Source organism: Maniola hyperantus, chromosome 18 (assembly GCF_902806685.2).
Source record: "Maniola hyperantus chromosome 18, iAphHyp1.2, whole genome shotgun sequence".
In the NCBI taxonomy this organism is placed as follows: Eukaryota; Metazoa; Arthropoda; class Insecta; order Lepidoptera; family Nymphalidae; genus Maniola; species Maniola hyperantus.
This window is the reverse complement of record NC_048553.1, coordinates 2073381-2217559: the sequence shown is the minus strand read 5'-3', so window position 1 is coordinate 2217559 and position 144179 is coordinate 2073381. Positions and strand designations below refer to the sequence as shown.

The window sequence follows — 144179 nt, the reverse complement described above, 5'->3', positions numbered from 1 at the left end:
TTCGGTTGTGAAGAATCAAATAAATTGAGTTTTGGATCTTGGCCGATGCCGTCCAGCTACATTGCAGTCTTCGCACCTACAAGTAAGCAAATGTTTGTATCCTGGAACAGTTTAGTGAACCTTCTTAGTGTATGTGTACAGTAAGAACCCTGTCTTTACTACTGAGCTTTTATTTTGAAACAATTTTATGAATTTTACTGTGTCATTGTCTATTCCATGCCAATGGCATCTTAAATTTAAAACATAGATTTTATGTACTATCTACCTAAGGCATTCTAATGTATCTAAATTAAGTCTTGGCATTAAGCTAGAATAACTAAGCATTATTAGCCATCATTATGTATTAAGCGACCCCGGTAAAAGTTACATTAAAAACAATTTTGCCTAACATCTAGCAAATTTCATTTATAACACCTCATATACATTACAAGGGAGTCGACGGCTAGCTTCTATTCTTTACTAGGTAGATAGATCAAGTAAAGTAAATTATTTTTTTTCCTCTAATCTTTGTAAGGTGGTAGATTATTCCGTATCCGGGTATATTTCCATTCCGCCCAATTTACCACCCTTACACTATGAAGAGATAACCGGGCCAAACTTTGATACCTAATATTGGTGGGATGCCAACTCTATCGCCAACGTGTGATCGTAATCCTCCCGTGGCTGGAACCGTGCTCGCAATCCTCGGCTATTTGTTACGTGATAACTAACGTGGTTATTGATAGCGGTAAGGTCCTGGACAGACGGAAAGTGTTGTGAACACAACAACATTAGCATAAAATAGATCATAGACAATATACTGGGTTTGTGGTCTACAAGGTACAAACAGAAAGTGCGATGATAACATTGGCGTCAGGTAAAACGAGCTCTCGACGACATCATATATCGAACATTAATATAAGACCTAGCACTAATATCCTAATAATTAATTATTAACCTAATCCAGGGGTGCCAAAGCGGTGAAGAGCTCTTGTAGGACAGAAGAAGAATCTCCTTGATTGCCTAGGCTAAATCTAGGCGCTCAACAAGGTAGCAGTAAAAATACCTAGACAGACAGTATCGAGAAAAGTTCTTACTTATTCACTGACTCATCAACGCCCACCCCTAGATTCTTCGCCAAACCCTTGGACCTAGAAAACTGAAATTTTGCATAGAGGTTGTAATTCTTCTCAGACTTGGGTGCGTTTGGAACCCTCGTAGCTACAGTTTTAAGTACGTAATCAATTATCACCACTTATTACATCATGTTACAATTTAACAATTTTGACCATCAGTAAGCGTAACATGTTACCTATTCTGAATAAATAATAATTTGACTTTTGACATTGACTTTAATGTAGAATGGGATAAGGACGCATTTTTCAAAATATAAGAGTGAAGTCGCGGGTGGTCGATAGTAAATAATAATATGAGCTTACTAGCAGATGCCTGCGACTTCATCCGTGGGGATTAGATTTATAATAATCCCATGGGAACTCTTTGCTTTTCCGTGATAAAAAGTAGCCTATGTATGTCACTCTCCAGGTCTTCAACTAATATTTCCAAGTAAAAATCAGTGGGTCGATACGTTGCTACGCTGCGGCGTGATTTAAGGCCAAACCAATAAACCAACAAACAAACACACTTTAGGTATGGATAGTGATTCATACTCGTATTCACGGAAATTGAAAATTCGTTACAATGCAATGGCATCACATTTACAGTTGAAAGCATTTGATGCATCGATATTGGTTTTGTTTATCAGTTCGTATCTCTGTCGAGTAATGAATGTTATGCACTAACCAGCTTTTACCGATTGAAATTTGATGTTTTTATTTGTCGATATTTCAACCCAATTGCACGGGTCAGGGTCACGACAGTCCCATCGTGATCATAACCCGTGCAATTGTGTTGAAATATCCACAAATAAAAACATCAAATTAATCGCCCTAAAATCGCCCAAAATATGTCCTTAAATCACAAAATAAGCTTAAAATCACTCTCCGCGTGATTCAATATTATAACGACAAAGCAAAATGTACTGAAACACTGAAATTATATAGAATACACGGAAAAAAAGAGTGTAATATTTTCAGGGTCCATGTTTGTATTGTATGTGTGTTTCTTTATTTCACCATAGCTTCTAAATGCCTCAACAGTACAGTTAGTACAAGATTGAACAATGCATTTATCGTTTATCGTTTCGTTTACTCCTCACGGTCAATGTTTACGTATTGTCCGGCAGTATGAGTTGGCCATAACAGTCAGTATTGGACTCATCGAGTAAAAGAAATAGTAAACGTGATGGTCCAACTCTCGCCACAATTTGTCTCTCTTACACGTTCGCAAAAAAAGGGGGACAGATATACGCTGCCATTTTGTTGAGTTTGGCATTTATTATTTCGTTTATTGACGTTTTTGACAGATTGACAATGACAGATTGACAGCGTGACAATGACAAACAAGTGACAGTCCACCACTTAGTCTATGGTGTGTGTGTCTATGGTAATTTGTCTAAGATCACTAAAAACCTCAAGAAACTTGTGTCCAGAGCCAAATTTTCATCAGATTAAAAAAAAGTTACCGCTTTCTAGTCTGTTACTCTGTCATTGTCAGTAAAAAAATAAATCAAAACAAACCAACGAAACCAACATAACCTTTTATCATAACTGAAACTGAGAGTTGAGACTGAAACAAACGGAACAATCGCTTTAGTTTTAACTAGAAAACTGAAGTTTTACTGATTATTAGGTATATATTATTGTACGTAATACAACTTTGTAGAAACAACTTCGACAAGGAAGCTGACAGAAAAATAAGCTGGGCTGGGCAGCATTTGGAAAATTGCGTCAAGTCTTCAATTCGTCGATACCCCAAAGCCTAAAGACGAAAGTCTTTAATGAATGTGTCCTACCTGTGATGACGTATGGTGCTGAAACGTGGACACTGACAGTTGGCCTTGTCCACAAGTTCAAAGTCGCTTAGCGGGCTATGTTGGGTAACTCTGAGGGACAAAATCCGTAACAACGAAATCCGTTGGATGACCAGAGTGACTGACATAGCCCAACGAATTAGAAATCTGTACTGGCAGTGGGCAGGCCACGTCTGCCGCAGAACCGATGGGGCAGACGTGTTCTGAAGTGGAGACCGCGTATCAGCAAGCGCAGTGTGGGACGACCTCCAACCCGCTGGACTGACGACCTTAAGTAAGTTTACTCTCTCTCTTCGGATCACGCTCACATAATGTACTAATTACTAGGTAATACAAATCTCTTGATCTGAATTCTGACACATAGACAAGTGGCCAGGTTTGAAGAGTATAGTTAAATCATAACATAACTTCATATGTACCTACCTACTTAAATAATTACTGTCTACTAGGTACCTAGCATTAAATGAGTTCAGAAAGGGCTGAGCCATCATTAATAATTATATTTGTTAGAACAGTTTTGACTACTGACCGCTTGATAAATGACAACACATTTTAGACATAATCTTGTGGTACACTGAAGTTAAAGTTGCAATAAAACATCTAGGTAATCTATTACAGAAAGGCAACTCTTTAATAATCAATTCAGTTTTCTTTGTTTAAGACATGTAATTAAGTTCGGGACCTTGAGTTTGAGCTGTATTTTAGTGTATGTATAAAGGTTATCTGTCTATCTATCTGCTGGCTTTTTACAGCTCATCCGTTCAACCAATTTTGACAAAAGGTACAAAGATCTTTCATCCTGGGGATGGATATAGCCTATTTTTAAATAAACTAGGCTCTGAAAATCGAACAATTCCCACAAGATAAATGAAGTTGCGAGCATAAATTATTTAGTGTGGAGCTTTGTTACATGCTGGAGAAGGAGATAGGCTACTTTTACCCTTTAAATCAGCGCGGATAAAGTCACGGGCATCATCTACTTATTAATTAATATTATAAATAAAACTTAGACCTCATTAAGATAGATAGTAAAATAAGAAGAATAGTTCTTGTCTAATTAGCAATTTAAAAAATTAAAGATCAATAATTTCTATTTTTTCAGTGATAACTGTGGACCAGTTAGTTACGTTATGTTAACAGCCTGTGAATGACCACACCACCTGCCTAATCCACTTTGTTAGAAGAATGCAAGTTGATTTTGCTGCATCAAGACTACACTCTACAGAATCCTCATAAGTCATCTAAGTGCAGTAACACTGCGCAACAAACTACAGTTTTATAACAATATAAAAATTTAATAGTAAATAAAATGTTTTTTGTCTCTGCTTTTCTATTATGAACATAGTGTTTTTATAGCTAGTCATGCCATAAGATTCTTTTATAGGCATTTTAATTCATACCTACATACAACGGGCTAGCTTTTGAGACTTGCCGCCTTGATGGAGAAAAGAAGAGGAGATAGGGACGTTCCGGAGTCTCTGGATTCATCCATACAAAACGTGAGTGAGTCTCTGGCTGAAGGAGTGAAGGGGTTGACTTACCCCGCCGCCCCCTACCGAGGCTGTTTTAAGTCAATGACAATTTTATCAAAATTAAAAATCATTTAAAAAAGTATACATCCCCGGCGGAAAATCACTCCTTCCAAGGGAATGATTTCCCTCCCCTCCCTTTTACCTCAGCTACCCCCATCAAGGCTGCACGTTTCAAAATGTTCATACAAATAAACAAAATTGAAAATTGCCTGTTACGTTCTCAATAAGCTCATAATTAAAAAAATTGTGAGCTAATCTTTGAAGTGTTGAACCGATTTTGATGAGACTTGGTGCACAAACAGTTGGGGACAGTGTGGCTAATTCTGTTAGACGAGGTCTAAATGTATTGCTATCCTTTTCTGCAGTGCAGGGAGCTTATGAAAGGAACAGCAATACACATAAACCTGTCATTTTAATTTAGTTTTGATCATAGATTCCCGGAAATATCCAGGCAGGCAAATTCCAGGATACTTTTTAACTATTATTAGTATCATCTGAAAACTTACTTTTTTTAGGATGAAATAAAACAAATTAAATTCTTTTGTTTAAATTTAAATTAGATACTATAAGTAGGTAGGTATGCGTATAAGTATTTTACATCAGCTGTAAAATTCATAAGGTGTATTTAAGTAGGTACATCATAAACAGTTCAAATTATATAGGTATTCTACAAGTCTGATGACCCCCAGGTTAGTTGCAGTCTTGACTCTTGAATTAAGTTAGGTTCTAGTGGCCCTAGCTTAGGTAGCTGGAAGATAGGCAACATAATCTGGTAAGTATAGGTTAGGTACCATAGATGATCTGCAACCTGAAAATAATAATTTATTTTAGAAAAATACTTAATATAATAAGCTAGCTAAATTTGGTAGGTAGGTCCATTTCATACAAAATTTTACTAACTTATACCCTTCTATACTAGATTGTGCCCGCGATTTTGTCCGCGAGGACTACACAAATTTCAATTAGATAGATCAGTCAGTCAGCTTTTCCTTTTTTATATATAGATAAATTAAGTACCTACTTTCTTGTTTGTGAATGGATGCAAGTAATGGTAGGTAGTAGGTAGGTATTTTCTGTTATTGTATGTATGTTTCTTAATATACCTGGTAGGTAGGTACCTACCTAGGTTTCTATTCTGGTGAAAAAATGGGTTGATTTTATCAGATGTAGGTACCAACTTATATGTATAATTGAATCATAAATTAATGTAAGTAGGCACCTATTTAGTAGGAAATTTGAGCCACACGTTTGATGTACCTACCCATAAGGCTTAGAATAATATTATGTAGGTATTAGGTACCTAGGTATAGGTAGGTAATAAATTGTGCATATCTTACCTTTGCCTCAATGATCAAGGTGTGACATACTCTTTGTGATCGATCTTACAACGCTACAAGTAAATGCATTCTGCGAGCTATATGTATGGATGGCTATCGCTGCACAAAATGATTCATCCGAGATGCACTATTATCATTATCTATCATTTTAGCCTGTGGATGTCTGTCTTCTACATCCAATCATCGCTGCACAAAATGATTCATCCGAGATGCACTATTATCATTATCTATCATTTTAGCCTGTGGATGTCTGTCTTCTACATCCAGTCATCGCTGCACAAAATGATTCATCCGAGATGCACTATTATCATTATCTATCATTTTAGCCTGTGGATGTCTGTCTTCTACATCCAGTCTTGAGGCATCCTCATTCAGCCACTTCACGTTAGGTACCTACTCTATAATATGAACGGTCCATCGGTCGGTACCCCACTAGGTACTTGTAGGTATGCTGTGGTACCAAATCTCAACTCAGTAGGAACGCAGGCATGGATTGTTCACTGCCACTTCAACTTGCTGGGTGGTTTCGACTATGTGAGAACCTGTTTTTTTGACGGATGCTCAACCAAGTACGACAGGCATGGATTGTTCACTGCCACTTCAACTTGCTGGGTGGTTTCGACTATGTGAGAACCTGTTTCTTTGACGGATGCTCAACCAAGTACGACAGGCATGGATTGTTCACTGCCACTTCAACTTGCTGGGGGGTTTCGACTATGTGAGAACCTGTTTCTTTGACGGATGCTCAACCCAGTACGACAGGCATGGATTGTTCACTGCCACTTCAACTTGTTGGGGGGTTTCGACTATTTGAGAACCTGTTTCTTTGACGGATGCTCAACCCAGTACGACAGGCATGGATTGTTCACTGCCACTTCAACTTGTTGGGGGGTTTCGACTATGTGAGAACCTGTTTCTTTGACGGATGCTCAACCCAGTACGACAGGCATGGATTGTTCACTGCCACTTCAACTTGCTGGGGGGTTTCGACTATGTGAGAACCTGTTTCTTTGACGGATGCTCAACCCAGTACGACAGGCAAGGATTGTTCACTGCCACTTCAACTTACGGGGGGGTTTGGGCTATGTGAGAACCTGTTTCTTTGACGGATGCTCAACCCAGTACGACATGCATGGATTGTTCACTGTCACTTCAACTTGCTGGAGGGTTTGGGCTATGTGAGAACCTGTTTCTTTGACCGATACACTGCGCACATCACAAATTACGCCGCTGAACCAAATTTAAGTTACACAATCACGACGGTTAGCTTTGACTACCTTCCCAAACATTCTCCTTGCCTCCGTGGGCAAATTAAGGCACTTCACTTATTAAATTTCATCATTTTGTTTAATTATCAATAAGCTTTCACGCTTCTCTCACCGAGTATTTTTTGGTGAGTTACAATTCGACTATCGACTCGTATCCATAAGCGAAAATGACGTCATTTACTAGTTTTAGGACGTCAAACTTAGGACTCGTACTGCCAAATTACTCGATATTGGTATTGGTGTAGGTAAACGCAAACCATTCTCGATGGTGACGTAGTTATGTGGTAATTGGTATCGTAAAGTTGAAAGCTATACTCGCAAACACTCGATCATCTTTAGTTCGCAATATTTCCGCTGTGTCGCTGCCTGTAGATGTATGGAAACAGTCGATTTCGACTTTGGTATTTTTAAAACTATGAAATCTTCAGATTTGGATGTATTCGAGGATGTATTGGATATCGTTAATTGTACAATGATCCCGAGTAAAACTGATGGCTATACTTTTTTTTTGTAAATACGGCCGAATGGCGCCATTTTATAAGCATTTACTCAGTAAGCTTCTACGCGTATGATTAATGTCTGCGCGCAAGTTTAACAAGAGAGGACATTCAAATAAACAATCCAAAAATAGTTTATAATGCCCTGCCTTTCTGAAGTCTGACTTTTAAACTCACTTCTGGTACACTTTTACTAGTTCGTTTTTAATTTTTAAATTATATAACATGTAGTAGAGTTTGTTATGGAAACTTATACGACACCACCGGCAAAGCCGTATCGCTAAGTAATTTAGCGTACGAAATAAATATAAGGCTTCCTCATTAGATTATCCAGGTGAAACGGCTATTTAAGTGACTAACCTTTAAGGCTATTTATGTGCCTAATATTAATTGGTAGTGCCTTTCAACAATCTAGGTTAACACTGTATCTAATTATCGTCATCATCGCCATTATCATTAACAGATAGACGTCCACAGTTGGACGTTTATCTCAAATGTATAAAATGAAAAGGTGACTGACTGACTGACTGATCTATCTACGCACAGTTCAAACTACTTACTGGACGGATCGGGCTGAAGTTTGGCATATAGATAGCTATTATGACGTAGACATCCGCTAAGAAAGGGTTTTTTGAAATTCAACCCCTAGGGGGGTAAAATAGGGGTTCGAAATTTGTGTAGTCCACGCGGACGAAGTCGCGGGCATAAGCTAGTCTGCTGAACCAATCAGCTTTCCTTTTAAAATGTAGCTGTAAGATAGAAGGTAACTAATGAAACTCAATAACCATTGCGTGAAATCCACCCGGTTCCAACAAAAATCGAAATCTAATTTGCCAACTTTGAATTCAAAGCAAAATCGAATGAATGCAATACGTGTTTCTCGAATTCTAGCTCACCAAAAGCTCCCAGCCTTTCGAGACAAGTTTAATTGGCAAAAATCGTGCATAATTTCCACGCTTTTAATCTATGCAATTACACAGTTTAACAAGTACACAGTTAGACTAATAAAGTGGTCATTAGAGCACCTTATCCATACTAATATTATAAATGCGAAAGTGTGTATGTCTGTCTGTCTGTCTGTTTGTCTGTCGGTCTGCTAGCCTTTCAGGGCCCATCCGTTCAACCGATTTTGACGAAATTTGGTACAGAGATAGCTTTCATCCCGGGGAAGGACATAGGCTACTTTTTATCCCGGAAAATCAAAGAGTTCCCATGGTATTTTCAAAAACCTAAATCCACGCGGACGAAGTCGCGGGCATCAGCTAGTCTCTTATATACATTTCTTCTAGCTCTCTAAGATTGTGAGGTGTAACAACAATGTATGTAATAGCCATATGCCCCACTCATGACCTATTTTTAGGGTTCCGTACCTCAAAAGGAAAAACGGAACCCTAATAGGATCACTTTGTTGTATGTGTCTCTGTCTGTCGGTCTGTCAAGAAACCTAAAGGGTACTTCCCGTTGACCTAGAAATTTGGTAGGAAGGTAGGACTTATAGCTGACATTCGGAAAAATCTGAAAACCGTGAATTTGTGGTTACATTACACAAAAAAAAATTGTGGTCATGAACTAATAATAATTAGTATTTTCAATTTTCGAAGTAAGATAACTATATTAAGTGGAAAATCGTATGAAAGGTCTTCACCTGTGCATTCTAAAATCGATTTTTATTAATTTTTATGCATCATAGTTTTTGAGTTATCGTGCAAAATGTCGAAAAAATACGACTGTAGTACCGAACCCTCGTTGCGCGAGCCTGACTTGCACTTGGCCGGTTTTTTTTTTGAGGCTGAAGTGGTCAAGCCACTAGACTACTAAGCCACAAGCTTAACAGCTCGGGTGAAGCTTTATCGGCTTTTCCTATCATCGGTGCTTCTATCTCTCTCATCAATCAGAGGCTTAACGTTAATCTTCAGCCCATCTGATAATTAACGAAACGACGAACATCGTTAACGTTAACTTAATGGTAAACACTTAGGCGTCCATCAGACGATAGGTTCTTCATCAATCACCTATATCATGTAAATATATAAAAGGAAAAGGTGACTGACGGACTCACTGACTGATCTATCAACGCACAGCTCAAACTACTAAACAGATCAGGCTGAAATTGGACATGCAGATAGCTATTATGACGTAGGCATCCGCTAAGAAAGGATTTTTGAAAGTTCAACCCCTGAGGGGGTGAAATAGGGGTTTGAAATATGTGTAGTCCACGCGGACGAAGTCGCTAACATAGAACTGCAATAACTCTTGTATACATAACATACCTATTCGGTAATAAATTAAATTATTTTTTACTTTTTAGTGTTTGTGGTTATTTAAGTCGGTACCTAAGTATATTGTGGTCAAAGTTTAACAGTAACCATATCCTAACCATGCATGTGGACTTCAGAGAATTGTTTCTACACTACAGCATATTCCAACTGTGATTCTGTATCGATCTCGAAGATGAGATTTGCAGTTGGCCGAGCGTAGTGCACGGAAATGGCCAATATCTTCGTCCGTTTCTGCAGCATATCTATGGGTTGTATCGTATATCGATGTTTACGAGGCAGACATATCTACGAATGGACAGTATCTATATTGAACTTGTAAATAGTAACTGTATTTTGAATTCGAAAAGAAAATTCCGTGAAAAAGGAGTTCCTCGTGAATTGTATCTATACATGAAAGAAAGAAAATTTATTTTTAGTATAATCTTTAGCTTATAAGTACAATACGAACCTTCTGTATTTTTCTTGTCCTGGGTCAAAAGAAATGTTATACCTTCCTACTGCTAAGTAGTGTTTATAATAAATAATAAATAAATAATTTTTATTTCAGGCAATGAAAATACAACCCATAACAATATACACAGTATGAAGCGGATTAAATTAATATTAGAATTGATTAGAATATAATATAAATGTAAAAAAATGGCGCTAACAATTTAAAAAAAAAAAAAAAATCTAAGTAAAGGTGTTATTGTCGCACCGATGCAGGTTGGACCAATGCTTTGTAAAAGGATTACTAAGGTCCTCTACAACAGCACACAAGATAGCGTTTGTACTGTGTGTCAGTCTTTTCCAGAAGGATGCCGTCCTTGCTCGGAGTATGGCGAAGAAGTCAGGGACTCTTGCAGCAGCAAACATAGCTTTAGCACTGCAGAAACGCGGGTGCTTCATTAGGATGCGGAAGGCGTTGTTATATTGTACCCTAAGTGCATTATAGCTGCGCTTGATAAACTTTGTCCACAGCTGACATGTGTAGAAACATTGACAAAAAGCTTTAAATAACGTCACCTTCACATCATCGGAGCAACGAGCGAATCTGCGCGCTATCATGTTAGCCCGTACCGAAAGAGCCCTGCGCTCCCTCTCCATATCTCTGTCATCTTTTATGTCTTCTGATAAAATATGGCCCAAATATTTAAAGCTCTTGACAACCCGAACCGACGACCCATTCAGATATACCGGCGGAACGGTCTCCGGACCCTTGCCCGCTTTGAAGACGAGCATTTCAGTTTTTGCTACATTATATTTGAGAGCATGTTCTGTAGCAAACTGCTCACAAATATTGAGCAGTTTCCTAAGTCCATTTATTGAGGGGCTGAGGAGCACCATGTCATCAGCGTAGCTCAAATTGTTAACACAGATGTTACCAATATGGCAACCGACTTTGGTACTTCTCAGCCTCCCGATAAGGTCATTCATATAAAGGTTAAATAGGTCCGGAGACGTTAGCCCTCCTTGACGAACGCCACACTCTAGTCTGTATTCACTAGAGAGTGCATCGCCCCATTTTACGTAGTTAGTTTGGTTCTCGTACCAAAATCTCCACAGATTCATTAATTCTTTTGGTACGTGTCTATCAAGTTTACGCCATAGTATTTTGTAATTAACGAGGTCAAATGCCCGGCTTAGATCTAGAAAACATGCATATACTGAAGTATCTCTATTAACATAATAGTTTACAGTATATTTGAGACTTAAAATAGCCGAATCTGTGGAGAGTCCGGCACGAAAACCAAACTGAGCATCGTCAATATTAAAATTCCTGGTCAGTTCGGGTTGTAAGAGCCTTTCCAAGATTTTTCCGACCACAGTACCTAACGATATGGGTCTATAGTTGGTAAGGTTAGACAGTTCGCCGGTTCTATTTTTTACGATGGGGGCTACTACCGTTTTCATAAGGCCCTGTGGTAAATAACTGTGCTTTAAGCATAACTTGAATATAATGGACAAGACCCGATAAACTTCATCACTGGCATAGAGTATGTGCTCAATGCTGAGGCCATCGTGTCCCGGAGACTTGCCACGCTTTATACATCTTACAGTTTGCGCAATGTTATCTGGAGTGAAAATATTATTCAGATCAACAGACGAGTTCTGCTGTCTGTTTAGTAAAATTAAGTAAATTTACATGATTTTTTGTTATTATTCGATGATAAGTATTAGCCCTTGCCTGCGATCTCATCAGGTAAGAAAGAAAGAAAGAAAATGCATAATAATTATTTGTTGTTGGTGTCACAAATAAAAACTAAGTACAAATGTAACATTTTCATCTGTGACACCACCCCAAAAATTGTATTAATTACAGCCAATTTAAATAAGGTTCAAAATTCGGCACATTTTACTGGAAGACGTTGAGACTCGAAGCAGTACGGAAACAATTTATTCCTTCCAAGTCGATATTTGACTCAATGCCAAGAAGTTGCCAAGCGATTTACAAGCTCTCATTTCACCTTTAACTCGAGTGGAATTGGAATACAGAGAATTGTTGAATTTTATACTAACTAGCTTATGCTCGCCAATTCGTCCGCGTGGACTACACAAATTTCAAACCCCTATTTATTTTCAAAAATCCTTTCTTAGCGGATGTCTACGTCCTAATAGCTATCTGCATGCCAAATTTCAGCCCGATCCGTCCAGTAGTTTGAGCTGTGCGTTGATAGATCAGTCAGTCAGTCAGTCAGTCGGTCACCTTTTCCTTTTATATATTTAAGATTCCCAACGACATTCATGTACTAACAACTTTGCTGTGTAGATTTGTGCACATTGGCGACATGTGGGTCAACAAATGCCATGGCTAGCTGTCCGAAAGGATTTACTTTGTTGCAGAGCTTTTTCTATTGCTTCTACCTATTGTTCAACTAATTTGTCTATTCTTCTATATCCTCCACCATTGTTTAGAATCTTTGCGTTATATACCTACTGTATTATTTCTTTAAGTAAGTAATTAGTTAATAGGTACCTTCGTTGCAGCTAGGCACCGAGGACAAACCTCTGTGGTTTTTTCGGTATTTTTAGTTTAAGCTTTTATTTGTATGTATTTTGATTTGATAATAAATTTAAAAAAAAAAATAGTTTGTTCAGAGTTTTCTCTTTCTTATATTAACTTAATTCATCATCGGATTAAAATATGCACTAAGTATAATAGTTAATGGTCTAATCATCAGTTAATTTCTGATATTATTTATTTGTACCTACGCTTCAATTTTAATGCTTATTATTTTGAAAACTTTTGGAAAAAGAAAACGTGCAAGTCTTTCTAAATTTCTTAGCAATTATTTTAGCAGTGGCGGATTTGCCCTAAGGCCCAGTAGGCCCAGGCCCAGGCAGGCAGGCGGCCAGGTATTAGGGGCGGCCAATTGTGAAAAAATTCACTGATGTTATGATAAAAGTTGGTAGTAAAAAAAATCGTTAAGTATGTAATCTATTATCATGAATGCTAAGAAAGGGGCGGCTGTTACCTACTTACTACATGGCCTGGGGCCTAGGGCGGCCAAGACTGCAAATCCACCACTGTTGGTACGTATATGCGTCATGCGACAGCAAAATATTTTGCAACAAAAAGTTGCTGAATACGGCCTATAAAAATACGATAAAAACCGCAAGCGAATCGAATCCATAGCTTTTCCGTGCTAATTTTCTTCCCGGAATATGAAATCGGTTTGCGGGTGGCAGCGATATGAATGGCGAGTGGTTGAAATTACGAATAAGTGGAAAAATCAAACCACCTCTACATCCGGGGTTATACCCTGCTAAAAACGTGGACAAATCTGGCGAAAAAAAGCGAAGTTTTGTCCACATAGATATAGCACGTCCACACTCCACCCCTCCATTTCCATACTTTGTTGGTGGTTACAGTAATAATTAGACAAAGCAACGAGCTGGCCGGTGCGGTTATCTCAACATAAATCACGCGGAATTACCCCGGTGCCGATACGATCAGTTGCTAAAGTTCAATACTCTACATAGGTAGGTACAACCAGGGTACAACTACTTTGGAAACATGCCAGATTAGTAACTGAGAATATTATATACATATCACGTGCACTTTTCTAAAATTTTCGAAAGCGTGCAGGATATCTCGTCTGAAGAGTACCTCATCAACTTCCCTGGTACAATTCCCATGAAAATTCTTTGATTGTCCGGGATAAATAATAGCGTATGTCCATTCCCGGGATGCAAGCTATATCTGTACCAAAAAATAATTGCGAACGACACCCTAGTGGTGTCGTCCAGTGGTGGCGTTGATAAGACAATAAATTGTATTCTTGTGTGTCAATACAAATATAAAGAAATCTCGAGCTTTTGTCAAAATCGGTTAAATGGAAGCCGTAAAATGCTAGCAGACAGACATACAGACACTTTTTTGCATCCAAACTAATTAATATTTACTAATATTTTAATGCGAGATAGCTTGCGTATAGAAATTACCCAGGGACGGACATAGGCTGGGTAATTTTTGTCCCAGAAAATCAAGGAGCCCTCACGGGATTCTTAAAAAGTTTAGTCATGCGGACGAAGTCGTGAGCATCATCATATTAGTATGGATTAGTATGGATACCCACCGTTATAATTATTTATTTAGGTACAAAAGGTGAACAGTCAAAATAACAAATTCCCACAAACAATTTAGTAAAGTTTATTGAACTGGCTTTATACGTACGAATGTAAAACACGTCGTCGTCAAGATATTGAAACGCGCAGCCTCTAGCCAAAAATCTGTACCCCCACATGATTAAATGCCCAACTTTCCAGTAGTACGATACGAGCGGTCGCTGGCAACACTCCAACAGTGCAGTGTACATTGTTGCCAGGCTACTGACGTTTAGATATATTTTATTGTACAGAACGAGAACACAGCATGCAATATCAGCAATGCAATTTTCTGTCATAGATCGAAGGAAAATAATGGAAAAGCCAATCAAACTAACGATGGTATCTCCGTCAATCGCTCTATACAAACATAAATAACACATAGTCTACCTAAATTTTAAGTTTCCACGCACCATTTTAACTTTATGTGGTAGGTATTAGACCCTGGGTAAAGACTAGTATTGGTCTAATATGCCTTAGACCTTAGACCGTACATCTCTCAAGGAATTCAGAAGTATATTCTCTTCAATTGGAATTGATAATTTAAATAACATAAAAAGGAGCCAAAAAAGGTTTTATTGCTTAGTAATAAAGATACCCATACTCGATATCGTATTCTAAATAATCCCGTGGACTCCTGGCAGTCCCACCGCCGCTGCCCGTCCGCCGCGACTTGAACAAATCTGGATACGCTTTCATCAAAATTTTCAAATTCTGTTTATTTATCGTTCCATTTAAAATGATATCCCTAAACGTTTGATTACTTATGAACTCTCGGTTAACGCCTAGTATATCATTTAATCTTTTCTGTAACGCTGCGTCAATTTTTATCAACTCCATTTCATGGATGTCTCTGACGGTCTTTCTTTCCTTCCTGTAACGCTTCTTCAACTCTTCGATGAATTTCTTTAGGTGTTTTGTTTTCTTCTTCCTTGCAGTAGTTCCATTTCGGTATGACCTGTTCAGTATCTTTCTTATTTCTCTCATTATCTTTCTAATAGTCCTCCTTATTTTACGTTTACGCTTCAACCTTTCTCTTAGTCTACGTTTTCTATCTCTTGACCTTTTACGTTTTTTACGTTCTTTAGAACTTTTGTTTCTTGTTTTATGTTCTTCTGTATCAGTTGCTAGGCTCGAATCGGCAAATGAAACATCAAATCCTGCGTACAGATCGTAGTTTGTCACCTCCAGAGCGCAGCATATGAAGTTGGTACGGCCACAGAAGTAATCTCCTCGATATATTCTGTATTCGGCTTCACACTCCATTGCTAACATGCAAGATCCCCATGGTGCATCATGTTGGTTTGGATCTCCACAAGGCACACCCCATGGCCCTAAAAGTTTAATATTGAATCTTAGCAAGGCACCTAATCTAAATTGTAATTTATAAAATTTGTCGACGTCCTCGTTTCTACAAATAGATGTCCACAGCTTTATTTGTTATCCTTTATTTGTTTAATGTAATATCCACAATATTACACTAATATAATAGGAACGAGGCTGGATGAGGAAGGATGAGGGCCGGGTGTGATGGGAAATTTCACAATTCCTTACCCCTTACCCTATAGGGTACTTCCCGTTGAATCATGAAATTTGGCAGGTAGGTAGGTTTTATAGCACAAGTAAAAGGAATAAATCCGAAAACCGTGAATTTGTGGTTGCATCATAAAAAAAATGTGAAAAAAAACAATTTTTTATTTATTTTTATGCATAATAGCTTTTGGTTTATCGTGCAAAATGTCGGAAAAAAATAACCGAGTACGGAACCCTCGGTACGCGAGTCTGACTCGCACTAGGCCGGTTTTTTGCACATGGATATAGTTAAAAACCAAAGAGTTACCACGGGGTTTCAAGCCCCTAAACCTACGCGAACGAAGTCGCGGGCAACAGCTAGTAATAGATAATGGAAAAGCTTTAGACTTTCGAAACGCGAAATCGCAGATTATCCCTGCCCGGAATCGAACTCGAAACCTTCCTGTTTGAATAAGTGCCACACCAGGAAGGTCATTTAAAGTACGTTTTTTTTTCATCGAACTTAAAGTTTAAACAAACCTAAGATAATAATATAGACAATAGAATCAAACTACAAAAGCATTTGAGTATTTCTTACTTGCGGCGACCATGTTAACTATATCGCCTTTAGGCATAGAAGAGTTGATTGCTTCTAACTTCTTCTGCAGCCAATGCTGTTTCCATTCTTCTTTCCAATCCGGAAGTTCTAGACTTGAACTATAAGTGTCACTTTCAATATCAGAAGACTCCCGTTGCTTGCTTGCTCTTCTAAAATTTCTCCCCTTCATGTAGTTCAACACAGGGTCTTTGTGGTACACTTGTTTTTCCAAGTCCGGATCTTTTATTATTTTTTTAATATCGCCCGCCGTATTAAGTCGTTTTTCATAAACCTTTAATCTTTTCAATACTTCTGATTTTCTTTTCGCCGCTCTTGCATCTTTAAGATCTTCTATTCTTTTTCTGGGCTCAATATGTGGTCCATTTTTTTCATTATTAGTAATTTTATTGGGGGTTTTCTGACCATATCTGTATATTGAAGACTTTTCATCATCTCTAACGTTAATATACGATTTCGTATGTATAATAGTTGTATAAATTACGATGAAGTATAAAGCAACCTTCATTTCGGGTCTACATTTCTCTAAAAAGCGGTAAAAATGAGTTAGGAATCGAATGAGAATGTCATAAAAGTGTTTTATAGTAGCGCCTATAAAATTTCGAAACGTGTGGTTATTTTATTTCCTGTGCGACGCGTAGGTATATACCTCGTTAGCAATATATTTTATTGCCCTGGTTCTTTTTAATACTTACTTAAATATTTTTAACATATAATACAGGTATGCTTTCAAAAAATACGCTTACCTACTCGTATAATAAGTTTATGTGAATAGACAACAGGAGCGACGCGACGACTTTTATCCAATAAAATAGAATACTATGTGAAGCATTTATTGTGAAAACTTGTTATATTATAAGCCTAAAGTTATTTAATTCGGGCGGCTTCAGACTAGCGTATTTTTTTGCGCGTATACGGTCGTTTCAGCATACGCGCTTACACGCGCGCTACATTACGCGCTTCAAAAAACCGGACTCGCGTATACGGGCATATTTCGGCGTGTTCGCTCGAACCGGTGGCCCGGTGGGTGGTGGTCTCTCGCGGCTCGCGCTTATACGAGCTAAGAAGCGCGTCAACGCTCGTACGAGTTGAGCGTGTGCCAAAAGGCGCGCCTATACGCACCTACATGCGCTTCCAAAAATGAGCTCATACGCGCGTCTAAAACGCTAGTCTGAAACCGCCCTAAGCTAATGTAGTACAAAAAGCTGTTGGTTTTTCCAATAAAATATAACCATCTTAGACTGCATCATCACTTACCACCAGGTGAGATTGCATCCAATTGCTAACTTGTATCTGAATAAAAATAAATTGTAATGCCACATGATATTTCAAAAAAACTTTATTTAGAAGTAGGTACCTAGGATATAGCACGGACACGATTACCGACAAGAGACTGAAACTTGAAAGTAGTAGAGAACTATTTAAGTAGGGATCAAAGTTTTTGAATGTCCCAAAGAACTTGATCACCTAATAAAAGCTCGGAATCGCGTCCAAGAACTTTACTATTGGCTTTACTATCCCATTTTATTGGCAGGTTTAACTACCTATAGTACGCAGCAGAAAGGAATGTACAACGGCCTTTAGCATGACATTTTGGCTTTGTAGAGCATTGTCTCTATCACTCCTATGTGACGTTTTCTCGGTCTCAACGACAGAGACAACGCTCTACAAATCTGCTATCTCCTTCTAAAGGTACGAGTACATTATATTCTGTCGCGTACTGTACCATAGATTTACATAAATGCTATTGTTATTGAGCTACAGCTAGGCGGTAATAGCGGTTACCGATCAGAGTACCTACTACCTACCAACTTAGAACAACCTCCGAACGCCATGTCGGGGGAGAAGGGGAGGAAGGGAGTTATATAAAAAAAGTGTAGTGGTTAAGACGTCATCGGCCTCTTATTCGTGGGGAGTCGGGGGATCGATCCCGGGCACGCACCTCTAACTTTTCAGAAGTGTGTGCATTTTATCGTGAGAAAACCCGTATTCATGAAAATTCTCCATAATTTTCTCAAAGGTGTGTGAAATCTGGTTCTGGTTCTGTCTGTCAAAGGTCCATATAATATTCCGTAACGCTAGGCGATTTAAGAAAGCGTTTTTGAATCGATATCCCGGTTTTTTAGCACACGGAGGGTACCGTACCGGCATCGTACAAGATTAGGTAATGTAGCTACTTCTTATTAATTATTTTTAATTTAGGTACATGGCGGCCATTTTGAAAAATTAGTTGTTGTTATACCTAGCGGCAATAGAAATGAATACACACTCTGTAAAAATTTCAACTCTCCACCTATTATATACGGATCACGAGATACGAGTGCGGCTTTGGCGACGAGGACACCATTGTGCTGTGGGAGTGTCCCCATTTATGAGGACTTGCGGGTAACGATGCTGGATGGGGTCGACCAGGAAGTGGCACCAGTCAGACACGGACCGGACCTCGTCTCATCGGCGGGAAACTACAACCGGCTACGGGAATTCGAGCATTATTGGCACAAGAGGTGAAGCAGCTCAGAGCGTACAGGTACCAGGTAAGAACCACAGAGGAGCAGCAGCGGGGATCTCAGCTGTGCTAGTCTACGTAGTAGACGTCTAGCCCCCAAGGTGGGAGAGTGACCATAATTGACAAGGAGAGATAAAATAATTTGTGAAAACGCCAATAGCAAGTACCGAACGGCGCCCTCACGCGATTCGGCTCATAGAACCGAGAGTTTGGTGGGGAACAACCATGAAGGACGAAGGTATGGTTGTCCTTGGTTCACGAGATACAGCCCGCTGACAAACAAACGGACGGACGACTGTGCTGCACGAGACTGACTGACTGACTGATCTATCAACGCACAGCTCAAACTACTACGCTACGGATCGGGCTGAAATTTGGCATGCAGATAGCTATTATGACGTAGATATCCGCTAAGGAAGGATTTTTGAAAGGTGCGGTCGGACGGACGGACGGATAGCGGAGACTTATAATAGGCTCCCGTTGGCACCCTTCGGGTACGGTACCCCAAAAAGATCATATAAAAATCGTTAAAACGCGATTAGCAAAAACATTTTTGCTATCCACAACCACTCAATATGTAGTGTACGCAATGTCAGCCACAGGGATCCGCCGCAGATAAAACTGTTTTGCATTATGCATGAGCCAGCCACTATAAATCAAATTCAAAATCCTGCACTTTAGATAAAATAGAATTCGCATTGGATATCCATCTTTATTATATGAAAATTTGGTAGTATTCTTCTTTTAAATATACAAAAGGAAAAGGTGACTGACTGACTGATCTATCAACGCACAGCTCAAACTACTGGAGGGAGTTTTCCTTTTATATATTTAGACTAGATGATGCCCGCGACTTTGTCCGCGTGGATTTCGGTTTTTGAAAATCCCTGGGAACTCTTTGATTTTCCGGGATAAAGAGTAGCCTATGTCCTTCCTTGGGATGCAAGCTGTCTCTGTACCAAATTTCATCAAAATCGGTTAAACGGATGGGCCGTGACAAGCTAGCAGACAGACAGACACACTTTCGCATTTATAATATTAGTATGGATAAGGAGAACTAAACTAAACCATACAATAGGACAGCACCGTATGTTGTTCTTTTCTTTCTTTCTTCACTCTGGGCTGGTTTCCGCACTTAAACGTTTCCGTCTGTTGTTATGTATGTTGTGTCATGTGTGTATAATAGTGTTTATAGCTTTATACCAAAACGATTTTGAAGTGTTAGCTTCAGAATTTGATTTACAACACTCGCTCATGCATTATGCATAACACCTGCTATCCTGTCGGGCTATTATGGCCGCCGGATCGCTGTGAGTGACGTAGCGTATCGCAAATAGGGTGTGTATTGAGTTACGCTGCAAAAACACACTAAGCAATTTGCATATTTATCGTAGTGTGATAAAAAGAAAAATATATTATACTAGCTTATGCCCGCGACTTTGTCCGTTGTGAACTACACAAATTTCGAACCCCTATTGTACCCTTTTAACGGTTGAATCTTCAAAATTCCTTTCTTAGGGGATGTCTACGTCATAATAGCTATATTCATGCCCAGCCATATCCGTCCAGAAGTTTGAGCTATGCGTTGATAGATCAGTCAGTCAGTCACCTTTTCCTTTTATATATTTAGTTATGGAGAACTAAAGTAAACCATACAATAGGTAAGCACCGTATGTTGTGTGTACAATAGTGTTTATAGCTTTACACCAAAACGATTTTGAAGTGTTAGCTTCAGAATTTGATTTAATAAGGTTCAGGAGATGCAACCCGCTGACAGACAGACGGGCGAACGAAGGGATAGCGGAGGTTTAGTAATAGGGTCCCGTTGGCATCCTTCGGGTAGGTACGTAACCCTAAAAAAGACATGTGTAGAAAATCACTGAGAAAATTGTAAGAACTTTCTTATGAAATTCATTATTTTTCCTTCTAAAAGGAGCAGTGCCGGTATAGGCCTTGGGCGTATTTTAAATGAAATCCGCTTAGAAGGTCCCAAGCAAATAATACAATTCTAGCGCAATATGCGTGCGCTTGCCTTGTCCGACTATAAAACCCAGCCCCTATTTTAATATTAACCCACGCTAAGCAAAACCGTCGTAGTTTTAACCCGGATATTATACAGTATAAAGGAAGTAAAAACCCTTTTCTTAGCAAAATGTTGAACGTTCAGAATACAAAATTGTGTGAGGTTTATTTAAATAAATAAATAAAAGTTTATTTAGCACACCAAATTATTTTTTTCTTTATAGCTATATTTTCTTTCTTATCTATATGCGATTTGATAATTTATATTTTTTAATTTGATAAATTTGATCCCGCGCGTGCCTTTCGTTATTTTTATTTTATTTTTTAAATGGTGAGCAAACAAGCAGGCGGGTCACCTGATCTTAAGTAATTACCGCCGCCGCCCGCCCATGAACATTTGCAGTGCCAGAGTGCGTTGCCGGCCTTAAAAATATTATACCTTCGTTATTTTATAAGAGCGGAAAGTTTACTTGCGTATTGTCCCGAACACAGGGAGGAACGATCAGCGTCGATGAAGTTTGATAATGGTCGCTTTGGAAGGTAATAAAGGTGTAAAATATCTTACGTCAAAGTATAGTCTAAATTTTTTTCCGGAATATTTTAAGAAATCAAGTCATGCATTGCCAGACACTTAATATAGTGGCAACCGCCTGCCATACAGCCTTACAGTTTAAGAAATTATTTAAGTTCTTCATAGTCACTGATCGTTCCTCCCTGTGTTGGGGGCAATACACAGATTAAAATATTTCAGCTTTTATAAAATAACAAAACCTTGGCCCTGACTGGCTCTCTCTCTACAAATAGGTGAACAATATGTACATATCAATTCAATACTGCATTTAAAAATATACATATTTTAATTTCTATAAATTATAAAAATATCCAGGACTTGTTCAGTATCAGTATGTCATCATTTGCAACATTTTACTGTCTCCATGATTTCAATTCACAAATTGCTAGTTCCTTTGAGGTTTTTATATAGCCACAGAGAATAGCAAAAAAAAAATTTCTTAATTTATAACTTCTTCAACAGCTTCTGGCCTTTCAAGCCAAACTCTATGGTCTTTGCCCTTCTCAGCAGGGAAGTCCCTCTTTGTATGACAAGTGTTGCACATCCATTCAATGTGTTTAGATTTATGTCTGTTCTTTATCTTCATATTTGCAGATGTCTTATCCACAAGCATTGAGCGGCACTTCTTGCATATCTGCCTCTTTATATCCGGGTGACTGAAATCAAAAAATGTATGCCTAAATGTCTAAATCTAAATATACTATAAAAGGTGACTGGCTGACTGACTGATCTTTCAATGCACAGCTCAAACTACTGGACGGATTGGGCTGAAATTTGGCATGCATATAGTTATTATGACGTAGGCATCTGCTAAGGAAGGATTTTTGAATATTCAACCCCTAAGGGGTGAAATAGGGGTTTGAAATTCGTGTAGTCCACGCAGACGAAGTCGCGAGCATAAGCTAGTATTATATAAAAGGAACAGCTGACTGACTGATCTATCAATGTACAGCTCAAACTACTGGATAATATGTTGACGGGTGACAGAAGTGAGTGGAAGAAGAAGACATGTGCCGACCCCACGTAGCGTGGGATAAGGTAAGGAAGAAGAAGAAGATGTATCTGTTGGTCTTGCGTTGCTATTCACCAAGTAACACCTACATTTAGCTAATTGTGGTTTGTTCTTACATTTTTAAAACATTCTTCTTCGCCACGTTAATTATGAGATTTCCGTAATAGGCTGAAAGCACTGGGTTAATGCCAGCCATGTGTTTACTTATCTGAAAAAAAAGGTTAAAACAAAATTAAGTAGGTACCTACTCACCTGAATAGAGAGCAAAGTATGATTTAAGTTATGAAAGCAAGAAGGTACTTGATAAAGATAGTTAATCCTTTGGAAAGAATCGTTTCCGTGTACTTTTTTCATGATTTACAATCAAATCTGTTTTTCTAACCAAAATAAAAACCAAATTACAAAATGGTTGACTTTGGGTTTTTTCTCCTACACTTGTACTTGTGAGCATCCATTTATTGAGTGTAACTAAAACGTGGAGTTTCACAAGCAAGATTAACAACTTTTTAGTTAATTTTTTAAATAAATATAAATAGGTTTGTAATTTTGCAAACTTCAAATTGTTTTGGTGTTTTGGTTAATTTTGACATTGACAAGCAGCTGATTTTGAAGGTGAAAAATTCGTTTTGAAACGCAATTTGTGAAATCATGCAACGCAATGTCTAAAATGTTGAAAAAGTTTTTTAATCTTGAATCATCTCCGCAATAATTTTGCTGCCATGCATAATGTGAAATGTAAATTGTAAACCGTTTAACCGTACGAGAGGTCGAGATGGCAATCGGGGTATGAGGGTATGAGCACACATGAGGTAGGAGATTATAATATCTCTATGCTTTTGAGACTTGAGAGCTGTGCTTGAGACTTAAGTCGTGGTTACCCCACTATACTACTTTACTCTATGGGTTACCCGTTGGCCGTTACATACCTACTCTTTGACTTGAAAGTTGAATTACTGCCGCGCGATTGCGGGAGAATGACAGCTACAATGTCATGATCGCAATCATCTCTGATTGGTTAACGCTCGCTCACTATTGGCTACAATGCATTGTTGCAACAATAATCGCACAAATTCAGCCAATCAGAACAATTGAGATTGTAATAATGATTGATGCAGGTTTTAGACAATCGCCCTACTGTTGTATGGATTTGAGAAATTTTGACAAAGGTTTGACATTATGTGAAAACTTGAAAATTTCATCGAAAAAACACAAATTATTCAACAAACACGCTAAATAATTCATTGCCGGCTAAAATTATCTTTGGATTACCATTTTAAATCAACATTTCATTCTGATAATTGACTTTTCCTCTAATATTACATCAAGACATAACCTCATTGGTGAAAAATTGTCATGTTACCCAAAAACAAAGGTATTTTATCCAAACTGAGGCCTCGAAGTAGATATCATTGCAGATTTCTATCATCTCAAGCCAATGTTGGTGAAATTGAAGTACCATTTTCAAATGGGTAAGTTTTTATAAAGTTAAGGTTAGGTTTTGTTTCTTATTCCCTGGGTCATGAACTCGACTCCAGAGCGGTTTCTATCACGTTCGTTGAGCTTATTATTGTAAAACTATATCTTATATGTTTTGTATAAACATAATTAATAAATGGTATTTCTCATTAATTACTATCAGCTAATGCCCGACATGCGTTAAAATACGATGCACTTGCCAGCTAACGTACATTGATGGCACTAAGTCACAACCATCCCGCAAGTGCTTACAACTACTGTACAAAGTATCAACTCAATCAGGTAAACAGTTTGTGAACACATAAGCAACAAACAAACACACAAACATTAAGTTTTATATAATTTGAATGGACTATAAATTTTACAAATATTAATTAATTAAACTATTCTATTGCAGCTTTATATTCTCATATATTTAATAGTTAAATCGGTACTCTTATGCTTTAGTCTAAGTCTTAACATGACCAAAATATTACCCAGGCAATCCCCAGGAACGCCGTCGTAAAGTTTTCAAACATTGAAGTGAGTGACTTCTCATGGGATTTGTAGTCACAAGTTCTAAACTCAGTTTAATATGATTGGCTGTATAAGACTGTTTCATATTTGTGAGAATTATCTAGGAAATCTAGGTGCAGTCTTAGTTATTGGCTGTGATACAAAGTTTTTTCATTTACAGTATCCCTCTCAAGCTGTCAACGGGTAGATATGCAAGGTTTGCAGATGGGGCTTGTGTGGCTACGCTGGGCAACACCAGTGTGCTATCCACAGTGGTGTCAAAGGCCAAACAGAGTTCCAGCAACTTCCTGCCACTGCTAGTGGATTATAGACAGAAGGCAGCTGCTGCTGGGCGGATACCTACTAACTTTCTAAGGAAAGAATTGGGTAAGGAGTTTAATATTTTGCTAAAATACCACCCTATACAGTATCTCTTTAATGGGAATTGATTTGGCATCAATGTTTGAACATCATCATCTCAATCCATACCAATATAGCTCAGCAGGTTGCAGAGCTGAAATGGCAATAGGCAGGGCACATAGTTCAAAAAACTGATTGATGTTGGGGTCCCAAGGTGCTAGAATGGTGACCTCGCAAGAAAGCACAGCATTTGAAGACCCACCAGGTAGACAGACAACATCAGACTAGTCGCAGGGAGCCGCTAGATTCAGGTAATGCAAGACTGTGGTGTGTGGAAGTCCCTACAAGAGACCTATGTCCAGTGGATGTCTATCGGTTAACAATTAATTATGTCTCCCCTCAATGAGAAACTTATAGGCCACCACACTGGCCAAGTACGGATAGACAGACCAAGTTTTTGACTAGTTTCGCTCAGGTATTATTTCTGAAAATACTTCCTTGGTAATGAAAATCCTCAAGTTTGTAGACTCAGCAGCTTAAGCTGAACATTGCTGTCTGTTAATCTACTTATCTGATAAATTATGTATAAAGAAAATGACAAGTAAATCAACATCAGAAGTGGGATGCTATTATAGTCATTATTAAAAATAAGTACTGAAATATAGCATTTACAGAATGAATAATTAATTTTCTATTAGCACTCATCACCCATTATTAACTTCACTACCCATATTATAAATGCGAAAGTGTGTTTGTTTGTTGGTTTTTCTTTTTATCCCATTGCAAGGAAGCAACGGATCGACGTGATTTTTTGCAAGACCTGGAAAGTGGCTACTTTAGTGGCAAATCAAAGACATCCTACAGGATTTTTAAAAACCTATATCCACGGACCACGCGTACATACAAATGGGCCTATTTATTATTATAGGGGTCGAAAACCAAGATTGGGATATTTTTACGTATTTCTTTTTTATACAGGTCCAACGGAACGTGAAATTCTGACATCGCGTCTTATAGACCGATCTCTCCGACCACTGTTCCCACAGAATTATAACTTCGACACTCAGATAGTGTGCAACATGCTTGCAGTGGACAGCACCAACCCTCCAGAAACCGTCGCAATTAATGCGGCTAGTGCGGCACTGGCTTTATCTGATGTGCCTTGGAATGGACCAGTTGGAGCTGTTAGGTTAGTAGTTAACAACCTGTAGGTCAATTTCGTAAAACCTGCATCAGTCATTATTACAACCTAAATTGTTGTGACTGGCTGAATTTGTGCAATGCATTGGAGCCAATAGAGAGCCAGCGTCGACCAGCCAGAGGTGATTGCGATTGTAACACTGTAGCTGTCATTCTACCGCAATCGAGCAGCTGTGTTATTTGTTTAATGAATGCATGCCATGTAGATTGACTCTAAAGGCTAGTAGGACTCTGAATCTAAGCAAGGATGAGTCCTTCTGCATATATTTTCTTGGGTTTAAACTCGGTAAAGATTATATAGATAACTATCTTATTCCCGCGACTTCGTCCGCGTGGACTACACAAATTTCAACTCCCCTATTTGATCCCCTTATGGGTTGTGTGTTAAAAAATCTTTTGTTACCGGATGTCTACGTCATAATAGCTATCTGCATGCCAAATTTCAGCCCGATCCGTCCAGTAGCTTAAGCTGTGTATTGATAGATCAGTCAGTCAGTCAGCTTTTCTTTTTATATATTTAGATTTTTGTCCAAATTTTTGTATGTTTAATAAAATTAATTTGTATATTTTATGTGTACCTACTGTATTCATTGTTAATATTGGGGAGGGAAAAAATCAGTTTCCCTAGCTAAAGGGGGGACAAGATTGAAAAAGTTAGGAACCACCTGAATTAAACAGATTTTGATATTTGTATCGTTTATATTTTTTCATTGCGTGTTTTGCTTATCATGTCGGCCATGTTGGATTTGCTGTCATAGCCTAAAATATACGTAAATCTAAGACAAGGAAACTGACATAATACTTATTTCATTTTAATCACAGACTAGGCCAAATAGACAATGAAATAATCATCAACCCAACACGCCGCGACTTAGAGAAGTCGGCCCTCAACTTAGTGGTTGCAGCTACCAGCAGCAACCTAGTGGTGATGCTGGAGGGACATGCCAACGTTATCCTGCAGCAGGACCTGCTCAAAGCCATCAAACTAGGTAGGAATGTAAGTCGATTTGTTCTTTACTTTCACACAAGACGTAACTCAGAGAACCCTCAACCTAGTGGTTGCGACAACCAGCAGCAACCTAATGGTGATGCTGGAAGGTCAGGCCAATGCCGTTCTTCGGTAGGACCTGCTCAAAGTCATCAAACTAGTTGCCAAAATATTCGGTATAAAACAAAAACACGCAAACACACGCTCTATATTACTTTTCAATGTACTGAGCGCCAAAAAGTTACTGCCAAAACTGCGCAGGCAGCATGCGTTGGTGTAAAAACTGCATATTAAGTGATATTTTTCTCTCTCATTCCATAAATTCGAAACGGTTTTGTAGTTACAGATACGTTTTAAACTGTGGAAACGTAGAAATGCAATACTGAATTTAGAGCATTTAAAAAAAAGATATCAATCAATATACACCTGACAGCCAAAAACCGGCCAAGTGCGAGTCAGGCTCGCGAAACGAGGGTTCGGTACTATAGTCGCATTTTTCGACATTTTGTACGATAATTCAAAAACTATGATGCATAAAAATAAATAAAAATCTGTTTTAGAATGCACAGATAAAGACCTTTCATATGATACCCCACTTGATATAGTTATCTTATTTCGAAAATTGAAAATACTAGTTCATGACCACAATTTAAATTTTTTTGTGTGGTGTAACCACAAATTCACGGTTTTCAGATTTTTACCCGAATGTCTGCTATAGGACCTACCTACCCTGTAGGTTTCTTGACAGATCGACAGACAGACAACAAAGTGACCCCTTATAGCAATAAGGGTTCCGTTTTTCCTTTTGAGGTACGGAACCCTAAAAATGGAAACCAGATATGAATTCAGCACATTTTAATCTTTATATCTATGATATTTATATTTAAAGGAGGATTTCGTTGCAGACCAGTGTTATTAATCAGCACAAAATGGGGAATAACTCGTATTTTTTTTTATTAGCATCTGTTTAATCATTATTTCTATTTCAGGTACCAAAGAAGCTCAGCACATCGTAAGAAGTATACAAGCTTTACAGAAAACTCACGGCAAAATTAAGAGAGAGTATGAAATCCAGGTTCCAATGGACCAGAGTGTATTAGATTCAGTTAAAACATTGTCTTCTATGAAGATTAGAGAAATATTGAGGTAAAATCCGATGGGATTTCCCATCATCCTCTATTTGACCACCTTAGGGTCGATTCATATTCGTAGCAAATTTTTCTCTCTCGAAACTCGAGGGCCAAGGTTTTTAGGGTTACGTACCTCAAAAGGAAAAACGGAACCCTTATAGGAGGTGCTGTGTGTCTGTCTGTCTCTCAAGAAACCTATAGGGTACTTCCCGTTGACCTAGAATCATGAAATTTGGCAGGAAGGTAGGTCTTATAGCACATGTAAAGGAATAAATCCGAAAACCGTGAATTTGTGGTTGCATCACAAAAAAATTTATTTACAGCGCTATCAAATCTGATGTGTGGGTGTTCTCCGTTTGGCCGGAACGGCCAGACGAGGGTACGGGCCTCGAGGCTTGGCCTCCTTAACTTGGCTGGTTTTTATTTCTATGGACACTTGGTCAAAGATTTAATATCAATATTATATTTTGTCATAGTGACGCGAGCCACGACAAAATATCTCGCGACAATGCAATATCGGAAGTACGACAAACCGTACTCAACCAACTTCGCGACACTGAAGTTGACGTTAATATACTACAAGACTGCTTCAACACCAACCTACGGAAGATATTCAGGGATTTGATCTTCGAGACTGAGCTCCGATGTGACGGAAGAGGGCTGAATGAATTGAGGAAGATATCTTGTGAGGTATGGCGTTTTATTCATTTTCATCTCACACATCAGAATAGGGTCTTAGAGTGTAGTAATAAAATGAAGTGATTTTTTGTATCCTCATCATCATGATCAATCCATCGCCGGCTCACTATAGAGCACGGGTCTCCTCTCAGAGTGAGAAGGGTTTGGCCATAGTCTACTACACTGGCCATTTGCGGATTAGTAGACTTCACACACCTATGAGAACATTATGGAGAACTCTCAGGCATGCAGGTTTCCTCACGATGTTTTCCTTCACCGTTAAAGCAAGTGATATTTAATTACTTAAATCGCACATAACTCCGAAAAGTTAGAGTTGCGTGCCCGTGATCGAACCCCCGACCTCCGATTAGAAGGCGGACGTCCTAACCACTATCTATCTATCACAGATTTTTTGTATAGCGGTAGTTTATGGGACTAGAATTCATAATTAAAGAGAATAATTTTAAAAAAATCATTATTTTTATTTATTACTAGCTGATGCCCGCGACTTAGTTCGCGTGGAATTAGGTTTTTAAAAATCCCGTGGGAACTCTTTGATTTTCCGCCAGGTCTTTATTTATACACATGCAAAAAATCACGTCAATCCGTTGCACCGTTGCGTCGTGATGGAAAGACAAACCAACAAACAAACACACTTTCGCATTTATGATAAGGGTAGGTACTGACAAGGTACGGGTTGCGAAGCTGAAGTGGCAATGGGCAGGGCACATAGTTCGTACAACCGATAGAGGTTGGGTCCCAAGGTGCTAGAATGACGACCTCGCACCGGAAGACGCAGTGTTGGAAGACCCCCCACTAGATGGACGGACAGCAGACGAGTCGCAGGGAGCCGCTAGATCCAGGCGGCGCAAGACCGTGGCGTGTGAAAGTCCCTACAAGAGACATATGTCCACCAGTGGACGTCTATTGGTTGATGATGATGATGACTGACAAAAACCTGAACTCCAAAAAAAATATTTATTAGTTATTACTTATTACTTATTGAGCGTTGGTTACCTGCCAAAGGGTTGGCGCGGACTAGCGTTAGATAGGAAAAAATGGAGAAGTCTAGAGGAGGCCTATGTCCAAAGAGGACAACCTGAACTGTAAATTGCTGGTGTTACTAATTTTTTAGAATAAATTATGTAGGATAGGATAATTTTTTAAGAATAGAATAAGAATAGAATAATTTATTTTAAATTTAGAATTTAGACACAAGAAACAAGTTTCCTACCCTCTGCACTAGGAAAACCCTGTATTGCAGAAGGCAGTTACAATTAAATAATCTATATATATAAAAGGAAAAGGTGACTGACTGACTGAATGACTGACTGACTGACTGACTGATCTATCAACGCACAGCTCAAACTACTGGACGGATCGGGCTGAAATTTGGCATGCAGATGGCTATTATGACGTAGGCATCCGCTAAGAAAGGATTTTTGAAAATTCAACTCCTAAGGGGGTGAAATAGGGTTTTGAAATTTAGTAGTCCACGCGGACGAAGTCGCGAGCATAAGCTAGTAGGAAATAAGAAATTAGTAATACGGTTAGTTAATAATATAATATGTAAAACTAGTGTATCAGTGAATAAAGGCTATTTTATTTTATTTATTTATTACTTATTAGTCGTTTAGATCCAGTTACCGAAACATTAACCTTTACCCAGGTGGGCCTGTACGAGCCACTGCACGGCAGCGCTCTGTTCCAACGCGGACAGACACAAGTGCTATGTACGGTTGCCTTTGACTCTCCCGAAAGCGCTCTCAAAATGGACACACTTACTATGATTACAAGGTAACCTTTTTAGCGTTTAAACTATCGTGAGTGATTTCCATTATACATATCTCACACCCGGCTTTACTCACGTGTTTAGTCGACGTTAACCCGACTAGTTACTAGTAACTGAGTCCCTTTGAAAAAGGACCCTGGATGGGTTCGAAACCAGTAGCGTCGACTAAACACGTGAGTAAAGCCGGGTGTGAGCTATATATATAGGTAACCTTTCACATTATTAATGGAAACTCAAATTATTTTCATTAATTTGTGTCAGATTTATACTATTTTAGGCACGAAAAATCTCGTTTTTATCCCAAAATCCGTAAAAGCAGTTAAGTCCAATAAATTAAAAATCTGTACTCTCTATCCATGGAAAGAAGTTAGAGGTATAGTGCTCTCTCTGTTACGTAATCCCATACAAATGATAGAGACAAAAATCTCAGTGGGCGCTAACCATTTTGAGACACTACATATGTTTTCTAATATAATTTCGAATGTTTTTGTAACATGTTTGTGATTGGTTGGTGCCTCAAAATGTTTAACGCCCACTGAGAATTTTGTCTCTATCAATTGTATGGGATTATGTAAGAGAGAGAGCACTATACTAACTTCTTTTCGCAGATAGAGTATGTAGAAAAAAATTCATTTTCAAAAAATCCACATATTCTCTCTCAAAATCATTTGTGTTGTCATCCTGCAGTGGAATAAAAGAAAAAAACTTCTTTCTTCACTACGAGTTTCCGTCCTACGCGACAGGGGAGGTGGGTCGAAGTGGTCCCCCGGGCAGGCGCGAAGCGGGGCATGGCGCCCTCGCGGAGCGGGGCCTGTTGCCCGTCGTGCCCCAGCAGCAGTGCACCACCAGGCTCACTGCTGAGGTGTTGGAGAGTAATGGTGAGATATATCCTACGCTAATAATAAGCTGTGGTAGCCTAGTGGTTAGGACGTCCGCCTTCTAATCGGAGGTCAGCGGTTCGATTTCGGGCACGCACCTCTAACTTTTCGGAATTATGTGAGTTCTACTTAATTAAATATCACTTGCTTTAACGGTATAGGAAAACATCGTGAGGAAACCAGCATGCCTAAGAGTTCTCCATAATGTTCTCAAAAGTGTGTGAAGTCTACCAATCCGCACATGGCCAGCGTAGTAGACTATGGCCAAATAACCTTTCTCACTCTGAGAGGAGACCCGTGCTCTTTAGTGAGCCGGCTATGGGTTGATCATGATGATGATCATGATATCCTACGCGGCAGGGAAGGTGGGTCTAAGTGGCGCCCCGGGTAGACGTAAGATGGGCTAAGGCGCCCTCGCGGTGCTATCCGTACTCTTATATAAATGCGAAAGTGTGTTTGTTTGTTGGTTTGTCCTTCAATCACGTCGCAACGGTGCAACGGATTGACGTCTACTACTACGACGGCTACTTTTCATCCCAGAAAATCAAAGAGTTCCCACGGGATTTTTAAAAAATCTAATTCCACGCGTACGAAATCGCGGGCATCAGCTAGTTATAACTATTTATTTTTCGTTTTAGGGTCAAGTTCCATGGCGTCAGTATGCGGGGGCTCGCTGGCACTGTGGGACGCAGGCGTGACTTTGACCGCGCCGGCGGCCGGTGTGGCCATCGGCCTTGTATCCCGTAGCGACGACGCGGGCAACATCGCCGACTACAGGATACTGACCGATTTGTTAGTGAGTCCAACATACTATAGTTATATCCAAAAATTGACAAAAATATTGGAATCTAAATATATAAAAGGAAAAGGTGACTGACTGACTGATCTATCAACGCACAGCTCAAACTACTGGACGGATCGGGCTGAAATTTGGCATGCAGATAGCTATTATGACGTAGGCATCCGCTAAGAAAGGATTTTTGAAAATTCAACCCCTAAGGGGGTGAAATAGGAGTTTGAAATTTCTGTAGTCCACGCGGACGAAGTCGCGAGCATAAGCTAGTAAATAAATAAAGCCTTTATTACTGAATTTACATTTAAAAGTTACATAATTTAAATCTCGCACTTTAGCGCGTCTTCTGACGCATAGGCCTCCCCCAGGTTTTTCCATAATAGTCTGTTTTGTGCTTCTCTTGTCCATAGTGATCCCGCTGCCTGCTTTATATCGTCTACCCAGCGTTTATATCCAACATACTATAGTTATATCCAAAAATTGCCAAAAATATTGGAATGCAAAATAATAAAAACATGAAATCTTACTAGCTTTAGCCATTCCATCTTCGCTGGAGGCTTCGCTTTTTAAGGCTGTGGTCCGACTCCCGACGATGAACGAGAAACGAGTAGAACTAGAAACTTAACCGAGTTGGCGATCAGCGGGAAGCGAATGTGTAATTTAGAGTATCTGCATTTTTCTTCTTTCTAATATCTTTCTAAATTTTACATTTAAAGACTAAATTTTATTCCACGCTACAAATTTAAACAACAGGCTCGCGACTGGCAGCTAAAGTCACGAGGTTTGACAGCTCTAAATTAAATTTGAAACTGTCAAACTGTCCCTGTCCTTTTCATATCACGTTAGTAAGAAGAGGATGCAAATACTCTAAAATTTAGTTGTGCTCAGAATCAGTACCAATCTTTACAAGTTTAAATGTTATTGTACAGGGTATAGAAGACTACATGGGCGATATGGACTTCAAAGTGGCGGGAACTAAGAAGGGCATCACCGCGCTGCAAGCCGATGTCAAGCTGCCAGGGCTGCCGCTGAAGATCGTGATGGAGTCCATACAGAAAGCCTGCGACGCCAAGAGCAAGATCATCGATATTATGAACCAGTGTATCGACAAACCCAGGTAACATAACATACCTGTTCTTCAATCCATACTTCTATTATAAATGCGAAAGTGTGTCTGTCTGTCTGGCTGTCTGCTAGCCTTTCACGGCACATCCGTTTAACCGATTTTGACGAAATTTGGTACAGCGATAGCTTGCATCCCGGGGAAGGACATAGGCTACTTTTAAAGTATCCGGGAATATTTAAGAGTTCCCACGGGATTTTCAAAAAACTAAATCCCCGCGGACGAAGTCACGGGCATCATCTAGTGCTTAATATTATAAATGCGAAAGTGTGTCTGTCTGTCTGCTAGCTTTTCACGGCCCAACAGTTTAACCAATTTGGATGAAATTTGGTATAGAGTTTACTTACCTACATCCCGGGGAAGGAAGGCTACTTTGTATCCCGGAAAATCGAGGAGTTCCCACGGGATTTTTAAAAACCTGAATCCACGCGGATGAAGTCGCGGGAATCCTCTAGTAGAATATAATTGAAGCGGATTTCAAAATGGGGGGCATCTTCTAAGAAAGTCAAGATAGTCTTAACTCAACATAGCTGTTTTGTATAGATGGGAGTCAGGTAAAAAAGTGGAAACAGCTGTTCTGTTTGGCGAAACAGTTATTATAAAAAATTGTTTTCTGCAGACAAGGTCGCAAAGAGAATATGCCGGTGTTGGAGGAAATGGAGGTGGAAGTGCACAAGCGAGCTAAGTTGCTCGGCATCGGAGGATCTAACCTCAAGAGGCTTTATGTGGAGACTGGAGTTCAGGTATTTATCTACAGTTTTTTTTTTAAATTTTTATTGTGACATAGGCTTACTCTTAAGCTTAGGCATACGATTACATAAATAAGTTAAGTAATTACACATTACAACATACAATTATTATTATTTTTACAACATACAACATACAATTGTAATTACACATTATTAAATATAATATCCTACAATTAAAACATCAATATTACTCATATTATTGTTGTATATTTATTATTCATCTATCATTATATTATATATAAATATATGTATATATATTATGTATTATATATGTACCTATGTATATCTTTATATATTATTATTTAGGCATTCCTGTGCCTATTAATATACATATTACTTATATTATAATTATTATCTTTATGTTCCCTAACAACTTACGTACACCTTAAACCCAGCTTCACTAGCCTTTAAATCCTCTTCAACCTAGTTGCCTGGTAAAGATCGCTTTACAGTGATAAGGCCGCTAATTGTATATTCTTCTTTTACATGTTTCTTTTTGTGTCTTTTCTTTTTGGTGTACAATAAAGAATATTAAACTAAACTAAGTAAGCGCTGATATGGTTTCAGATAAGCCCAATAGACGAGACTCGATATAGTGTTTTCGCACCTTCACAAGCTGCTATGGACGAGGCCCGCGCGAGGATTGCGGCCTGCCTGAGCGCTGAAAGAACACCTGAACTTGAATTCGGTGCCATTTATACTGCTAAGGTATGATGATAAGCTATGACCTTCGCAACTATTTTAAGAGAAAGTCTAAGGTGCACTTTGACTTTTCTCAGACTTAACACACTGTTAAAACGAGACTTAAAACAAAATAAATTATTTCCAGGTGGTGGAAGTGAAAGAGATAGGGGTGTTAGTGACTCTATACTCCGGCATGTCGCCGGCGTTAGTGCACAATTCGCAGCTCGATCATAGAAAGGCAAGTCAGACTGTTGCTACTAGTTTGCTGAAATCAGTAGGGTGATTGTGTAAAACCTGCATCAATCATTATTACCATCTCAATTGTCTCAGTTTTAGCTGTCATTCTCCCGCAATCGAATAGCAGCTGCGCGAATAGGAGAATGACAGCTAAAATGTCACGATCGCAATCGCCTCTGATTGGTTGACGCTCGCTCACTATTGGCTACAATGCATTGTTGGAACAAGAATCGCACTATTTCAGCCAATCAGAACAATTGAGATTATCATAATGATTGATGCAGATTTTACGAACTACAGTACAGTACCCATATTATAAATGCAAAAATGTGTTGGTTTGTCCTTCAATCACGCCGCAACAGAGCAACGGATTGCCGTGATTTTTTGCATGGATATAGTTGACCTGGTGACTTTATCCCGGAAATCAAAGAGTTCCCACGGGATTTTTAAAAAAACCTAATATTCTGTTATAAATAGCCATTACTCTACTACAACAAAAGAAATTCCTAAAATGTTTTCCTTTCCAGATAATGCACCCATCAGTTCTCGGTCTGGACGTGGGATCAGAACTCCAAGTGAAATATTTCGGTCGCGACCCGGTGTCAGGTCAATTGAGGTTATCGAGAAAAGTGCTCACATCCCCTCCACCCGGCATCGTTAGGAAACTTGACAATAAATAGATTATTTATCTCTTAAGTATGTGATAGAAAACTTAGGTTTTTGAAGTATAACTTGAGGCGTGATCTGAGAGTAACTGGGATCGTTTTTCGGACGAAAAATAGTGTTGAAAATGGCTGCTAACTAAAACAGCCGTTTTGAGGCCGCCATTTTTTATGTACTAAGTAGTAAGTGCCATAGATTAAAGCTCTATTTTTTACAGGTGATTTGATACAACCAGCCGCGAAAATTCAAATTTTAGTTAGGTTTTCGAAAATAGTAGACTAATCATACATCGAAGGCTCATGGTAATGAGTTTTGCGGGCATAACATTTATGCATCTACATGTTTTTTCATAAAAACTTTGGTCAAGAATACTCATTTACTTCATATTTGTTCCTGACAGATAATTTTCTGAATTTTCCCAGATTTGCACAAATATGAAGTAAATTAGTACTTTTGACCAAAGTTTTTATGAAAAAACATGTAGATGCATATATGTCATGCCCGCAAACTCATTACCATGTCTTCGATGTATAATTAGTCTACTATTTTCGTAAAACCTAACTAAAATTTGAATTTTCGCGGCTGGTTGTATCAAATCACCTTAACTACTACCACACTACTACCGGCAGGGAAGGCCGAGCCGAGTTTCACCCAATTTGAATATTTTTGGTATTGTAAAAGACTTGTTTAGCTTGTCTTAAAACGTGTTTTAAATTTAAGTTCTATGTATATTTATGTTAGGAAATAAATTACTGTAAATATCTTATCAATAAATGCCAAACCATACAGCATTGTTTTTTCTTATAAAAGAAAAATACCCTTTCATTATTCCATTCAAGAATTTGAACGACTGATTTTAAAATCACAATAATATTATATTCAAAGTTTTTTTTTTTTTTTTAATGAAAATATTACAATAAAACTTAAAGCTAGCCTTATCTAATTACTATACAAATCATGACCACGTGGAATGGTGCCAAGAATACTGGCTGCATTTCCGCGCTGGACAGCCAGGCTGATCCGTTGCGCTAAAATGAATTTCTAAGTACTACTTCGTAGTTTATATTACGTAGGTACGACCACAGAGTACATTGGTCGACTAGCTCGAATCCAGTGAGAACGCTCCCATAGTCTAACTTAAAAAATCGGGATCATTCGTGCGTTCTCGTAAGTCGTACGTGTTCGCACGACCTAATTTCGTACACGTATAGTACGATTCAAACTTAAATGCGTCTGCATGAAGTTAGCTTTGCGAAAGAGAGACGTGCGCATTTACGTTTGAATCGTACTGTACAATTGATACAAAATGAGGGCGGCATTATGACCTTAGAAATGAAACAAAAAATTATACAATTTTACCATTTTTATTGAAAGATTTTTTTATGTACAATCTAAGAAAAAAATATGTATCACAAAAGGACGTTTTGTCGAAGGCACTACATTACAATAAATCTCTGTCCATATACAACCTGCAATGCGTTGTCGGGGACGCGGACGCTAACAAAATATCGTATGGTACATATTTTTTACACATTTGTGATGTCACACCGCATCGTGCGAAACAAAAATGAATTAAAAAAAACATTTCTTTTTCAGAAACGCTATTCTCCACACATCATTTTATGGGAAGAGAATATACCTACATACAATGTCTGTGGCCCCGCCATTGCACGGTTGTGTGGATATACCCCTTAACCTCCCTATCTGTACAAACAATTCACTCGAAAATGTAGTATTGTATCAAAATTATACTTCATTTGTTGTAAATACACATAATATTACATTTTTAAGTAAACTATTGGAACCCACGAGAAACACTTATTTAGTAATCTACGAACAATGTAATTGTCAAAAAATATAGGAATTACAGAACACGACACGAAAGGTGACAGTGCGTACTTCCAACGTATTAGGGTGCGTTTCCACTGAAACGGAGCCGAGCGGAGATGTGTTTTGGACCTATCAGATTACTATCAGATAGAGATTGGAGATATCAGATCAGATATTAAAATATTGGCCATCCTGCAGGTGGTCCCGTGGTATGTGACTAATTGATCACCTTTACTAAGCAAGTTTGGCTAACGTGTAAGGGCGCGCTAACACTGAATGAAGTGGATACCTGTGTTCTCGACCAATCAGGTTATTGTTAAATGAAGTGATAATTTTATCAATATAATCTGATTGGTTGGCAGCGACGTGTGTCTGCTCCGCCCCGCTTTAGTGGACAGTCACCTTTAAAGTAATCGCAAAATGAGCACTTTTCCAACTTTCGTGTCAGGTTCTTTAATAACAATACTCTTAAGCTGTCTACACACGAAATTAATATTAACAAAATCATTAATAACAAATCACGGACGTAGTCGGCGTTTGATTAAATATTCAAATATAATTATTAATTACAAAAACATCTATTTAATTAATTAACATATAATTTATTTATGTCAAATTCCACTTGTTAATACTTGCAGTCTTTGATTTCGTTGTGACTACCAGCATTAATAATATAGTAATAATTATTTATTTATTAACATTTAAATATAAACGCTATTTACAATATATTCGATGATTAATTAATATTAATAATAATATAATCTAATTCGAATAGGAATACTCTGCGCAGAGCGAAGACTATGAAAACACCCTAACACCGTGCGAAGTAAAGGTGTACACCCACTGTATAACACCGTAACATAATGGTACTAGACAAAAATTCTGTTAATTTAACGGATATCAGCACCAATGGCATACATAAAACTAAAATAGGCAAAAAAAGAGGCTTAAAATTTAATTAAATTGAAATTCTCCCCAAAAAGGTTTTCTTTTTCATACTATTTTCTCATTAATTTCTATGAATCTAAGAATAATATTTTATCAAAGGCAATAAATACTTTTTTGCCCGTAAAATGGTGCATGCCACTGTCATTTCCACTCTGTTATTAACAACATAAACGACACGGCAACTCATATAGCCGAATAAGGAATTTAAATCTGATACCAATTACATATTTGACCTGTATGTGTAACAAGATGCATACGATCTCATACAGTGGGCGAACACCCTAAACAGTGCCCATACTTTCCACCTCACTTGAAAACAGACAACGGTATTATAATATTTATAGTACGTATCATGTCTAACATATGTTTTTTACAGGTCTAAAATTAATGGGCACTGTAAAATACAGTGGCAATATGACATGAAACCTAGCTCTAATGGCGTTTTGACAGCATTCGTTAGGATTTTTAATATTATGGCTCCACAACCCTAAACGAATCCGCACTAAAAACGAAACAGACAAAACAATATTCGAAAAACCCTTACAAAAAATAAATGAAAGTTTGACAGTGATGTGTCGGTTCTGACGTCGCGTCGCCATAACTTTGAAGGTAGACAAAAAATATTTTAAGGCTGTACGATCTTTGCCTCACCCAAAAGGGAATTAAAAAGTAAACAATAAAAAAAGTACACAAGAGTGTAACTAAAAAATACTGTCAACGATATGTGTGACATCAGATAGTTTTTAATCTTCTTTTATATGATATGTTTCTATCAAAATTGAGATCATAATGACTAAAGCTGTCATATATTGCCACCATATTCTATTTTTATTACGTGCACGCTTAGATATGCACTTTGTGACTGCCATTATAACGTCATATTAAGTCTATAATTAATGTATATTTACACGAAATTTTTGTTCATATATTTTAGTGTATGTGCATAACCTAAGCGCACACGCGTTATAAAAATATATTGTGTAATAAACAAGAGACAAAGTGCAACACGCTACAAAAACAACATAAAAAAGCTTACATTCGTAAATAAATATTGGCAAAAACACCAAAGACAATTAAAAATAAAAATAATATAATCATAGATTAAATAAACATCGTCGTTGCAATATGATGCATCCCTTCTTTCTTCTTTTTAATTTAAAAATAAATGGCATTAGACTCGAAGCGTTCAGGTACGCTCGAAACGTAAGCATTTCTTTTTTAAATTATTGATTGATTTTGCAAAATTTTTTTTTTTTTTTTTTGTCATAACCTAGTATAAACCTGGCCGGCATTTTTATTTAACTAGAGAGGCACGAATCTTATTTTTTTATAATTATTGATGGCAAGATTAGTGAATGCAATATTATTTTTAGGGTGAAAAAAGGTAGGTAAATAGCCTCTAATGTCAGTCTAACCGAACAAGGTAGGGTATGTGAGTCAATCAATTCGATAAGTCGAAATAACGACCTAAAATCGAATTAATTTTAAATAGTAATATTAGACGTTAGAAGTTTCATTGTTACAAATCGTTTTAAAACAAAATACCACAAAGTTTTACAGTTATGTCAAATATATTTACATGTCAAAAAGGACACGCTATTTAAAGCAAACTATAAAAATTTATAGCATTTCCTTATATTTTGCAATATGATTAAAAACTGAATTATTAAACATAAAATAGTATTGTTGTCTGCCCACTTTAATAGAAAATAAATAATCATAGTTTTCCTTCTTTTTTTCATTTTTTGAGTTTCTCACTTCAATATCTAAACCATTAAATAAATAAAGTCAAATATTCACACATACCCTGTCTTGTCTTATCAAATACATCTTCAAAAGTCATTTTTTTAGTATTTCAAATATTTTAACATGAGTATAATAATCGTTTTTTTTTTTCGCTTTATCAATATTTTTGACGTCCGAAGAATCACTAAATAAATCTCCAATAAATTGGGTAACATACAATTATTGCTTTAAATATATTTCTTATTCCTTTTATGATTATGTATAATCGTATAAACTTTTCTAAAGGCACATTAAAATTGCGTAAATAAAGCCATGAATTAACTTTTCGATTCTTATACATACATGAAGACCGTTTGGCTATGTTTGTGTGAGTGCACACGTACACATTGTCATAGTGTGCGTGGCGCTGTGTCGACCGTGACGCGTTTTACGTTACGCACACAAATTCGTAAACGGTTATCGGTACACTCACAACTACAACCAAGGCTGAGCGGTCAGTACGTTATATAACAAGTTCCTAATAGCCTTAAAGGGCTGATATCCAGGGTCATTAAATGAATTTAAAAAAGTTCCAAATGTTGCTATCATCTCCAGTGGGGTGATTCGCTAACTCAGTTTCTAACTCTGAATGATAGGCACCAAGCTCATTTTTTAATCCATTGAGGTTTTCTACGAAAAACATTTTAAAGCAGCAATGTAGAACCAACCAACCTCGGTGGCTATCATTTAGTGTTAGACACTGAGTTAGCGAATCACCTAGCTGGTCACATTACCTTATAGGGATGACTGAAGGGAATTTTAATATGTCACTGGTTTAGCTAATGAGGCCCTGTCCACAGTTCACCAGAGGCCAGAGCTTTTGAACAACTTTTATAGTTAATGCTAACTGTGCATAAATCTGTCATTTAGTATGGATATAAACTTATGACAAAACGATGATTTGCTAGATTTTCGCAACGTTAACGTTAACTAGAAATGTCTTAGGGCTCTGCAGTCTACTCAGTCCTAAGATTTTAAGCTCATTGAAGGTAGTGGTCCGCACCATAGCTATTACTGAGGCCATAGACCAAGTCCACAGTTACTGACTCAGTCCTAAGATCTTAAGCGCGATAAGGAGAGGGCCACATGTCCACACTACAGCTGCTATGGACTGAGGCCAGACCAGTCCACAGTTACTCTTTCCTAAGATCTTAAGCGTGTTGAGGACAGGACCACATCACAGCTGTTACTGACTGAGGCCCGCCCAGTCCACGGTTACTGACTGAGTCCGAAGAGTTTAAGCGCGTTGAAGGCAGTAGCGAGGGCCACGTCCTCAGGCCCCTGGCCCAGGAAGCCCGCGATCAGTTCCACGATGGCTGGTAAGGCGCAGGGCTCGTTGCGTTGGAACGTGCAGTAGCGGTTCACGAAGTTCATGGATCTGGGTAACGGAAGTTTATGTTTAAGACGACATAGGGGCCGATTCTCTTGTACACAATCTCTAAACTAAACTAAATGAACAGGTCTAAATCTAGTGCTATCCTTTTCCGCAAGCAACATTATGAAAGGGATAGCAATAGATTTAGACGTGTTGTTTTAGTTTAGTTTAGAGATTGTGTACCAGAGAATTGGCCCCATTGGCGAAGTAAATTGCGCCCGTCTGGTGCAGCCGCGCGCCATTAAAAAAAAAAAAAAAAAGTTTTTTTAAATAAAACTTTATTCAGATAACTTAAACTAAGAATGAAATCTATAAAGCGTACCCGTTTTCAATTTGCTCAGACTTAAAACTTTTAAAACGAGATATACTTTTTGCAGAAATCAGATGATATAAACAAGTACTCAATATAAACACCTCATACCTCAAGGCGTACAAAAAAGGTCCTGACACGCGAATAAACAACAAAGTGACCCTTTAAGGTTTAGTTTCTGTATCTTCAATTTTGTATTGAAGAAACAGAAGAATATGCGATAGGTCGAGCTGGTAATCGGGGTATGAGACGGGCTGTGCGGTTGTGCGGGGCGTTTCCACCCCGATCGCCATCTCGAACTGTCGCGGACTATAGATTTATGCCAGCGATATAACACGGTCTCTTTTTATCAGTGTTTATAACGATTAATCTTTTTGAAGATGCATCATGGAGGTTTATCGATATCAGTCATACGATCTTATCTATCATCTCACATTGCTTATCTGACATTATCGATATCTGTACAATATCGATTCTATCAGAAAAACAAACACAAGAAGTCCTCGGGTGATTATTATCGGAATTGAAACTAAGTCGCAAGGAGAACATAATCACTACCCATATTTTAAATGCGAAAGTGTCCTTGTCCTTCAATCACGTCGCAACGAAGCAACGGATCGACGTAATTTTTTGCATGGGTATAATTAAAGACTTGGAGAGTGACATAGGCTGCTTTTTATCTCGGAAAATAAAAGAGGAACACGGAATTTTTAAAACCTAAATCCACGCGGACGAAGTCGCGGGCATCAGCTAATCACGTCAATCCGATGCACCGTTGCGAGGTGATTGAAGGACAAACCAATAAACCAACAAACAAACAAACAAACACACTTTACCATTTATAATAAGGGTACTGATTTTTTTCGTGTTTTTTTAGTGGTATTATATCAGTAATCATCAGTACCCGTAGTACAAGATTTTACGTCTCACCAAACCAAACCAAATTCGATAGTCGAAATACTTCCGCGTTACAATAAAATGGACCTAAACAGCCTTGAATTGAAGTCAAATATTCAATGCCACTGATTTTAATTTCGCAATGTTTCCGCTTGGAGCGCTGGCTGTAGAAGTGTAGACAAACTTGAGCTTTAAAACAAGGCATTTAAGATCCAGTTTACTGTAACGCGGAAGTATTTCGACTCTCGAATTTGGTTTGGTTTGGTGAGACGTAAAATCTTGTACTACGGGTACTGCAGTACTATCACTTGTCTTCGTTTTTGCCAGCGTTCTTGTTACGATCTGTATTCAACATGAATAAAAAAAAATTATATGTTTAGGATTAAAAACATCTACAAACCTTTCTGTAAGCGAATCCTTAACGTGCAACGGCAATTTCGAAGCCCTCATGTTAGGGTACATGAACGGAGAGTCGGTCTCAACCAGCAACTTGTCCAAAGGCAGTATCCTCTCCGAAAGCAACCGCCGTATCCCACCATCGGACTTGTCCTTACAGACATACCCCGTTATACCCAAATAGAACCCTTTCTCTATGTACTTGATGCCTTGCTCTACAGAGCCTGTGAAGGAGTGGATCACTACTGGTGGAAGACGGTTGCCGAATTCGTCCAGGATCTTTATTAAGTCGTCCTGAGCTTCTTTCTCGTGGACGAAGACTGGTTTTCGGAGTTCGCAGGCCATTTCCACCTGTGGACAATATAAAAGTATTGTTAGTTTTTATTTTTATTTTATTTTTAGGGTTCCGTACCTCAAAAGGAAAAACGGAACCTTTATAGGATCACTTGGTTGTCTGTCTGTCTGTTGGTCTGTCAAGAAACCCACAGGGTACTTCCCGTTGACCTAGAATCATGAAATTTGGCAGGTCTTATAACAAACATTAGGGGGAAAATGTGAAAACCGTGAATTTGTGGTTCCATCACACAAAAAAAAATTAAATTGTGGACATAAACTAATAATCGGTATTTTCAATTTTCAAAGTAAGATAACTATATCAAGTAGGGTTTCATAGGAAAAGGCTTCACCTGTGCATTCTAAAACAGATTTTTATTTATTTTTATGGTTTTTTGAATTATCGTGATTTCGTGACAAAATTTGGAAAAAATACGACTCTAGTACGGAATTCTCGTTGCGCGAGCCTGACTCGCACTTAGCCGGTTTATATTTTTATTGAACCACCAACAGAATCATACAAAAATTTACATTATTCAAATCCTAGGTGCTAAGTTATTATGTAATTCAAATTATAGGCGGCTGCTGCATGCAAATTAAGACAGATAACTTTAGAGTTTGCGAAAAAAACAGATATATACAGTTACATCCTACAGAACTGGTAGAACTTGTTTCTGAAATATACTGAAAAAAAGCCTTCTTTTTAGTACCTATTAAAGTGTTACTATCTACTTACTAGGTAGGTATCTTTAACAAATACTTAAATTAAAATTATTAGAAATTGTTTCTTTGCCTATAATCTATAGTTATATAATCATACTCATATAATTTATACATATATTAATCATATATTAATATTGTAATACAAATGGGAAAGTGCATGTGTCTATATGTGTTAGCATTTCACGGCCCATCCGTTTAACCAAATTTGACGAAACGAAATGACATGGGCTACTTTTATCCCGGTAAATCGAAGGGATCTAAAAAACCTAAATCCACGCGGATACGTCACGGGCATTATCTAGTCCCAAAACTCCCAAATAATTCAATCTTGATCCAGACAAGCCTGTTTATCGTCAGTGACGTTCTAGCACGTCGGCTCGCCACTCGAGTCGACAGCTAAATATAGCGGCTGACACGCTATCAACGTGCCATTGAACGCCTGGAGTAGGTAGGCGTTAGGGGTGATGAGGCTTATTTGATACAATATATAAAATTTAAACCAATCTTGTATGTTACTTTAAGTATATACATAGTTTTACAATAAGTATTTATGTTTATGTAAGTTGTTTTAATATATATGTATGTATGTAATATGTATATTATATAATGTTACATAGTATCTATTATGTTCTTTTCATGAATAACTTTCTATCTTCTTTTTGTACCTATTCTACTCTCTCTACAATCTCTCGCACTGCCAAGGGTCACTGGTAGAGATCTCTCATAGAGATAAATGCTTCCCTGTCTACTTTTATTCTCTTTTTCTCTTTATTGCACTTGTTTACAAATTAAATTAAATTAAATATATATGTAGGTACTTTACGCAGACGAGAATACTATTTTACGGTTTCTAGTGAGTCCATTTAGTGTACTTCCAGTTTCTAGTCCCTTTCTTCTTTCTTTGTTTATTAATATTTTGCCTCACTTTCGTCGAAATACAACACCCCTGACAACCCTAAGACCAAAAAGTGCAACGTAGGTGTGTCTTAGTAAATCGCTTTGACCTCCAAAGTTCATATCAATAATACACAAAAGTTACTAGCAATTCGGATCACGATATATACATTTCCGTTCAAACCGTTTGTTTATCTGGAATTTTCCAAACCCGTGGTGAATTCCTTTCGTTAGACTATTTTAAGCGTATATTTAGAAAACAGAATGTAATGGTAACTATTATATTTTAGTATGTAGGGACATATTCTGAAATTTCTAGTAAAAGTCTAGTAATATAAGTTGAGTCATATCATAACATCAGTCGACTCGCAGGGAGCCGCTGGATTCAGGCGGCGAAAGACCGTGGCGTGTAGAAATCCCTACAAGTGGCCTAGGTCCAGCAGTGGACGTCTATCGGTTGATGATGATGATGATAAGTTGAGTTAGTTCCCTAAATTCATCATCATCGATCCATCGCCGGCTCACTACTGAGCACAGGTCTGCTCTCAGAATGAGAAGGGTCCAAGTGCGAATTGGCACATTTCTCACACCTTTGAGAACTTTATGGAGAACTCTCAGGCATGCAGGTTTCCTCACGATGTTATTATGTCAAGATCGGTTCAGCCGTTGAGCCGTGCAAATATAACAAATATTTAGACTAACAGAGTTACTTTCGCATTTGTAATAAAAGTAGGTACGGATAGAATGGATTCTAATTTTTGTTTCAATTTCTAATTGTTGGTTGCAACACAATTTTTTTTACACGAAGACAAGATTAATTACGTATATATTTACTACTTTGTGTTATCTCCCATACAAGGTAAACTAGAAGACCCCCACTAGGTGGACGGACGACATCGGACGAGTCGCAAGGAGCCGCTGGATTCAGGCGGTGCAAGACCGTGGCGTAAGGAAGTCCCTACAAGAGACTTATGTCCAGCAGTGGGCGTCTATCGGTTGATGATTATGATGATGATAATTTCTACTACTTTAACCCAAAAGGTTTGGTAATAAGTAGGCTTGTTTAAGCCGATTTGTATACATAACGACTACAATCGAATTCAATTACGGGATTATGACTAAGCCTTAAGGTCATGCATGACAGGCGCTTAAAGTTACGTATGGTTACGGTTAAACGACGCGGTTAAACTCTGACCACCAATAAAAAGTAAAGCGGGTTGACCGCGTGTCATGCAACTGGATCTAAGATAAGCTATGAATTATAACGCACCCATAGGTCAAAACTGTTTCAAGTCAAAAACATTGCATTTTAATATAAACTCATTTTCTGACTCGGTTATTATCTGTACAAAGGGCAATAACTCCTTCGAAAGGTTCTTAATTTTTTTTTATAATACTGTAATTGCCTATGTCAAAAATTAATGAATTCTCAGTGCTTATAAAATAGAGGGTCTTCCAAAATACGTAAAATCCACTTCCTTTGTTAGTTTTAAGTGTAATAACCATTTTAGATTACCGATTAAACTAAAAAAGCACGTCAAATCATTGTGACGTCACATGCCAGTATTTCATAGAAGCTCGCATACTAAGCGCGTGTTCTGACGTTTTCTAAAAAGATAAAGTATTTGACTAGTTGTCAAACACTTACTAATATTATGAATGCGAAAGTGTCCGTCTGTCAGCTACTTTTTCTGAGGTACCGAGTTATATCTTATATACACCCCGGGGATGGACATAGGCTACTTTTTGCCCTGGAAAATCAAAGAGTCCCACGGTATTTTTGAAAACCCTAAGGTCGTGTGAACTAAATTGCGTGCATCATCTAGTGCTACATAATATTGTTATTTATAACAGGCATAACATGTATGTTATCAAGAGATTATAGTCATTGGGGCTATCCAATATCATCCTTTGTTTACATCGCGCGAGACGTGAGTCACTCATTAGATGAGTGTGTTCATTATCTGCTTCATGAGCACGTTAATTAGCATTATATGCTCATTTCACACCAATTTCATCAGTTACCAAACTGTGAAACGGAATACCGGAATAAAAAGACTAATCTTAGAGCTAGGCCAATGCCTGTCTTACTATTACCTTTTACTCCGAAACAAAGTCGGCAGACAAAAAAAAAAAGACGGGCGGTGAGGCCGCCATATAGACGGCCTCACCGCCCGTCTTTTTTTTTTTTATAGATATAGCGAGCAAACGAGATTACCGCCGCCCATGAACATTTGCAGCACCAGAGGAGCCGCCGATGCGTTGCCGGCCTTTTAGGAATTTGTTGGTCCGCCCCTTGAATAACCCCATGTTATAATCTAGTGGGAACACCGCCGATGGGAGTTGGTTCCACAGTTTGCACGTGCGTGGAAAGAAGGATCTGGCGCAGCGGACGGTCGAAGTGCACCAGACACCCAGATGGTGAGGGTGAAATTCCTTACGGTGGCGCGCGGTGCGGTTGTAGAAAAAAGAGGGTGGAATGAGGTCAAAACGCTCCTCAGAGCACTCCCCATTATACAGGCGATAGAACACGCATAGGGAGCTAACGTCTTTGCGGTGCTCCAGGCTTTCCAACGAGCCGGTTAGTTTGGGCCGTCTGCCCGTTTTTCATCATCTGGCAATGACACGGACAAATTTTGCAGCAAATGCGCCAACCCTAAGAACACTTACCTGACTCAATGATCTAATTGCTCAGTACCAACAATTAGTTGTTTTCAATATTAGTTATAGTTTATACGATTTCGATAAACTATGTACTTATATTTGTAACTTCAGACTCAGAATGCCAAAGCATAGCTGTAAGCATACCAAGGATATTTCCTAGTAAATCAATAAATCTCTATTTTTAACCATGACGGACGAAGGTGGTTTATGCGTTTCACGTTAGAGGTTGTGTTTGTTTACGTCTGTTACATAAAAATTTCCTTAATACACTGGAACGATATTTATGTCCTTTCTAACTTGGGATTTCTAAAAAACAGCTGTTTAAGTACATTGATTTTTAATCAACTTTATTCAACCCAACCAATACTGATCACTGATTTGCTCTGCTCATTTCAAACATATACACTGCCCTTGCATTTCACGATTTTTTATATGACGTGATTGATTTTGCATCAACTTTTCTCAACTCACATCAAGTCTGAACTGAGAAGGCTCTGAGAAGTCTTTGGTATAGTTGAGACCGCACTCGCCGATCACTACACATTCGGGCGCCGCCACTAGGTCTGTCAACTGCATCCACGCCTCTTCATCTGTCATTGATTCTACATCAACTCTGCACTAACCTGTCTTTTGAACACATCCCTCTGCACCTGTGGCTCTGAGAAGTCCTTTGTATAGTTGAGACCACACTCTCCAATAGCTACACACTCGGGCGCTGCTGCCGTCGCTGTCAACTCCGCCCACGCCTCTTCATCTGTCATTGATTTTGCGTCGTGAGGGTGGACACCTAGGAATACAAGATTGATGACTTAAAATCTATAGACTATCTTCTAATCTAGTCCTTTCTATCATCCTATCATTTATTCATTCTATACTAATATTATAAGCGCGAAATTGTCTGTCTGGCTGGCTTTTTACGCTTCATCCGTTAAATCGATTTTGACAAAATTTGTTGGTTATTTTTAATTTCAGAAAATCAAAAAGTTAACAAAGGATTTTAAAGATTTTAATTCTGTCAGATTTACATCCATTTTACCCATAATTCTTTATTTATACAACATCAATAACCAATCCAATCAAACTGTGGCTAAATAAATAATGTGTATCCACATTCATCATTAACCATGAAGTGTTCCAGTGGTCAAACACTAGAATAAAAAATTAACAGTATTTACGCTTCTTTTCAATAATGTATTTATTATGCAATCGTTTCGCTACCTAGCAATCTGTTACGTAAAAATGTTCACAAGGTTTATGAAATGAAAATGTATGACAGCATTTCTGCTGGATCAACATTTCAAATCAGTAGTAAATGGGGAAATACTATAAGGCTTTTGTTTATAATGTCCAAAATTGGTTTAATTTTTTGTTGATTACTGTTTAGACTTTAGATTGTTGAGTGGAGACTACATGGAAAGGTGAGTTGGTTCCATAATTCGCTGCAGTGTGTTAGTAGAAAAGGGAGGGTGGAATAAGGTCAAACAACTCCTCAGAACACTCCCCGATAGATGCAAACAGCCAAAGAAAAGCATCTTGGAGCTACTTTAAAGTAGCTTAAGTCTACTGTACTGAAATACTGAACTACTACTGTACTGAAATAGCACAGGATGACTGTTTTCTGTTTTTTGGAAAGATGAGATTACTAGTTGATACCCGCAACTTCTTCCGCGTGGATTTAGATTTTTTAAAATCCCATGGGAGCTCTTTGATTTTCCGGGATAATAGTCAATGTCCTTCCCCGGGATGCAAGCTATCTCTGTACTGAATTTCGTCAGAATCGGTTGAACGGATGGGCCGTGAAAAGCTAGGAGACAGACACACTTTCACATTTATAATATTAGTTTGGATTATATTCTACACGCAAGAAAAAAAATTAGTGTTAAAAGTCATTGTTAAAATAACAGTCACTACAAACTGTCTTGCAAGTTTCTTCTCTACAGGAAGTGCTGCTAGTAGGCACAATAAAAAGTAGACAGCATTTTGAAAGAGTTACTACTTGGTAAGAATGATATTTATTTTTAACTTGAAAAGAATACTGACCTGCTGTGGAATATATTGTGCTGGGATATAGGCGGGTCAACCTCAGTGCCTCCTTGCTGCTGCGGACCGATGTACCAGTAACCATGATCTTTTGGACACCTGCAACAATCAGTTTGTTATCTATTTGTATATCTTAGTTTGGACTAAACTAGGGATTCACCATAAACTTGTGTCAAAACTTATGCTTTCTAAGTATATTCTTAAGTGTAATGTAAGGTAATTTTATTTCAACTGACTATTAAATATAATAATAATAAATATTAATATATTTCTTTATTTCAGACTGTGGCCCATGTGGTGTTAGTAAATAGTGGTAATATTTAAAAACTTAAGAACTATGTTAGTACGTACAGCTTACATGTAATTAAAATAAAAACCTTAATTTAAATAATATTGGCCTTAAGGCTAAGTCCCCGAACACAGTCTATAGATCTCTTAAGAGACTTACTTAAATATGTAAGTACATACTAAGTTAAGTACTTAAACTCAATCACTTGAAGATTGAGAAAAAATTAAGCTAGTAACTATACTTAAATCAATATTAATGCATATTTCAATTAAAATCTATACACAAAACATACTACACAATACATAATAAGATTCCAATTGGAAAATCAAAGTGTAACTCATTCACTAATTACTTCTTTATTAATAAATGCACCACCCAAGATTACAATCAAGTTTTAATTCAGTTTTTCTTGCTGCATTGAGGCAAATAGAAAGGTGCCTACTGCCTAGTATGACCAAATGTAACAACAAATAGAAGACAAATTAACACAAATATTTGGCACACGAGTAATTACTTCACGCTAGTGCTAATGTATTCCGCTGTTACGTTTAATATAACATTTTTGCACGCAAGTTTTTAATTTAAAAATGTATCCCTTTATTCCGAAATACCTGCATCTTTTGCCCTTTGCACCACCGAATCGAGATCACGGCCGTATTTCTTGTTCGTCAGGTTTGCACCGATGTCGATAACAATAAGGTTCTCGTAACAACCCTTCAATTCCTCGGAAATCTGGATATCTTCGGACGTCATTGTTTAATTTGGGAAGCTTATTGTTGCGGTGTTTACCTACAAATATTGAATAATTCATATCTCATATCAATTGTTTGTTATGGAATCTGTGAAAATAGTACTTACAAATTGTATCAAACACTCTTGCTTAATAAGCTTCTTAAAATTTCTTATGACTATTGGAAATGAACACCCTTTTCACTGAGATGCCACCATGTTTTTAAAAGAAAATGTTTTCTTTTGCATATTAAGTGCCAACTTGACACTTGTAATGGTGACGTTTGATGTCAATTTATACTGGCCTAGGATTGGCTGCAATAGTCATGTCGTGCTGGTTTGATTGGTTATTAAAAAACACTTTATGGATATAGCAAAGAAAACAAAGGTTTTAGCGTTTTGTTTCCAGTGATGTGGTTTAATGATTTGCGAAAAACTGTTATTTAAACATAATGTTTTTGATCAAATATAATTTTCTATGTAAACTAAATTATGTATTTCATTCTGCTTTTGTTTAAGTGTTTTTATATATATACTATCTATATTTCTCATTGTAACTGTTTGTCTCTATAAAATAAATTAAATTACCTAAATTAAATTAAATTGATAATTTCAAAAAAAATAACTATAATGATTAATGATTGGATCTTTAGAAACCATAGAAACTGTGTGGTGTAGAACCAAGTGTAGAACCTATGGTAGAACCAGTAACAAAACGCAGTCACCGATGACTTTGACACTGACAGTTAAAAAAAAAGTTCTTTGCAAAACACACAACATTATGCAACCAAATTAAAAACGCCTCTTTTCTTATGTAATAGTTACCTAATGATTACCTTTTCATTTTCATAGCATTATTTTTAAATTTCTAGACTTGAAGACTTGAAGTCCCAAAACAAGCAATAAATAAAAACCTATATTAACGAGCCAGGAAACAAACATTCCAAGATGAGTGTGCGTAATTTTATATCCAAGAACATCGTTGTGATTGTCATGGTACCTTTTCTGTTTGGGGCGCACTATGGTTGGATGAAACTGCAGAATGTTGAGAGCCTCGTACCTCCTGAAGAAAGAGAGAACCTACCACCGGTACTTATTTTTCTATAAATATCTGTTCTCTTCATTAATATTATTAATGCGCATTTTTTTTCTTTATCTATCCATTTGTTTACTTTTGCTTAGCTAAACGACTGAACTGATTTGATGTCATTTGGCACACATATAATACCTTAGATTAGGTACATTATATTCTGGAGATGATGAAGCCTACTGGTTACCTTGCGGGAGCATTTTAATCCTACAGGAATAAAGAAACGTGAAAAGTACCTACGTCCATTCTAAAAAATGAAAACCTGGCGAACAGAACTGCACCAGTCCACGAATTTTTAACAGAACAGTAAATAAAGAGACTTTTTGCACTTTTAAGTTCTTTAGTATTGGACCACAGTATTGAGCTAAATTTGATTTTTACTTGAAAACACCCTTTTTGAGGCTTTTTTACCCATTTTCATTGAAAATAATAACAGGGATTAACATAACTGATCAGGACATTACTTATCTAGCCTACCACCAGACCAGGGGCCTTACTATTACACTTTAAGAGATGGTGGTAGGGCTCCAGACCAGAGACCAATTTAGAAAAAAACAAATTTGTAGGTACCTATGTATTTGCATTTTGCTCATGCTGCAAAAGTAAACCTGAGATCTTCCACTTAAGACCACAATGCTCACACCACTGCGCCAGGGAGGTTCTCTACATAGAAAAAGGTTGTCAAAAAAGTATACTTAATTTTAAAACACAACAGCCCTGTCCCATTGAATTTTTTCTAAAATAATTATAGCCATCTAGCCTCATAGTCTTGGGATGATGTGAGATGCGTGATGATGGAACAATGCCCCATACATCCAAATCTGTTCAAGCATTTAGAAGTTATCATTCTGAGAGGAGACCCGTGCTCTGTAGTGAGCAGCCTCATATTCATGATCAACCTGTCATGGGATGATGATGACGATGATGATATTGAGGTTATTTTTTTCACACTTGAGTGATAATATGAAATTTGTTGCAGATATTCAAAATCAAAGTATGAAAAGAATAAGAAACAAAATAGAGGAGAATTGTACACAAACTGAATGTCTATTTAAAATTAATGAACAGGCTTAGGGTAACTATTTAAATGAAAACCTAATGATGGTATGTTTTTATTGATAAGTATATTTAGTAATAGCATATTATAATGAGTTGTTTCATTTTGACATGGAGGTCTGAATGTCATATTATCATGCGCAGCCCACAGCAGTTCACATTTGCGCTGCGCTGCCCGACGCGATGTGATACATCATCATCATCATCAACCGATAGATGTCCACTGCTGGACATAGGTCTCTTGTAGGGACTTCCACACGCCACGTTCTTGCGCCGCCTGAATCCAGCGACGCCCTGCGACTTGTCTGATGTCGTCCGCCCACCTAGTAGGGGGGTCTTCCAACGCTGCGTCTTCCGGTGCGAGGTCGCCATTCATTCTGTACACATTGGCCCAAAAATGCCTTGAACCAATGCTGTAAAAAATGTTTCTGAATTGCACCACTACTTAATGAGTTAAAAGTGATATTTACATGGGCTAGCGTATTGTCATACACTTGCTCGAGCAGTTGCATCCATTCTAATCCGCTTTTAGGGTATCGTACCTCAAAAGGAAAAACGGAAACGTCCCCCCCACTAGGTGGACGGATGACATCAGACGAGTCGCAGGGAGCCGCTGGATCCAGGCGGCGCAAGACCATGGCGTGTGGAAGTCCCTACAAGAGACCTATGTCCAGCAGTGGACGTCTATTGGTTGATGATGATGATGATGATGATGTGTACAGTACAGAAGCCTACACAGATAGGATGTGAGAAGGCACAGTCAATAAAAGAGGGTATAAATAAGGAGAAACGTTTAATATTAAATCCGCTGTCGCGCGGGCGGCGCTAGTCATATGGTGGGCAGGTGTCCGCGCGACTCCAGCTCGGACTTCTTCTTGGGCTGCGACCGCTCTGTCACTATCAGCTGTGGCAGCATTGGGGATGATTGCACCTGGAAAAAAATACTCTATTAATCCTTCCATTTTAGTATAGTTCGTACAAAATGACTCCTCACGCGTCATTTTAACTCTATGGGTCAAACATCTCTTCTTCTAACCTAGAAATTAAAGCTTTTATCAAATAGGTAATTCTACCATAGTAATCTACTTATAGTCTATTCAGCGATAGCTAAAATTAAACATAATTTCCACCACCTTACGGCTCAGGAAATGGATTCAGGAATGACTTGCGATTTCACGCCGCGATAATAGGCTGACCTTTGAACTAAGCTGATGCCTTACCACAGTTTAACAACCATACAGTGGGCAACGAATGCGGAGCGAGGAATGTTTGTGATACCAAACAATAGAATTATTGTTTCAATTTCATATCTTAGCTCATTTGCCCCTTTTCTTCTAGAGCTGAAAGGAGCCAAGGTACCTACATATGAAAATGAAACAATGTTATATCTACGTTTCACACACATCCCTCGCTCCGCACTGCGCTCTTGTGAAAAAAAAAAACACCTCTTCAAATCCCACATCTCACAGATTTCCTTACTTTGTGAGATCAAGAGCCATTGAGACTAGCATTTTTCTGAGCATAATATGCTCGTTTTGGCATACACGCTTACACGTGCATCAACATCGTACTTCGATAAATCGAACGCGCTGCACGCGCTCATTCCGAAGTGTTTGCTCGAACCAGTGGGACAGTCAAGAAGCAATATGGATTCCGATAAAAAAAACATCCCGTACGTATACGAGGTTATAAGCACGTCTTCGCTTATACGAAATGCGCGTGTGACATGACAAGAAGCGTGCGTATAAGCGCGTAAAAACAAGGAGCAAAAAACGCTATTCTGACACAGCTAACATGGAAAAGACAGATTCTGTAGGTCGATTTCGTAAAACCTGCATCAATCATTATTACAATCTCAATTTTTCTGATTGGCTGAATTTGTACGATTCTTGTTGCAACAATGCATTGCAGGCAATAGTGAGCGAGCGTCAACCAATCAGAGGTGATTGCGATCGTGACGTTGTAGCTGTCATTCTACCACAATCGAGCAGCTGACTTCTGAGCTTAAAATGTTTAATGTCTGTGGCGATCGCCCACATAGTATGATTGTTAAACTATGACGTTATAATCTACAGCTTAACCTTTTCAACCCCTTGACAGGCTAAAGATATGGATATTCATAGCATGTAGGGCATACTTTTACGCTATTGTATGGCTGCCTAGCAATGAACTATGATCTATGAAATTATGTTGAAAGGTCTTTCAAATGCTAATTTTAAAACTAAATCGGTTGCAACTTGAGAAGCCATTACAATAGTATTGCCTTCGTAAGTTTCATCGAGCGTGCATATAATAGCGAAATGAAAAGAATTACAGTACGCTGCCGAAAGTAATGTACATCGACCTTTAGAGGGAGATAGCAGATTTGTAAAGCACTCTCTCTGTCGTTGAGACTGTCAAAACGTCATATAGGTATGAGTGATAGAGACAACGCTCTACAAAGCCGAAATGTCATTCTAAAGGCCGATGTAGGTACATTACTTTCGGCCGCGTAGGTACCTACTGTACCATTCGGTGAGTTGCTGCACTCATGATGGTTTTCCTTAAAAACTCAAACTACGCCTACTGTAGCAAACTAGGGTAAATTATGTGATCTCCAAGCAGTGAACAACAAATCATGGAAATACCGTTTCTCACAATACATTCGAAAATAAGCGCCACCAACTCACACCTGTTAAACACGTAATACGGTATTTGCCTATGTCAAAAGTAAATTATTTCTCAGTGATTATTAAATAGAGGGTCTTTCAAAATACGTAAAATCCACGTCCTAAGCGCGTGTTTTGACGTTTGATAAGAAGATACTGATTTGACTAGTTGTCAAATACTAGATTTCAACCAATTAAATTAACGAAATCGCAACAGGCTAATGATTTGTTCGTACTGTGTTTCATGGCACACTGGCCGCTGTCGGGATTGGCAGTCTAAAAGTGACAGTTACGAAGTTACAAACGATTTGAAGACGCGTGCGGTAGAATATGCACCGCCCACCTCGGTAGAGATTTCACGCTATAACGGAGTATATAAGATATTTCTATGATTTGTTATTCACTGCCTTTAAGCCCATTTTTACCAATTGCAAGCGATAACGGCCATGCCGTCAGTTCTCAGGGATCAGAGTCATTTTTTTTTACGTTTCTTTGACGACATTTCAGTGGAGTTTGTAATGGTTGACGCTGTTTTGAAGGATGCTTCTCTCTGCTTTTGTTGGTCTTCAAATTTTTGCTGCGTGGTAGAGAAGGTGATTGATGAGGGATAAAGGAGTGTTTGGATATTGTCGTTTTGGGTTAAGGAGTAAAGCGATCATGGCTCTACAGGTTAGCATCAAGTTGGGCAAAAAGGTCTAAAAGGCCTTGTGGCACAACTTTAAATCTTAGCAGGCTAACTACAGCAGTTAAAGAAAGTGATATTTGATTACTTAAAACGCATATAACTCTGAAAAGTTAGAGGTGCGTGCCCGGGATCGATTAGGAGGCGGACGTCCTGGCTATCACAGGCTATATGAGTGAAGCTAATAAGTAATACTTATAAACGTATTAATTATACCTAATCGGTCAAATAAAGCATGCAGACTGATGGATGCAAAACCCAATATCAATTAACCTGTACCCTCCTGCCCTTCTCGAAGTCTTCGTGGTCCGTGTGAGGCACTGTGAAGAGGAAGTTCTCGAAGATGGGGTGCCTCAGCAGTTGCTCGCACGTCCACCGCATCATCGGGTCCTTATCTAGGCATTTCTACACAAATCATCTAGTTTCAACGATCAAATGTTGACATTCAAAAATAATTAGGTTGAAGAGTAAGGTTAGAGCCTCAATAGCTCATTGGTTAAGGAGGGGACTGAATTCCGAAAGGTTGCTGGTTCAAACTTCACCCGTTGCACTATTGTCATTGGGTTGGCAGACTTCACACACCTTTGAGAACATTATGGAGAACTCTCAAGTATGCAGGTTTCCGCGATGTTTTCGTTCACCGTTAAAGCAAGTGATATTTAATTTCTTAAAACGCATATAACTTGAAAAGTAGCATGGCCGGGATGAACCCATGAACTCCCGTATAGGAGGCGGACGTCTTCACCACTAGGCGATCACGGCTTCACTTTTTAATAATACTTGGTTTTAACTGAAACTTAAGTTTAAGCAAAGTTAAAGTACGCTCTATCTTAACATAAGGGCCTAGCCAGGGCGTACAGATGGAATCTAGTTTAGGCTTTTTGATAATCGAGGTACAGCTTAGGTACCCAATGTATTTTCATTTTTCACATACAAATTAACAAACTGTATCTATTAGTTTGATGTATCTACCAGTTTCTAAACTGTATGATTGCTAGCCATCTTAACAGCAAATTCTTGTCATTTTATCCAAAATCGATACTGTATCTATTGTAATTTGTAAGAACTAAGAACCATCACTAGGTAAGTACTGTTGTTTATTATCGGCACTTACCTTTAAAAAATCTACAACCAATTCGTTGTTGACATATCTTTGCGGAATCTTTTTTTCAAGGGGTTCTAATGTCGTTGGTTCTGGCAACGCCATACCCTGAAACAATAAGCTCATATTATTGACCCGTTGAGCTCTGTCTCCCTGGTCACTCTGGTTCTCCTACGGATCTTCTCATTTCTGATTTGATCACATTGAAACTCCAAGCATAGTTCTCTCCATCCGACATACTCGTAGCTCAACGGGTTGCGATGCTAAAGTGGCTTGGGACAGGGCACATAGTTCGAAAACGATAGACGTTGAGTTCCCAAGGTGCTGGAATGACGACCTCGCACCAGAAAGCGCCACGTCACAAGACCTCCCACTAGGTGGACAGATGACATCAAACGAGACACAGGGAGCCGCTGGATTTTGGCGACGCAAGCCCGTGGCGTAGAAGGGTTGTTCCGTATTCATCCTATGACGTCTCATTGCAAACTTTTTTTTTCTTAACCGATTTGTTTATATGTCCCTACAAGAGACCTATGTCCAGCTCTTGAGTCCATCGGTTGTTTTAGATGATGATGATGAATTTACCTGAAAAAATGTGTTCTGCGAGAATATTGTCATATGCCTCGGCAGCAGGTCGCCGAGGGTTTTCCTGATGAGGTACAGTTGATCCAGGTCGCTTTTGCCCGGCCATAATGCTTCGCTTGACAGTAGCTCCGCGAAAACACAGCCTGGATGAGATTATTGTAATTAAATAAGAAGATAATTGAGCATAAAGCTACAACTAATGCTATACACGTTCCAAGATCTAACTCAGTTTAGATCATGTTTAGCAAGCAGAAAAGCCTCACCCCACCCTTTGTTTGAAACTGAGCAGACTTCGTTCATTTTTACAATTTATGAAACATTCTCCGGTAGAGGAATGAAAAACTATCGTGAAAATTAATCTTCCCGGAGAAATAAGAAGAAGATATGCTGCTCACACTGCACTTAGAATTTAGAAGATTATTGGCAATTTGAATAAGTATATCTACTAAGTACTAAGTAAATTAAAATAAATAGAAGAGTTTTTACACTTTTACACTTTTTTTTTTTACACTTTTACAAACGACTTTCGAATCGTCACAATGCTCTATCTAATTTCTACCGAGAAAAATCAGCGAGAAACTCGGTGGTTTCTCTTACAAATCTACGACTTATGGCGCAAGACCGTGGGATGTGGGAAGGTGGGATAGGTCTCTTGCAGGGAAGTCCCTGCAAGAGACCTATCCCACCTTCCTATGACTAGACCATAGTCTATCCTAGACCTATGTCCAACAGTTGACGTCTATCGTACCATTGCGTCGCCACGTAATCCTCACCTTGACTTGAATATAATATATTGGGCATGTTGACTTACCAATAGCCCAAACGTCAACGGGAGTGCTATACATGGTATCACCGACCAGCAGTTCTGGCGCGCGGTACCACCGCGTCGCCACGTAGTCTGTGTAGCTCTCGCCTGGACCTGGACATGTATCGGAAAACAGCACGTTAGTTACGTACCCTCACGAAGCTTTAAAATACAAAGCTTCGTGCGTACCATATACTTATCTACCCTAAATTACGTACCAACACACCCAATCTGATTATTCATAAGAAAAATATTTTTACTATTCAGTGCTACTAGATAAGTAAAAGGGGCCAGCTTTACAGTTTTAAGGTATTTGTTCTAGATAATAATATGTCGAGTCCTTACACCTGAGTTCTGAAAATGATTCAAGTAGGTAAGTAAGTGGAGGGCAAGAAACTATGGTGGCGCGCTCTTGGGAAGGCATATGCCTATATGACGCGAACAGACTGATTGATTGAGGCATACGTAATCATAATGTCTGTCAATAGATAAATCCTAGAGCCGCAATGAGGAAGTTTCAGGGCGAACGTTCCGTAAAATTTTCATGGATGGCGCTGTTTACTGCACCCACTAAAAACGAAATTAATTTCCGAGCGAAGGTATACGCTATAATAATTTTTACGTAAAACATCCTGCAAAACAACAACGCCAATAAAACATACGGACAGCCAGGCAGCTCTTTCAGCTCTGTCCTCTGAGGTTGTTAACTAAAGACTGGTTGAAAACTGCAGAGACACCCTGGTCCATTACCGGGTGGTTCTACGCTAGGTACCAGAGCATGCTGGAATAGTTGGCAACGAGAATGCAGACATTCTGGCTAAATCATATAGATATAGGTATTATTTTTCGTTTTTAGTGGGTGCAGTACACAGCGCCATCTATGAAAATTTTATGGAACGTTCGCCCTGAAACTTCCTCATTGTTTTTATTGCTGGCAGTCCCTAGCAGACGAGAGCCCTTAGACTAGGTACAGTACAGGCAGAAAATAATGTACATCGACCTTTAGAAGGAGAACGCGGACTTGTAGAGCATTGTCTCTGTGTCGTTGAGACCGACAAAACGTCATATAGTTATGAATGACAGAGACAACGCTCTACAATGCCGATATTCTAAAGTCCGATGTACATTATTTTCTGTAGCGTAGGTACTGTATTATTGATTGTTGACCTAGTTACACCTTTGAGAAGCTTATTCAAAGAAAATTAATACGACTCCATGGTACCTACCTATCACCGTATACGCACATCGCGGCTTAGAATAGATCACCCTAAACCGCGAAAGCCTCAAGCGATTCTATATTTAGCAATTTTTCCAAGGACGGCTAAGTTTCAGTTCTAATCACGTGCGATCAAACAAATAACTTAAGTACCTACTTTAACTTGTTTTGGTTCTGTTAATCAATTCGTTTCGGTTTTGCCTACTGCATGAATACCTTTACCGTGCCGATCTTATTGGGAACTTTCTTTCATTTAAGAGGTATATATAGTACTATAATACAGGGCAAGATAAAAGGCAGACGTAGACCTGGCCGTAGACGAATATCCTGGCTCAAGAACCTTCGCCAGTGGTTTAACATGAGTACAAGATCACTGTTTAGGGCAGCAGTAAACAAGATCCAGTTAGCCTTAATGATTGCCAACCTTCGGTAGGAGATGGCACTTGAAGAAGAAGATATAGTACTAGCGACCCGCCCCGGCTACGCATGGGTGCAACGTAGATACTAATGTGGTGTCATTGAGGTGTCTTTGCCTCGGAAACTCTCAAATGAGAGGATTTTTTTCTGACCTAATTCACATTAGTACTTCAATTTCTCTAGGGATCTCTAATTTTTTGAGAATTAAACTATAGCTATAAATCTTCCTCTTGAATCACTCTATCTATTGGTGAAAACCGCATTAAAATCCGTTGCGCAGTTTAAAAGATCTACGCGTTCATACATACATACAGACGCGTGAAGCGACTTTATTTTATACTATGTAGAGACGCGACAGGTTGAGGTGCCAATCGGAGTATGAGGCGGGGGGACGCCCGCACACCCGCCCTCGCCCGCACTTGGCTAGCGCGGGGGCCATAGATAACAGACGGGGGCTGTGCGACTGCGGACGTGCGGGGCGTTACCTCCCCGATTATCATCTCGACCTGTCGCGTACTACAGGTAGGTATGGATGGATCAAGGATGAATGGGATAGGCAGAGAAAAGATAGCGCCTAAACTCTAAAGACAGCCATCTTTCAGATGCAATGCAAAAGTTTTACCTGAAAGATAGAGCGGAGGGGGGAGGAGGTTTTTAGTCCGTAGGCCATTGTGGAGTCGGGCATGCCGGAGGCATCCATGAGGAAATTCCTCCTCCCCGAACGAAAAAAAAAAGGTAAGTACGTATAAGCTCCTTATAAGTGCGTAAAAAAACTTTTTGGAACTGCTATAATATTTAAACCTCAGAAGGAACTTCATTTTAGGTTACCTACATCGTCACTTTCCAGCAGGCCTGATTGCGGACAAGCGCAAGACTATAAATTTAAAAACCGGCCAAGTGCGAGTCAGGCTCGAGCAACGAGGGTCCCGTACAATCGTCGTATTTTTTCGACATTTTGCACTATAATTCAAAAACTATGATGCATAAAAATAAATAAAAAGTTGTTTTAGAATGCACAGGTGAAGCCCTTTCGTATGATACCCCACTTGATATAGTTATCTTACTTCAAAAATTGAAAATACTAATTTTTAGTTCATGACCAAAATTTTTTTTATGTGATGTGACCACGATTTTCAGATTTTTCCCATAATGTCTGCTATAAGACCTGCCTACTTGCCAAATTTCATGATTCTAGGTCAATGGGAAGTACCCTGTAGGTTTCTTGACAGACAGACAGACAACAAAGTGATCCTATAAGGGTTCCGTTTTTCTTTGTGAGGTACGGAACCCTAAAAAAATGCCGGGGTCAGCTAGTCTTCAATATTATTATCCATAGCTTTTACATAGCGTTGTATTTCCTTGGCCGTCGTTGGTAATATCTGATGCTAGATGAGCGATTACGAGCGATCCAGGCTGCCTTATCCGCGATCGCCCTACTTTTCTACTAAAGTAGTTCTATACAACTTCATTTCTAGGTACTATACGATCTACCTACTTCATTGTTACACTTAACTTATTGCTTACCAATACTTAAGTAGGTACCTATAGGTCCTATAGAAGCAGGCGTTATTTTGCGGTCCATTGCGGCTAATTTGCACCGACTCCAAAAAATATTATTATAGAACTACAATAACTCTTGTGTTCATAATAATATATTCGGTAATAAATTTAATTATTTATTACTTTTTAGTGTTTGTGGTTATTGAAATTGGTTTTTATTTTTTTGAAATGTTTTTATTTCACAACTTTTAGTGGCCCCATTGTACTAAAATATGATATGCCTGGACTAGGACGGACATTGGTTAATTTTTGATAATCAAAGAGTTCCTATACCGAATCTGGGGATATGACACTCCTACCTGTGCTGTGCAATGGCGCGTTGTATTTGTCCAACGCCTTATTATAATAATGGTTTCCAGACAGCGTTCGAGAAAATTTTCATAGATGGCGCTAAATACTACCACCACTAAAGATGAAAAATAATACCTATATATATATGATCTATGCTTTAATATGTAGGTCGTGTCAATCAATGACATAGATGAAGAGTAAGAGCTAGCGTACACTGCAATTTTCCTTACGTTTCTTTCCCACTAAATCTGTGAACTATAATAGAAGTAATTAATTAATTAATTTCGCATCCGATTTAAGTTTAAAAATTTAAAGCATAGATCATGCAATGGGTTAATGGGTATTATTTTTCATCTTTAGTGGTGGTAGTATTCAGCGCCATCTATGAAAATTTTCTCGAACGTTGCCTGGAAACCTCCTCATTATCTAAGATAATAATAATTTGAGTTTGGGACCAAACACGAGTAACCGTGACATGCTTGCTCGTGTTCGAACCTAGAGTCTTCTCAAATGTCAGCTGTTGCAACCGCAATCTAAGTGGACTGAAATTGATCAATATTTACTAGAGCTGGACCATTTCACAGGTAGGTAGCATGTGAAAAGCCTCTTCATATGCAACACTTGCTAGGTACCTAACTTGAAATTTATCAATTTGAAAATTATCACATTAATTAATCGCACTTTGTTTTAATTTCGCGCTCGCATAGCAAACTGAGCTAAGACGCTATAGAGTGTGCGAGCTAGAACACTCGCATCGCTGCGGTTTAAAAAAAGAAAAACTTCTGGATAAATTAATGTGACGAATGATTGTAGGTAGGTAACTGCGATAACTCACTTTCCGTGAAAAACTACCTGTGAAATATCAACGCTATTGATGTTGATCATAATTCCTACTTAGTTAAATTTATTATTGTTGCAACTTGTAAGTGATAATTGTAACTTGTAAGTGATAATTGTAACGTGTAAGTGATAATTGTAACTTGTAAGTGCGAAAATTTAAAAAATCACTTTCCGTGAAAAATCACCTGTGAAATCACTGTGAAGGAAGAATAATTTCAACAAGTGCTTGTCTTTAAAAGTAGCAATAATACCCATTTCTAATACTAATTTAAATACATACCCACGCGACGGACGGTTTCAAAATCCAGGCCGGTTTGACAAGTTTTGTTTATGCTACAAATCTTGCACATGCAGTTTAGAATGTCAACAGGTTTCGATTTGATTTAGATCTACCTAGACCCAAAACACTTAAAAAATATACAAGGTCAGTTGAAATGGCCGTCATAACCGAAAAGGTCATTGTACTCATCATTATAAACAACATTTGTACGTGTCCACTACTAAGTATGGAACCAAATGTGTTTTTGAAAAAAGAATCTCCAGGCATAGTTCACGACTGATGGGGAACTTCTAACGTCGAGGCCTCACCTACAGGCAGGCGTCAAATGTTACCTACATTTGACGCTAGGTAGACTATGGAACTACTAGGTTTGTTTGATTTCACGTCACCCATATCACAGTTCACGACAGTAAGGAACTTCTAACAAAACGTCGAGGCCTCACCTACAGGCAGGCGTCAAATGTTACCTACATTTGACGCTAGGTAGGCTATGGAACTACTAGGTATCTTTGCTTTCACGTCACCCATATCGGCCATATTACAGTTCATGGCAGTAAGGAACTTCTAACAAAACGTCGAGGCTTCGACGTCACTGGCCGGCGTCAAATGTCCGCTGTCGCTGTCCGTCCGTCTGTCTATCTGCGGGCTGTATCTCGTGAACCGTAATAGATAGAGAGCTTAATGTGTAGGTGTTTCCCCGACCCGTGGTCGTGGAAGTGGTGACCCGATTTTGGTATTGTAGGTAGTATGTTCAATACGTACTAACGCGTGTACCTAAGTGACCTAACTACCTTTATTACCTACGTTCACTGAACTATAATCTACAATCTCGATTTGAGTTTAGTTGGTTTGGTCGAATTAACTACGAGTCTGAAATATTACATGATCGGGCACTAGGTATAGGTCCATAACATTATGATTTGGCACGCTAGGCCTTTCTTTACAATAATGCTTAATCATACCTAGCTAATGTTATAAAAGTCAATTCAATTGAAAAACGAAATAAAATTATCTGAATTTTGATGAAGAAAAGATTTTTAAGATGATTTTTTAAGCAACGTTCATCAAAATACTTGCCACCGAAAAATGTATTAAGAATTTTGATCTATTATTTGATATTTCAGCCATCTATGCCACCTGCCATCATTATAATAACTTCTATGGTCACTTATATTAGGTAGGAATACATATCTACTTTCAGATTATTTATATGATTTATATTTATTTAATCGTATGGCATTTGATTATAAGCGTTTCATTATTATAAATTTAATGATTCAATATGATATAGGTACCTAGATGATCCAAATTGAATTGATTGGCATTACATCTACTAAGGTTGAAGTAAATAATATGATACCTATATGTAAGAATCTACTCTAAAAATATACGACTGGTAAGTTTATAAGTACTCGTAGATAACTATTAATTTAATTGGATTTATGATAATTACTTACCTACATAAGCAAACTAAATTGTTAGCAAATGTCAATGGTCTATTAATAGGTAAACCGGATTTAATAGTTACTAGCTCTCCTTCGCACGTCTATTCCGAAGGGGATCATTGTATGTACGGAGTACTCGGAGGAACAGCTACCACCTGGTGAGAGGAAGAAGGAGTAAGGAATAGAATAAGGATGAAGTAAGCTCTCAAGTCCGAAAGTACGATAGACGTTAAGGTTCCCGCTTCCAAAGTGCTGGAATGGCGACAAGGTAAGAGTCGTTGGAACAGTAATAATACCATCCATTGCAAAGGAGGGGAAGTTAGCAGAATCCCTAAAAAGCATTTGAACTGTTCAGTCAACTCACCGTCAGGTTTAGAGCCTCAATAGCTCAACCGGTATAGGAGTGGACTGAAAACCGAAAGGTTGACGGTTCAAACCCCGCCCATTGCACTATTGTCGTACCTACTCCTAGCACAAGCCTGACGCTTGGAGAGGAAAGGGGAATATTAGTCATTTAACATGGCTAATATTCTTTAAAAAAAAAAAAAGGTAGGCCGGTTCAGAGTTCCAGCTGAAAATCAGTGCTGTCACGATATCAGAAAATCACGCTCTTGTGTATCACTATTCACTACCTATCAAGGCATACAGCATAATGCTGAGCTGGAACCTTTTCGGGTTCTGCCAAGTATGACCCAGTTTATTCCGGTGCTTTTTCAACTTGAGACATTTTGGCTTCAAAGCTCAAGTGGAGGAAGTGCCGGGATAACCACCTTTTAGGAATAACATGACGCGATGTGTAATAGTGCAACCACGCCCGTTGCACTATTGTCGTACCTACTCCTAGCACAAGCTTGAAGCTTAATTGGAGAGGAAAGGGGAATATTAGTCATTTAACATGTCTAATATTTTTTATTAAAAACAAAAATTATAAAGTAAATGTTTTTCTTTCTTTCAACTTGAAACCATCCCGAGGAGGACAGCTTGCTTGCTTGATAGCTTGCTTTTCCTGCATGTTTAGTAAGTAGCAAGAAGGTGGCTGGTAATATATATGTATGTCATATGACATACTGCATGTTGTACCTACCCTACAGATTTGTCTGTTTTGGGCTTGTTTTGGGGACTAATAAAAAAAATATATATATAATAATAAATAAATAAATAAAAAAGATAGTTAAAAACTTAAAATAAATAAATTAAAATTCATACGCACTGATCATCCTTGCGAAGCCGAAGTCGCAGAGCTTGACAACGCCATCGCTGGTGAGCAGGATGTTCTCAGGTTTGACGTCTCGATGGATGCAGTTGTGTCTGTGGCAGTACGCGACTCCTTGGAGTGTTTGCCAGATGATCTGCTTGGACAGGAGTTCTGGGCAACCCTGTTGAAGAAATTGCTGTTATTTTATAATAGCGGATGCCCGAGACTTCGCCCGCGTAGATTTACGTTTTTCAAAATCCCGCAGGAACTTTGTACAGAGTTAGCTGACATCCCGGGGAAAAAACGAAGGCTATTTCTTATCCCAGAAAATCAAAGAGTTCCCACGGGGTTTTCAAAAACCTAAATTGTCGCGGGCGTCATCTAGTATTACTATACTTTCTACTTCACTGCATATGTGCGTGCATAGGTATTCTTAAAATATAAGACCTTGACCGTGTAAGGTTGTGAGCCAATACCTGCTATCTAAACCAGTCAGTAAAAGAGCATAAGCTTGTTTCTTCCACAAATGAAGCGAACATGCAAATGGCAGGGCAGTTTTTAGAAGTAATCAACATTCGTAGAGACTAAAGGCACGCGATGCGACGTAACTGGCAACATCGATTTGCAGTTTTGCATTTTTTTGATCATATTTTTAGATGTTCTTAGTCACTTATTATACATGTCTTACACCCGGCTGTACTCACGTGTTTAGTCGACGTTAGCCCGACTAGTTTCGAACGAACGAAAGAAACGGATCCACGTGATTTTTTGCATGGGTATAATCAAAGACCTGTAGAGTGAGATAGACTACTTTTTATCCCGGAAAACCAAAGAATTCCCACGGGATTGTTAAGAACCTAAATACACGCGGACGAATTCGCGGGCGTCAGCTAGTATGGTATAAGTAAATTGCATATTATCTAGATAGAAGGCAACCATGCCGTATTGCGCAAACGTAGCGCATATCTACGCAAGGGCGAACTTTTTGTATCAACTAATCACTAGTGCAACGGTTTATTACGGTACCAAACACGGTAAACGGTAGATACCAACTTACTATAGTATTTACTTTTATTTATTGCAGGATAGTCTTGTGCCTGACGACTTTGAGAAGGTACCTACTTAATAAAGAGCGGTAATAACCGGTGGTTTAGATGCCAGCCTCTTATTCGGAAGGTCCGGGGTTCAACCCCAGGCACGCACCTATAACTTTTCGGAGTTATGTTTTAAACAATTAAGTACCTACCTATCACTAGCTTAATTACGATCATGAAGAAACCTGTATGCCTGAGAAATCTCCATAATTTTCTCAAAGGTGTGTGATGTCTGCCAATCCGCGCTTGGCCAATGGCAATGGCCAGTGACGACTTGTGGCCTAAATCTTCTCATTCTGAGAGAGTTGTGCTCAGAAGTGGACCGGCATTAGACCGGCGATGGGTCGTGATGACGATGAATCATACTTCCATCATTAAGATTCCAAAGATAAGATATTTTTGTTTTGTGCAAAGACCGACAACAAGCGCAGCCACGTGCAACCAAGGTCACACGTGTTGGCACAGCGGTTGGCAAACCCCTTGTTCACAAACCATAAACAGCCGACTAAAGTACATAATATTATTTTTACGACTCTATTACGACTCCGCTGTCCGTCAGTCCGTTTGTTTGTCAGCGGGCTGTATCTCGTGAACAGTAGTAGGTAGAGAGTTAGTAGAATGTTAATATTATAAAATGGTAAAGTTTGTAAGTTTGTTTGTAGGAACTAGGAAGTAATCTCTGGAACTACTGAACTGATTTTGAAAATTCTTTCACCAGTAGAAAGCTACATTATTCCTGAGTAACATAAGATAACATTTTATCTTCAAAAAAATTAGAGATCCCTACGTAAATTGTAATAAGCTACCCGTGCGAAGCCGGGGCAAGTCGCTAATACCTACCTAATAAAAAGTTCAAAATGACCACCATGAAAATAAAAAAAAAACTATATACTGTTATTTCTTGTACCTATACGATGGTACGAAACCCTGATTCCAACTCACACTTGACCTTTTCTTTATACATATTTACCCTGGCGTAAATTCGAAAGCGTCTGTTAGATTGATATATCTATTAGCACCGAATCACTGAGCCAATCTTGATAAGCCTCTAGATAACTTGTATTCAGAAAACATCATTTATCGCGTGACCTCGCTGGCTCAGTGGTAAGCGTTTCTTATAAGTGGGAGGTCCCGGGATCGATTCCTGGCAGGGTTTTGGAATTTTTTAATTTCTAAATTTCTGGGCTGGTGGTAGGCTTCGGCTAAGGCTAGAGTAACGTCCCTGCCGCCAAGCGATTTAGCGTTCCGATACGATGCCGTGTAGAAACCATAAGGGCGTGGGTTTGTAAAACTGCCAAACCCCTTCCAGGTTAGCTCGCTTCCATCTTAGACTGCATCGTCACTTACCACCAGGTGAGATTGCAGTCAAAGGCTGACTTGTATCTGAATTTAAAAAAAAAACTCGAAACGGATTTTGGCGGTCATGATACGAAAAGCTTCTTCATCTAAAGCTGCCTCTTTTAACTTAGGGTAACTAAGCCCTCATACTGACGGACGTCGACGGACAGCGGAGGCTTAGTAATAGGGTCCCACTGGCAACCGTCGAGTACGGAACCATAGAAAGAAAAGCATGAATTCCATGCGGGAAAAGTCGCAGGCAACACAAATAACGATAAATACCTGAGTGATTAGTATTCCGCGGACTGGTGAATTGACATTAAAAATATTGGTTCAACCTTGGAATTTGTCATACGCAAGTGGTAAGTACAGGGTGTTTAGTTTATCTGGTACAGATGATAGGAACTCGGCAGTTACAAATCTAATCCGCTTTTCATTCGCGCCCGCCGCGGTTCATCATAATCATCATCATGATCAACCCATCACCGGCTCACTACAGAGCGCGGGTCTCCTCTCAGAGTGAGAAGGGTTTTTGGCCATAGTCTACCACGCTGGCCATGTGCGGATTGGTAGACTTCACACACCTTTGAGAACATCATGGAGAACTCTCAGGCATGCAGGTTTCCTCACGATGTTTTCCTTCACCGTTAAAGCAAATGATATTTAATTAATTAAAACGCACATAACTCCGAAAAGTTAGAGTTGCGTGCCCGGGATCGAACCCCCGACCTTCGATTAGAAGGCGGACGTCCTAACCACTAGGCTATCACAGCTTGCGGGACCGCAATTACTCGTACGAACACGAAATAATGGAAATGTAGATAGCAATTTTCACGACGCGATTTATTCCCGTGGAGTGCGTGGTTGTTTGCGGGTCCCACTGCACTGCGGCGGGCAAGTTATAGAATCGTGCTTTGGGGTCCGTCCGCAATGTCTGCAATAGGTTGGTGGGCGAAGTGTAATTCTTTGCAGCCGCCGGTCCTGCGATCATCGCCCGCCAATTTTATGGGCGATAGTTGCTACCGCGGCGGCTGCGGTTACCGAAAAAAGAAGCGGTCGTTAGTCTTCTAAATATATAAAAGGAAAAGGTGACTGACTGACTGACTGACTGATCTATCAACGCACAGCGCAAACTACTGGACGGATCGGGCTGAAATTTGGCATGCAGATAGCTATTATGACGTAGGCATCCGCTAAGAAAGGATTTTTGAAAATTCAACCCCTAAGGGGGTGAAATAGGGGTTTGAAATTTGTGTAGTCCACGCGAACAAAGTCGCGAGCATAAGCTAGTATAGAAATAAAACGAGATGTTTTAGACCGCAACCGCAGCGGGCACGGGTGCAAACCGCTCCGCGAGAATTCCCACACTCATGCATCTTTTATTAGATACCTACCTACTGAAAATGCAGTCAAAATTAATTACTTATGCCATCAAAGATAATAGGTAATCTTAAATCTAAGTATTCGGTAAACGTATAATGCATTAGACTGCATCGCCACAAAATTATTATGAAATATGTAAGTATTTCTTTTTAATCATTATTTTATTGGCGGAAAATTAATTTGATACAAGTTATTAATATTTTTATTAATACTTTGACATTTAAAAACCTTTTAAATTAAAGACTGCACTTTTGTTGTTTTTTCTCTATTAGCTCTGTCAAATAAATTAAGCAAATATTTTAACTCAATATTAAATTAGACATCCAAAATGCCAGTTCTTAATAATTATTATTTATTTGCGTCGTATATTTGTACGCGAAAAGTAAATTGGTCTAAGTAAGTAATATGCTAAATACACGAGTGGTTTAAAACATCAATACCTACTTATATCATACATAATAGTCCAATATAACTCCTCACGCGCCATTCTAACTCTATGAATCAATTGTCATGTCAAAAGTACGGTTCACCTTTAAAATAAGGACTAAAATCGTACTTTTGATATGAAATTTGACATAAAAAGTTAAAATGGCGCGTAAGGAGTTAAATTTTAAGCGTTATACCTACCTATTTATTTATGTAATTCACGCATGTAGTACCTACTTACTAAGGAGCGGTGATAAAATTAGTGGTTGACTTCGACTTTTCGTGCGGTCCGGGGTTCAATCGAGGGCCCGCACCTCTAACTTTTTAAAGTTCTGCGCGTTTTACCAGTGAGCAGCCAGTGAGGGAGAACATGAAACCTCTGAGAGTTCGCCTCGATGTTCACAAAAGGTGTGTAAAGTCTGTCAATCCACACTTGGCCAGCGTGTTAGACTATGGCCTAAACGTTGTCTCTGTCGTTGAAACCGACAAAACGTCATATAGGTATGAGTGACAGAGACAAGGCTCTACAAAGCCGAAATGTCATTCTAAAGGCCGATGTACATTACTTTCTGCCGCGTACTGTTGTTAGTAGCAGTAAAGGCCTTCTAATTACCTAATGATACAATTAGGTACCTACATGACATGAATATTCGAGTACCTAAATCATTGTATTTAAAATTTGAAATGTTTCAAACACGTTTTGATATAATAACGAAAGTCAAAATCGTGCGCGCATTGCGTGTTTCGGCCGTGTAAGCAAATAGCTCCGACTTGCGCAAGTGTGGCCATCGACGCGTGAGCTTAGCCAACGTTGGGAGTTGGGACACGGCGGCGGATTGATAGTGATATTCAAAATCTATAATGGACTAGGAGCCTGCGAGGGCCAGACCTTCGTTAATTTAAAAAAGCTAACTTTCTCTGCGTAATGTTCTCATCAAAGGGAGGAACGATCAGCGCCTATGAAGTTGGATCATGGTGGATTCGGCAGATACTTAACAGGTAACAAAGGTGTAAAAAAATCTTACTTCAAAGTATAAAGTGTAATTTTTTTATATTTTCTTCGGAGTAGTACCTATTAGAAATCTCGTCATGTATTGCCAGGCACTTAGGGTGAGATCTATAGAGCGCACTCTGACTTTGCTCAGACTTAAGACACGGTTAAAACAAGACAGTGTTATGTAGCTGACATACATCTGTCTCGTTTTAACAGTGACTTAAGTCTAAGCAAAGTCAAAGCACGCTCTATAGATTTCAGCCTTAGTGTCATGGCAGGGTTGCCAGGCACATCAAAATTTCATAGTCGCTTTCCTCCCTGTGTTGCTCCCGAAGTAAGATAACTAAGTATTTCAAGTGGGGTATCATAATATGAAAGGGCTTCACCTGTACATTCTAAAACAGATTTTTATTTATTTTTATGGATCATAGTTTTTGAATTATCATGCAAAATGTCGAAAAAATACGACTGTAGTACGGAACCCTCGTTGCGCGAGCCTGATTCGCACTTGGCCGGATTTTTTTCATATGAGCCCTCAAACTATTGACCAGTAGGGCGATTGTCTAAAACCTGCATCAATCATTATTACAATCTCAATTGTTCTGATTGGCTGAATTTGTGCGATTCTTGTTGCAACGATGCATTGTGGCCAATAGTGAGTGAGCATTAACCAATCAGAGATGATTGCGATCGTGACATTGTAGCTGTCAAACAACCGCGGTAGGGCCACAGCATTCGCCATGCAATGGGCCAAGCATTTGGCGATTGTCGGCCACCGTGAACTTTAGAACTTTTACAAGAACTATCGTCCTTCACTTGAAATCTAAGTACAATAGACCGTGACCTCTGCTGATTAAAATCTTAGATAAAACTTTATGACCGCCATAACTTTGACTTTTAAATTCAAATGAGGTAAGTAGTTAACATGCTATTGCTAATGACAGACCCCTACTTTGTATTAATTAGTACCTAATTAGATGATGCCCGCGACATCGTCCGCGTGGATTTAGGTTTTTGAAAATCCCGTGGAAACTCTTTGTTTTTTCGAGATAAAAAGTAGCCTATTATGTCTGCCTCCGGGATGCAGTTCTCTGTACCAAACGTCTAAGTCGGATAAGCGGATGGGCCGTGAAAAGGTAACTTGGGTAACAAATAAACAAACAAATAAAATAACTTTTTTCTGTTGTATACTTACCTACTAGCTGCAATCAGTTGACAGACTACAAGCAGCAGGGCGATTGTCTAAAACCTGCATCAATCATTATTACAATCTCAAATGTTCTGATTGGCTGAATTTGTGCGATTCTTGTTGCAACAATGCATTGTGCCCAATAATGAGCGAGCATTAACCAATCAGAGATGATTGCGATCGTGACATTGTAGCTGTCAAACAACCGCGGTAGGGCCACTGGTTTATTGTGCAGGGCGATTGTTTAAAACCTGCATCAATCATTATTACAATCTCAAATGTTCTGATTGGCTGAATTTGTGCGATTCTTGTTGCAACAATGCATTGTGCCCAATAATGAGCGAGCATTAACCAATCAGAGATGATTGCGATCGTGACATTGTAGCTGTCAAACAACCGCGGTAGAGCCACTGTTTTCTGTGAATTTGCTAGACTGAAGGTCTACAAGGAATAGAATAGAATACAATGGAATGGACGGTGTTCTCTGCTCGTTTGTTACCAATTTTTAACCGACGTCCAAAAAGGAGGTGGTTCTCAACTCGGCCCTTTTTTTAATGTAAGAAAGAAAGAAAGAAGAAAGAAAATGCATTTATTTGTTGTTGTTGTCACAGATAAAAACAAAGTACAAATGTAACATTTTCATCTGTGACACCACCCCAAATGGGTGTACAGCTCATCATAATGTCTTGCATCCAGTGGCGTGCAGCTCATAGAGGCATAAACGCACTGCTTACCCTCATTGTAAGAAATCAATGCTTACTTTTTCATTATAACCTGCCGTAAAATAAGTTCATACCTAAAATGCATACCCTGGCTTGAACTCCTGTGCACGCCACTGCTTGCATCATATGCGTTAACACACATAAGATGCAGGACGCTGATTTTCAGCTGTGACCCGGGTGACGCCACATAAATGTATGTACTTACATCGATTTTTTCGAGGTTTCTGGACCGATTTGCGAATATTTTTTTCTAAATTTAGGTACTTACAGATGGATATTTTTCTAATTCATGCAGCACTGTGTGGTCGCAGTACTCGAACACGAGATGCAGCTTGCGCTTGCGCCGAAACACTTCGATTAGATTCACCAGGTTCGGGTGTTTCAGATTCTGTAACAAAATGGTCCAATTTACACACTTTTATATTTTACTAGCTGATGCCCCCGATTTCGTCCGCGTGGATTTGGGTTTTTTAAAATCCCATGGGAACTCTTTGATTTTCCAGGATAAAAAGTAGCCTATGTCACTCCCCAGGTCTTTGACTATGCTCATGCAAAAAATCACGGCGATCCGTTTCTCCGTTGCGACGTGATTGAAGGATAAACCAACAAACAAACACACTTTCGCATTTAAAATATGGGTGCTTTTCAGAAAAACGTTATATCCCTACCTATAAGTATCTATTCCTCGAGGATAATAATTATACTGCTAAAATCTAATAAGTCCCACCCAACCCAATTTTTCCCAACCCAACTGTGGGTTTTAACAGTAGGTATCGATACTAATATTATATATGCGAAAGTGTGTCTGTCTGTCTGTCTGCTAGCCTTTCACGGCCCAACCGTTCAACACATTTTGACGATATTTGGTACAGAGATAGCTTGCATCCCGGGGAAGGGCATAGGCTACTTTTTATCCCGGAAAAACAAAGAGTTCCCATGGGATTTAAAAAAAATTAAATCCACGCGGACGAAGTCGCGAGCATCATCTAGTAACCTAATAAAAAACCCCCTGAAAAAATTGGGGCTTGATGTAACTGGTGATATTACAAGGCGGTAGAAATGGGATCGAACTTGTGAAAATCCTGGGTCAATATAATACCATCTGGTTGCCTTCTCAGTGCTCTTAGATGGCCAACATTGGACCTTCGAAAGAGTGATATAAAGGAGAACTGCCTCATTGGTCTAGTCACTAGTGGTTAGCAGGTTCGACTGCGGACGACGAGGTCCTGGGTTCGATTCCCGGGTCGAATCAAAAATAGATATCGGGTTTTCTGTTAAGAAATTGTCAATACTAGCCCGGAGTTAAGGAGTTAGCGCCAGTGCCTTGGAGAGTAATCGAGTTAATTCGAAGTGTATAAGTTCCGTAAATTGTTAATGCGCGTGGCCGCCCTTTTAGTGACGTCAGCACTAGACTGAAGTTTCGAGCTGATGGATGTACGTCAAATGACGTCAAAATGACCTTATTTCGATGATAATAAGACATGGTTCTAGCGCAATAGCAATTTGCGGAACTTATAGGTAGGTATTTCAATTTTAGCAACCTTTATAGGTTATAGATAGTAAGTAGGTACTAAGTAATTTTAATTGAACTTTGTAATACCTAGGTGCATTGACGTAAATAATACTTCATGAATTTAATGAGCATAGCATCCTGCAGGTGCTTAATTACACAACACGTTTTCTTTGTTCTTAACTCAAATTGCCCCCACTTTCTCTCTTTTGAAGGTTATTCTTAGGGTTCCATACCTGAAGGGTGCCAATAGGACCTTGTTACTAAGCCTCCGCTGTCCGTCAGAGGGCTGTATCTCGTGAACCAGAATAGGTAGTGTTGAAATTATCACAGAATGTGTATTCCTATTGCCGCTTTATTATCAACAATTATTTAAAAAATCAAAATGGCTGCCCTGAAGTGTTATTTCTTGTACGGCACGGTGGTATGGAACCCTTCGTGTGCGAATCCGACTCGCACTTGACCAATTTTTCAGTAGGATATGAGATACTGTATTGTAGTCTTTCTGACAGTTCCTCAAACATATAAGCTTGTAATAAATTATTATTTTTTGCATTTTTTTTCTTATAAAGGTGTGAACCTTGAACCACGAAGAATGCGGTAGTAGATTAAAAAATACAGTTCCTAGGATATAATAACTAATTGGTAACTAACAAAAATCTAAAGCTGTCAATTAACAGTTTATGATGTTATATTATTTATGGACAAACAAAGTTCACTAGTAATACTTAATGTTACCTCCACCTAATATACTTAAGTCCTAATTAATTCGAACGGAGAAATTGTCTAATTCGGTTGATTCCTTTGTATTTCATAGAAGATGATGCCCGCGACTTCGTTCGCGTGGATTTAGGTTTTTAAAAATCCCATGGATTTTTTTGAGTTCTCGACGAACTTCTTGACGGCGACGATCTCGCCCGTGTCCCTGTTGCGGCACTTTTACCTACACGAGCCTGTACGAGCCCTTTGACGAGCTTCGTTATGTTAGTTACCTTGAGCATGCGTATTTCCATGAGCGCAATCTTGCGTATGAGCGGGTCATCCTCGTTCTCGAAGAACTTTTTGACGGCGACGATCTCGCTCGTGTCCCTGTTGCGGCACTTGTACACGAGCCCGTACGAGCCCTTTGACGAGCTTCGTTATGTTAGTTACCTTGAGCATGCGTATTTCCCTGAGCGCAATCTTGCGTATGAGCGGGTCGTCCTCGTTCTCGACGAACTTCTTGACGGCGACGATCTCGCCCGTGTCCCTGTTGCGGCACTTGTACACGAGCCCGTACAAGCCCTCGCCGAGCCTAGTTATATTAGTTACCTTGAGCATGCGTATTTCCCGGAGCGCTATCTTGCGTATGAGCGGGTCGTCCTCGTTCTCGACGAACTTCTTGACGGCGACGATCTCGCCCGTGTCCCTGTTGCGGCACTTGTACACGAGCCCGTACGAACCCTCGCCGAGCTTCGCGAGTTTCTCGTATCGCTCCATCGCGCGGCTGCTTGCGCGGGATCTGTTGGTACAAGAAATGACCCATCGAATATACTGATAGATTATTAGCTCTTTTGAAAAAAGCTAACTAAAAACTCGAGCCAAATTATAAGAGATTTTCTGTCTGCCAAGCTTACGATAAGGAGAATATCTTGGCAGTATACAGCGATTAATTAAATAGCAGTGTACCTACACGGAAGCGCGACTATAGGACCTCCACCTCCCACTATCCTCTCTATGGGCCAAATCGCGGGAGAGAGGGAGACACGTGCATATCCCTCTGTCGAGGCAACGCCAAGCATGCTGTTGAGAGTCACCAGGCTAACGCGCTGTGAGAATTGACCAGCCCCCACTATCTACCTACTATTTAGGTGCGAAACGCTGGGCTCCTTTAACTACGGAGTTGCCAAAGCGGCTCTTCTAGGAGCGGCGTTGGATACGTTCCAACGGGCGCTATTTCAACTTCACAAATCACTACCCATATTTCACTATTTTACTACCCAACTCACTACCCATATTATAAATGCGAAAGTATGATTGTTTGTTGCCTTATTGGTTTGTTGGTTTGTCCTTCAATTACGTTGCAACGGAGCAACCGATCGACGTGATTTTTTTCATGGGTATATATATAAGACCTGGAGAGTGGCATAGGCTTCTTTTTATCCCATGAATTCAAAGAGTTCCTACGGGATTTTTAAAAACCTTAATCCACGCGGAGGAAATCGCGGGCTATTAGCTAAGACGTCAAAAGATATCAAAAGAAAAGATAAGGGTAAATATATGGTTTCTACCTTTCAGGAATAACATAGGGCGATACAATGGAACTATTGATTTTTCCCTTCATATTGCGGCCACTGTCACTGTAATTTCATCTTTAAACCAATTTGAATAAATTATGTTTTACGTTGCGAACAAATATCGACCCTCCAGCATAATTTATTATGAGGAAAATGGGCTTAAAAAAACCGGCAACAGTCTAGTTAGATTAGCATAACCAAAGGAATAATCTCAGCGGATTTGATCATGGTTTCATATCGCTGGGTTTGATAAATAATGGTCTCTTCTGTCTTCTGTGACAAATTATGTTTGATATTGACATTAATAAAGCTGTTATGCTGTTGCCTGTTTACAGGATTGAAGAAAGAAAATTGTGAAATTAACCTTCTTTCAAGGCTAGGCCATTATCTAATACAAGCTTATGCTCGCGACTTCGTCCGCGTGGACTACACACGTATCTAGATCTACTACACGCGTACTTGTGTTATCTATGGTAGCTACCTATTGTGTACGTGACAGATTGAAATGGCGTTCGGGGAGTCGGGGAGGGAACGCCCCGCACAGCCGTACAGCCCCGGTGCGAGTGACGTGCGGGTGATGCGGGGCTCTCCTCCGCCTCATACCTTGATTGCCATCTCAACTTGTCGCGGACTAAGTATACTTGTTATTTTATACTGTTGCAATAATTATCACGTATAGATTCACATAGAAATCTAAATATATAAAAGGAAAAGGTGATTGACTGACTGACTGATTGATCTATCAGCGCACAGCTCAAACTACTGGACGGATCGGGCTGAAATTCGGCATGCAGATACTAGATAGCTATTATAACGTAGGCATCCGCTAAGAAAGGATTTTTGAAAATTCAACCCCTAAGGGGGTGAAATAGGGGTTTCAAATTTGTGTAGTCCACGCGGACGAAGTCGCGAGCATAAGCTAGTAGTAAATAAATCTCATGCAAAGTTGCAATAAATTGTTTACACCATGACTCATGAGATAGGTAATGTAGTAGGTAGTTAGTATAAAAATATAATATTATGTAGGTAGGCTCGGCCAGTGAACTATCCAATAAAAGCAGTTGTCTCCTAATGGTGGTTTGATTAACACCTACCTTTACATGGTGTCAGGTGTGGGGTGTGTGCTAGTAAAAGTGATGTGATACACTCGGAAGAAGTTAAAAATAATAAATAATGGCTAACGATAGTCGTGGGGAAGCCATTTGTGCGGCGATACAACAACCCGCACCATTGCGGCAAGAGGGCAACCTCGCCACTAATTGGAGAGAGTGGAAACATGCATTTGATTATTTCTTGATCGCCACGGGCAAGGAGACAGCAAGTATTAAAGAAAAATATGGGCTATTTATGCATTGTTTGGGCCAATATGGCCGAGAAATTCTTGAAGAACTCGATGTCTCGGAGCAAGAAAAAGATTACGAAACGTTATGTAAAAAGTATAGTGAGTACTGCGATCCAAAGAAAAACGTCAACTATGAAAGACATACTTTTTTCGAAACTTACCAGAACGAACATAATTTCGACAAATACTTGGGATTATTGAAAAAACTAAGTAAAAATTGTGAATTTGGATCTTTGAAAAGCAGTCTTATTTTAACGCAATTAATACGTGGGTTAAAAGATACGCAAATGAAAGAAAAATTACTAGCAAGATCGTCGATCACATTAGAAGAGGCCAGTACATGGTGTCGAGCGGCGGAGCGAGCAAGCAAGCAGGCGGCGGCGTGCGCGTCGCGCGGTCCCGCGGTCCCTGCCGCGCTCGAGCGGCTGCAGCGCGGCGCGCCGCGGCCCCGCAGGCCTCCCGCTGCTGGCGCCGGCCGGCCAGAGCCCGCGGGCGGCGGGAGTGCAGGTTGGCGAGGCCGGCAGCGGAGCGCGGCAACATCTTCATATCGTTTCTTCAATGATAGTGTTTGTGAGAAGTGTAACTTGCGCCATAGTAAGAATATACGGTGCCCCGGGTTTTCAGGAAAGTGTTTTAGGTGTAATATGGTAGGTCACAGAGCACGATTTTGTACCGTGAAGTTTACGCGGGAGGTCGTCGAGGAGCCCGACTTTGAAGAGGAGCGATGGGAAGATGAGTGCAGCGAGAACGGTGAGCTACTTATGTCAAATATTTCTATCGAAGCTTCGAATAAAATGTGCGATTCATGGTGCGAGACTATAGAAGTGGACGGGGTTTGTGTACCATTTAAATTAGACAGTGGCGCGGAAGCATCCGTGATGTCTTTGAGTTCCTATGAAAAAGCCGGATTCGATAAAATAAAACTAATTAAGTGCAATACTGTTTTACGTGAAATTAGCAAAAATAAGTTGCCTGTAATTGGATATTTTAATGGATTATTAAAATTTAAAGAACAAGTTTGCAATGAAAAAATTTATGTTTTAAATAATAACTGTAATAATTTATTAGGTTTGAAGGCATGTATAACTCTAAAATTAATTGCACGATTGAATCAAGTGTCTCTTGACCTCAAAAAGTATGAGTCAATATTTGAAGGAATAGGTTGTTTACCTACGGTGTGTAAAATAGTTGTCGACAAAACAGTATTGCCCGTTGTAAGTGCCTCGCGGAAAATACCAATGAAAATGCGGCCTCGTTTAAAAGAGGAATTGGAGAATATGGTCAAATTAAATATTATAAAAAAGGAAGATGAGCCCACGGATTGGGTCTCTAATATTGTTATTGTAGAAAAACCGGATAAAAAACTTCGCCTCTGTTTAGATCCGCGAAATTTAAACCAAGCCATTAAACGTAGCCATTTTCAGTTACCCACTCTAGACGAAATGGCGAGTAATCTGTCCGGAGCGAAATACTTTTCAAAATGCGATGCGAAAAACGGGTTTTGGATGATAAGACTAGACGAAAGTAGTTCTAAATTATGTACTTTTTCAACGCCATATGGAAGATATAGATTTTTACGAATGCCATTTGGAATTAACTGTGCTCCAGAGATATTCCATAACGAAATGGATAAGATATTTAAAATGGAAGGTGTCGAAGTATTCATAGATGACATTCTAATATGGGGGCGGACCAAAGAAGAGCACGATATCAGGTTAAAAGAAGTTATGAAAAGAGCAGTAAATAGCGGTATTAAATTCAATAAAAATAAATGTGTGTTTAGTGCTAGCCAGGTTACTTTTTTGGGTCATATTTTCAGCTCAAAAGGCATTTCACCCGATAAAAACAGGATAAGTGCTATAGAAAATATGCAAAAACCGGCTGACAAAAAAGGTTTGGAGCGGTTTTTAGGGGTCACCAATTATTTGTCCAGATTTATACCAAGGTACTCGGAATTATCCGCACCTTTGCGCGAGTTGCTAGGTCAGAATAATAATTTTGAGTGGTCGGACTACCACGACCGGGCATTTAATTTATTAAAGGCAAAAATTAGTAGTGCGCCAGTGCTAAAATACTATAACCCCGAGGAAGCCGTCACCGTGTCGGTGGACGCGAGCGCGCGCGGGCTGGGCGCGTGCCTGCTGCAAGGCGGCCGGCCGGTGGCGTACGCGGCACGCACGCTCACCGCCACGGAGCAGCGCTGGGCGCAGATCGAGAAGGAATTACTTGCAATCGTCTTTGGATGCACGCGCTTCCACCAGTACATTTATGGCCATGATAACGTTACTGTTGAAAGTGACCATAAGCCACTCGAGGCCATATTTAAAAAATCATTAAATGAGGCACCGGCTCGCTTACAAAGAATGCTATTGAAATTGCAACAGTATTGTATCAAAATTCAGTATAAACCTGGTAAAATGTTATTTATAGCTGACACATTATCCCGGGCGGCGACAGAACAGGGAACCGATGAAGATGTTTGCAAAGAGGTTATGATACATTTAAATACTTTGTATGACAATGTAGAAGCCACACCAGAGATGTTAAACAAGATAAGAGAAGAAACTGGAAAAGATGGGACTTTAACGGCGGTCGGATTATACTACAAAAATGGTTGGCCGGATAATAAGAGGGATACGGATATTGCGGTGCGACAGTACTGGATGGTTCGTAGTGAGCTTCATCGGGTAAAGGGAATTCTTTTCAGGAATAATCGGGTTGTGATCCCGACTTCGCTTCGAAAAGACATGCTCAAGCGTATTCACGAGGGCCACATGGGGGTAGAGAAATGTCAGCGTCGTGCGCGTGACGTCATGTGGTGGCCCGGGATGAGCACGGACATCCAGCACACGGTACAGGCCTGCGACACGTGCCAGCGCCACCGCGCGGCCAACCCCCGCGAGCCGCTGCAGCCGCATCCCGTGCCGGATCTACCGTGGGAAGTACTAGCGGCAGACATATTTGAATTGAGAGATAAATACTATTTAGTTGTAGTAGATTACTATTCTAAATTTGTCGAAGTTCTGGCGCTACCTAATATGATGAGTTCGAGTGTTATTAATGTTTTGAAAGATATATTTAGTAGATTTGGAATTCCGTCAATTTTGAAAACCGATAACGCCGGCCAATTTTCCTCGGAACAATTCAAATCTTTTACCAATACTTGGGGTTTCACACATGTTACGAGTTCACCGTTATATCCCCGGTCTAACGGTCTCGCTGAACGGAACGTACGAACTATAAAAGATCTCATGCGCAAGTCATATGAAAGTGGAGAAGACTGGAAACTCGCACTACTTAATTTTCGAAATACACCACTTTCTGGAGAAAAGTGGTCACCGGCACAGTTATTAATGAGTCGTCGATTAAACACTCGTTTACCTTCTAGCACTTCTCAGCTAAAACCTAAAGCAGTGAGCCCGCAAGCAATGCTCGATAAACGCTCACAAAGGATAGCCCAGTATAAATCGTATTACGACAGAGGAACCAAAAATTTAATTCCATTATCTGAAAATGAGCCAGTCAGAATGAGACAAAATAATGAATGGGTCAAGTCTCGTGTTTTACGTCCGGCTCAAGGAAACCGATCTTATTGGGTACAAACTGAAAATGGTGCTGTTTACAGGCGTAATCGACAACATATAATGAAAGTACCAAGCCAAGGCAATGTTGCTAATCATACAAACATGTCTTCTGGTATCGATTGGGACCATTTAAATTCAGGGTCAACGGGCAGTACCAATACAGAAACAGAAAAAGGGCCGCAAACGGCACGGCCACCGCAACTATCGCACGCACCTAAAGTAACAAGTAGCGGTCGAATTGTGCGTCCGCCGGCTCGATTTGATGAGGAATTCGATTATTAGTTATTTACGAAACCTGTTCAATGCTTCTATTTTATTTCATGATATTATATTACTAGGTACTTATTAATTGTTAAGCTAAATTTAGATAAAATTAATGTCACTTATAGGTATTATAAAAATATCTCAATAAGTGTTATAATAATATAATGTATTCATTATAATAAGCATGCCTAAACAATTATATAGGTATAGATAGGTATTCTAAAATTGGAAGGGAGATAATAAGGTATATCAATAATAATTTTATAATTTACAATGCAATTGAAATGAACTAACAGCTTTAATAATATTATGAATGTATATTATGTCTAGGATATCAAATGTATTTCATACTTGTTCTATAAGGAGGGAGATGTAGTAGGTAGTTAGTATAAAAATATAATATTATGTAGGTAGGCTCGGCCAGTGAACTATCCAATAAAAGCAGTTGTCTCCTAATGGTGGTTTGATTAACACCTACCTTTACAGGTAATAAGTAGAGATAGAGAATGATAGGCATTGTTCCCAGTTTCCCACTATTATCCGTTTTGTAAGACATGTGCAAACAATATTTTAATTGCAAGTAAAAATCGGTCAAGTGCGAGTCGGACTCGCACACAAAGGATTCCGCACCATCGTACAAAATACGATGGGCCGACGATATAAAGGGGCTCCGGCTGGCGGGACTGGATGAGGAAGGCTGAGGACCGGGTGTGGTGGCGCTCTTTAGGGAAGGCCTATGTCCAACAGTGGACATCCACAGGCTGATGATGATGATGATGTACAAAAATAACACTTTTTAATATATAAAAGGAAAAGGTGACTGACTGACTGATCTACCAACGCACAGCTCAAACCACTGAACAGATCGGGCTGTTTGGCATGCAGATAGCTATTATGACGTAGGCATCCGCTAAGAAAGGATTTTTGAAAGTTCAATCCCTAAGGGGGTGAAATAGGGGTTTGAAATTTAAGCTAGTTTTTTTTTAAATTTTGATGGCGGCTATTTTGATATTTTTATTATTTGTTGATAAAGCGGCAATAGATAAATTACACATTCTGTGACAACTCTTTAATCGGTTTACGAGATACATCATACAACCCGCTGACAGACAGACGGACGGAGGACAGACGGACAGCGAAGGCGGGCTCAGGTGGCACGAAATCCTAAAAATCTATACAGTCAACTTCAACAGTCAACTTTCAATTTTCACGTTTTCAGGGTTCCGTGCCCGAACGGTACGGTTATTAATAAGCCTCCGCTGTCACTTCGTGGTCTGTCTGTCGTGTGATGTGTCTGTCAGGGAATGAAAACCTATATAACGCACCTACTACCACCAAATTTCATGATTCTAGAGTTTAGGTCAACGGGAAGTACCCTACAGGTTTACTTGACAGACACGACGGACAGACGGACAGACATAAAGAAAGTAATCCTATAAGTATGAGGGTTCCTTTTTTAGGGTTCCGTACCTCAAAAGGAAAAACGGAACCCTGATAGGATCACTTTGTTGTCTGTCTGTCAAGAAACCTACAGGGTACTTCCCGTTGACCTAGAATCATGAAATTTGGCAGGTATAGCTGACATTTGGGGAAAAATCTGAAAACCGTGAATTTAGGGTTAGGTCACACGAAAAAAATTAAATTGTGGTCATGAACTAATAATTAGCATTTTCAACTTTCGAAGTGAGTGACTATATCAAGTGGGGATGAAAGGTCTTCACTTCATTCTAAAACAGATTTTTATTTATTTTTATGCATCATAGTTTTTGAATTATCGTGCAAAATGTCGCAAAAATACGACTGTAGTACGGAACCCTCATTGCGCGAGCCTGACTCGCACTTGGCCGGTTTTTATAAATAAACTGCGCCTTAGTAGCAGATCAGATGCGCAACATGTCAATAAAATATTTAGGCTCCTGGCTAGAATCGAGATACCTACTAAAGCCGTGAACAAAGTTACAAAAAAAAAAACTGATATTCCAGCAACCAACCTTCTCGGCAGCAACGGCAGGTTGTTACCAAATAACCACAGCCGTTTATCACCGAACCATTTCTCCATGCAGGACGCCACGTTGTTCCACAGTTTGAATTTCGAACGATCCCGATCGCGAACCACCGCACTATTCATTCGCGAACGAAAATCAGCATTCCCGCCTGAACCACTATTTAAATATTTCCCGCCTTTTAATTTCTGTTGTTTTTTACTTTTTTTTATTTGCTTTTTTTCTAAGATGCTTGTTCGGCGAAAGCTGCACGGCTTTTACTTGAGCATCGAATAATATCGATCGGTTGGTTTGTTTACAGTTTCAGCTGGCCTGTGTACATGACAACCGCAGTGGGCGGGCTTCAACCAATGGTTATCGGATTTTTACGAAGTAGGTACAATGTACATATTACGCAAACAGGGTTTATTTTATGCTTACGTACTGTTTTACGTTTTAGTACCTACTTACGGGCTATATAATCATTTTTAGGGTCCTTGTCTCAAAAGGAAAAAGGAACCCTTATAGGATCACTTCGGTGTCTGTCTGGCTGTCCATCTGTCCGTCTGTTGTGTCTGTCAAGAAAACCTATAGAGTTACTTCCCGTTGACCTAGAATCATGGGCAGGTAGCAATAGTACCCTTTATCGGTTTCTGAACGCTATCGTATCGGAATGTTCAACTACAGGGTGGTAACTAGCTATGGTTGTAGCCTCTCTGGTGGGAGAGCGAGACAATTTAGAAATTATAAGTTCCCAAATTGCCCGGGCCGGGAACGAACCCGGATCCTCCCACTTATTAACCACTGCGCCAGGGAGGTCGTCAGAGCTCAGAGCGGATAATGCTCAAACATCTGAGTTCTCCGTCTTTGCTTGCGTCAGGACTCAAGGCACAGGGGTTAAAAATCTCTGGTAAGTGACCTTACTCAGGACCTTTTGTGAGCTTTTTAAAAAAAATTGACTGTTTTTAAAAAAATAAATTGAATTTTTGACTGAAATTTTTGTTGCGAAGAGATTTCAATTAAGAATTAAGCTTATTTATTAAGTAGGTACATATTCATGATTTCGTACACATTTTAATTTTACCTCTGAAAACCTACGGTGAAATTGAAATGAAAACATGTATATTATAATACTCTTTGAATGAAAACAACCACGGAACAGAAAGAACAGAAAACAACAAATAGAACTAGTGCCATCTTGTATCTAATAGCATAACAAAATGTGGAAATGTCAAATGGAAAAAATGCTAGGAGAAAAAAATGTATCTCTGTTTCATTCTAACACATGCAAAAACATGCTTTATTTCTCTCTAACATATCGTCTGACACATGACGTTTAAAACTATTTTTAGTGTTCTGTGCTGTCGGCATCGACCAAAGAATTTGCAAGTACCTACCTACCTACTACTAATGGCATCGACATAGGAATACATCTAGTAGTACTTGCAAATTCTTTGGCTGTCGGTCCCATAGAGATAAGGGTGTATTCTTAGATGAATGATTACCGGTGTATTATATAGAGATTACGGAATAGACTATAATGCTGTGCAACCCGGGTGCCATCCGCCATTTTGTGAGATGGGTCTTGATTGATAGCACTTCACAGGCGCGTACTCCCTAATGAGCATCTTTGATTTTATGAGATTCTTTTCTGTAGATATGCACACTATTTTCGTAGGTATGGTGCCTCCATAGATTATCTACTATATACTAGAGATAGATGTGCGACTCTAGATTTCTTTTTCAAAGTTACGCGTGTGCTCACATCTAGAGGGCACTAAAAGCGCGCTAGGCGTGCGAGAGCGCGAAAATTTAAATGCTATTTAAATGTACTTTACTAGAATATTTTATATTTTTGAACATGTTTTAAAAAAACATCAATAATTCCTTTAACGTTTGTTTAAAACATGTTTAAAAATATATATTACAAGACTGACTCTTTAAGATACTAAATTATAAAACACTATAGAAATAAAAAGGTTTTAAGGTTTTGTAAAATATTTTATTTTCATAAATTCGTAACTAGGTACATAAAATACATACCCAAATTCAAGACCCACGAGATTGTAAAATAGGTAACGCTCAAATCCAAAATTTTTGGTTATTTACTTTTCATAACTTTCATATTACTACCACAACTGGTGTATTTCAACGATCTTCAAACTGGTGATTGCAAATTTGATAATTCGTAACTATATATTATTTCATTATCAGTCTTGCTTTCTAAATGTTGTCCTACTATCTCTTTTCATTGTTTAAATGGTTTCAAAGAGAGGAGTAGCCAGGTTTTGGAAAGCCATGCAAACATCTGAAAAAGTAATAACATAAAATATGCATTAGTCTATACTTACTTATTGTACTTAATTAGTTGATAGCTGATACCTATAATATAAAAATAACTTAGTCAATAAAGTTCAAAACAAATGTTGTAAGTACACTTAATTAAAAAACAAAAAATTTACAGAATTAGTAGGTAGTTAATAATCCATAGCAATATGATAAATGCAAAAGTGTGTCAACCTGTCTGTATGCTAGCTTTTTACAGTAAATTTGTGTAACCGTTTATGATGAAAGTTAGTACAGAGATAACTTGCATCCAGGTAAGGACATAGGCTTCTTTTGTCACGGAAAACTCAAACAGTTCCCATGGGATTCCCAAAAACCCTAAATCCACGTAGACAAAGTGGTGGTCATCATCTGTTTGGTACAGAGATAGCTTGCATCAGACGGTTGTAACTTGTAGGCCACATTTATCCCGGAAAATTGGACTTCTCACGGGATTTCTAAAATAGTTTTTTCGAGCGGACGAAATCGCAGGAACTATATACCTAGTATCATGATAAAATACCTAATGTGCTCATGGTGCCTTAATGGTGAATAGAGTTTGACTCATTGAAGTAATTTTGAGTTAGATTACGAGTAAGCTGATTTTATACTTACCGAATTAGTCACATCCAGACACACATCGAGATCTCCGTGGCATTTTTCTGCACAAATATATTCACAGAAAAATCATTTCACAAAGCAAAAACAAGTCCGTAATCCGTAGCTGTGGTCAATCGTTCAGGCATGAATCGAGTCACTAAATCAATCCTTAGAATATAGTTATCGAGGTGGTGAAAGGAAATACAGACTACAGAGTCCTGTTATTAAAGCAGGGTCAGATAAATTTAACAGAAATATAAATATTTACTACAGCACACGAAAATATGAAAACTTGGTTATAATTTATTAATGTCATTAAAATTACACCAATGTGCCCGCCATCTATTGACGTCTTTTGTAAACTGTTCTCTATTTGTTTAGCCGTGCTCGCGCTTAGATGGCACCACAAGCGATTTTCAATTTGCGATTTTTTAATGTTCTAGAGTTGCACCCCTATGGGTGCCTCCGTGTGTTTATAACCTCTATGGTCGGTCCTAACGTCGGTCCTGACTCCTGTCACTGTCACCAACAATTTCATTTCTAAATTCTCATCATTCTGTCAAATTACGTTCTACGGAGCGGTGCGTCGCGAGAGTTTTATTTCGATCAATGTTTTTGTTATGATTAAAGTCGCAAGAAACATTATTTAGAACGATCTGTTATCGGCAAGGTTATAGCCATATAGTGGGTTATTGCTTATTGCAGCTGCGTGGAACAATTGGGCAATAAAATCCCTCGCGATCCGCGAATTGTTGACGAAATTCGCAAGATAGTATTGGATGGAAAGAATAGATTGTTCGGAGCTAAAAATGTGAAGATAATAGCCATGTGTGTGTATCTTTGTGCTCATTATTGTGATGTGAACCGATGTGTCCTTTAGTTTTTCGTACTCTGGTGTGTGTAATTTTTGTTGTGTGATCTATTTGGAGGTGCAAAATGGGCACGACGGGAGTAACTTTGGCAGACTTGCCAAATATATTTATTATGATTGGGGCCCTCGTTGCCCTCTTTATGATGCTAGTCATACTCTTAAGGTGAGTTAGAGTTCAATTTTATGATATTTATGGTACTAAATGTGATGATAGCTTGGAATAGATGTTTGTTTTGAAACCAGCTGGTAGCAGTCACTTGAAATTATCAGATAACAATAAGTCTTAAAAAAAAGATTAGTTCTCGTATTCATTGAAGGAAACATTGAAGAATAATAAACTAAACTTATAATAGAAACTATCGCAATCAGGAGTTTCATAACAAGCATCATAAAGATGTCAATATTAGCTCAACTATCATTCTATTATCACTTCTCAATGCTAACAACAACTAGGTAGGTATAACTATAATTAATACATTCAACTCTTACTCGCTTTCTAAAAATATGCTGTAAACATCATTTTATAGAATGGTATTTTGTATGGGAATTGTGTTCTTACTTTAATAATAATAATTAAGCTTTTTATTTCCATCATTACATTTTCTTAACAGTAGGTATCTTCTATATGAGTATTAAAAAAAAATACAAAAAACAATAAAAACCGACTTCGATACGCAAACACTAAAAATTGAAAAATAAATATATTATGTATACAAGAGTTAATATAGTTCCATAATAATATTTTTTGGGGTCGGTGCCAATGAGGTGCCATTGACTAGCTATACCTACTTTTATATAAAAACAGAACTTTAAGAAATTCCAACTGGACCTTTATAAAATCTTAATCAAGGCAGAGAAAGTAGCTGGAAATAGCTTTGGTAGTAAAAAGTGAATATATAAGCAAGTATTTTGTATTTTTTGTTGTAGGAACATGGAATTTATAGGCATAGTAGGGGAAGGCCGGGAGGACACGTGGCCGCGAACAATGCAGCCCCCTCGCCTGCTCATGCAGCGGGTCCACATACCGTTCACCTTCAAACTGCAGGAGAACCAGCCTATCGGATACAGCAGTATGTATAAGTAATCATCATCAACCGATAGACGTCCACTGCTGGACATAGGTCTCTTATAGGGACTTCCACACGCCACGGTCTTGCGCCGCCTGAATCCAGCGGCTCCCTGCGACTCGTCTGATGTCATCCGTCCACCTATTGGGGGTCTTCCAATGCTGAGTCTTCCGGTGCGAGGTCGTCATTCCAGCACCTTGGGACCCCAACATCTATCGGTTTTATGAACTATGTGCCCTGCCTATTGCCACTTCTACTAAAACAATACTAAGGCCACAACATGCATTTCCCGTGCGTTTCGGCGCCGTGCCGCACCGCTATGGACTGCAGTATTGCATGCCACTTGGGTACTGCGTTGCCGCTCCAGCAGAAAGTATGGCGTTGCACTGCACCACTCCCCTCCTCGTCTCTCTGGTCTGGTCCCAAGTCCGTGGCGCGTGCGGTGCGGCGCCGCACGACGTCGTACCGCATTGTGTGGCATGGTGCAACAATTTCTATGTATATTGAGGCAGGCGCCGCACCGCAACGCAACGCATCGTGTGGCTTCACTCTTATCTTTCCAATACGATGCCGCGCAATAACCGATTAGGGAATCATTAGGTAGTTAAGTACTAATATTAAAAACCAGATGATGCCCGCGACTTCATCCGCGTGGATTTAGGTTAACTTTTTTATTTTCCGGGATAAAAAGTAGCCTATGTCCTTCCCCGGGATGTAAGGTAACTCTGTACCAAATTTTATCAAGATCGGATTAACTATTGAGCCATGAAAAGCTAGCAGACAGACAGATAGACACACTTTATAATGTTCGTATGGATGGATAGGTATATAATAATGAAAGTGTGCTTGTTTATCATTCAATCCCGCCGCAATGATGAAGCAAAGATTGACGGTGGCATATTATTACAAGCTGTAGGGGGTAATCTGGATTCAAAGTCAAAGTCAAATGATTTATTCAAAATAGGTAATAAATTACTCATATTGATGGTCTGGTATGGTGTTACATTGTATGTTCAACCAGATGTTGTTTTTGACAAAATCCGTTTTGCGAAAAACAACTCGCGCATATTGTCATTTATAACTTCTTTTTCTTTCTGTAATACATATTGGAATGTAATGTATGCTACAAAAAAACCGTGTTGGTTTTTTTTTTGTAGCTTAGCAAGAATCTCAAGCATTAAATAGTTAAAATCTCATTTGCATACGATTTAGATCTTGACGCTTAATTATTATATTATTTATTTTAAATTTCTTTAATTTTAAAATTATAACTTGCCAAGTTATATTTAGTATTTGAGTTAAAAAATAATATATAAATAATGTAATATAATATATAAATAATGTAAAGATTTAAAAACTTATAATTGCCTAATTTGATTAAAATTGAAGCTTATTAATTTTAATTTAATGAGTTCTTATCTATTATGTAATTAAGAACATGAAGTGAAATACTAATAACAATTTAATCAGTAGTTATTGTGAGATATAATATAATAATTACTAACTTAACAACATGTCATAACTAATAACTGTTTAGATACAATATTTTATCATTGTGTATCATGAAACCACGGTAATAATGTACATAATAACATTATCTTACTTATATTCTTATCACTTATATACTTTCTTACTTATTACTTATAATATTAGTGTGATAATATTATCTATCACTAGCTTATGATCTCGCTGCTTCATCCGTGTGGACTACTCAAATTTCAAACCCCTAAAGGGTTCGCCCCTTTAGGGGTTGAATTTTCAAAAATCCTTTCTTAGCGGATGCCTACGTTATAATAGTTATCTGCATGCCAAATTTCAGCCCGATCCGTCCAGTAGTTTGCTGTTCGTTGATAGATCAGTCAGTCAGTCAGTCACCTTTTCGTTTTATATATTATTTAGATTAGATAAATCGCTGAATGTGTTGCTGATCGCATATCTCGAGAACAGCTGAACCGATTTCGCTAATTCTTTTTTCATAATATTCCTTGAAGTAAGAGGATGGTTCTTATGGAGAGAAAAATTAAAAAAAAATCCTGATAAAGAATCGACTGTTAGGCGGTACGAAGTTCGCCGGGGCAGCTAGTCTATATATATAAAAGGAAAAGGTGACTGACTGACTGACTGACTGAATGACTGACTGACTGACTGACTGACTGATCTATCAACGCACAGCTCAAACTACTGGACGGATCGGGCTGAAATTTGGCATGCAGATAGCTATTATGACGTAGGTAAGCTAAGAAAGGATTTTTGAGAGGGGGTGAAATAGGGTTTTGATATTTTGTTGTCCACGCGGACGAAGTCGCGAGCATATGCTAGTTACTTATATTATTTTTATCATCTTTTTAAATATCGGTCTAACTGTGGACAGTTTCAATTGAAGCCGGTTTCTCCTACATGTACTTAGTAGCCTGGCAAATAAGTCACCATTTTATTTTAGCATAATTAGTTATACAAAAAAGCTGAATAAATTTCATGGCCATTAGAATATTTTTAGCCTCTGTGAGGTACTATGATTGATTGCTTGAAAACCTTTGACCTCACATGTACCTACACATCCTACTTATCCATACTATTAAATACAAGAGGATGCCCGCGACTTCGTACGTGTGGTTTTTAGGGTTCCGTACCTCAAAAGGAAAACCGGAACCCTTATAGGATCACTTTGTTGTCTGTCTGTCTGTCAAGAAACCTACAGGGTAGTTCCCGTGGACCTAGAATCATGAAATTTGGCAGGTAGGTAGATCTTATAGCTGACATTTGGGGAAAAATCTGAAAACCGTGAATTTGTGGTTATATCACACAGAAAAAAAAATGTGGTCATGAACTAATAATTAGTATTTTCAATTTTCTAAGTAAGATAACTATATCATGGGGTATTATATGAAAGGTCTTCACCTGTGCATTCTAAAACAGATTTATAATTATTTTTATGTATCATAGTTTTTGAATTATCCTGCAAAATGTCGAAAAAATACGACTGTAGTACGGAACCCTCATTGCGCGAGCCTGACTCGCACTTGGCCGGTTTTTTTTAAATAGAGATAGCGAGCAAACCAGCAGGCGGACCTGATGTTAAGTGATTACCGCCGCCCATGAACATTTGCACTTTGCAGCACCAGAGGAACCACCCGATGCGTTGCCGGCCTTTTAGGAATTTGTTGGTCCGCCCCTTGAATAACCCCATGTTGTAATCTAGTGGGAACACCGCCGATGGGAGTTGGTTCGGTGGTTCCACAGTTTTCATGTGCGTGGAAAGCAGGATCTGGCAGAGCGGACGGTCGAAGTGCACCAGACACCCAGGTGGTGAGGGTGAAATTCCTTACGGTGGCGCGCGGTGCGATTGAAGAAAAATGAGGGTGGAATGAGATCAAAAAGCTCTTCAGATCACTCCCCATTATAAAGGCGATAGAACACGCATAGAGAGCTAACGTCTCTGCGGTGCTCCAGGCTTTCCAACGAGCCGGTTAGTTTGGGATCGTCCACAAGTCGAACAGCCCGCCTTTGGATCCGATCAAATGGAAGGAGTTGGTTGGTATGGTTTTTTTAAAAACTCCTTGATTTTCCGGGATAAAAGTAGTCTTTGTCCTTTTCCCCGGGATGTAAGCTAACTCTGTACCAAACTTCATCAAAATCGGTTAAACTGTTGGGCCGTGAAAAGCTAGCAGACAGACAGACACACTTTCCCATTTATAATATTACTGAGTATGGATTAGCTTAATTTAATAAATGGGAAAGTGTGTCTGCCCGTCTGCTTGCTTTTCACGGCCCTTCCGTTTAACCGATTTTGATGTATACTTTGCATCTCGGGGACGGACATCCCCGAAGTCCCAGAAAATCAGAAATCCCACGGGATTTGTGAAAGACCTGAATCCACGCGGATGAAGTCGCGGACATCATTTAGTACTATTTTAAATGTGAAAGTGTTTGTTTGGTAATAATAATTTGTCCTTCAGTCACGCCTCGACGGAGCAACGGCTAAGCACGATATTTTTGTGGACATAATAGGGTATTTTACCCTTTTTAGGGTTCCGTACCTCAAAAGGAAAAAGGAACCCTTAGGATTACTTCGTTGTCTGTCTGTCCGTATGAATTATAATATTCATTATAAACTGAAATAAATATTTTTCGATTGCTTATTGCTAATACTATTTTGTTTATACATTTTTAAATTTTTCTCGCTTGGTGTAAAATATCGTATTAAAGACCTGGAGAGTGGCTACTTTTTATCCTAGAAAATCAAAGATTTTCCTACTGAATTTTTTAAACCCAAACCCACGTGCACCGCGTGGCAGCATCATCTAAATCTAATAGGTAGATAGTAGGTAACTAACGTCTATACTTACTCTGAAATATTGTGAAAAAAGTAACTTAACCAGTAATAAATAGGTAAAGGTGCTAACCTATGACACTATAAAGTATATTTATAGTTTCCCGCACATAAATCATGAAAAAACGATAGTTATCGGTATTTTAAGGATTTCCTGATTGTAGTTACGTCAACCTTAAGACCTTTTAATAGTAATTGCATCTTTAGTTTTTTTTGTTATATTATTTACTTAGCTACTTTAATAATAAAACCTAAGGTCAACAAGCAGCCATAATCCATACTAATATTATGAATGCGAAAGTGTGTCTGTCTATCTGTCTGCTAGCTTTTCACGGCTCAACTGTTCAACCGATTTTGATGAAATTTAGTACAGAGTTAGATTATATCCTGGGGAAGGACATAAGTATTTTATCCCGGAAAATTAAAGAGTTCCCACGGGATTATAAAAACCTAAATCCACGCGGACGAAGTCGTGGGCATCATCTAGTATTATCATTAGAGTATTGTTGAACATGGAGAACTCTCAGGCATGCAAGTTTCCACACGATGTTTTCCTTGACCGTTAAATCAAGTGATATTTAATTACTTAAAATCGATAATAATTATATCGATGAATTCTATAATTATATTATCGATGCTACTTATATATTTTTCCGAAACCCGCGCAAGAACCTCAGAAATTATAATTCAATCGACAATTCGGATTCAATCTCGCTGCTGCTTATTATAATAAACCTGCGGTAGTGGAATGATTGCACGCAACAAAGCCTCCTAATATTAGCATAGTACAAGAAAATATGACCTTTTCCGTGCCTTTTCCCCATTCCATCGATATTAAAACATATTTCGAATGATTTCGGAATTCTCGAAGCCGACAAATTCGCTCCGATAAATTTCTAATAAGGCGGAATTGAGGTGTGTAATCTGCACGTGGGATGAAACGAGCCAAATCTTTTATGCAGAGTCAACCCACGTTTAGTTCATCTGTACTCACTTCGTACTCGAGATAAACGTTAAACGTTTCAATTGTTATAGTGCGCACACAACAAGCAGTTCAATCTGAACACAAGGCATAATATTATGACTGTTGTAAAAAAACCGGCCAAGTGCGTGTCAGACTCACGCACCCATGGTTCCGTATCCGAACTACAGTCGTATTTTTTCGACTATTTGCACGATAAATCAAAAACTATTATGCATAAAATAAATAAAAATCTGTTTTAGAATGTACAGGTTATGCCCTTTCATGTGATGCCCCACTTGGTATAGTAATCTTACTTTGAAAATACTGTTAACAAATGGCGCTGTTAACAATATTAAACTATCGGGAATTATGGGATATTGCGAGGTCTTAGTTCGGGCAGAACTACTAGATTATAATAATAGAATTTGTTACCATTTTTAGTGGGCACGTTTTATCTATGATAACATTAAGATACGTCAGAATTCCACGGATTTAAAAATCAGACTATGTATATAATACACGTCAAATATGTCCAAGGAAAGGAAATGGACAAGACCTTCCTATATAGTTTCCACTTCTTCCTCATTTTATCCCACGCTATGCGTGGGGTCGGCACAACATGTCTTCTTCTTCCACTCACTTCTATCATTCGTCAACGTACTTTCCACAATATTTACAATGGAAACAGATCTTTCTTCGCTCTGGGCTGGTTTCCGCACTTAAACGTTTCCGTCTGTTGTGCGTGCATTGCCCCTCCCCGCCGAAGTCTTCACTCCAGCCATCCAAGCTCGCTCCAGAAGCCAAATAGACCGCCCAGGTTGCCGAGGGCTTCATGGAGTGAGGTCGGGGATCTTAAATGGCGCTCGCGTTGATCTGCTACGCCCGTACATTCCAGGAGTACGTGCGTCGGTGTTTCATCGACCTCCATGCAGGCCCTGCACAGAGGACTGTCGGTGACACCTATAACGAAAAGGTGTTTGTTTAGTGGGCTATGCCCTGTTATGAGTCCCACCACCTTCCTAAGTTTACCTCTGTCCAGGCGGAGTAGTATGTTAGTTTGTCGTTTGTCTATGTTGGGGAAAGCCTCTTTTGCTTGCCTGCAGTCTGTTGTGTTAGCCCATAGTTTCGAATGTTCTTTTAGTGTTAGTTCATGCAACCAGGTTTTATACTCACTGAAGGGTATGGGAACGATAGGTTCTGGTCCTGTCACCTTCAGTGTCGTAGCCTTTCGTGCTAGTGCGTCTGCCGCCTCGTTTCCCTGGTCTCCATCATGTCCTTTGACCCACCTTAGGGTGATGTCATTTGACATGGCGAGAGTTTGCAGAGCCTTGTGGCAGTCTTGTATAAGTTGGGAGGTCGTCGAGAATCTAGCCAAGGCTTTGAGAGCAGCTTGGCTATCAGAGTTAATGTTAATCTTAAAGTTTGTTACCTGTCGATTGGTCATGGATATAGCTGCGGTCATAATGCCCACACACTCTGCTTGGAAGACAGAGTTATCCTTACCGAGTGCGTGACTTATCCTCATGTTCAGTTCTTGGCAATAGGCTCCTGCACCTGTGCCAGTTTTGGTTTTGGATCCGTCGGTGTACACTTCTATTGCATCTTGTGTTGACCTCGGATTCATGTTCTTTCCTGTGTTTATCTTGTAGTTTTTGTCTAGTATGTGTTGTTTTTTGGTTCTGTCACATTTCCACTCCAGACGTGGCTCTTTGTTTATGCTTTGCAAAAGAATTTTAGTATGCATTGTGTTGTGTTCTTTCCAATGACCCGAGGTTTTCAGTCTCAAGGCTGCGAGTGTTGCTTCTTCTTTAATGTGTAGGTATAGGGGTGGAATCCCCAGTATGATTTCGAGTGCTGCTGTTGGTGTAGTACTCATGCAGCCGGTAATGGCGAGGCATGCTTGTCGTTGGAATTTCTGTAGTTCTTGCTGGGCGGTTGTAAGGAGAGTTCTTGGCCACCATACAAGTGCAGCATAAGTTAGTGAACATCTTACAACCGCTAGGTATAACCATTTCATTATTTTTGGTTTTAGTCCCCATTTTTTCCCCAGCATGCGTTTGCATTGATTTAGTATTGTAAGTGATTTTTTAATTTTATCTTCTGTGTGCCTTTTCCAGCTGAGCTTGCTGTCCAGCGTCACACCGAGGTACTTTACTTCAGTGGACAGTTCAAGGCTTGTGTTGAACAAGGTTGGTGGTTTTGTTAGCTCAATTTTCCTTTTGTTGGTAAACAGTATCATCTCTGTTTTCTTTGGATTTACTGTAAGTTCATTTTCATCGCACCATCTTTCGATTAAGCGCAAAGCTCGTTGCATGATTTCATATAGTGTGTTTTCTAGTTTACCACTGATTAGGATGGTGAGATCATCCGCATAACCAATGGTGTAGAACCCACTTTTGTTTAGTTTAGTTATTAGGTCGTCAACTACCAGGTTCCACAGGATTGGTGATAAAACACCTCCTTGTGGGCAGCCTCTCGCTACTATACCTTTTGTGACTCCGTTGATGTCCAGTTGTATAATTCTCTGTTCCAGCATTACTCTTATCCAGCTGCGTATAGTTTTTGGCACCTTGTATCGTCCCAAGGCTTTGTCAATGCTATCAAAAGTTGTTTTGTCAAAGGCTCCCTCAATATCTATGAAAATGCCTAATGTCGATAGTTTGTTTTCTAAGTCATGCTCGATTTTGGAAACAACAGAGTGCAAAGCGGTTTCTGTTGATTTACCCGTACTGTAGGCATGTTGGTTTGGATGTAGTGGTATATGCTTTAAAGTTCTGTCCCTGAGAGACCGGTCGACCAGTCTTTCGAGCGTCTTTAGTAGAAATGATGTAAGGCTGATTGGTCTGAAGGACTTTGGCAATGTGTAGTCGCTCCTACCAGGTTTTGGTAGGAAGACCACCTTTACTTCTCTCCAGGCCATTGGGATGTATTTGTATGCTATGCAGGCCTTGTATATTATTTCCAGCCAAGGCGTCAGTTGAAGTTTTCCCCATTGTAGAAGGGCTGGGAAAATGGTATCGGTCCCTCCTGTTTTGAAAGGGTGAAAGGTGTCAATAGCCCAGCTGATTCTGTCTCGCGTGACTATGTTGTTGGCAAGGTCCCAATCCTCTTCTACTGGATGGTGACCAAGGGTGTTCACCCAGTCTGTTGAATCTACTATTCTACAGCCAGGGAAGTGTGTTTCGATGAGCGTTTCGCTTATCTCTTTGTCGTCCTTGGTGTATGTTCCGTCAGCTTTCCTCAGCGAGCCGAGTGTGCGGGTGTTATCATTTGCTAGAATCTTGCGTATGCGCGCAGCAGTATCGTTTGATTCTATGCTCGTGCAAAACTTTTGCCAGGAATTTTTTTCCTTTTCCCTGACGCGTTTATTGTATTGGTATTGGGCCTCCTTATAGTTGTCCCAATCTTGTTCTTGTTTGGTGTTTTTGGCTCTGTTGAAAAGATGTCTAAGTTTTTTCCTCATTCTTTCCAGATCAGGGCCCCACCAGCTGTTTTTCGATGATTGTTTTATGTTGTTTTTCTTTAGGGGGCAAGCTTGTTCATAGCTTGTTCTAATATATTTTGTTAGTTTATTTACGTTTCCTTCGATGTTATCTATATCATCGATGTTTTTTGGTTTATTTACACCTATCTGTTGTGTCAGAAGGTTTTTGTATTTCAATATGTTGGTTTTCCTAGGATTTCTCTTTGGTACATGTTGAGTGATCCTGAGATCCAGCTCATAGCATATCCGCCTGTGGTCAGAGAGAGAGGGCTCGTCACTGACTCTCCAGTTCTTTACATGGTCTGCGGCTCTGGTTGACGCTAGGGTTAGATCTATTATGGTTTGGTACCTACTCGTCACAAAAGTCGGTTCGGTACCCATATTAATAATTGTTAGGTTAGTGGTTAGTAGGAAATTTATTAAACTCTCACCACGTTTGTTGTTGGCTGTGCATCCCCACAGGTTGTGGTGTGCGTTGCTGTCGACAGAGATGATTAAATCCATGTCGTTATCCTCACAGTGTGTTACAAGCTCCACCAATTCTTTTGTTGGTATTCCGTCCTCGATGGGCATGTATATTGATGCTAGGACCACCGGTTTTGGCGGTCGCCCCATGCCTTGTTGTATTCCGTTATTTATTTTAACTGCTGTCAGATCTCTGGAACAGTATTGTGTTAGTAGTAACGCTGTAATACAGCGTGGAATGTAGATGCATGTTCTTGGTGGTTCATCACTGCTGTGTGAAAAGATCTTACCATGACAGCTTCCGAAACCACATATGGTTTTTCCCCTGACCCACGGCTCCTGGATCAGGGCGATGGTCTCGTTCTCAACCTCCAGCTGCCTACGTAACGTGGCCGTGGCAAGGTGTTTGTGCTGGAGGTTGGTTTGGATGATTTTTATTTCTCCGTCGCCCTCTGTGCCGGGGGTTGTTCGGCAGGGGCAGTTTCCTCTAAAGCGTCTTGCGTAGCCTTTTTCTCCCGGGGTTGTATAAGGTTCGTCCGGGAGTCCGCTAGCATTTCCTCGATGTTGTTGAGGATTGTGCTAACGGAGGGCTCAGGTGTTGCAGGGAGCTGGCTGGTTAGTTCATCCACATCCATGTCACCACCCACATCAGGCTCCTCTCGGTTTTCAGGCTCTAAGTTATGCCCGGGCGGTACATCACTTAGTCCTTCATCCGTGAAGAACCTGATGTAGATAGTGCCCGTGGAGTAGGCGACCTTCCTGCCGCGCTCCAGGATCGTTGGCAGCTCCTCGTTGGGAATTCCTAGTATCAGGAACACACCAGGAGGGCTGCTGGTTGTTCGCGAGTAGCTGAACAAAACCCACTGTGACACCTTGTACCACGGGTTTTGGTGAGATAGGACTTGATGTAGTTGGCCTATCTCCCCGTCGTAGCCCGGGACGTATAGCCCCGACCTTACCCTAATTGGTATTTCGGTCTGTTGTATCACAGTGAGTTTTGTTCCGCTCTTGGGTGATGTTAAATTTGGTACCACGTTCTTGAGCCAGCTAAGCGCTTGGTCGTCGTGGCACCACATTTTTAGAACACCCTCGCTGAGGAAGGCTTTACCTTCAAACGCCGGGGCGTATCGGGTTTGGCCTGGCGCCAAGGGTTCGATACAGGCCGCGAAAATCGCCTTCTGTATCAGACCCTGTATGGTGTTCGCCTCAGCTTGGGTTAGGTCAGCTCTAGGGGTAGTCGTCACAGCCACACTCAAGTGCGATTGGACGGCTTTCGCGTAGTTGTCCTTCGCGTCTCGGTGTGGTTTGTGGTCTGTTCGTGGACGTTTGTATTCCCCTCTGGGTGATATCGTGTCGTCAAGTCTGTTCCTTTTGTTGTTAGGTTGACTTGACGACGACGGTCCGGGGTTGTTCTGTCTGTCTGGTTGTGTCGTTCCCCTGTTCCGCTTCCTAAAGCGGGGGTGAGCCCGCTTGTTAGGTGGGTTGGGGGCTTTTTGTATGTTGTCACTGTCTGGTTTGGTTGTTGTTGTTGTTGTTGTTGTCGTTGTTGTTGTTGGGGGTCGAGCGGTGTTGGAACCGTCGGGGCCCGTTGCGCCCCGCGTCCGGATTGGGTTCCCTTTGGGGTCAGTGTGACCGCCATCGTTCCCCCTGTCCATGACCACGGTTTGCCCAGCCCCGCCGGTGGTGGTGCTCGACTCTCCCGTGGCATGTGGGTTGCGGTCAGAGGCCGATACCTGCCCGCTCGCATGTCCACCGGCGAAACAGCCAGGGGTTGCGCGGGTGTCCACGAGGGGGCGTCCTCCACTTAGTGGGGGCCGCCCTTCGCTTCCTCCCTTGCTTCCCCCGGCCAAGTCGCCGGTACCCGCGGTTGGGCAGTCGGGTTCTTTCCGCTTCCCGCCTTCGACCTTCCTAGTGTCAGTCGGTCGGTTGTTTCCTGTGTCCGTCTGTCCGTCCGCGTGTGTATCCATTTGCTGTTTTGTCCGTCGGTCTGTCCTTTTTCCCTTTTTCTTCTTTTTTGGAGCCACGAGCGTCCATGCACTTGCGCTGGCAGGTGCCGGGATCGCTGCGGCTAGGGCGGACATGTCCAATATGGGGTTTGCTGGGGTCGTTGTTTTAAGGTGCGGGTCGTTGCCCCCTCCTGATACGATGGGGCAGCCTGGGCCCTGGGCGCCGTCCATGGACGACGCCTGGGTGCCAGGGTGGGATTTGGGCTCTAAGCCGCTACCCACCAGGAGACTAATATGTTTATTCGAGTCCGCCATTTTTAGATAAAGTGTGTTGATTGTATAGTGTTTAGGTGTGTCTCTGTGTGTTTAGAGTGAGTGTGGAGTGTGCGGGAGTTTAGGGTTGTTTACTGGAATTTGATGGAAGGTTGTTTGGTTAGGAGGGGGATGGGTGGAACACGGAAAGAGGGTTGCTGGATTCTGCTCCGGTGTTGGGAGTGGTACCGTAGCAGTCCTTCTTGTCCAGGGTCCTGGGGGACACCGGCAATCCGCAACCCCGCCGACCCGCCCGGTTGCATGAAGGATGCCTCGTATAGCCGAGCTGGCGAATGTTCGTGGGCCGTTGAGACCCAGACCATTAGCCAGTTCTGCCACGCCGGGAATGGAAACAGATATCAAACGATGAAGTTTGCTTAAACCTCAAAGTGCTGTTCACCTTTGTCAACAAAGGCTTCATTGTTAACGTAGATAAACCTTTTCATAACAGCTATAAAGGTAAAATCGCACTAAATAAAGTCTGGCCAGAAAAATAAAAAACCCGCTTTTGGGGCGCCACTCGTGTTTATTTCATTGCCAGTACGATGGAACGGAACCCTTCGAGTGCGAGTCCGGCTCGCACTTGACCCGTTTTAGGGTTCCGTACTACAAAAGGAAAAACGGGATTCTTATAGGATCACTTTGTTGTCTGTCTGTCAAGAAACCTATAGGGTACTTCCTGTTGACTTAGGATCATGAAAGGTAGGCAGGTAGGTCTTATAGCACACGTAAGGGGAAAAAATCCGAAAACCGTGAATTTGGGGTCAGATTACAAAAAAAATTAAAATGTGTTGATGCACAAATAATTAGTATTTTCCACTTTCAAAATAAGATTACTATACCAAGTAGGATATCATATGAAAGGGCTTTACCTATACATTCTAAAACAGATTTTCATTTATCGTGAAAAATGTCGAAAAAATACGACTGTAATACGGAACCCTCGGTGCGCGACTCTGGCTCGTAAGTACTTGACCCGTTTTTTGTGCGTGAATCTGTACTCTCATTCTAAGGCCGGCCATACACGGACTGCTCGAGCGATTAGCCAGTGATCAACATACACGAACCGCTCTCAGAGTCTCTCGCAGTCAGAGTCAACAGCTTGAAGCTGCCATCGAGCAGTTAGCTTAACTGCTCGATGGCAGCTTCAGGCTTCAAGCAATTTCAATGCGGGCGGGAAGCGTGCGCGACGTGGAATGAGGAGCGCGGGCGGAGGTAACTGCGGTCGACAGTCAGTGTATGCCTGGCGACTGCTTGACCGCCCAACCGCCCGAAGCAGTTGCAACTGCTTGAGCGGTTCGTGTATGTACGTATGTAGAAGTCTGTAGTTCGATACGCAGTCGCAGCTGCTTCAATTCAAGCTGTCCGTGTATGGCTGGTCTTATACGCCACGGATCGAGGAACGCATATTGAGCTACATATTAGAATTTTAAAAAGTTGTTATGAACTATGAAGGTGCGTTCGTGGGGTGCGTGGGATTTTGGCACAAAGGCCAATGTACAAACGTGACTTGCCTCAAAGTACTGCCAATCCGCCCACAAATAGGCGTAAAAAAGCGTGCCCACATTGTCCGATCCGATAGTTTCGATGCCAATGTTTTAGGCCTCGTTACTCGACAGTGTCGCACTTTCAGGGTCGCAACCACAGAATACTTCTAATTTACCTTCTTTTTTCTACAGCCGCACCGCACGCCACCGCAAACAATTTCACCCTCACCACCTGGGTGACTGGTGCACTTCGACCAACCATTGTGCCAGATTCTTTTTTCCACGCACATGCAAACTGTGGAATCAATTCCCTTTGGCGGTGTTCCCATTAGATTACAATATGGAGTTATTCAAGGGGCGGACCAACAAATTCCTGAAAGGCCGGCAACGCATTGGTGGTTCCTCTGGTACTGCAAATGTTCATGGGCGGCGGTAATCATTTAGGTAACATCAAGTGGCCCGCCTGCTCGTTTGCTCGCCATTTTTAATTTAAAAAATCTTCAGAATAGGAGTTTGCCGTGGGACTTTAGTCACATCTCCAATACCATAGAGTTAGAAATAAGTACCATACGCAATGCACGTGTCACGTGTATGACGACCTCTACTCTTTCAGATCTATTAACAGATCGGCTGCTACTCTCTCCTATCTAGAACACATCGGCTTTCACTTTTTTCGACCTAGAACAGAGCAGTTTTCACTTTTTGTTGTCTAGAGTAAGTTCAGATCGACCTCTTTCTCTGTCCAATTTTAAACAGTTCGTCTTCAAATTCTTCAACCTGAATAAGCTATGATAGCCTAGTGGCTAGGACGTCCGCCTTCTAATCGGAGGTTGAGGGTTCGATCCTCTAACTTTTCGGAAATATGTGCGTTTTAAATAATTAAATATCACTTGCTTTAACGGCAAAGGAAAACATTGTGAGGAAACCTGCATGCCTGATGAGTTCTCCATAATGTTCTCAAAGGTGTGTGAAGTCTACCAATCCGCACATGGCCAGCGTGGTAGACTATGGCCAAACCCTTTCACTCTGAGGAGATTCGTGCTCTGCAGTGAGCCGGCGATAGGTTGATCATGATCATCTTCAATCTTCCAAACTGGCGACTGGCAATCAACAGACTGGCGACCGCCCGCGGCTTTGCTCTTTCTTTGTCTACATTATAAAGTCATGTTATAAATACGAAAGTGTGTATGTTTGTTGGTTTATTGGTTGGTCCTTCAATCACGTCGCAACGGAACGACGGATCGACTTGATTTTTTTGCATGGGTAGGTATAGTATTGCCTTACTCACAACCTTGAATGAGAAGCTGGAAGAAATCTCTGTTTAGAGATAAGCATTTCCAATGTAACTTAATTTATTATTACTTTGCAACTACAATTTTGGTACATGAAAAATAAAAATAAATAAATAAATATAGTTAAAGACCTGGAGAGTGATAAACCTACGACGCTACTTTTTATCCCGGAAAAACAAAGAGTTCCCACGGAATTTTTATAAACCTAAATCCAAGCGGCCGAAGTCGCGGACAACAGCTTTATGAATTCAATTTTCTAGGTCCAAGATTTTGGGTTTGGGCCCACCCCACTGGTGATGAGTCAGTCAGTGAGTCAGGGCTTTTTATTTTTATTTATTTGATAGTAATCAACAGCGTACATAATTATTATTTTAATATTAACCTTTCCTTTTAAATAATAACTAGCTTATGCTCGCGACTTCGTCCGCGTGGACTACAAAAATTTCAGACCCCTGTTTTACCCCCTTAGAGGGGTTGAATTTTCAAAAATTCTTTCTTAGCGGATGCTTACGTCATAATAGCTATCTGCATGCCGAATTTCAGCCCGATCCGTCCAGTAGTTTAAGCTGCGCGTTGATAGTCAGTCGGTCACCTTTTCCTTTTATTTACCTACTAGCTTATGCTCGCGACTTCGTCCGCGTGGACTACACAAATTTCAAACCCCTATTTTACCTCCTTGGGGGTTGAATTTTCAAAAATTATATCTTAGCGGATGTCTAGGTACGTCATAATAGCTATCTGCATGCCAAATTTCAGCCTGATCCGTCCAGTAGTTTGAGCTGTGCGTTGATAGATCAGTCAGTCAGTCAGTCACTTTTTCCTTTTATATTTACCTATTTAGATTTGAATTGAAATTTTTCAATATTTCACAGATCTATAAAACGAATCGGCTCATTGAGGTTCCACTTCTAAGATCATCCGATAATTCTATTATGATGATTTGCCCCAAAGGAACAAGTACCTACTAAACAAATTGCTCTTCACATTAATCCAAATTGATTCTGATTTGCAAGACTATTATGTACAAAGCCGGCTATTTGCGAATCAGACTCGCGCACCGAGGGTTCTGAACTCAGGTATTTTTTCGACATTTTACACGATAAATCAAAAACTAAATCTATATATAAAAATGAATCGCTGAATGTGTTGCTGATCGCAAATCTCGGGAGCAGCTGAACCGATTTCGCTAATTCTTTTTTCATAATATTCTTTGAAGTACGGGGATGGTCCTTACGGAGAGAAAAATTTAAAAAAAATCCTGAAAAGAATCAACTGTTAGGCGGTACGAAGTTCCCCGGGGCAGCTAGTTATGAATAAAAAATTAAAAACAAATAATAATCTTTTTAGAATGTACAGGTAAAGCCCTTTCATAGGATACCCTGTGTCTGGTGGGAGGCTTCGGCCGTGGCTAGTTACCACCCTACCGGCAAAGCCGTGCCGCCAAGCGATTTAGCGTTCCGGTACGATGCCGTGTAGAAACCAAAGGGGTATGGGTTTAATAAAAACTGCTATACCCTTTCCAGGTTAGCCCGCTATCATCTTAGACTGCATCATCACTTACTTTCAGGTGAGATTGCAGTCAAGGGCTAACTTGTATCTGAATAAAATAGGATACCCCACTTAGTCTCGATTTCCGGGTTTTTTCCTTTACTTGTGCTATGAAACCTACCTACCTACCTGCCAAATTTCCTGATTGTAGGTCAACGGAAAGTACCCTGTAGGTTTTCTTGACCGACACGACAGAGGGACAGACGGACAGACAGACAAATATGAAAAAAGTAATCCTGTATAAGGGTTCCTTTTTTTCTTTTGAGGTACGGAACCTTAAAAAACATGGTCCGATGTCGGATCGGAATCGGCTACAATTGTGTGATTGCGACATTATTTTTACGAGTGCCAAATTACTTTTCATTGTTTAAATGTCTATGGCGTTTACAAATACAAATACAAATACAAATACAAATTATTTATTTGCTGATTGTAGGTACATTTATAAGTTGTCAATTACAATTTTTGTTTCTTTCTTGTATTTGTTTGTTTGTTTCTTGTATTTGCTATTAACATATCTATCGCTAATTATGCATGAGAATAGCCAACGAATTATACCTACCAACTAGTCCATTCAAATCTCTTTCTCATTGTCAACAAAGGGTTAGCTATAGGTCAAGGCATTTTTTTAGGATTCCGTACCTCAAAAGGAAAAAGGAACCCTTATAGGATCACTTCGTTGTCCGTCTGTCCGTCCGTCGGTCCGTCTGTCGTAACGAAAACCTATACGGTACTTCCCGTTGACCTAGAATATAATACCAAGTGGGGTAGGTATCATATTATGAAAGGGCTTTATCTGTAAATTCTAAAACAGAATTTTTGAATCCTTGAAGCGCCGGCCGTCGCCGGCTAGCGCGCGAGCTTTGAAAATAAAATATAGCCTATGTTACTCAGGAATAATGTAGCTTTCTACTGGTGAAAGAATTTTTAAAATCGGTTCAGTAGTTCCAGAAATTAGCCCCCACAAACAAACTTTACCTCTTTATAAGTAATATTAGTACAGATTGAATCTGAATGGTGTATGACTGCGCTTTGTACAAAACTGTAGGTCGATTTTGTAAAACCTGCATCAATCATTATTACAATCTCAATTATTGTTGTGATTGGCTGAATTTGTGCGTTTCTTGTTGCAACAATGTATTGTACGTAGCCAATAGTGAGCGAGCATCAACCAAGCTGTCATTCTACAGCAATCGAGCTGCAGATTCATTCGGGATTGTAGTACATTTATCTATATATATAAAAGGAAAAGGTGACTGACTGACTGACTGACTGATCTATCAACGCACAGCTCAAACTACTGGACGGATCGGGCTGAAATTTGGCATGCAGATAGCTATTATGACGTAGGCATCCGCTAAGAAAGAATTTTTGAAAATTCAACTCCTAAGGGGATGAAATAGGGTTTTGAAATTTTGTAGTCCACGCGGACGAAGTCGCGAGCATAAGCTAGTACTATTATATAAAGAGTGTCTTTAAGTTTGTTTGTAGGGGGTAATCTTTGGAACTACTGAACCGATTTTAAAAATTCTTTCACCAGTAGAAAGCTACATTATTCCTGAGTGACATAGGCTATACGGGATCTTTAAAAACCTAAATCTACGCGGGCGAAGCCGCGGGGATCAGCTAGTAGTAGTAATAATTTGTAGCATCAGAAACGATTGTAATTATAGAAGTCACGAGTGATCACGAGTATATATGTTGTATCTATTACATAATATGCCGACCTCCCTGGCGCAGTCGTGAGCGCATTAGTGGGAGGTCCCGGGTTCGATTCCTAGCAGGGGTTTGGAATTTTATAATTTCTAAATTTCTGGTCTGGTCTGGTGGGAGGCTTCGGCTGTGGCTAGTTACCACCCTACCGGCAAAGCCGCGCCGCCAAGCGATTTAGCGTTCCGGTACGATGCCGTGTAGAAACCAAAGGGGTACGGGTTTAATAAAAACTGCCATATCCCTTCCAGGTTAGCCCGCTATCATCTTAGACTGCATCATCACTTACCATCAGGTGAGATTGCAGTCAAGGGCTAACTTGTATCTGAATAAAAAAAAAAAAAATATGTATTATGAACATGTGTGTAAACTACAATCTACATGATAATTCATGCGTGATTTTAAAGTGGCCCGTATATGAGCTACTTAATGTATTTATAACAATCGCGTGACCATCCCCAATTCATGTGTGTACAAACTTCAAATAGTTACTATTAGATTACGTATGAAATAAGTGGTATTTAATCTGTGATGATTATTACGAGTTATTTTTTATAGTCTCTAAATATTATGTGATTTTTATTCCCACTAGTTTCACCATATAGACAAAACAGTAAGGTTTGATAGATACATTCGTAAATTATTTATCTCTATACATATATAAAAACTAGCTTATGCTCGCCACTTCGTCCGCGTTAACTACACAAATTTCAAACCCCTATTTCACCCCCTTAGGGGTTGAATTTTCAGAAATCCTTTCTTGACGGATACCTACGTCATAATAGCTATCTGCTATCTGCATGCCAAATTTCAACCCGATCCGTGCAGTAGTTTGAGCTGTGCGTTGATAGATCAGTCAGTCAGTCAGTCACCTTTTCCTTTTATATATTTAGATGAATCGCTAAATGTGTTGATGATTGCAAATCTCGAGAACAGCTGAACCGATTTCGCTAAATTTTTTTTATAATATTCCTTGAAGTACGAGGATGGTTCTTACGGAGAGAAAAATTTAAAAAATTGTAAGTATTTAAAAAAAAATTAAAGAATCGACTGTTAGGCGGTACGAAGTTCGCCGGGTCAGCTAGTATTGAATAGAAATAGGTAGACAACCAATGGGGCCGATTACCTTGTACACAATCTCTAAACCAAACTAAATTAACAGGTCTAAATCTAGTGCTATCCTTTTCTCCAGGCAAAATTATGAAAGGGATAGCAATAGATTTAGACGTGCCATTTTAGTTTAGTTTAGAGATTGTTTACAACGGAATTAGTCACATTGATGTTGGAATCCCCTTAGACAACAATGTAATTGTTAGGGTTGTTAGGCTTGATTATGCAAATAAATAGTTATAACTATAGCCACGGCCGAAGCCTCCCACCAGACAAATCACTACCACAGCTTCTGAGCTACTGAGATACGTTGACTTAAAACATGTTTTATTTTTCTGCAGGTGTACGATGCTGCGTGTCCTCCACAGTGCGCTACTGGCACGCCAGCTGGTGGGGAGCTCCCGTCAGAGATCTGCATCAGACGCTATGGGGGACTTTACCAGAAATGCTTGCATCAAGGCATCTGAGCTTTACAAGGTAAAAACAACAGCAATAACTAGCCTAAACACAATAACAAAACACAAATAACAATCTGTTTTAGAATGTACAGGTAAAGGCTTTTCATATGATACCCCACTTGGTATAGTAATCTTACGTTAAGAGTTGAAAATACTAATTATTTGTTTATGATCACATTTTAATTTTTTTTTGTGATGTAACCACAAATTCACGCTTTTTAGATTTTTCCCCTTATGTCTGCTATAAGACCTACCTTCCTCCCAAATTCATGATTCTAGGTCAACGGGAAGTACCCTGTAGGTTTCTTGACAGTCAGACAGACAACTAAGTGATCAATAAGGGTTCCTTAAGTAAACCATGAAAAAACCCGATAAATATTGATATATCGGCTAGACTGATATATCGATATTTCAATATAGACCTAATTCAATAAATATCGATATCGATAGATCAATATTTTGATAACACTTGCATCCCTAATAGCATTTTACAGTGAACATCCGGTTTGGATTGATCATTTCGCCTTAAAACCCTAGAACCCTCTATTTTCCAGAAGAAAATTTCGTGGTTTCGGTGAAATTTTGTTGCATATTATGGAAATTTGACTGTGCCGTATCGTTTTAAAAAGACGGTTCAGTTGTTTTCGATCTGAACTCAAAAGCAACCTGCTGCGCGATTGCGGTAGAGTGAAAGCTACAATGTCACGATTGTAATCACCTCTGATTGGTTGTCACTCGCTTACTATTAGCTACAGCCTACAATGCATTGTTGCAACAAGAATCGCACAAATTTAGCCAATCACAACAATTGAGATTGTAATAAATAATAATGATTGATGCCGGTTTTACGAAATCGCCCTACTGTATACCTAGTCCAGGGACGATTTTTTGCGCGAAAATCTTGCTGAAAAGGAGAGGAGAGCGCCATATCTGCGCGGAGAGAACGACGACGAAGAGAATTGACGTGGGCGAAATCATATGTACAATTTCGCATTAGATTTTTCCGCGTTTCGCACTACATCTTTCTGTGACCTTAGGTTTATTAACGACAGCATTAGATAGGTATTTATTGCACACCATTGTACGTCCTTATGAAATACCTGCGGGTAAATAAATGACGTCAATACAAAAATTCATTGATGATTTTGTTGACGTTTGAGGAATACATGGACAAAATAGTACGTAGGTATGTCCCGTGAGACATCAAAGGAAAATACTATATTTTGTTGGACTTTTTAGTTTTCAGTTTGCCTTGTTTCTAGATTGTGTGTGACCGACCGACTGTTCTACTATAGTTCGCGACAGGTCGACATGACAATCGTGATCAGGACGCAGACACACCGCATAGCCTTCGCGCTAACCCAGTGCGGTTGTGTTGGGCGCCCCCCGCCTCATACCCTGACTGCCATCTTGACCTGTCGCGAATTATAGGTAGGTACTTGGTAATCAGTGGCGTGCACAGGGTTTGAAGCCAGGGTAGGCAATAGTTAGGTGAGAACCTGTTTACTGGCTGGTCATAATGAAAAATATGCATTGAGCCACTACAACTGGGGTAAGCAGTGCATTTATGCCTTTATGCCTTTATGACCTGCACGCTTGGTATTAGGCAATTACCGTTCCAAAAATTTAGTAGGTACAAGTAAGTACATACTCAAAGCATGTCAATCACTAGGCGAATGTACGGTTCTTCCATAAAGTAAAAGTTTCAATCATTCTAAAACCACAAATGAAAGGAAAAGTAAAATAAATCTACCTTTAGTCAATGACCTCCATAGTCTATGTGGAGTGTAGACGACGCGCAAGACGAGTCATTTCGAACTAAATTTTTTGCGGGCTGCAACTCGTTTAATTTGCTTACAACTTGATTTCCAGTGTCATACGAATTTAGACAGCCTCTTAGACACGATCTCTATAAATGCGAAAGTGTGTCTGTCTGTCTGTCTGCTAGCTTTTCACGGCCCATCCGTCCAACCGATTTTGACGAAATTTGGTACAGAGATAGCTTGCATCCCGGGGAAAGACGTAGGCTACTTTTTATCCCAGAAAATCAAAGACTTCCCACGGGGTTTTAAAAACCTAAATCCACGCGGACGAAGTCGCGGGCATCATCTAGTATTATAAGGTATGAAATACAGTTCACTTTTAGTAGTGAGGACTTAAACAGATAAAGCGCGAAGCGCAGGCAGCTTCACGCGCGCGTACGCGTGTACGATTGTCCTTTATTAGGAACCCTTATGACTCGTTTGCCAGAGTGTCCTCTGTGATAGCCAATTTGCTCCGAATCTTCTGACCCATCAACTAATAGGTACACATACTTAATATAAATTTCGGTGACCCAAATACGGACGTGTAAAGTAAATAAATGAGTTTGACTATGGAGGTCACTTTTGGGGGCAAATTAGAAAATTGAAAAAATAAATTTGCAAACTGTAGGTACCGTGTTGGACATTACATTATAGGAACATCTATAAGAAGCATTTATGGTATGGAAATAATGGTAAATTTATAATATGAAAAAAATGGTAGATCACTTAATATTGTGCGTATAAATTCACATTTTCATCGTACGGAACCCTCTCCACTCGCATTTGTCCGGTTAAAAAAAATCATAATAATATCGTGTAGAATCCAACGCACGTTTCGCAGTATGAACGCCTTCATACCGTTCCTTGTATTACAAACTTCTAGGAGCCGTATTACCGTCTCGCGTCGTGTATGACCAAGCCTTTAGTTTACCCGCGGTCACGGACATTTGGTGTGGTAATCGAGTGTACAATTGTTTTGATTTGAAATAACCTATTCAATTCAAGCAATTGTTCAATTGTTTATAGTGCCAATTGGAAATAACCGTGTTAGGAGTTATCAGTAAATATGTGAAATCGTGTCTGTATGTATATTATGTTGATGCCTATAAACGGCTTTTATCAGTACGCAATTACAAATGTGAAAGTGTGTTTGTTTGTTGGTTTGTTGGTTTGTCTGTCAATCACGTCGCAACAGAGCAACGGATCGACGTGATTTTTTACATGGCTATAGTTAAAGACCTGGAGAGTGTCATAGGCTACTTTTTATCCCGAGAAATCAAAGAGTTTAAGTTTAAGTTCCCACGGGATTTTAAAAATCTGAACCCACGCGTACGATGTGTCTATTCGACGTGTGTTCATCCGCGTGGACTATTTCAAACCCCTATTTTACCCCGTTAGAGGTTGAATTTCAAAAATACTTAGCGGATGTCTACGTCATAATAGCTGTCTGGAATTTGCATGCCAAATTTCAGCCTGATCCTCCGTTTGGAGGATTCGGAGCATCCTCCAAATCCATATTATTCTGAGTCATCTTACTTATCTCGAATCCTCGAGTGTAGACGCTTTTAATTTGTAAAGTAAATAAAGTGAGTCAAAATTATTATTGATATAAAATAATATGAGTCATTGCGGAACTGAAATGAACTGTACTTTTTCTGTTCCTACAGTATATTATATAGGTATGCGTAAGGCGTAAGCTTCATTGTATTTTGCAGGCACATACCTACGTCATGCAATTAATATCATTATTTCGCAATACTTAATCCGAATTAAGTAGCTTAATACATTCATTATTAGTTAAATACCTAATTATTATGTGAGCTAATTTGTAAATTATTTTATAAATTACTAGCTGACGGTCGCGACTTTGTCCACTGTATATATTAGGTATGATATTTAAAATGTGGGAACTTTTCCATTTTCTGGTATAAAATGTGCCCAGTACCTACGCCTTCTACTTGCCTTCTATTTGATCGGATTCAAAAGCGTGTTGTCCGATTTGTGGACAATCCCACACTTACCAGCTCGTTGGAAAGCCTGGAGCACCCCAGAGACGTAAGCTCGATTTGCGTATTCTATCGCTTTTATAACGGGGAGTGTTCTGAGGAGTATGTTTGACCTCATTCCACCATCCTATTTCTACAACTGCGCCGCAAGCCACCGTTAGCAATTTTTCCCTCACCACCTGGGTACCTGTACCCGTAGTACAAGATTTTACGTCTCACCAAACCAAACCAAATTCGAGAGTCGAAATACTTCCGCGTTACAGTAAACTGGATCTTAAACGCCATGTTTTAAAGCTCAAGTTTGTCTACACTTCTACAGCCAGCGCTCCAAGCGGAAACATTGCGAAATTAAAATCAGTGCCATTGAATATTTGACTTCAATTCAAGGCTGTTTAGGTCCAGTTTACTGTAACGCGGAAGTATTTCGACTCTCGAATTTGGTTTCGTTTGGTGAGACGTAAAATCTTGTACTACGGGTACTGGTGCACTTCGAACATGGACCGCTCGTTGTGCCAGATCTTTTTTCCAGGCACATACAAACTGTGGAACCAACTCCCTTCGGCGGTGTTCCCACTAGATTTCGACATTGGGTTACCTATTCAAGGGGCGAATTAACAAATTCCCAAAGATATGCATTTATTTCAAGTATTGATTAAGAATTTAATTTAGAACAAAAATCAAAAAGCTCAAAAATCTGATTTTATACGTGAAAACTAAAGTACAAAGTGATAACATTTTATAATAGGAAAATAGCTAATAATATTAATAAATTAAACTTATGAAAGGCCGGCAGAGCATTGGCGGTTCCTCTGGTGCAGCGAATGTTCATGGGCGGCGGTGATCACTTAACATCAGGTGACCCGCCTGCTCGTTCGCTCGCTATTTTTATTTTACAAAAGTAGCTTCTGTCCGTCTCCGGGTTCTATACAACGAGAACAATACAACAAGTTCTATGTATAGAACTCGTCTTGTTTGTTGTTGTTGTAAACAGCTGTACTGTTCTATAGAAGCAGGCGTTACTTTGCGGAAGTCCATGATATACAATGAACCAAAAGCTTAATTTGCTATAATCCGCTGAAACAGGTAAATCTGTATGATGCAACATGCAGCATGCAAAATGCACCGTGCGTCGAGTGTGTTTTGGGATTTGTGTGGTGCTGCGTGGTGGTGGTGCGGGTGCGTATTGCTTGTTTTCCTGCATGGTTAGCAGTAGGAGGGCGGGCGGTGCATTTCGCATACTGCATGTTGCACCATACAGATTCGACCTGTTTCAGCGGGTTATAGCAAATTAAGCTTTTGGTTCATTGAACAGCTGTACTTGATAATTTTTTGCAGTTGGTTTCTTGCAGTTAACCGACGGTTTGATCATTCAGTAATAATAATCACTCAAGTTTACCTCTGACTTCGATCTATCTTAACTTAGTACATTACATTCTTGAGTTTCAAAGTAGAAGCAAACACTGTATCGCAATGGACCTGCTAACCGTGTCGATGTCGGTTCGTTGCCATTGAATCGTAGCGCCTGTGTTTCGCAACCGTGCCACGAGGTTTCCACGTCTAGGGTTGCCTCACACACATAATCTAAAATATAAAAGGAAAAGGTGACTGACTGATTGACTGACTGATCTATCAACGCACAGCTCAAAGTAGTTCATGCATCATCGTGCCGTGTCCGTGGCTCGGCCGTGCACGTTTATATTACACTCGCTGTAATGTAAACTTGAGGCACGTACATACGTCGTACGGAGCTCGGAAAACTCGTACACGGCTCGTGCCCGACACGGTCAAGCATACATCATCCTTAAGTTCCCTTGAATGTTCGATTTAGTAGGTATCTCCTAGCATTTGCCAACGTCAGACATTCCTCGAAGATTTAGACACAGGACTAGGAGGAGAAGGCCAAGGCGCGGGGAATAACACCGATTGACAACCCTAACTTAAATAAGTAGCCACTCGTGGGCTAATCACTTGGAAACAATGGTTCAGCTTCAGTGCAGCTCGCTTTTATGTAATTTTTTTTTGCAATGAATTATAACTATTAACCCGTACATAATAATACATTAAAAATATTTCGCAGACGTTATTTACTATTTATTAGGGTTCCGTACCTCAAAAGGAAAAACGGAACCCTTATAGGATCACTTTGTTGTCTGTCTGTCGGTCGGTCAAAAAACCTACAGGGTACTTCCCGTTGACCTAGAATCATGAAATTTAGCAGATAGGCAGGTCTTATAGCAGACTTTCGGAGAAAAATCTGAAAACCGTGAATTTGGTGTTATATCACACAAAAAAAATTTAAATGTGGTCATGAACTAATAATTAGTATTTTCATATTTCGAAGTAAGATAACTATACCAAGTGGGGTATCATATGAAAGGGCTTTACTTGTACATTCTAAAACAGATTTTTATTTATTTTTAGGCATAATAGTTTTTGATTTATCGTGCAAAATGTCGACAAAATACGATTGTACTACGGAACCCTCAGTGCGCGAGTATGACTCGAACTTGGCCGGTTTTTTGCAATAAATTATAACTATTAACCCGTACATAACATCAGATACAATAAAAATGTTTCGCAGACGTTATTTACTATTTATTTATAGGAAACTAGCTTATGCTCGCGACTTTGTCCGCGCGGACTACACATGCATTAGCATAGCCCTGCATCACAGCTCACAGTTTCGAGTGTGTTTTTTTCTTAAACTAGTAAATTCCAAATCAATCAGATGCGCGAATGTAACAGATATAGACGGACAAACATTTATTTTTATATGTATTTAGTAAATTGAAATTAATGAGAAGTATCCTGTTTTAATTTTTTTTGTTGTTGTTTATTTGAAATTAATCAACAGCGTAAATACATAATTATTATTTAAATTTAAATCTAGGTATAACAGAATGCTAAAAGAGATTACATAAAATTATAATTAAAACTATTTTAACAGAATAGATTTAGAATAAATGTAGTAAATGCTTGTGTGTGTGTTTTTAAATGTAAGTAGTACCTAAAGTACATACCTAATGTCGGCGAGTAATGACGTCAATTCAAAAGTAAGATTTTAATATATTTAATTACCTAATTATTACCAGTCACCTACTAGCTTTTACCCGCGACTTCGCCTGCGCATTATAATTTAAATTTATAGCCTGTTGTATTTGGTGACAATGTAGCATTCTATCAGTGAAAGAATTTTCAGTATCAAGGGCGATTTCGTAAAACCGGCATCAATCTATTAAAATCTCAATTGTTGTGATTGGCTGAATTCGTGCTATTCATGTTGCAACAATGCATTGTAGCTAATAGTGAGCGAGCGTCAACCAATCAGAGGTGATTGCGATCGTGACGTTGTAGCTGTCATTCTACCGCAATCGAGCAACGGATCATTAGTTCCGGAGATTAGATACATACAAACGTACAAACTTTACCTGTTTATAATATTAGTAGGCAAGAATAGAATTTTCCTTATCATTACCTTAAGATAAGCAATTTTTATGTTATGTCTCTGCATAATAGGGTTACAATGTTGATCAGAAATCACAATCAGTATTCAAAAATTTCAAAACAGGTAATATCAGTTGCGAAATTTTATCGATTTAAATAGGTACCTTATGTAATTTTATATTATCAAGGTAAAACATTATTTTTATTGTAATATGCGTAGTAGTAACTTAAACACCTACAGCTAAATAAAGTCTAGACCCAGTTTATTCCAAGAGTATTTTAATTTAATATGACAGGCTTATCCATGACATACTTTCGCTGGGCAAGCGCTAACTGTACCTATTTAAAAATTAAAAATAAACAGAAATATTTTGTTACTTAAATAAACCTTATGTAGGTACCTTTTTACTTTTGGATTAGCTAGACGTACTAGATTTTTTGGCAAACAAGATATACATATATTGGCAAACAAAATATATGACTGTCTAAAAATATAGACTTCGTCCGCATGGATTTAGGTTTTTAACAAGTGCGAGTCAGGCTCGCGCTATGAGGGTTCCGTACTACAGTCGTATTTTTTCGACATTTTGCACGATGATTCAAAAACTATGATGCATAAAAATAAATAAAAATCGGTTTTAGAATGCACAGGTGAAGACCTTTCACATGATACCCCACTTGATATAGTCACTCACTTCGAAAGTTGAAAATACTAATTATTAGTTCATGACCACAATTTAATTTTTTTTTGTGTGATCTAACCCTAAATTCACGATTTTCAGATTTTTCCCCAAATGTCAGCTATAAGATCTACGTACCTGCCAAATTTCATGATTCTAGGTCAACGGGAAGTACCCTGTAGGTTTCTTGACAGACAGACAGACACCAAAGTGATCCTATAAGGGTTTCGGTTTTCCTTTTGAGGTAAGGAATTTTTTTTTGTGTGATATAACCACAAATTCACGGTTTTCAGATTTTTCCCCTAATACCAGCTATAAGACCCACCTAGCTACCAAATTTCATGATTCTAGGTCAACGGGAAGTACCCTGTAGGTTTCTTGACAGACAGACGGACAGACAGACAGACAGACAGACAGACAGACAGACAGACAGACAACAAAGTCATCCTATAAGGGTTCCGTTTTTCCTTTTGAGTTACGGAACCCTAAAAAAACCGGCCAAGTGCGAGTCAGGCTCGCGCAACGAGGGTTCCGTACTGCAATCGTATTTTTCGTAATTTTGCACGATTCCTACAGCATATTATTATTATTTTAAATTGTTAAAAATTATAGCATTCATGTGCGCAGTGATTGTAGCATAACTACGCATATAAAAGAACGTAAAAGTGGCCCATCGCATGTAGATATAGGGCCATTAAAATTCCATTTAACGGAGTTTTATAAAATATTCAATCGCAATGCCATACTTGCGGTGTTTTATACATTCGAGCATTTCTCGGGAGACCGGCACGGAAAAATTGTACCGCAGTTCACAGTAAATTAAAGAAACCGGATATTTTAATAAGAGCTAATTTAGATTGCTTCTGGAGTTCTGGGAACTACTGGTGATTTATTTGCAAAGAGATTTTTGAAGCGAACAAGCTTCTTAACAAAATAAATATGTTTTGTTTTGACGGATGGGTATAATGGCTAAAATTGAAACGAACGAACGAATGTGGAGATGAAACACAACTCTTTCCTTCGCTTCTTTCGGGTGTCCCACACACCTCAGTATATTTTTTTCGATAACTAGCTGCCCGTGCGAACTTCGTTCTGCCTAACAGTCGATTCAAATTTTTTAAATTTTTCTCTCCGTAAGAACCATCCATCCTCGTACTTCAAGGAATGTTATAAAAAAAGAATTAGCGAAATCGGTTCAGCTGTTTTCGAGACTTGCGATCAGCAACACATTTAGTCATTCATTTTTATAATATTGATGTAGTACGTACTAGTGTTTCTCTACTTAAAGTATATTTTAGAAGGAAATTGTGGCTAATTCCATTGTACACAATCTCTAAACTAAACTAAAATGGCACGTCTAAATCTATTGCTATCCCATTCATAATGTTGCTTGCTTTAAAGGATGGCACTAAATTTAGACCTGTTAATTTAGTTTAGTTTAGAGATTGTGTACAAGAGGATCGGCCCCATTGTCAGGAGTATTACTGCGATAGGTAATTTGTCTTTCTGTCATTTATGCGTTCGCACATCGTTCATCCGATTTAATTGAAACTTTATGTACAGTTGTTGGGACGGGAAGGTTTCTGACATACATAGTATCACAAAATATACAAGAGTACGTATTTTGTAATAAGAGCTACCATCAATATACATACGAGTAATATTGTTATAACCAAGGTGGCTAAAAAAAACCCAACCTCTAAAACCGTCTTCGCATTATTGCACCCATACTAATATTATAAATGCGAAAGTGTGTCTGACTGTCTGCCAGCCTTTTACAGCCCATCCGTTCAACTGATTTTGACGAAATTTGGTACAGATATAGCTTGCATCCCGGGGAAGGATATAGGCTACTTTTTATCCCAGAAAATCAAAGAGTTCTCACGGGATTTTTAAAAAACCATTCATAATTCATAAATTCAAATTCATTTTATTTGATAATTTAATGAAATGAAAGTAATCATTGTTGCAGAAGTAACGCACACGACGAGAAAGATTTGAAACTTTCGTCGGAGCCGCTGCAACTGGGGCCGCCGCCTCGAATCTGCTACCCCCTCGTGGTGATTCTGGCACGAGACCAGCGGGACACAGCCGAACTGAGGCCGGACGATACGGTGATTATATTTCAATTTATTGCAATACGGTATTTGCCTATGTCAAAAATAAATTATTTCTCAGTGATTATTAAATAGAGGGTCTTCCAAAATACGTAAAATCCGCGACCTTTGTTAGTTTTAAGTGTAATAACCATTTTAAATTATTGATTAAACTAAAAAAATACGTCATTATGATGTGACGTCACATTTCTGTATTTCATAGAATATCGCATACTAAGTGCGCGTTTGACGTTTGATAAAAAGTTACTGATTTGACTAGTTGTCAAATACCGTATTCCATAAACTATGTACAAGGTAGGATTATGGATACCCAGTTTGGGTGTCGCAATTTGGTCTGAACAGTAGACCTTAGAATTTTTTTTTTTAAGAATATTGACTAATATTCCCCTTTCCTCTCCAATTAAGCGTCAGGTTTGTGCTAGGAGTAGGTACGACAATAGTGCAACGGGCGGGGTTTGAACCGTCGACCTTTCGGTTTTCCTCTCCTATACCGGTTGAGCTATTGAGGCTCAAATATACTAGCATAATATGCCCGCGACTACCCCTATTTTACCCCCTTAGGGGTTGAATTTTCAAAAATCCTGCATGCCAAATTGCAGCCCGATCCGTCCAGTATTTTGAGCTGTGCATTGATAGATCAGTCAGTCACCTTTTCGTTTTATATATTTAGATAATACTCTTACTTTTTACTTTGGGAGCCCTTTTTTATCTCAACCCATCGCCGGCCTACTACTGAGCACGAGTCTCCTCAGAATGAGACGAGCATGGTAGATATGGCCTAAACTTTAGGCCATATCTACCATGCTGGTCAAATGTGGATTGACAGCCTTCACACACCTTTGAGAACATTATGGAGAACTCTCATTCCATTAGTGTATAATAGTTCAATGTTACTCACGACGTTTTCTTCACCGGTAAAACAAGTGATATTTAATTGTTTAAAATGCTCATAACTACCAAAAATTAGAGGTGAAAAATGTAATTAAGATATTCTAGAATCTCTATAATAATGTTATAATGACGTGGTCCATAAAAAGGAGGCAAAAATATTATTATACCTAACTGACAACTCCATTGTCTTGTTTTTTTGTCTTTAAACACTTAAAAGTACTTTTTAATTAAAAGTAAATAATTTTAAACCGAGGCCAATTATGTTTTAAATACAAAATTATACACCGGAGATAATTGCGAACGCTTATTAGATAGTAAGACAATTAACTAAAAGGTATGCTTAATTGCTAACAAGCTCTTACTTGAGGCTTTGTCTGCGTGGAACTTATATTTTTTTATTCCTTTGAAATACTCAAATCATTTATTCAGATACAATAAACAAAAATACCAAACTTATTCTATATATAACATAAAAATTACAGATCGAAAATATCATCTAAACCACCGCAATGAGGCTTTGAAATTAAATCAAATTAAAATAATAAGTTACATAATAATAATTAAATAGCCATTAATTTCCAAAATAATTACAATAATTATTGTCTAAGTAGGTACATTATTACATTATTTTACTGTCTAGTTTGTAGCATATTTTTATTAGTTTATTTTTTTGCTTCAATTAAATATATACAAAATTATTCAGGAAATTATGTATTAAAATTAAATTAAATAATTTCAAAGACGAGCAACAAAAAATAACATTTTTTTAAAATTAATTATTCTTTTTTAAATTAATAAGTAACATTATACAGAAATATCGGATTTTCTGTTTTACGTGCGTTTCGTGGGACTATACTTAATCAGTAATCGTGTGCTATAAACAGTGCGTGTTTTCAGTGATGACATAAATGGATCCGAGACGTGGTCGCTAACTATGGGCAGAGTGAACTAGAGTGAGGGAACTCTTGGTTTGATCTGCAGAGCGATTGTCTAAAACCTGCATCAATCATTATTACAATCTCAATTGTTCTGATTGGCTGAATTTGTGCGATTCTTGTTGCAACAATGCATTGTGGCCAATAGTGAGCGAGCATTAACCAATCAGAGATGATTGCTTTCGTGACATTGTAGCTGTCAAACAACCGCGGTAGGGCCACTGAGTCGACGATATATGTCAAATACTAGGCTATAGGTGAGTTCATAGTGACGTGAAATCAAAGTAGGCTAAAAAATGAGTAGGCTTTTCATAGGCTACCTAGCATCAAATGTAGGATTATTTGACGTCTGCCAGTGACGTCGAAGTGTCGACGTTTTATTGCAAGTCCCCTTACTGTCGTGTACTGTGCTATGGGCTCATAAAAAAGCTCTGAGTCACTCAGCGGGCGATGGAGAGAGCTACTATATGCTTGTAGTTTCCCTACGTGAGCAAATCAGGAGGTCCGTAGGAAACCCAGAGTAACCGACATAGCTCAGCGGGTGGCGTAGCTAAAGTGACAATGGACAGGGCACATAGTTCGAAAAACCGGTTAGATAGATCGCTAGACCGAAACGTTGGGACAAGGTGCTAGAATGGCGACCTTAAACGTTTGTGTGACATTAAACGAGTAAAGATACGGACAGATGTGCTCAAAAAAAGCGTGCTTTTATGCTTGCTTAAAGTTAGCATGCTCATGCAACTGTTCACATTTGCCAGCAATAAGCATGCTTGCTTGAAGCATTCTCATAAATAAGCATGCTCATTACATTACACACGTGCTACTAATGAGCACTTGCTCAATAAAAGCATGCTTTCGTGCTAGTAATGAGCACGTCTGTCTGTAGCTTTACAAGAAGCCGCTTGGATTTAGGGGGTGCAAGACCGTGGCGTGTCGAAGTCCCTATGTCAAGCGGTGACCGTGTATCGGTTGTTGATGATTAAGATGACATGAATTGTACCTATGATAGTCTACTAAGGTCCAGTTCAATGACAGGCGGTTGAGTGTGTCGAGTTAGTATTCCTAACGTATGATAAAGGTAAAAAGTAGGTAAATATTTAAGTCCAAAATAAACAAATCCTTATGCAACCCATTTTGCTTTTATTAGTGGGCAAAGTTTAACGGTAATCGTAACTTTAACCGCCTTTCATGCAACTGGTACTAAGACAGAATCTAGGCTTGCAGCTATTTAGCTGTAAAAAGTTAACAAAAAGACAAACACATTGGCATTTATCATATTGGTGTGGATTGCATAATGCTGCGAAGGTCACTTTAGTAGGTGTTTTTTAAAAAACACTTATTGTTTTTGTCTTAACTAATCAGTCAGGCGCAGCGCGTAAAATCGCCACACAAAAACATACCAGTTTCGATTCCTGACTGTACTTAATTGTTCACAGGCAAAACGCGCATACAATTGGGTATTTTCCTACTTTTGAATTTGATAAATATTATTACTTTATTATAAACTAGGATATAAATAATGACGTACGCTGAAAAAAATATTAAAATCCAACAAATATTTACAAAGTTACAGGCATTTTAATTTTAGAGTGAGAGGGTCTTATATCCCTTTCTCGCAAAACGAAAATTTGTATGAAACCGCACGAAGCTACTATGGCATTAGTAGGTGTGACGTCAAACTGCTGTATCGCTATCTCTGTCTATTCAGAAATGCTTATAACTTTTTTGTTATTTGATCGATTCAATTAGTTTTTTCAGTTTACGTCATTATTTTTATTCTAGTTTATAATAAAGCAATAAAAAATTGGAGTCAAATACCCAATTAGATACATCACCATCATCGCCAACCAAAAGACGTCCCCAACATCTATCGGTTTTTCGAACTATATGCCCTGCCCATTGCCACTTCAGATTTTTGTAACCCGTTGAGCTATTTTGTGGTTACTCTGGTTCTCCTACGGATATTCTCATTCGTTCCTTATATTTTGATCAAGCATACAATATTATGTATAATACAAAATGTAACTTTTAAAGACTTGATTTACTAACTAGATTTGATAACTAATGCAAAAGTTAACAGTAACTACTACTTGGTTGTTCACAAAACCTGAACTAAAATGGTAGAAAACAGCACTAAAATCAAGTCTTTCTTTTCTCTTTAGTATTTGATCCAGCAATACGCGTGACAGCAGTAATGTTGAAATGGCCTAGATATACCAATTTTTTTAGAAGAGCAGCCGCGCGCCCAGTTTGTACCTGGTTTCCGCTACCTGACCTTACGCGGATGAAGACGCAGATATCATCTAGTGTTTCTATTTTTTTTTCTTGTATTTATAATAATATAAATGTAATTATCCTTGCAGGTAGCGTTAATAAGTGTGGTCCACATACAAGACGAGCAGTGTCGACTGCCCAGCGGCATCATAGCTCAGTATCTCAAGCAGGCCAATGGACACTTGTCCTGTTTGAAGGTATGTACCGTACCTTCTTGTCCGTCACGTCAATAAGTGTACCAGGGTACCAAATAAATCTGAACCCATTTCCAAGCCAAACGGCTTCGAATAGATTTCATTCGATTTTTTGCTCCTCCTGTAAAATTTCATTACATACAATTAAACCGTTTTTTTTCGCTAGTTCCTCAATTATTAAGTAATCTATAATTATATATGTTTTTGAATTCATCCGATAGCGATATCTATGTTGCTGTTGTTACAAAATATATAATATGTTTTGTATTCAAATATATTTTTATTATTACAAATATGTTTTTGTATTTATCCGATCCCAAGGTTTTATCTGTACCTACTAGTACGAGTTTCATGTTAGACTGTGTCAATTTTTTATGTTTCAATTTCCAGCAACTATACGTGACCGGTGAAGCGGGCGATCCCTGCGAGACCGGCGAGATGAGTGAAGCGGGCGGCTACACGCGCGGCGAGGCGCTGTGCTGCGTGTGCGCATCCGCACCGCTGTCCAGGGCGTTACTGCCGTGTAGACACGCTTGTCTCTGCGCCAGATGTTTACGTGAGTGTCATTCTTGCTTATGTCTTGGGCCTTTTAAATTATACTAGCTGATGCCCGCAACTTCGTACGCGTGGAATTGGGTTTTTTAAAAATCGCGTGGGAACTCTTTGATTTTCCGGGATAAAAAGTAGCCTATTTCACTCTCCAGGTCTTCAACTATACCTATGCAAAAAATCACGTCAATCCGTAGCTCCGTTGGGTTGATCATGATGATGATGACCAGTAATGTTATGTCGCATTAGAGTTGAAACTATTATTATTCGTGATGACGCCATTGAAAAATATTTTTTCTATTTCTCCTGGAATACAAAATCAATCGGTGACCGATTCCACGCATTAATCGATCAGTATTCGTGACCGCAACCTTGTAATTGTCGTTGGCCGATGCAGATCGCCATGTGTCGAGCACGCGGCGAATACATAATGCCGTATGAATACATTGCTAGACTACCGCCGAGTATAGGAAGATTTACGCTTTGTTTTTATAGGTGACATGTTATGGCTTGAACGAGATCGGGTCTAGATTAAATTATCAATTAATAAATTCGAATTATCTTTAAAATAGGTACACGCTTTAGCACAATCACATCTGATGGAAAATGATGACGTGACCTAAGATGGGACGCGTTTTCCTAGAAGATGCCTATTCAGTTTAAAGATACCCGTAGTGTAATAGGTAGGAAACCCAAATCGCAGGAGGTAATTCTTTGAAACACAGTCTCTAAAGTCTGTTTGACGATTCAAAAGCACTTGTAAAAGTTTACTTGAACAAAAATCTATTCTATTCTAACCTACGGCCCCCGGGCTGTAGTTTCAGCAAGTTGAAAACGCCTGACATCTGGCCCACTGTGTAGATTCTCGTTGTACGAATGAACTACGGCTACGGCGGCTTCTCGAAATTATATGAAAATCGTAGTTGCGAGTTGCCGGTTGCCGCAACAGTTGCTACCGTGTGCGCAGCTCCTATCTCAATACCATTTATTTTTATCTGGCTTATTACGGAACACAGACCACCACCTATAGACGCCTAATAGCCGAACACCCCCGCTCGCCAAGCTTAGGCACTTGCTGAGCATAAAAGTCGGCCCACGCCCGTTCGGTATCCTCATTTCGCACATTGTTTTGATTACGTGACTTTTAAGTCCACCAATCACAACAAAGCATTCTCCCTTGTCCCCCGCCAACATTTTACGATTTGTTTTCATGCAAAACCTTGTATGTGCGTACTCTACACTGAAAGAAATGTTTTGTATACAGTTACAAAAACTTTGGTTACTGTTTACACAAAAAAAGTGACTTGCAAACTATGTTTTACTAGCTACAAAACTGACTTTTGCTATTTGAGTTGAGGTACTAGTCGCTAAAGTTATTTTGTTGAAGTTAATTGAACGGTTTTACTGTTTTTAAGCAACCAGTTTATGAACGCATAACACTCCATCTTCTTGTTAAGTACTTTTCGATTTTGTATCTTTTAATCAACCTGCGCCCTACTGGTACCTTTACTGTGCGTTTGTTATTAACAAGTCGATATGTTGTTAATATGTTAAATGTTATGTATCAATTTAGCAAACTGTTTACCTACTGGTAGCCTAATGGTGTGCATTTGGTTACAAAACACTTTGTCAACGGATTACTATTTTTTATTGTTACTGATATGTGAACAGTGTGATTGTTATTAAGATATCTTGGTGTGTTAGTAGTTACAAAACTGTTTAGTAATATGTAACTAAATTAGTTGAGTAATGGTAGGGAACTGTTCAGTTATAAATAAGAAACCTAGTTGAGTAATGGTATTATGGTTAATGAAATCTAGCTTATAGTATTTACATACTTATTTTTTTGCAGTAGATGTAATTTGCAAGCTAAAATGTAAACCTATACCAATATTGTGTCTGTTTATTCAAAAACCAACTAACCCATCGGTACATTTACATTTCAGTAACAAACTACATCTGTTACAAAAAAATAAGAATAAAGATACTATTACAAGCTAGATTTCATGAACCGTACCATTACTCTACTAGGTTTGTTACTTATTAGTAATGAGTTATAACTAAACAGTTTGGTTAATTAATATTGGCTAAAGTTACTGATTTGAAATAAAATTATACATTACTTTCTACTTATTTATTTTTCGTCTCACATACATAGGTAGGTACGAGTATACTTAATCAAAATTGACAATCTCAATATCAAAATTAAAAATACAAACCTATAAAACTTACAGATGAAACATAAACATAGCTTTTACTATGAGACGATTTTCCAGAATTAAAAAGGGCTGTTTCATACGTTTTCCAATGAGCAGTGGCTTCTTGTATGAAATATCTATTTTTTATCCAGGAGGATGGTTTGACCCGCTTCAGTATTATTTATAACATAGCTTCGAAATAGCATTTTACCTTAATTATTAATCAGTTATTTGAGTTACAGTCATAAAAACAAGTCTACAAAAATTTAATAATATTATGATGTCATTTGTATACATTCAAAAATAACTCTATCATTAACAAAAATATTTTTAATCATCATAAATGAAATTACACAAGCTTTTTTTAAGTAGGAAGGTATCTTCACTTGTAATTTGACAGCAATTATATAATATTATGCATTATTCATTAAATATGTTTTCATTAAATTGGCATTAAACAAATAAAAATTCAACCTTACTAAAGTACCTACCTACCTGCAAAACTTATTTATACATACACATTCTGTATCTGTTCTGTTTCTGGAGCTCCAAATCATCTGAAGTATCGTTTTGTTGTAGTTGCTTTTTCTATATTTTCATCCACAGGACAGGACACTGAAAAAATTAAACAAAGAATTAATTTATTTAGAGAAGGACTACTACACCAGAGAGCTAAATCTACACTCGCACATGCTAAGAAGATTGTACTTACATCACTTTGCTGGTCTGACGGAAAAGCATCTGTTAGCATATTTTTAACTGTGGATAGTTGTTTTATCAGTTTCGCTGTGTCCAATCATAGGTACCAGTTCCTTTGTTGTCCTCGGCCAACATTAACAATGTTTCAAAGTCAATGCCATGTTCTATAATATAATTGTAAACATAATTCAGAAATAATGATTAAATGCTGATACACACTAAGTACCTACATAAAAAAACACGCAACTCTGTACATATCAAACCATTTAAAACGGGCGGGACAAATATAATATCACTTGTATTAAAAATGCGAAAGTATGGATATTTGTTAGTTCCACATTCCACTATCACGCCTAGGTACACTAAAATTTCCATGAAATTTGGCACACAGACAGTTTATAAACCGTCCTTTATTATACCCTACTATGATTTATGCACCTACTTTGAAGGTCTATATCTAGATATTCCAACAATCAGGATCAGGGTGTCGATAAAGGGGCAGCTCACGACGACGGGACTATTTTAAGTTAAATTTTTGTATGGGCAGAAAAAAGCATGATGCAACCACCGTACAACTACCTATTACCTACTGTGAATATACTTACTACCAGGGTACATACCTTTAAATTTCGGAATGTAGGTACATCTCGAGGCCCCACGACTTTAAATAATCTTCTATGATAATATCATAGAAGATTGATATTGTCAGGCTCAGCCAGCTTTGTGCCTTCGTCAGTCACTGCCGCCTCCGCGAAGTCGCTCATGTTCTTAAATATTCGGCCAGGCGCTGTACGGTACAACTTTTTTACGAAAACCATTAGGCACCTGTTGTAGAAACCGTACCGCACCGTAGAAACAATAGTGTAAACACTAATTACGAGGCACTCCTTTTGCTGACTCCAAATAAACACACTCACTGATCACTGAATAAAATTGAAACAGGACAACGTACAGGCTAAAATATCAAAGAAAGTTTGATTGTTATTTTTGAAATTGTTAGATTATTTGTAATTAAAGTTTGACTATATTAATACAGCATTTAGTACGGTTGTTATCAGTAAAATAAATAGGGTATCACCTATAAAACCTTTGTAGATAATAAATAAAGTAACATGTTATTATCAAATTTATTAAGTTTTTTAATGTCTACAAAAGTTTGGTAATTCACTAAATGTACACGTTTTGTAAAATATGATCAAATATTAAATAAATAATAAGCAAATAGTTATGTTATGTATTAGACATCGGTTTTGTTGCTATAGAAAAACTAATTGGTTTACGTTGTTTCAGTTACTAGTAACCAAACGTTTTGTAACTTATTAACCTACTACATTAACCCAACTGCCTTTGAGAACACACACTAAACTAGTTATGTAATAAATAGTCAAAGTTTATTTATTAACGACTAAAGTTTGTTTAAAAATTAAGTAACAAAACTAGTTTGGTTGATTCTTTTTTTCAGTGTAGGAGTTGAATTCTCTGTGTTACGGAAAAAACCCCTTGATGTAACTTTCTGTGAAGTTTTCCACTACATATGATAATAGATACAATTATTCCGATCATGCGCCGTACATCCGATCGCATCGGTGCCAATGCTAACGCATAAACTCTGGACCTTCCCGCCGACCTCTGGCGATCGGGTATGGCGCAGATAATGACCGATCACGACCCTACGTGATCGCCCGTGCCAATGAGGCGATAACACGTATTACTGAGGCAAAGGTGAATAATTGTTATGCAATGGCCGAGTAAACCCGGTGGATTTCATTCAGTACGCTCGTTGGGACCTTCCTTGAAAGATTCTAGACGATTCCTTTTGAGTGAAGCCACGCTACATGTCCTTCCCCGGGATGTAAGCTATCTCTGTACCAAATTTAAAGGCTAGCAAACAGACAGACAGATAGACAGACACACTTTCTCATTTATAATATTAGTATGGATTTATTTATACCTACTAACTGTGCTTTTTTCTTTTGCAGCAAAACTCGACAAGTGTCCAATATGTCGAAGCGTAATAACCAGCTACTTCTGCATTCGCAACGAAGAAGAACCGATGGAGTTAAAGCAGCAGTTCCCGTTGAACCGCCGGCTCCTAAACCTGTTCCACTACCATTAGCAGTCAGACACGACTAGTAGTCAGAACGCATAACTGAGCACGTGACACGAGACGTGACGCGAGAGCTCGTGATTCGTCAACTTGTGACAACTGGCACCCCTCCCGCATAGCAGGAACCTCCTATACAGCAGCCATATCTTATTGTCAGAGACAATGTCAAATTTTGCGGGACCCCAAAATATTTCATATGGCATAAATTAGAACACTATTGAGGGATTTGAGGAATTGGACCAAAATATCTCAAGGTCCTTTAATACAATTTTTCAGATAAAATTAGCCCGTATTTACATTTAACTTGCAGGCACACTTGCTAATCTAACTTTAGATGTAGGATTCGAATGCGTTTCCATACTAAATGCCGCGCCCGCTAGCAGATGATGCATATGAACATGCACTTATGCCGAAATGTAATTAAAATCAGAATGTTTTAGATAGAAAGAATGAGACATTCTTAGGACCTAAAGGGGATTGGTCCCTGAGGCCTAAACGCAGTAATCTTAAGAAGGCTTCGATCGTTAATGTACAAGATATACTGTAAGTCGTCAAAAAGAATTCGTGAAAAATTGGGTCATCAACCAGAATTGCGATTATTTTGCCGCTATACGATTTAAATTTTTTTAAACAACCAAAAGGTTATAAAGTTTAAATTCATCATCGTCAACCAATAGACGTCCATTGTTGGATATAGGTCTCGTGTAGGGACTTCCACATTCCACGGTTTTGGGCCGCCCAAATCCAGCGACAGCGACTCGTCACCATTTAGTGAGAGATCTTCTAACTTTGCGCTTTCTGGTGCAAGGTCGCCATTCTAGCACCTTCGGACCCCAACGTCTATCGGTTTTTCGAACTATATGCCCCGCACATTGCCATTTCAGCTACGCAACCCGCTCAGCTATGTCGACATGCTTATCATGTTCGCCTCTGGTTCTCCTACGGATCTCCTCATTTCTGATTTGATCACATATAGAAACTCCAAGCCATCTCCATCGTCCGCTGAGTGACTGTGGCTTTGTTATGACGATGATGTTTCAACTTTAAAGTAGTTTAAAGGAAAATGTATTTTTGCCAGTTTTTTTTTAAATAGATAGCGAGCAGTCGGGTCACTTGATGTTAAGTGATTACCGCCGCCCATGAAAATTTGCAACACCAGAGGAACAACCATTTCCGGCCTTTTAGATATGTTGGTCCGCCCCTTGAATAACCCCATGTTGTAATCTAGTGGGAACACCGACGATGGGAGTTGGTATAAACATGTAACAATATAAACCCGATGAGGAAACTTTTTAACCGACTTCCAAAAAGGAGGAGGTTTTCCATGCGGTGTATGAGTCTGTAACGTATATCTTGTACATTAATGATCGAAGTATGAAGGCATAAAAGACAGTGTTTTTTTTTTGGAAAAAAAATAGTGTGTTTGGATGGCATCCTGTAGTTATTTACTACAAAATAATGTTTAGTTTTGACCTTTGAGTATAAATTTTTAATTAGATTTATATATATGACCTAATTTTGTAAAGTAACTTTTGGCGGACATAGTTTTTGATTGACTGTGACATGATTTTGAAAAAATGATTTTTATGACGACCTCCATATTGCAGCAGTATGTGTAACTTATAAATGGGAGGAACCGGGTTCGATTCCCGGCAGGGCCAATTAGAGAATTAATGATTTGTAAATTGGCTCTGGTAAGGTCTAGTAGGCTTCGTCCGTGACTAGTTACCAATTTCCACCCTGTCGCAGTCTAGTTAATTACAACGTATTACTGTATGTTTGCAATGCCGCGTAAAAATCGATTATGGGGGGGCACGACTTTTATCGATGTACTAAGCTCTCGCTAATAAAGCGAAGTCGTGGCTCCTCATTTTACTTTGCTTGTTAGAGAAAATAAATTGTTCTCATTAACTGCTAACTAGTCTTCTTTGCTTTTAATTTTTAGGTTGTTTTTAATTATTTTGTATTTTGAAAAAATGCGAAATCATTAATGGTAAAAAAAATATTATTTAAACGACTAGATTTTATTTCATTGCTTACGTTCCTAAAATTAATATGCTACATTTATTATACTGTAATTCTTGATTAACCTGAGTGCATATGAATACATTTTACTTTGCATTATAGTTTTACTTAGGTACACTTTCATAAAACGAAAAGATAACATTGAATTATTTTATTTGGAAAGTTTTGGAGTTGCGAGAAAGTATTCGCAAATTTATCAAAATTGTTAACATATCAAGAAAATTATTTTGTTGTGTAAAAATATGATTTTATTGCAAAAATATTATTTGATTATTTTGTGCACTCTGCGTTATCGATACTGTTATGTTATTTAATTTTACTTTATTTTTTATAATTAATTAATAGACTAACTCCCGAATACTTAACGTCTCCCAATTTTTGAGCACACCTCATGTATTGACAGTTATTTCGCATTTTGTTAATACAGTGTGCTTATGAGATTTTATTTTGTTAGAATTCGAGCGTAAAACACAATAACCTCAGAGCGAAATGGTCCGAAATATCCATAATTTAAAGTTAAAAACTCAGTACCACCGATATTAATGTATGTATGGTCGAACTTGAGCTTTAAAACAAGGCATTAAAGTACATTTTACTTTAACGCTGAAGTGTTTCTAATTCTATCAACTTGGTGGGACGTATAATCTTATACCAAGACTTCAGCTCAGAATCACACATTGTGGCTAATTCTTTTGTTAATCTCTAAACAAAATTGACAGATCTAAACCTAGTGCCATCCTTTTCCTCAACGAGCATTATGAAAGGGACAGGAATAGATTTAGAACTGTCAGTTTAGACTTTATAAATTGTGTGCAACAGAATTAACTTCATTGTATAGGTGTTATTATTTGAGATGTCCTTAAATATAAGGAAGCGATTTGAGTATTCAATCGTAAATTATCCTATTTATTTGTATTTCAAACTAATAGAGAGAGAGCCAGCGCGTGCGAGACTTTCGCTGTTTTATAAAAGCTGAAAGTTTATCTGCGTGTTGTCCCCAACACTGAGAGGAACGATCAGCGACTATGAAGTTTGGATGATGGTGGACCAGACCCTGCCAGACGCCCTTAAACTTTAATAAATTGTTAAACTTTAAGGGCGTTTGGCAGGGGGTTGCCACGTGTCTGGCAATGCATGACGTAATTTCTAATACTATTCCGAAGAAAATATTTAAAAAATTGGAGTTAATACTTTGACGTAAGATTTTTTACATCTTTACCTGTTATCTCCCAAAGCCACTATGATCCAAACTTCATTGTCGCTGATCGTTTCTCCCAGTGTTGGGGACAATACGCAGAGAAACTTTCACATTTTATAAAATAACGAAGGTCTGGCGCGCGCTGGCTCAGTCCATAAGTACTACTACTAGTAATAACAACAAAAATAAGTTTAAATCAATTAAGCGTGTGGGTGCAATGTATGCAACTGTGATATTGAAATGCTTTGTGAATTTGCTATAATTGTAAATAAATAATGTGTAATTAAGATTTTATGAAGCCTAGGATCACACTGACAATTTATTCTTATTGTCATATTATGAAAAGTTTGTTTTATGAGCCTAGTACACATTAGCCAAATGCGCTCGGCGAATGTGTGGGTGACACATACACATAAATAATTTATAAACATACACGATAAATGCTTTCAAGATACTACGAACGATATTATGTACATCTCTCTTTCAATCCGCTCTCCATTTCGCTTCATCCTCATTGGCAACCCCATACGTTATACACTTATGGGGCTGCCAATGAGTGTGAACATACATATCGCGGGCTTCAAACCATAGGGGCGTATAAACAAGATACTCTAAAAACACATTATTAGGTAAACTATTTTTAAGAAAATAGTGAAATACTTTTTGACTTTGTATGCGATAGAAATTTTCGATCCTCGTAAAATTCAAAGAAAGCAAGAGTACTACGGGCACGCCTCTATGGCTTGATATTAACAACAATACACAATGACCCAATGTATTCGGCAAACGCCGGCCCACAAATAAACGTTACTTGCGAATTGCGCCTAGATCTGCTCTCTAACTGCTCTCTCTCTGCTGCTGAGATGCTCGTAAAAAATCCAAATAAATCAGCGAACCGATCGCCGCGCCGCGGCATATGGCCCAGTACAAGTTCGCCGAGTGCGTTTGGTTAATATGTACTAAGCTGTTTACAAGAATCGCAAACATACTGACATGGTCGTGTATCGATGAATCGAGGCGGCTATTTGACCTCTGGTCATTTGACTGTCCGTGCGTTTCAACCTTTAGCATTCTAGGCTTAACCGTAGATGAGAAATTTCGGCCGGAATATCGACCGGTAAAAACGACTGGTTTATAAAATTCCGGCGCGATAATATAGGCTTCTTCCTGCACTAGACAGTAGATAACGCATCATTATGTATTCTATTCAGTAATAATTATTAATATTATGAAATCGCGTGCTTAGTACGAGATTTTACATCGCACCAACGAAGACAGAATTCGAGTTTCGAAACAATAACGTCAGAGTAAAATGGATCTAAAGGTTAAGGATTTAACGTCAAAAATTCAGTACCACTGATTTTAAGTTCTCCGCGCTGGTTTGTAGAAGTATAGTCGAAAAGCGAACTTGATATTTAAAACAGGGCAGTAAAGGTTCATTTTACGTAAAGACGCTAAAGTGTTTCGACGCTCGAATTCTATCAACGTGAGATGTAAATATTATTAAGGTGGAAACATAATATGCGATGCTATTCGAAAGATGATAAAAAGAAAATTAAAGTAACTCTACGGCAGACATCAAAACATCTAGTTAAGAGTGAGGTCACACGATGCGTTGCGTTGACGGTGCGGCGCCTGAGCGATGCCGCTGCGGCATCCTACATAGAAATTACTGTGCCATGTTACACGAGATGTTACGACGTCGTGCGGCGCCGCGACTTGGGACTAGCTAGAGAGACAAAGCGGGGAGGCGTGGTGCGGTAAACGCCATACTTTCTGCCGGAGCGGTAACGCAGTACTCGTGTGGCACCCAATGCTCAAATCCACAGCACCGGAAACACATCCTGTGACCTCAGTATTATATAACTGAAATCTCGACACTGGCTGAGAAAAAACTGATAACCCTGATGAAAAGAGCTGTTAACGGCTCAACATATTTTCATCTCGGCGGCCATTTTCTGTACAAATTATGTATGAACGCTTCCGTTCGAAAAAAATATGAGTTACTCTCAACTCTTAAGCAACATCTCATGTCGTGGCTAAAGAAGCTTTTAGGTTACTTGAAAAATCACATTCAAATAGCGCTTAACGCTACCATGCCATAGACAGACAGAAAAGCAAAGTTTTTTCACCAGGGCTTAAAAACGTCGCGTCGTGTAGTATGTTTCCACCCACATACCTTTATTAAAAGATTACGAGTTCACATCTGCCTTCAAACAACAATGTGTCATGATCATGGGTCTTCCAATTCAGTGAAAAATACAACAAACAAAATATACCACAGATATTTTTTATAAAATTGACAAATATTTTGGATAAAATATGAAATAACAAACCTGACATGTGATTTTAGTTTTAAAAATTATTCAGTTTATTTGCCATCCCTTGAAAAATGTAAAAAGTTAATGTTCGTTATACTATACCGTCCAATATTTCATTATCATTTCGGTTTCGATTTCCTAGATAAACCAGAGGTCTAGATATCTGTGCCCTGAGAGTACATTTTCAAGTTGAAAAAAAAATCACGTGAAAATGTCGTAATGTGCAAAGGCACTTACATTTTATCAGTAGGGTTACTTAAACTCTAGCAAATTACAGTAATTTCAAAACAAGTAATCCTATCTGAACACGAGGCGTATGGCTGCGCAGTGTACAAAAACAGGTTTCAGCGAGGCTTGTGTGTCCTTGGCTGTACCTGCGCAAACCGTTTCCGTTTGGACTACTTGTTTTGCAAACACTTTAATGTTTGCATTGCTTAAAATAAGCCCTACCTCTCATTGATTTCGGCCTAACGTAGGTTACTCCGCGATAATTGTTTACTCATTGTTTAATACTTATCACTATTTACGTATAAATAATAAAAGGGACCGTAAAATGCACTCAAAATATATCTAACATCATACATAAGTAGACAATAGTACCTACTTAATTGAAAAATCTGAAATGTTAAGCCGGCTCCCGACACGTCGAGAATATCCAAGTAGAAATGAGAACGTGATTTGGATGGTTTATTCGAAAGTGCTTTTATGTTAGATACAAAATACTCCAGGAAAATGAAACGAACTAAGTCGCATCTGCTAAGAAAATCTCTAAAAGCTGGATTTTGGTGTGAACCTTGGATTTGATACTGTTGTTTTAAACAAAGTGCCGAAACTGCCTATCGATCCGCAGGCCGCTAAATTTTTTTCTTTAGATCAAGAAACACCAAAAAGGGCTTTTCGTGAAAATTTCAGTAATGGTCACTTTTACAGAAAAATCAAGTTATTAATTTGTGGCTTAAGAAATTTTACTTAGATAAAGGCATGAGGGTTCAAACTCATGTAAATCTGTCACTTTGGCGCTCATCAGTTTTTTAACAGTGTGCGGGTACCTAGTTTCGTCCGACTTCTCGGATATTCTCGGCGCGAACCTGGAGCAGGCTTTAAAGATTAAAAATTGTAAGCCTTATAATAGACGACGTAAAAGAGGCTCATATTGTCTTGAATATAAGTAACTGAAGCTGAATTGTATGGTACAATACGTGGAAATTAAATGTTACGTCACAATAGAGGCTAAAGGAGTACGTAGTGGATGTATATTTTTGTCTAGATTATTGTAACGAATATTTGTAAATAAACATTTGCCAAAGTAATCGATTGTTTTTAATATTGGGTAATGTATGGTCCTTCGAACCGGATCAGACAGACTGTTTGACCTACGGCCGAATACTGACCTATACATTCTTATATTCTTCTGTGTCTCTATACATTCTTTGTATGGATAAAATTATCAAAAATAAGTCCTTAAACAGGTTCAATATTACTTTTGTTTGTAACTTTAATTTTGTCTTTTTTAATATCGTATTTTCGGAATATTTAATACCTATTCTGAAAAAAAAACTTAGTAGGTTAATGGAATATAATGTTTAGTTAAGTGCTGATTTTCCTATAGCCTCAGAATCTGTGCCAGTGCCAGTTTGAGAAATTGTGACATTTTGTCAGATTCTTACAACAACAAAAAATACCAGGGTTTAAATAACCCTCAGTTAAAAATGTGGCAATTAAAATTAAAACAGGAATAGGTAGTGTTTAAAAAAATCCAAAAAACCCAAAGCAAATCTAATTCATTTATTTTCCTTAAAATAATAAATTTAAAACTACCCCCCAACCTTTTCTTTTTCCCTGTCAGCATATAGCTGCGAGTTTTTGACAGCTGAATACAGATTAAAAAGCAAATGTAAAGCTTGTATCCTGTCATTTAACGTGTCACCTTGGACGGGGATGTCAAATAGAGCACAGACTAAATCTACGTATTGTGATAGAGTGCAGTCTATGTTGGCGGGGGGGAAGCCGACCTCGTTGAGAGTATCCTCCATTGTCTCTGGCCATTCTTCCATCAGGATGTCTATGTCTGGCATTTTGCTAAGAAAAAAGTTTCACTTTAGTTCTAGTTTACACAAACCCTGTATGAAGATTCCTCTCTGAATGGTACTCATTACAAATTACTATCATGTTGACCCCTTTTGATAAAGTAAATAATAGTCATCATCATTCATCATCATCAACCCATTGCCAACTCATTACTGAGCACGAGTTTCCTCTCAGGATGAGAAGTCTACCACGCTGGCTAAATGCAAATGGGCAAACAAACGATGATGGAAAACATTGCGAGGAAACCTGCACGCTCAAGAGTTCTCCATAATGTACTCAAAGGTGTGTGAAGTCTGCCAATCCGCACTTGGTAGACTTATGACCAAACCCTTCTCTCTCTGAGAGAAGACTCGTTCTCATTAGTGAGCCAGCGATGGGCTGATGATGATGATGATGATGACTAAGTAAATTAACAAAAACACTCAGCGCTTGAAACCCTCGAGTTTTAAAATAGGTAAATTTCCAGTTTTCCGCCATCAGAATGTCTCACTATAAAGTGTAGACATATACGCATATAACTATGAATCATTATAACAACAATATGATAAAATCTACGCACTTTCTCCAGCTTATTCAAACATTATAATAGGTAATTATAATATTACGCCGTACAATCCGCTAATGAAGGAAATTAGAGTGTAAACTTCATGGCACTGTCATTGTCAAGCGCGGGAATACATAAGACTCCTTATCTTATCTACTTACCATTTCTTTTTTCCACTTTTAATTTTATTATTATTCATAACTGCCACTTATAAAAAATATTCAATTAATAGTAGGAACAATGGTACCTACTATCATCATCATCATCATGATCAACCCATCACCGGCTCACTACAGAGCACGGGTCTCCTCTCAGAGTGAGAAGGGTTTTGGCCATAGTCTGCCACGCTGGCCATGTGCGGATTGGTAGACTTCACACACCTTTGAGAACATTATGGAGAACTCTCAGGCATGCAGGTTTCCTCACGATGTTTTCCTTCACCGTTAAAGCAAGTGATATTTAATTAATTAAAACGCATATAACTCCGAAAAGTTAGAGGGATCGAACCTCCGACCTCCGATTAGAAGGCGGACGTCCTAACCACTAGGCTATCACAGCTTTCCTACTATAGTCAGTACAAAATGACGCCTCATACACCATTTTAACTTTATGGGTTTCAACTGTCATGTCAAAAGTACGGTTCCCACCTTTGAAATAAGGACTAAAATCGTACTTTTGAAATTTGACACACAAAGTTAAAATGGCGCTTGAGGGGTTAAATTGTACGCGTCATATATATCTTAGTTGTAAGTATCTACCTATTCAATGGTCCCAAACTAAGCTGGGATAGCAATAAGTAGGTAGTTGCTTCAAGTAGGTTTTAGTTTACGAGTACATTGAACTCTATATTCCCTCATTTTCATAGCCCGATGGGACGAGAAATAAGTTTTACCATGAATATGTGAAGGTAGGCGGTGGTTTCGCCATGTGCAGCTCGCTTACGTCCTTGATCCATCGCTCAATGGCCTTGGGACTCTTCTCGGCGTGGTCGATCTTCCTGGTCAACTGAGAAAGAACCAGTTTTTTGAATCATTATCATGATCAACCCATCACCGGCTCACTACAGAGCACAGGTCTCCTCCCAGAGTGAAAAGGGTTTTGGCCATGTGCAGATTGGCAGACTTCACACACCTTTGAGAACATTATGGAGAACTCTCAGGCATGCCGGTTTCCTCACGATGTTTTCCTTCACCCTTAAAGCAAGTGATATTTTATGTTGTGATGTGTTTAGTTTTTTGAATAGATAGATTTTATTACGTAGAAAAAATAATTTATAAAAAATCGGTCAAGTGCGAGTCGGACTCGCACACGAAGGGTTCCGTATCATCGCTCAAGAAATAACACTTTAATTTACATGGCGGCCATTTTGAAATTGTTACTATTTGGTATTATAGTGGCAATAGAAATATACATTCTGTGAAAATTTCAACTATCTACCTATTACGGTTCACAAGATACATCCCACTGACAGACAGACAAACGGATGGGCGGACGAACACGACGAACGACGGACGGCTTAGTAATAGTCCCGTTGGCACCCTTCGGGTACGGAACTCTCAAAACAGGTGTACCTAGTCGGAAATGGAACCTGATCCTGATCCCTCGTATTTAGGAGACAACAGGCATTGCTTCGCACCGTTGCGCCAGTAAGGTCATGGAGTAGGTTACTACCTTTAGTACTTACCTACCAGAGGCCGCGCTCACTTGAGCACGTGGTCCGAGAAAAAATATAGCGACGTTCCCTCGGGCCTCGACGGCACTCTCGTGACTATTATCTTCTAAATATATAAAAGGAAAAGGTGACTGAGTGACTGATATATCAACGCACAACTCAAACTACTGGACGGATCGGGCTGAAATTTAGTATGCAGATAGCTATTATGACGCAGACATCCGCTAAGAAAGAATTTTTGAAAATACAACCCCTAAGGGGGTAAAATAGGGGCTTGAAATTTATGTAGTCCATGCGGATGAAATCGCGGGAATAAGCTAGTCTCTTATAAGAGAGAGAGATAAGAGAAGAAATTTTATTTACACAATAGAAAGAGAGTCGTTAATTAATTTTAGGCCGCAACGTAGGTACTAATACAGCTTACTGGATTAGATAGTTGGACAGTGGACTAGACTAGAGTATTATAAAATCGTTATTAGATGCTTAGAAGTGCTTACAATTCTACACACAATAAAATGGCGTGAAGCTGATAAAGTCTGATATATTTGATCACGACCCAGTGTTTAAATCCGGCCATCCCTGACCTACTTTGAGATGAATATCGCATATCATTTTGATGTAGTAAAATATAGCTTAGCCCTCTGTCCCTGCGTTGTACCTATTCCTAATGGTTGGACCAATTTCAATTAATCATTAGTTAGTAAGTATACCTACCTACCAATGCTGAGAATTTTTTAAGGTAATAATGTAGTAGGCTCCTATCAGATTCTTGACACACGACTCGACTAAGGGTGAGATCTATAGAGCGCACTCTGACTTAGCTTAGACTTAAGATAGAGTTAAAACGAGACAGAGCTATATCCCTCACATAAATCTGTCTCGTTTTAACTCGATCTTAAGTCTGAGCAAAGTCAAAGTGCGCTCTATATAGATTATAGATCTCAGTCTAGTCTCGAGATCTATAGAGCGCACTCTGACTTTGCTTAGACCTAAGACAGAGTTAATTTGAGACAAAGCTATATCTCTCACATAAATCTATCTCGTTTTAACTCAATCTTAAGTATGAGCAAAGTCAAAGTGCGCTTTATAGATCTCAGTATAAGAGTTTGGGATGTCGATTCGAGTGTCGATATTTAGTAGTCTCGCAAGTATCTATACCTATTAACTTACCACAGTGGACTTAGCGCTGCTGGTCTTGGATAGAGCTCTCAGCTGCAAGTGCAGCAAGGCTGAATCGCTTTGCTCGGCTGACGGCTCGTCTAGAACTGTTAAGCCTGAAAACAAACGATTCATCCCAATCTTTAAAAAACCGGCCAAGTGCGAGTCAGGCTCGCGCAACGAGGGCTTTTTTCGACATTTTGCGCGATAATTCAAAAACTATGATGCATAAAAATAAATAAAAATCTGTTTTAAAATGCACAGGTGAAGCTCTTCCATATGGTACCCCACTTGATATAGCTATCTTACTTCGAAAATTGAAAATACTAATTATTAGTTCATGACCACAAATGATTTTTTTTGTGTGATGTAACCACAAATACAAGGTTTTTAGATTTTCCCGTAATGTCTGCTATAATACCTACCTACCTGCCAAAATTCATGATTCTAGGTCAACAGGAAGTACGCTGTAGGTTTCTTGACAGACCAACAGACAGACAACAAAGTGATCCTATAAGGGTTCCGTTTTTCCTTTTGAGGTACGGAACCCTTAAAAAATAAGAGATCATGATGATGAATGATAATGAAACTTTGACGTCTACCGTTATTTATTAAATGCCTCGCAAAGCCAGTCTTTGTCTTGAAGAACGGTTAGACATGGCACAGTAGTTTGGCCAGATGATCTAGTGTAATCATTAATCAACAATCAATGTGCATAAATCTGTCATGAAGGGTCAGTTGCATATCTGACGGTTGAAGTGACGTTTCAGTCACCGTTAAACTTTGATCAACATAAAATAAGCAAATAGAGTTGCACAAGTCAATAAGTATTCACTATTCTTGGTTGAATTCAAAATTTTAGTCCAAATTTAGCAAACCCTGACTGTGCAACCCATTTTGCTTTTGTTTGATGTTCATGTCAGTGAGACCACGAGCGCAGCGAGCGCGAGTATTTACCTACTAAAAATTTCATAAGATCAATGACCTACCAAGGTTGTCAATGTGTTCGAGAGCCTGCTCGGCGAGCGGCGCGGCGCGCAGCGTGGCGGGCGGCGTGCTGACTTTGAGGAACGCGTCCGTATCGCCCACGGCTGGCACGAACTCCGGCACGAAAGGAGATAGCTTCAGCTGGATGTCGATCTTCTGCGGCGTGTACCTCAAACATTCAATATTATCCATACCTATTAATATTATAAATCGAAAGTGTGTCTGTCTGTCAGTCTGCTGGCTTTTCACAGCCGATCTAAGAATGAAAGCAACTTACAACGATCTTACTAGATGGCACCACGGGTATCTTCAATCACTTACTATGAAGTCTGAATCACGCTATTGCAGTTAAGTTAATCCTAGAAGCCTATAGTTCCAACTTCCAATATAGAACAGTCGGACCAGTTGGGCCCCGAGCTTGACCCTCGGAGGAAGAGTTTCCTATTGTTACGGTCGAACTCACAACATACTGCTTCCGTACATCTCTCTTGGCTCTTCCAATGACGTGCCATAGTCGTAATTCTTTCTACCAACTAAAAACTAAAACTATACGAGGCGTGAGGATTTCAAAGCCTGTTCTGAGAAGCCCACAACGATCTTCTGGGAACGGACTCACTTCATGATGTACTGGAACACGTTCTCCATCTCGGCGGGCACCTTCAGGTCGTGGTAGGCCTTGGGGTCGTAGGCGCCGTCGGGCAGCGGCACGGCGCCGCGCCGCCGCGCGCTGCTCGCAGCCAGCGGCTCCACGCGCTCCACGATGTCCAGCCCTGCCTCCGCACTGTCCGTGTCTACACATCATAGTTACACTTGATTGTTGTGTGCGCCGTGTCAGCAGTGTGTGCCAACTTTACTATGCTGCAGGGTATGCAGCGCACACGGCACACGCAGCGCCTCCGAAGAGCATGCGTAGCAATCGCGACGCTCTTAAAGACCACAAGCGAAATATTGTTGTACCTACCTATTGGCTATTGCTTATATCACATTAATATTATAAACGCAAAAGTTTGTGTGTATGTATGTGCGTATATGTGTGTGTGTTTGTTACTCTTTCACGCAAAACTACTGGACGGATTTGGCTGGATTAACACATTAGGCTACTTTATATCTCGCAAAATTAATGGGTTCCCACGGGAAAAGAAACCCTTATCCACGCGAACGAAGTCGCGGGCATCAGCTAGTCATTTATATTTGTACTTATCTACCATTTGTATCAAAATTTCCGATCACTGGTGGTAATAATATAAAGTAGGTACCTATGTATTTCATTTTGATCGCGCACCTACCAGAGGGCAAGGAGGTATACCTACCTAGGACCTAGGTATATTGATTGCTCATTGCAGTTTGCATCCAGACGCTACATGGGCTAGAGCCAACCCTGGTGTACAACGTCAGACTTCGTTAAACTAGCAAACCGATTTCTATATTTTATAAACTGTAGTGATTTTGTAATAGTTGTTTTTACAACCCTCCACCTCCCATGGCGCCACCAACCTCTCGATTTTATGGGCCGAACCGCGGGGCGCCCATTCGGTACTTGCTCTTGGCGTTTACCGCTATACCGCGGTTAGTGCAGTATAGAATGATTCTAGCCGATGAACTTATGAAGATGGTAGGGAAAGTGGATGGGTGAAGAAGGCAGCCGGGCGTGGTGGCCATAGTCATCTATGTGGCCTGTCCCAGTAGATGCATGCAGGAAAATGCATGAGTAGGGTTTAAACAATATTAAAAGTAGATGTTAATAATTTAATTAGTAACCTGAATTAGAAGAATCACGGTTTTTACTCGACTGCCTCGACACATCGCTATTTCCTTTTGGTTCCTGCTTGGGCTCTTCCTCATGATCAGACTTTCTATCTGGAGACTGGAAATTAAAGATTTGATTACAATTTTGTATTCCTTTGCGGAGAGTAGGTAATAGTAACCTACTCTATCTGAGCAGAATATAATCATGACTCATGTATCTACCTTCCTTAAGTATGATGTCTAATGATTATTATACCTAGCAACGACAGAAATATTTTGTCGATGGCGATTGGGCGACGGTGGGCTCACCATCCTTTACCAATCGATACGTAAGTAGACCTAACTAGGTACTTAGCTATTTATCTGAGAAGAAACTATACACACCTGTTTTTAGAGTGGCGTAGTTTTGCGTAACAAAATATTGGCACTCATATTGGTCATATAAATAACTCCAAGATTAATTTGTAAATTGAACTCTACATTGTAACTACTAGATTAGTGAAACACATTCTTTTTTATAATCAGAGCTGACCACCATTACTGCCGAGTAATGGTGGTCAACGCAAGGCGGACCATTAGGTACCACACGAGCATTACCTACTGATTGGAGAAAGAAATGATTAAGGAAGGCTAAGGGAGGGCTATTAGCCGGTAGGAGTCCGTTACCAACCGATTCGGATGTCCATGAGGATTTCCCCTCCAACGAAAAAAGGTTCAATATATCCCACCTGATCTTCCTCAGAAAGATTCCCAAACTTCTCAACTTCAGATTCACTTTCGCTCTCAGAATCGAAGTCGTGTCTTGCCGTGTGTCTCACAGGTGGGTTGAACTTCGCCATGGCGGCCTTCACAGCTTCCTCGTCAGACGTCGGTGGACTCTCTATTTCTCTAGCGTTCACCTCCACGGTTTCGTCATACATCCCCTGGGATACGCCAGAAATGTCCTGTCTTGTGAACGACAGCGTTTGACAGTGCTTGTGGTGTTTGTCACCGGTTGCCATGGCAACTGGGGCCCACCCCTCAGTTAACCCTTCGGATATCAACGACCTCTATGTAGGGCTATCAGCATAAACTGTGATTACTAGTATAGTACGCGACATGTCAAGATGGCAATTGGGGTATGAGACGGGGGGACGCCCGGCACACCCGAACGTCACCCGCGCTATCCGGGTTAGCGCGGGGGTCCCCACCCTGATTGCCATCTCAACCTGTCGCGACTATAGCGCACAAAACGGGTCATTCCGACAAAAAAAATTGAGGATGCAACAACATAGGTATTATTCCCATGGAGTCCCATGTCATACTAATTTTGATGGCTTCATAGAACACAATTTTTGTTTGAAATAAGGTAATAATTTCGTTGAATATGAGACGATTCGGATGTCACGTTGGATTAGCAAGTGCTTTGGAAGTGCATCGTCGGAAGTGGGCGGTTTCTTTGTAACTCCTCGCCAGTCGCCTGGTACTGAGAGGCACGGGGCCTCGCGTGTGGTGGTGACATACCTACTTACACGGCTTTGTACATTAAGTCTAGCTATGATGGGGCTAGGTTACATACCTAACTACGTACTTATCAGTATGTAGGGTACGTAGGTAAGGAAGTAAGAACACGGAAACGTTTATAAGTAGATTAGTGGTAACAATATTACTTCTTCTTAGGGCACGCACTTCTAATTTTTCGGAGTTATTTGCGTTTTAGCTATTAAATACCACTAGCTTTAACAGTGAAGTAAAACATCGCGGGGAAACCTAAATGCCTGAGAGTTCTCAAAAGGTGAAGTCTGCTAATCCACACTTGTCCAGCGTGGTGGACTATGTGATATGTCCAAGCTCTTCTGAGAGAAGACCCGTGAGCCGGCGATGGGTTGATCTTGATGATATTTTTTTTTTCTAAGTTGCATGGTTGCACGAAATGAAAAACTTCTTTTGTCAAAACTATTTATTATGTTAAAATTAAAATATACAATAACGTCTAATTTCTAAAACATAAATATCTGAGTCAACTAATTCGAGTGGGTTTACCGGGATCACTGTTTGCATATTACTTAACTGTATAGGGATACAGTAGTACGAGTTTGTAGTTTTTAAAAACGAAATTCAAGATCGAGATCCTCCAAACAGTCAGAACGAAAAACAAAATCCCAGTA

General features: G+C 39.1%; 7 protein-coding genes and 1 long non-coding RNA gene across 12 annotated transcripts; 2 read left to right on the top strand and 6 right to left on the bottom strand.

Moving 5' to 3' along the window:
* Positions 1-14966: 14966 nt before the first annotated feature.
* Positions 14967-17170, bottom strand: LOC117990760 (uncharacterized). The gene is made up of 2 exons (XM_034978253.2): positions 16522-17170; positions 14967-15745 (listed from the first exon to the last, which is right to left on the bottom strand). Exons 1-2 carry the CDS (start codon positions 17045-17047, stop codon positions 14994-14996), a joined length of 1278 nt encoding a protein of 425 aa, XP_034834144.1. The 5' UTR covers positions 17048-17170; the 3' UTR covers positions 14967-14993.
* A 6635-nt stretch (positions 17171-23805) lies between these two features.
* Positions 23806-36677, top strand: PNPase (polyribonucleotide nucleotidyltransferase 1). 2 transcript variants are annotated; one of them, XM_034978252.2, is made up of 14 exons: positions 23806-24119; positions 24803-25008; positions 25960-26170; positions 27004-27170; positions 28159-28315; positions 28776-28989; positions 30647-30774; positions 31457-31647; positions 32286-32443; positions 33370-33557; positions 34183-34306; positions 34880-35020; positions 35142-35234; positions 35761-36677. In XM_034978252.2, the coding sequence occupies exons 1-14, from the start codon at positions 24004-24006 to the stop codon at positions 35911-35913; spliced, it is 2247 nt and encodes a 748-aa protein (XP_034834143.1). In that variant the 5' UTR covers positions 23806-24003; the 3' UTR covers positions 35914-36677. The 2 variants fall into 2 exon arrangements, with proteins under 2 accessions (XP_034834143.1, XP_069360700.1); XM_069504599.1 differs by having other exon boundaries at positions 24788-25008.
* A 564-nt stretch (positions 36678-37241) lies between these two features.
* LOC117990766 (3'-5' ssDNA/RNA exonuclease TatD) lies at positions 37242-51346 on the bottom strand. The gene is made up of 6 exons (XM_034978263.2): positions 51239-51346; positions 50992-51169; positions 50092-50190; positions 48675-48838; positions 43442-43788; positions 37242-41837 (listed from the first exon to the last, which is right to left on the bottom strand). Exons 2-6 carry the CDS (start codon positions 51131-51133, stop codon positions 41675-41677), a joined length of 915 nt encoding a protein of 304 aa, XP_034834154.1. The 5' UTR covers positions 51134-51169; positions 51239-51346; the 3' UTR covers positions 37242-41674.
* A 2685-nt stretch (positions 51347-54031) lies between these two features.
* LOC117990761 (cyclin-dependent kinase-like 4) lies at positions 54032-84816 on the bottom strand. 4 transcript variants are annotated; one of them, XR_011237803.1, is made up of 10 exons: positions 84435-84816; positions 76289-76478; positions 73736-73855; positions 66337-66502; positions 65210-65281; positions 59084-59197; positions 58273-58415; positions 57700-57795; positions 56859-56980; positions 54032-54186 (listed from the first exon to the last, which is right to left on the bottom strand). XR_011237803.1 is itself a non-coding variant. In XM_069504619.1 (10 exons), exons 1-10 carry the CDS (start codon positions 84569-84571, stop codon positions 54085-54087), a joined length of 1272 nt encoding a protein of 423 aa, XP_069360720.1. In that variant the 5' UTR covers positions 84572-84816; the 3' UTR covers positions 54032-54084. The 4 variants fall into 4 exon arrangements, 3 of the variants coding, with proteins under 3 accessions (XP_069360720.1, XP_034834146.1, XP_034834147.1); XM_069504619.1 differs by having other exon boundaries at positions 56859-56990; XM_034978255.2 differs by lacking the exon at positions 65210-65281 and having other exon boundaries at positions 56859-56990; positions 59084-59191.
* A 3089-nt stretch (positions 84817-87905) lies between these two features.
* Positions 87906-135147, top strand: LOC117990765 (cell growth regulator with RING finger domain protein 1-like). Its single transcript, XM_034978262.2, has 7 exons — positions 87906-88384; positions 89149-89291; positions 108278-108413; positions 118302-118443; positions 122636-122743; positions 123131-123296; positions 128166-135147. The coding sequence occupies exons 1-7, from the start codon at positions 88287-88289 to the stop codon at positions 128300-128302; spliced, it is 930 nt and encodes a 309-aa protein (XP_034834153.1). The 5' UTR covers positions 87906-88286; the 3' UTR covers positions 128303-135147.
* On the bottom strand, positions 95426-100792 carry LOC138403578 (uncharacterized). Its single transcript, XM_069504748.1, has 2 exons — positions 98498-100792; positions 95426-95542 (listed from the first exon to the last, which is right to left on the bottom strand). The coding sequence occupies exon 1, from the start codon at positions 100790-100792 to the stop codon at positions 98966-98968; it is 1827 nt and encodes a 608-aa protein (XP_069360849.1). The 3' UTR covers positions 95426-95542; positions 98498-98965.
* LOC138403533 (uncharacterized) lies at positions 125158-127593 on the bottom strand. The gene is made up of 3 exons (XR_011237784.1): positions 126807-127593; positions 126200-126350; positions 125158-126102 (listed from the first exon to the last, which is right to left on the bottom strand). It is a non-coding gene; the product is annotated as an uncharacterized lncRNA (long non-coding RNA).
* A 466-nt stretch (positions 135148-135613) lies between the features above and the next one.
* Positions 135614-143008, bottom strand: IFT46 (intraflagellar transport 46). The gene is made up of 7 exons (XM_034978260.2): positions 142761-143008; positions 142045-142150; positions 140903-141077; positions 140289-140455; positions 139312-139415; positions 137362-137474; positions 135614-135916 (listed from the first exon to the last, which is right to left on the bottom strand). Exons 1-7 carry the CDS (start codon positions 142950-142952, stop codon positions 135652-135654), a joined length of 1122 nt encoding a protein of 373 aa, XP_034834151.1. The 5' UTR covers positions 142953-143008; the 3' UTR covers positions 135614-135651.
* Between the last annotated feature and the right edge of the window lie 1171 nt (positions 143009-144179).

Excerpts from the sequence above, each read along its gene's own strand:
- LOC138403578 (XM_069504748.1), bottom strand. The coding sequence starts at position 100,792 with ATGGCGGACTCGAATAAACATATTAGTCTCCTGGTGGGTAGCGGCTTA.
- LOC117990765 (XM_034978262.2), top strand. The coding sequence starts at position 88,287 with ATGGGCACGACGGGAGTAACTTTGGCAGACTTGCCAAATATATTTATT. Across the intron at positions 89,292-108,277 it reads CCAGCCTATCGGATACAGCA|GTGTACGATGCTGCGTGTCC; the intron begins GTATGTATAAGT and ends ATTTTTCTGCAG. Across the intron at positions 118,444-122,635 it reads AACTGAGGCCGGACGATACG|GTAGCGTTAATAAGTGTGGT; the intron begins GTGATTATATTT and ends TTATCCTTGCAG.
- IFT46 (XM_034978260.2), bottom strand. The coding sequence starts at position 142,952 with ATGTATGACGAAACCGTGGAGGTGAACGCTAGAGAAATAGAGAGTCCA. Across the intron at positions 140,456-140,902 it reads GTGTTCCAGTACATCATGAA|GTACACGCCGCAGAAGATCG; the intron begins GTGAGTCCGTTC and ends TGAATGTTTGAG. Across the intron at positions 135,917-137,361 it reads CCTACCTTCACATATTCATG|CAAAATGCCAGACATAGACA; the intron begins GTAAAACTTATT and ends CTTTTTTCTTAG.
- LOC117990761 (XM_069504619.1), bottom strand. The coding sequence starts at position 84,571 with ATGAATAGTGCGGTGGTTCGCGATCGGGATCGTTCGAAATTCAAACTG. Across the intron at positions 73,856-76,288 it reads GGGAAATACGCATGCTCAAG|AATCTGAAACACCCGAACCT; the intron begins GTAACTAATATA and ends ATTTTGTTACAG. Across the intron at positions 65,282-66,336 it reads CGGCTTCGCAAGGATGATCA|GTGGTAGCTGTTCCTCCGAG; the intron begins GTGCGTATGAAT and ends TCCTCTCACCAG.
- LOC117990760 (XM_034978253.2), bottom strand. The coding sequence starts at position 17,047 with ATGAAGGTTGCTTTATACTTCATCGTAATTTATACAACTATTATACAT. Across the intron at positions 15,746-16,521 it reads AGTTAACATGGTCGCCGCAA|GGCCATGGGGTGTGCCTTGT; the intron begins GTAAGAAATACT and ends TTAAACTTTTAG.
- PNPase (XM_069504599.1), top strand. The coding sequence starts at position 24,004 with ATGTTACCCAAAAACAAAGGTATTTTATCCAAACTGAGGCCTCGAAGT. Across the intron at positions 31,648-32,285 it reads TGAGGTGTTGGAGAGTAATG|GGTCAAGTTCCATGGCGTCA; the intron begins GTGAGATATATC and ends TTTTCGTTTTAG. Across the intron at positions 35,021-35,141 it reads GTGCCATTTATACTGCTAAG|GTGGTGGAAGTGAAAGAGAT; the intron begins GTATGATGATAA and ends AATTATTTCCAG.
- LOC117990766 (XM_034978263.2), bottom strand. The coding sequence starts at position 51,133 with ATGACGTCCGAAGATATCCAGATTTCCGAGGAATTGAAGGGTTGTTAC. Across the intron at positions 50,191-50,991 it reads GCAAAGGGCAAAAGATGCAG|GTGTCCAAAAGATCATGGTT; the intron begins GTATTTCGGAAT and ends TGATTGTTGCAG. Across the intron at positions 43,789-48,674 it reads GGGATGTGTTCAAAAGACAG|GTGGAAATGGCCTGCGAACT; the intron begins GTTAGTGCAGAG and ends TATTGTCCACAG.